The 142,959-nt window shown below is 38.8% G+C and overlaps 8 protein-coding genes and 1 long non-coding RNA gene across 12 annotated transcripts; 4 read left to right on the top strand and 5 right to left on the bottom strand.

The window, feature by feature from the left end:
* The first annotated feature begins 28,503 nt into the window (after window positions 1-28,503).
* On the top strand, window positions 28,504-34,015 carry nkpd1 (NTPase, KAP family P-loop domain containing 1). The gene is made up of 6 exons (XM_088333184.1): window positions 28,504-28,742; window positions 29,582-29,647; window positions 29,737-29,853; window positions 31,109-31,425; window positions 31,492-32,916; window positions 33,626-34,015. Exons 2-6 carry the CDS (start codon window positions 29,620-29,622, stop codon window positions 33,887-33,889), a joined length of 2,151 nt encoding a protein of 716 aa, XP_088189310.1. The 5' UTR covers window positions 28,504-28,742; window positions 29,582-29,619; the 3' UTR covers window positions 33,890-34,015.
* Window positions 34,016-37,201: 3,186 nt separating this feature from the next.
* On the bottom strand, window positions 37,202-45,710 carry LOC148366930 (LIM and senescent cell antigen-like-containing domain protein 1). Its single transcript, XM_088333756.1, has 10 exons — window positions 45,551-45,710; window positions 43,616-43,772; window positions 43,205-43,271; window positions 42,804-42,924; window positions 41,332-41,481; window positions 41,086-41,236; window positions 40,059-40,151; window positions 39,926-39,974; window positions 38,256-38,331; window positions 37,202-37,428 (listed from the first exon to the last, which is right to left on the bottom strand). Exons 1-10 carry the CDS (start codon window positions 45,577-45,579, stop codon window positions 37,314-37,316), a joined length of 1,008 nt encoding a protein of 335 aa, XP_088189882.1. The 5' UTR covers window positions 45,580-45,710; the 3' UTR covers window positions 37,202-37,313.
* Window positions 45,711-52,779: 7,069 nt separating this feature from the next.
* On the bottom strand, window positions 52,780-64,769 carry LOC148366929 (F-box/LRR-repeat protein 3-like). The gene is made up of 6 exons (XM_088333754.1): window positions 64,549-64,769; window positions 62,213-62,408; window positions 59,448-59,612; window positions 59,248-59,370; window positions 57,124-57,295; window positions 52,780-55,442 (listed from the first exon to the last, which is right to left on the bottom strand). The coding sequence occupies exons 2-6, from the start codon at window positions 62,405-62,407 to the stop codon at window positions 54,802-54,804; spliced, it is 1,296 nt and encodes a 431-aa protein (XP_088189880.1). The 5' UTR covers window position 62,408; window positions 64,549-64,769; the 3' UTR covers window positions 52,780-54,801.
* A 1,710-nt stretch (window positions 64,770-66,479) lies between these two features.
* On the bottom strand, window positions 66,480-82,175 carry tgfbrap1 (transforming growth factor, beta receptor associated protein 1). Of its 2 annotated transcripts, XM_088333753.1 has the most exons (14): window positions 82,107-82,175; window positions 81,972-82,027; window positions 78,285-79,001; window positions 76,498-76,692; window positions 76,255-76,409; window positions 74,843-74,925; window positions 74,218-74,398; window positions 73,263-73,423; window positions 72,445-72,502; window positions 72,227-72,370; window positions 71,960-72,103; window positions 70,796-70,955; window positions 70,231-70,697; window positions 66,480-68,755 (listed from the first exon to the last, which is right to left on the bottom strand). In XM_088333753.1, exons 3-14 carry the CDS (start codon window positions 78,979-78,981, stop codon window positions 68,567-68,569), a joined length of 2,634 nt encoding a protein of 877 aa, XP_088189879.1. In that variant the 5' UTR covers window positions 78,982-79,001; window positions 81,972-82,027; window positions 82,107-82,175; the 3' UTR covers window positions 66,480-68,566. The 2 variants fall into 2 exon arrangements, with proteins under 2 accessions (XP_088189879.1, XP_088189878.1); XM_088333752.1 differs by having other exon boundaries at window positions 81,972-82,161.
* Window positions 82,176-82,422: 247 nt separating this feature from the next.
* Window positions 82,423-96,550, top strand: cul4a (cullin 4A). 2 transcript variants are annotated; one of them, XM_088333751.1, is made up of 21 exons: window positions 82,423-82,625; window positions 82,715-83,013; window positions 83,801-83,916; window positions 84,059-84,163; window positions 84,452-84,520; window positions 84,599-84,672; window positions 86,540-86,702; window positions 86,768-86,857; window positions 86,932-87,014; window positions 87,938-88,005; window positions 88,552-88,670; window positions 88,734-88,926; window positions 89,037-89,141; window positions 89,953-90,063; window positions 90,210-90,295; window positions 90,376-90,483; window positions 91,268-91,381; window positions 91,445-91,550; window positions 92,532-92,704; window positions 92,782-92,934; window positions 93,756-96,550. In XM_088333751.1, the coding sequence occupies exons 2-21, from the start codon at window positions 82,878-82,880 to the stop codon at window positions 93,849-93,851; spliced, it is 2,268 nt and encodes a 755-aa protein (XP_088189877.1). In that variant the 5' UTR covers window positions 82,423-82,625; window positions 82,715-82,877; the 3' UTR covers window positions 93,852-96,550. The 2 variants fall into 2 exon arrangements, with proteins under 2 accessions (XP_088189877.1, XP_088189876.1); XM_088333750.1 differs by having other exon boundaries at window positions 82,423-83,013.
* Window positions 96,551-101,321: 4,771 nt separating this feature from the next.
* Window positions 101,322-113,423, top strand: lamp1a (lysosome associated membrane protein 1a). The gene is made up of 9 exons (XM_088333749.1): window positions 101,322-101,704; window positions 106,306-106,412; window positions 106,499-106,709; window positions 108,783-108,944; window positions 109,020-109,234; window positions 109,311-109,436; window positions 109,522-109,588; window positions 109,673-109,840; window positions 112,119-113,423. Exons 1-9 carry the CDS (start codon window positions 101,641-101,643, stop codon window positions 112,256-112,258), a joined length of 1,260 nt encoding a protein of 419 aa, XP_088189875.1. The 5' UTR covers window positions 101,322-101,640; the 3' UTR covers window positions 112,259-113,423.
* A 2,083-nt stretch (window positions 113,424-115,506) lies between these two features.
* grtp1a (growth hormone regulated TBC protein 1a) lies at window positions 115,507-127,663 on the bottom strand. 2 transcript variants are annotated; one of them, XM_088333746.1, is made up of 8 exons: window positions 126,917-127,663; window positions 123,075-123,226; window positions 122,845-123,003; window positions 121,062-121,171; window positions 119,854-119,950; window positions 117,949-118,121; window positions 117,694-117,879; window positions 115,507-115,976 (listed from the first exon to the last, which is right to left on the bottom strand). In XM_088333746.1, the coding sequence occupies exons 1-8, from the start codon at window positions 126,970-126,972 to the stop codon at window positions 115,875-115,877; spliced, it is 1,035 nt and encodes a 344-aa protein (XP_088189872.1). In that variant the 5' UTR covers window positions 126,973-127,663; the 3' UTR covers window positions 115,507-115,874. The 2 variants fall into 2 exon arrangements, with proteins under 2 accessions (XP_088189872.1, XP_088189871.1); XM_088333745.1 differs by having other exon boundaries at window positions 121,047-121,171; window positions 126,917-127,661.
* LOC148366924 (uncharacterized) lies at window positions 126,776-136,491 on the top strand. The gene is made up of 4 exons (XR_015850252.1): window positions 126,776-127,487; window positions 127,614-127,707; window positions 135,379-135,394; window positions 136,336-136,491. It is a non-coding gene; the product is annotated as an uncharacterized LOC148366924 (long non-coding RNA).
* Window positions 131,501-142,636, bottom strand: adprhl1 (ADP-ribosylhydrolase like 1). The gene is made up of 7 exons (XM_088333744.1): window positions 142,069-142,636; window positions 137,541-137,705; window positions 136,341-136,466; window positions 136,127-136,267; window positions 135,894-136,021; window positions 131,932-132,064; window positions 131,501-131,862 (listed from the first exon to the last, which is right to left on the bottom strand). Exons 1-7 carry the CDS (start codon window positions 142,280-142,282, stop codon window positions 131,693-131,695), a joined length of 1,077 nt encoding a protein of 358 aa, XP_088189870.1. The 5' UTR covers window positions 142,283-142,636; the 3' UTR covers window positions 131,501-131,692.
* Window positions 142,637-142,959: the final 323 nt, after the last annotated feature.

Genomic DNA, 142,959 nt, shown 5'->3' with positions numbered 1-142,959 from the left:
TATAAACAATCCTCCTCAAAGGAGGACAACAGATAACGGGAAAGGGCAAGGTGACATAAACTGGCATAAACTTAAAAACACTTCCAAATAAGGACGGAACCCTGGGCATGTACGCCTTCAGGCGTGAAAAGGGACAGGGCCAAACCGGGTACACATGCTATGTTGAAAACTATAAAGACACACGCATATCTTTGATTCGCTGAGTCTCTTGTTGAAATTGTGTATCAATAAAAAGAACTCCCTCTTATGTCATTTTGATTCCTGCATTTCTTTGAACACGTACGAGACGATTCAACAAATTGGTCTTATCTTCAACAACACAACACAACATTGCATGAGTGAAGATGAGTAAATACAGGTACATAGTGATGGCAGATGGAAAACAGCGATGTCATATACATGCAATGAATGTTATAAGTAGATTGATAATAAACGTAATTTTAAAGTGTTGTTCTGTTATATTCAGATTCAGATTCAGATTCAGATCTACTTTATTGTCATTCTAGTACACGTGTATACAGAACGAAATGTCGATGGATCTGACTCCCACAGTTTCCCTCAGTGTCCTTCAGTGTACAGATATAAATAAAGCTGTATTGTGTTATTTACCATAGTGCCGATAGTGCAAGAAGAGACGCTAACCAGATGTGCAAGATGGGCAGTCAGGTTAACAAGTCAGGTACACAGTACCATTATATTGTAAACAATAACACTGTAAGTAATAACACTGTAAGTAACAATAGTGCAGAGATCAAATGTGCAAGGAGTGGCAAGCTATAAAAAAACTGCCACTAGTGCAAAAGTCAAATTAGCAGCCGTTTAGATTTAAGTTAACTATATGTTAGATTGACCATTTAACAGTCTAATGGCCAGGGGGACTAGACTATTGCGGAGCCTGGTGGTCCTGCACCGCACACTGCAGTACCTCTTCCCAGAGGCTAGCAGAGTGAATAGTCCATGATGGGGGTGAGAGGGGTCCCCGGTAATGTTCTTAGCATGGGATAAGCAGCGCTTCTGGCCAATGTCCTGAATGGAGGGAAGTGTAGTCCCGATTATTTTCTCCGCTGTCCTCGTTACCCTCCTCACACTACCCCAGTCGGTAGCGCTGCAGCCTCCACACCACACAGAGATACAGCTGGTCAGGATACTCTCTATGGTGCCCCTGTAGAATGTGATGAGGGATGGTGGGGGCAGGTGGGCTCTCCTCATCCTCCGCAGGAAGTACAGGCGCTGCTGTGCCCTCTTAACCAGAGATGCAGTGTTCACGGACCAGGTGAGTTTGTTTGTGATGTGCACCCCTAGGAACTTGATACTGCTGACAACCTCCACAGCCTTGTTGTTGATGCAAAGTGGGGCATGGTTGGGCTGGTTTTTCCTAAAGTCGACAATGATCTCTTTAGTCTTGTCAACATTCAGGACCAGGCTGTTGTCCTTGCACCAGCCCACCATCTGCTCCACTTCCTCTCTGTAGGCCAGGTCGTTGTCATCCCTGATGAGGCCCACCACCGTTGTGTCGTCAGCATACTTCACGATGTGGTTTGTGGCGGACCTAGGGGCGCAGTCGTGTGTCATCAAGGTGAACAGCAAGGGGCTTAGGACGCAGCCTTGGGGGGAGCCCGTGCTGAGGTAGATGACATCTGAACTGTTCTGACCTATCCGCACAGATTGGGGTCTGTCACAGAGGAAGTCCAGCAGCCAGTTCCGCAGGGGGGTGTTGAAACCCAGAAGCCCCATTTTGTCTACCAGATGTTGTGGGATGATGGTGTTGAATGCTGAACTGAAGTCCAGGAACAGCATCCGCACATGGGTGTTCTTCTCCTCTAGGTGTGTCAGGCTCAGGTGAAGCGCAGAGGAGATGGCATCCCTGGTGGAGCGGTTTGTCCTGTAGGTATGTTCTGATTATCAATCCTTAAGACTTTGCAACACTGTTTTTTCGCCCTCAGTCCGATCCAACTGCTGGAGAGCGTAGGGAGTCTCCAGCTTTCCCCAAATTGTGTTGGGATCGTTCGCTGAGTTCTCATCGTTTGGCCAGATTGTTCTGTCATGAAACGGAACGGGAAGCAAGAAGTAGGAACTCATTTGCGTAGACGTCCTCACACTTTAATTGAGAAAGAAAAGTTGTCCAAATCACAAACGGACCAGACCAAAAAACAAAACGGGTCAAACACAGAGGCAAAATTACAAACTAGGCATTTCCAGAACTAAACAGAACTTGCAGGAATCTCTCAGAATGTTACACCGAAGTGCAACAAGCACAACGAGTATAACCAAGCATAAACAAGTTTTCAACAACGATCTGGCCAAGCGCAGTTTAAAAGGGCACGTTTAAGTACCTGCAGAAGTAATCAGTAAATGCGAGTCAGCCGATGTCAAGGGGCGGTGCCAGCTGGGCAACATGGCAACCGTGCAGAACCTGACAGAACCCTCCTTCAAGGGACAGCCCCTGAGGTCCCAAAAAAAAAAACTAAATACCTCGCCCCCCAGAATGGGTCGGCGCTCCCGAAGAGGGCAACCCCACTCCCTCCCCCGAAAACGCAGGAACGGGGAAGGGCCACAGAAGTAATCGGTAAATGCGAGTCAGCCGGTGTCAAGGGGCGGTGCCAGCTGGGTGACATGGCAACCGTGCAGAACCTGACACGGTAACTTTTTTTCATGAGTTTCAGACACTGATTTCACGTGAGACACATTGTTTAAGGTGATTTGTGCTGTTAAGTTCATCGGGATTTCGGCAACCTTAACGCGAAATCAGGATTTTGGCAAAGTTAGCACGGTTAGCTTTCTGTTTGACATCCATTTAAGATAATCCTAGCGTAGCACTAACGGCAAATTGTCCAATATTCTCTGCGAAAAGCGCCATTCCGCCTTCCTAAATACGTATCGATCTCATCCATGCAATTTAGCGCCGACCAATACATCCTCATCACACCCAATATCGAAAGAAAGCACAAACCGCGACAGACTTGCCGGTACCGCAGCACGTGCACCCGCCAATGTGATTTTTCACATGACTAATAGACTGTCGACGTGGATAAATGACTTTTTAAGTAACATGAAATTGCTGTGTATTGAACAGCAGTTTCCTCTCGGCGCTCTATCCGGATTTTTTTTTTCTAGTCTTGTGTTCGTTGTGCTTGTTTTTGACCCGTGCTGATAACTAATCACATCCGCATTTTTACGAGTTCCTACTCTTTCTGTTTCCCAAGCAACAGATGGTTGATGCTTGAGAGGCCTTCTCGATTTTTTTTCCATGTTTTTGAAAGAGGCAACAGGAAAAGAGCTAGGACGGCACAATAGTATTATGCAAATGTATCCGCCGAGCGATAATGGATTACAGCGAGCTCTCTCGCGAGCGACAGAAGGCTTTGGAATAAACGGTGCTCGTCTCATAAATCACGTTCTTCATCCGCACTCGATCGCAGATTCCTGTCTGGTGGATTGATGTCTGGCCACGGAGTATACCTGAAATCCGGCCAAGTCAGTATCGAGTTTTTATATTGTTAAAGGGATTCGAGACATAAATTAACATTTTCAGAATTGACAGTTAATCTGGTGCAATACAGTACTACAATATTCTGAATCAATCTTAAATGAAGTTCTGCAGGAAAATGCCTTCAGGGAGGTGGGTCCGACTCTCAGTGCCAAAGACGAGTTTTCACGTCCTCATGACGTTGATAGCAATCTACCTTTTGATCAAGATGTGACAGTAAAAATTATATCAGCTTTACGTTTTTACTTTTCTTGTTGCAAGTTCATCATTTTTTTAAGTAGCTCGCATGCTGAAAAAGTGTGATTATCCCTCTTTCAGACATCAAAGACACGAATCAGAGACAGACGTGATTATGGTGTTAAGGGGTTTTATACATTTTACGATAAAGGATTTTATACAATTAAATACAAGTTACATTTATCGATTGCAATGAAGATTTTCACTGAGTGGGTTTCAGGTCACGCTGTTCCAAATTCGGAACGTTTTGGCTGGGGAATTTTTATAACAGGACTCTGACGAAGGACATCACGCATTGTTTATATAAACGCTCTGCTGTTTTGAGTTTCTCCAGACATCGAGGCGAGGGGGTGGACCCCACCTGGGGGTTTTCCTGGCACGCCCATAGGAGGAGCCGGCACACCAGCTTGCGGAGAGACGAGGGTCAAGAAAAAAAAAAAGAAGATCGAGACAGAAGTTGTAATAGTTGTGAGTAGATCATTTTCAATTAGTCTTTTTGTAAGTAGCTCCCATGCTGGAGATTGAAACCAGGGACAGAAGTTATAATAGGGATGAGTAGATATTGTTGACTTTGTCTTTTGTAAGTAGCTCGCATGCTCAATACCCACATCAGAGAAAACAGTTATAAATGTGGTGGGTAGATCCTATTGACCTGGTATTTTTTAAGTATCTCAAATGCTGGATACTCACACCATAGACAGAAGTTAAAATTGTGGTGAGTAGATTTCACACATTTTCACTTGGTCCTTTTGTAAGGAACTCACCTGCTCAATACCCAAACCATATAAAACAGTTTTAATTGTGGTGGGTAGACCATAGTTCCCTGGTTATTTTGTAAGTAGCTCGCATGCTGAAAGAATGTGTTTCAGACTGTAGGAAGTCACACAAAAGACAAAGGTTGTTACTATGATTGTTAGACCATTTTTTGTGTAGCTCTTTTACTGAAAAACTGTGAGCGCCCCTCTGATTTAGGCTTTGAAAACACAAAGCAGGGACGGAAGGTGGAGTTGTAAAAGGTAAACCATTTTGACTAGGTCATTTTGTAAGTAGCTCGCATGCTAAAATAATGTGAGCAGCCGTTTAAGACTGTGAGAAGTCACTATCTATCCATCTATCTATCTACCTTGGTCATATCCCTCAAGAGGGGTGACCGACAGCAAGAGAAACACATACGATAACAAAGAAAATAAAAAACACACAAACATTTTTGGACCATGGCCAACCCAAATGCCCAGACACCCAAACAAGTTAAGCACCTAAGTCGGTCATGCTTTTGTCCCTCCAGATGAAACGGGACACAAGAAAGCGGCCATGTCACTCAGGTCAGGGTGACACAACACTCTCTTTTGTTCAACAGCAGGGCCCGTCAGCTGTCACTGGTTTACCCTTGCCGTATCATACAGGTCCCCTGCCCATCCTTTAGAACGCGTCTAAACATCCCACTATCCTTCTACAACACCTCTCCACTCATTCCTATCACCAACAAGAGCTCTAGCTTCCACTAGATTTAGACTTCTTTCCTGCAGTGCACTCATATCACCATCCATCCACGTCAATCGCGACCTTCTTCCTGGTCTCCTTCCATTTACTTCTGCTCTGTAGATCCTCTTCAACAGTCGCTCCTCATCCATCCTCTCCATGAGTCCAAGAGAAGTCACGCCAAAGACAAATGTTGTCACTGTGATGTTAGACAATTTTTTATGTAGCTCTCATACTGAAAACATGTGAGCGCCCCTGTTTGAGACTGTGAAAACACAAAGTTTGGACGGAAGTTGAAATTGTGATAGGGAGACTATTTTGACTTGGTCATTTTGTAAGTAGCTCGCACACTGAAAAAGTGTGTGCACCCATTCAAAACTTTAAAGACTTAAACCAGGAACATAATATAATGTGGTGGGTAGATGAAAGTTCCTTAGTCATTTTATAAAGTAGCTCGTGTGCTGAAAAAGTGTCAGCACCAATGTTCCTTCTAATTTTCCACGGGTCTGAGCGTTCACACAAAGTCGGTGAGCAACGCTTGAAACAACAGTGAGCAACCATAATCCCAAGTGTGGCAAGATAATTAATAATCAAACATGTCCAAAACTTGACATCAAGTTACATTTTGCTGAGTTTCCGGCAATGCAAAATTATTTTTCTCTTTTGAATGAATTGACTCATGTACTATTGCAAAGGTTGTACGGCCTACAAACGTCATTTGTTCTTACAATTCTTTCACAAGATATCCATTTCTTTTTATTTCCTGATATATTTTGTCACATAGTATTAACATTTTTGGGGGCTTATTTAGTCGGTTGTAAGATACAGAACTGTAGTGGAAGTACAATGTTGGCAACAAGATTGACTTGATATAATTGGAAATTATTTGAATGCAACACAAACTTTTTCGTATTTTTTTTTTCGTGTTTTTTTCTACTTTTTTTTAAATTCCTTTAAAAAAAATCTCATTGTGTTTATTTTTTCCGAGCTGTTACTTTTTTTTTGTTCTCTGTTTACTTTTTTTACTACATTTCTTTCTTTTCTTTTTTTCTGGCTTTTTTCTAAATTTTTCCTTCTTTTTTCTTTCCTTTTGTTTCTTTTTTGCTCAGCTTTTCACTACTTTTTCATTTTGGTATTTTTTTCTTTTTTGTTTTATTCCCCACTTCTTTTAAGTCATTTTGTGCATAGTTTTACATAATATTTTGTCATGTTGGGATTAAAGAAGCAAAAACAACCTGAAGAGCCGTTTAATGAGCAGAGCCGAAGAAGCCGGTTCTCGACCAACTCTACTAACTTTACTCAACTTCGTTCTACTCCGACTCGACTTCAGAATACCGCATTTAGGACAGGGGTCAGGGGAATACGTGTATTTTTACCTTCACGCACTGTAACTTTGACTTAAGTCGCTTCTTAATTAGTAATTTTGAGCCCTCATTTTTGTGCGCCGGCTAGATTTTCTTGTGCGCTGAGAATGTGCGAGCAGTGCGCAATTGCGCACGCGCGCAGCTTAGAGGGGACACTGGTCAGCACCCCTATTTTAAACTGTAAACCGTTGATCCAAGGACCAAAATACTTACTGTCGGGTTGGATCATCTTTTAAAGTAGCCTGCATGCTAAAAACGTGTGAGCAGCCCTCTTTTAGACTGAAAACACAAAGCAGGGACAGAAGTTGAAATTTTAGTAGGTAGATCATTTTGACATGGTCATTTTGAAAGTACCGTGGAACCTCGGTTTTCAAACGTCTCTCCGTTCGAACAAATCGGTTCTCGACCAAAAATTTCGAGAAATTCTTGCTTCGCTTTTCGTTCAAAAAATCGGAGTTCGAACGCCGGTACGCTAGGGGCGATGCTGAGCGGCGTACGAGTGTAGATTGCCCCCACCCCTCGATAAGAACTGTTGTCAAGGCAACGCGCACTCCTTCTCTGCTTTCGTTTTTCAAAAGCGGTGAAGGGAGTGTTTTAACTCCTAATTATGCCTCGGAAGAAGGTTGGTGCAAGCAGCAAAGTTGCTACAGGTGAAAAAAGAGGAGTAGTACGTACAACTATTGCATTTAAGAAAGAAATAATAGCAAAATATGAAGAAGGTGTGCGAGTTTCCCTTCTTTCGAGGGAATAGAGCATGGCTTCTGCAGACCACCACAAAGATGAGAAATCCTACTCATAATTCTTTTCTTTAGCCTTTAACTGCTCACCACTTGTTGTGGAGACCCGGGTGCTAAATGACGTGTAAACGACCTGATTTTTTTATTTTTACACGTTCATGTTAGATTACGCTAACGCGAACGTATGATTAGCCTGGGTTAGCTTCATGTTTACTTTCGTGGTAAACATTTAGGATGTTGGAACGGATTAAAACAATTTTACATTACTTTAAATGGGAAAAAAACGACTTTGGTGATCGTACAAATAGGATTTCGTACAAAGAAATGGAACGGATTATGGTCGAGAACCGAGGTTCCACTGTAGCTCTCATGCTGAAAAAATGTGAGCACCCGTTTCAGACCGTGAGAAGTCCCACCAAAGACAAAAGTTGTTACTGTGATTATTAGACCATTTTTTATGGAGCTCTCATAGTGAAAAAGTGTAAGACCATCAAGATTCGAGCCATGGACAACTTTTGTGGTGGGTAGATCATATTTAGGTGGTCATTTTGTAGGTAGCTCGCATGCTGAATAATAGAATGAAATTCCGACTAATCCAAGAGCACGAATCCCGATCCCTCTCTGACTGTTGCATTCATGTAAACATCCCCATGATGTCTGTTTAGCTAACCTTGTCAACAGTCTCGACAGCGGGCGAGCGCTACCGTGATGAGTCGCGGCATGCTGAGCGCCTTCGGCTGCAAATATAAAAACGATGCTTTCCTCCCATGGCATGATGGGAAGATCTTTAAAAACGAGCTCCAAAGGGTCTGGAGACGCTTCGCTTCGATCCAATTCTTTTGCTGAGATCATGCCGTGCATTGCCAATAACGGGGGTTATAAGAGGGGGGTTATAACTCAGCTGGTCGCCATGATTGTCAGCACACCTGCAAAGGTCTGTAAGCACAAACTCTTCCTCGGGGGTGAAGAAATATATATTCGCTGTCCGACTTGTACAGGCGAGGATAAAACCAGATTTGCCGGACACATGGGGAGGAACACAAAAGCTCGGAGAGAAAGCTTTTCTGGCGATCTCTGTTGTCGCCAGCCGAGATTTCGTCTTGCTGCGTTTTGAAGAGGACACCGAGCCGGTCTTTCATGCGTCGTGAATACGACCCCCGCTGATAAGAAAGAACACATGCGGCGGTTGGAGAAAATTCGGACGCCCTGTTAAGGCGAATGTTCTGTTTGGAAAGTGTCTGAAAACGTGTTTTCCAGAACCAAACATTTGAGATAAGCCGCTATTCCCTTATGTAACTGCATATACAGTGGAACCTCGGTTCTCGACCATAATCCGTTCCAGAACCCTGTTCGAAAACCGATTTGTTCGATCACCGAAATCATTTTTCCCATTAAAAATAATGTAAATCGTTTTAATCCGTTCCAACACCCCGAATGTTTACCTTGAATGTTTAACGTAAAGCTAACCCAGGCTACTCGTACGTTCGCGTTATCGTAATCTTCCGTACGAAAGATTACGCTAACATGCACGTGTAAAAATAAAAAAAGGGTAAAGAAAAGAATTATGAATAGGATTTCTTACCTTTGTGGTGGTCAGCAGAAGGCGCAGGTGGACAGTGGGGAGAGGAAAATCATCAAAAGTTTTTCAACCTCTTCCAAAACTTGCGGCCGTTGCTTGCTCATGGCACTCACTCCCTTAGCCACATCACCATATTTCACAGCCTCCTTATTCTTTAGTATCGTACTAATCGTAGATTTAGCCATGCTTTTTGGTCGGACTCCGATTTGTTCGAACTGAGAGGCGTTCGGAAACCGAGGTTCCACTGTACCATATTTATTTGCGTATAAGGGCCACTCGCGTCTTTTCAATGAAAAATCGGTACGGTAGTCCCTTGGTTATCGCGGTTATTGGGGAACAGAACCCCCAACGAAAGGTCAAAATTCGTGAAGCGTCACACCTTCATAAAATAGACATACCTCAAGATGACGTCCTTACCGAGACTATATGACTGTTACAAAATTACAATAGATCTAGAAATTTTTTAAAAATCCAGAATTTCACTTGAATGAATGCTTTTTATTGTCATACAACCAAAACTGGAGGGTACAAAAGCGATTTAGAGAGTGGCTGGCTTGCTCCCTGTTAGCATCAGCTATCCTTGGCTTGAGCCAGGTCGCAATTTTTAAAATACAAACGTCCCAGATGTAGCAGTTTCCTGCAAGTTGTAGCCCTAGGTCATCTGGCCTTTAGGGCGGCATTAGCTCAGGAGGTAGAGCGCTCGTCTTGGGATCAAGAGATCGCAGGTTCGATTCCCGGCTCCTCAGTGTTATATGTTGAAGTGTCCTTGGGCAAGACACTGAATCCCGAATGCCCCCAATAAGCAGGTTAGCGCCTTGCATGGCTGCAAGGCCGCTATTGGTGTGTGTGAGTGTGTGTGAATGGGTAAGTGTGAAGCACATTGTAAAAGCGCTTTGGGAAGTCTTCATTGACTTGAAAAGCACTATATAAATGCAGACCATTTACCATTTACCATCTGTTTTATGGGTAATGGATCTGGTGTTGATGAGAAACAGGCTCGGCAGGGGTGGCTTAATAGAGTCTGCAGCCTAGCTGTAGCAGTAGGCCCGACCGTCAGCCAATTACATACTGCCTATCCCAACGCAGCCTTAGTCTCGAAACCGATAACAATCCGCGGAGCCCCATTTCTTTGCGCTCTTCTGACCTTTCCTCAGAGTCTGATTTAGTTGATGGATTTCTTATCAATGTAACGAACGGCTAAAGCTACTAGCTGTTGCTGGGATTTTGTTGAGTGGCGGACACATTGACCTGTGCGCCCGCCCCGCTTTTTGACTGACAACATACACCAGCCTATCAGAGTCGCGCACACAGACAAGCACGCCCACCCAACACACAAATCCCTCCCTAACTGCCCCGTGATAGCATTTGCTGTGTGCCGTCTATCAGAACACAATGCACTATAGCAGGGGTGGCAAACAAGTTCGACACAAAGAGCCGAAATTTTTAACTGTGAGAGTCAAAGAGCCACACCACGCACTGACCTGCCATCACAGACAGACACACACACACACACACATTTAAAAGCATATTATTTCCCATAACACATTTCTCTCCTTACAATACAACAATTATTGTTCATGAAACAAGGCAAAGAGCCACACTATATAGAAAATATGATGAGGCAAAGAGCCGCATTCTTATTGGCCAAGAGCCGCATGTGGCTCTAGAGCCACGTGTTCGCCACCCCTGCACTATAGTCAAGTCATGTCATGTTTATTTGTTTGACCCTTTATCACAAGCAGTCTCAAAGGGCTACCAGCCACAGATTATTGCAAACTACAGACTATTATTACACCATCCCCTGATCTAAAACCTACATGTGAGCAAGGAAAAACTCAAAACCTAATCATTAGGACTATGAAGTGATAAAACCGTTAAAAAATGATTTAGTATACAGTAAGTACTATTATGTGTAATATACGCGCAAATAATTAGATATAACAGAATAATTATCGTGGAGGAAAAGCGGCTAGCGGCGTTATAAGTCTTCGGTACCATCCGTAATCATGGTAAATGCGAACTCACGACCAAATAAGATCATCGAGTGCTGGTGGAAAACATGGAAGCGCACAGGGAGCGCAGTTGCTGTGTTTTGCGGAAACGTGGCTCACGTTTAGCATTCCGGACGCTAACGTGTAGCCACCCGGAGCTACCCGGAGCAATCCGGCTTCAACGCCGCTAAACAGAGACACGAAAGCCGGGGGGAATCGGAGAGGAGGCGGACTTGCTAACACGAGGTGGTGTATCCCTGGATTTTCACAAAGAAAAGTTTTCCATCTGCCGCAGGGATGTCGAATTTTTGGACTGGCGTGACATCATCCACTTCGCTACAAGCACCCCTAGGGCATCATGTTCATCTGTTATTAAACAACGGAATAGACTGCTGGAAGTGTGAATTTCCCTACGGGGATGAATAAAGTATCTATCTATCTATCTATCCATCTATCTAATAAATACACATGTTGAAAAGTAAATTCTAATTTTAATTTTACACACCTGCATAGGGTGCCAGCTTGTCATTTTGACTATTATACATAGGGGTTGTCAGTGTTTTTTACTATTAAGAACTGCTTACATTATTGTCACTATCAGCCAATGAGGTTGCTTTTCTCCGATTTTCACACCTACTAGAGTAAAATTTCAAAATGGGAAAAACATGTTAGATTTTCAAAATGTGTCACTGAATGTTTTTACTATTGCATGAGTTTTCCAGCTGTGTTCATTTTAATATTTAATCATCACATCATTATGTATAATAATCACATTATTCATTTAGTTGTAATACATGTACTTTAGGCATTCCCATGTATGTAGGTATTTACTTGCATAATATAGTTGATGATTCAATGCATCCTTCCATTCAGTACTTTCCCAGTAATGTGTCTAAGTTGTGAAGCATTTTATATATTTTACTATAAAGGATTTTATACGATTAAATACAAGTTACATTTATCGAGTGCAATGAAGATTTTCACTGAGTGAGCTTCAGGTCACGCCGTTCCACATGTGGAATGTTTTGGCTGGGGAATTTTGATAACAAAACTCTGACGAAGGACGCCAGGCATTGTTTTGATAAACGCTCGGGGATGTTTTGACCATTTCAGACATCGAGTCGAGGGGGCTTTCCTGGCACGCCCATGGGAGGAGCCGGCACACCAGCTCACAGGAAAAAAAACGTGGTCCGGGGGAAGGAAGCAAAAAGAACAAGAGAGGAGGCTTGACAGACTCAAGCGACACTAATTCGGCTAATTCGATGGAGTTCACGTAGTTAAATAATTTAAGAAATAAAATCTGCCCCTGTGTGGAAATGCCGGTCTCTTGTCCATATTTTCCCATCAAGAAACGAGCGCACATTGTTAGGAGAATGCAGGTTGTGTTTGGTTAATGGAGTCAGATAACTAATTCGAACAATTTGGTAAGCGGTACATTCTAATATATTTAATTCCTTGTGATCTGATAAGTCTTCCTAAGTCTTATCATACCACCTGCAAAATCCAGCAGGGTCCAGTCTTAACAAAGTTATTTTGTACTCTTTTACTTAAACTAAAGTTAAGTTTCAATTTGGTCAATCCACGCCTCTTCCCCATAAGACAGTAGTCAACCATTTTGTCGGTGTTTTTTTTAGGGAAGACTTTGTCCTGGTCACAAGCCCAGAATATTCTGTTTATTTTAGTTTGTGTCTTTGTGGCAAAAATCTTCCAAAAAATCTCTCTCTTTAGATCTTGTTTCTTCGTCCACATACTCTGTCAGAATCCCAAAAGTTGAATAATACACGTGGCGCGACACGGATTGTCTACGCCACATGTGTCAATCAGGCGGCCCGCGGGCCACATCAGGCCCGCTAAGGGATTGAATCCGGCCCGCGAGACAACACTCAGAGAAGCGCAAGAGAAAAACGAGCTGCAGGTTGAAATATGTCCACTTGATGTTGCCAAAGCCAGGTGCCTCTCACAAAGACACTGTACTTGTATTTATTTCTCTCTCTCACTCTCTCTCTCTCTCTCTCTCTCTCTCTCTCTCTCTCTCTCTTTCTCTCTTTCTCTCTCTCTCTCTTCCACCCCTTTTCTACCACTCTCTGTCTCCGTCTCTTTCACTCGTTGTGTCTCTCTTTTTCTCTTTCTTTGTTGTTTCTTTCTCTCTCTGTGTCTTTTTAACTTCTTTTGCTTTAACTTCCTTTTTCCCTTTTCTCTCTTCTCTTTCTCTCCTTACCCTCCTCGCTTTCTTTTCTCTTTTCTCTCCTTTTGTCTTTCTATTTCTCTTTGGATTTCTTTCTTCCTCTCCCTTTATTTTTCCCCTCTCTCACGACTTTTTATCTCTTTTGTTTCTTATGCTCTCTCTCTCTCTCTCTCGCTCTCTTTATTCTTTTTTCCCTCCTTTCTTTCTCCCACCCTCTCTCCTTTTCTCTCTTTCTCTTCTTCTCTTTTATCTCCTTTTCTCTTACTCTCTTTCTATTTCTCTTTGGATTTCTTTCTTTCTCTCTTTTTATTTCCCCCCCTCTCTCACTATTTCTCTTTTCATCTCATTTGTTTCTTATGCTCTCTCTCTTTCTCTCTTTTTATCTTTTTCCATCCTTTCTCTCTTTTTTCTTTTTCCATCCTTTCTCTCTTTCTGTATCCCACCCTCTCTTTTTTCTCTCTTTTTCTCTTCCTCTCTTTATATCCTTCTCTCTTACTCTCTTTCTATTTCTCTTTGGATTTCTTTCCCCCTCTCTCACTATTTCTCTTTTTATCTCTTTTGTTTCTCATGCGCTCTCCTTCTCTCTCTTTCTTTGTCCTGCCCTCTCTCTTCTTTTCCCTCCCCCTTTCTCTTATTTCTTCATCTCTCTTTTTCTTTCTCTTTAATCTACTAGTCCGGCCCCCGACAGAATGTTTGTTCTATCGTGTGGCCCCCGAGTTAAAATGAGTTTGACACCCCTGGTCTACGCCTTCAAAAAAAAAAAAATCACACCTGTTGATCAAAACCTCTCGGACCACGTCAAAAAGTATAACCTCCCAAGAGTGGGAGGGATTTTGCATAGAAATAGAAAACTCGCTAAACCGTGAGCAAACAGCATGCGTAGAGAAAAGCGGCTTGACTGTTTTCGGAAGACAAATCGGGAAAGACGACTCCGGACGCAAAACATGATGAAAAACAATCACAACAAGAGCCACGAGTTGGATATTTCCTTTCACGGACCTGAAGGTTTCTTCTCGCCCATTTGTTTTCCTATAAGATTTCAAACCAAAAAGTCCATGTTTGACGGGGTGAAGGACTCTCCACTGGGATTTTCAAATCAACGTCCAGAGCAAGGTCGTCAAACTCATTTAACCTTGGGGGCCACATGCTAGAAAGAAAAAATTATTGTGGGGGCCGGACTAGCAATTATAATAGAAAGAAAGAAAGGAGAAGAGACAGAGAGAGAGAGAACAAAAAGAGGGAAAGACAATATAAAGCACAGGTGTCAAACAGGCGGCCCGCGGGCCAGATCAGGCCCGCTAAGGGATTGAATCCGGCCCGCGAGGCAACACTCAGAGAAGCGCAAGAGAAAAACAAGCTGCAGGTTGAAATATGTCAACTTGATGTTGCCAAAGCCAGGTGGCTCTTACAAAGACACTGTACTTGTTTTTCTTTCTCTCTCTCTTTCTTTTCCACCCCTTTTCTCCCACTCAGTCTCTTTCACTCTCTGTGTCTCTCTTTTTCTCTTCCTTTGTTGCTCTTTGTCTCTTTCTCTCTGTGTCTTTTAACCTCTTTTGCTCTAACTATATTTTTTTCTTTTCTCTTCTTTCTCCATACCATTGACGCTTTCTTTTCTCTTTTCTCTCCTTCTGTCTTTCTATTTCTCTTTGGATTTCTTCCTCTCCCTTTCTTTTCCCCCTCTCTCACGACTTTTTATCTTTTGTTTCTCACGCTCTCTCCCTCTCTCTCTTTTTCTTTCTTTGTCCCGCCCTCTCTCATTTTCTCTCCCTCTTTCTATTATTTCTTTATCTCCTTTTCTTTCCCCTTAATCTACTAGTCCGGCCCCCGACAGAATGTTTGTTCTATCGTGTGGCCCCCGAGTTAAAATGAGTTTGACACCACTGATATAAAGGAGAAAGTAAAAAGTGAGAGAGAGTACAAGAAAGAAGAAGAGAAAGAAAGAGACAACAAGAAAGAGAGACACAAAAGAGATAAAAATAAACAAAGAGTGATATAAAGAACAATGAAATGTCATGATTACTGATGCGAGGCACCTGTGCCCGTTCCTTGGCGCCAATAGCCCTGGGTGCTGATTGGCTCCCTCCTACTTTTAAACCCCCCGGTTCCCGGTTACCAGCGTCAGACCGTCTGCGAACCTCAGTTACACTAGGCAAGCTTTTTGACTCTGACTCCCGCCCGATTTTGCTCCCGTCTGTTTTCTGGCTTTTTGACTCGTTTTGGCTCCTGACCTCGTATACTCTGTTTTCCCCGTTTTTTGACTCGCATTGGCCCCGACCGTGTCTACTCCTGGCTTTTCAACTCGTTTCTGGCTCCCGACCACACTTTTGCTCCCCTGTCCCGGCTACTGACCTGTTTTTCCGTTCCCGAAGCCAACCGCGCTCGTCACGGAAGTCCCACTTCCTTGCTCAGAACGAACGGCTCCCCGCGGCCATTGAGTTTCAGATCGTGTGTACCCTCCTTTCCCTTCTTCCCAATAAAACTCTGTGAAACGTTACGCTACTGGGTCCTGTCTCCATTCTGGTTCCTGACATGAAAAGAGAGAAAGAGGGATAAAGAGAAAACTGTCTGAAGCAGAAAACAAAAACCAAACCTCGTAAATCAGGATGAACTAGAAAACAGTGCATTGGTGATCTGGATGATGAAAAAATTAAGATGCCTGACAATAGGCTCCATCCTAAATGGTGATCGGACACACCTACGCCAATTCTAAACCCATTAGGTGCCCTCTGGTGGAAAAGGGAGCACCAGACCCAAACAGATACAGAGAGAGAATAACAAGAGAGGGAGAAGAGAGAATGAGAGACTAAGAGAAAGAAAGAGAGATGTAAGGAGAAAAAGAGAAAAAAGGGAGAGAGCAAGAGAGAGAGAGAGAGAGAGAGAGAGCAAGAGAGAGAGGGATAGAGAATAAGGGAGCAGAAAAGGTGTGAGAGAGAAAGAGAGTGGAAAAACAGTGTAAAGAGACAGAAAGAAAAAATGTGAATGTGAAAGAAAATAAAGAGGGAGAGTGTGAGAAAGTGAAACAAAAAGAGGTAAACAAGAGAGAGAGAATATAAAAAGAGAGACAAAGAGGAAGAGAAAAAAAGAGAAAATAAAAGAGAGAGAAGAAAGAGAAAAGGAGCCCAAAAGAAAAAGAGAGACAGAGGGAGCAAAAAACAAAAAAAAAGAAAGTGTGAGAGAGAAAAAATGAAGAAGAGAGAGAGATAAAGAGAGAGCAAGACATACAGCTAGAGTGTCCTTATGAGTGGGGCCTAGCTGCAGTTCATTTTTCTCTTGCACTTTTCTCAAGCGTTGTCTATCAGGCCGGATTCGATCTGTTGGCCAGTCCGATCCGGCCTGCGAGCCGCATCTTTGACACCACTGGTATAGAGATCCTCTGAGTCACAACATCCAACAAAACTAATAAAATCATTTACTCTTATAATTATGTTAAGATATATGTTCCAACTTATATGAGATGATTCACAACTCCTTCAACCGTCACTCTCAGGATATTCTTGGCCCTTGATTTTCCTTTTCTCGATTCATTGCATTCAAACACACGTTTTTCTTTGTCTTTGATGGTTACCGTGACAATGACGTTAGAACATACATTACTTACAGGAATAATTATATATAGGATGTATTTATATAATTTACTTGAGATTATCCAGAACCCCTACTAACCATCATTCACATATTTTCCCAGCCCTCTTTTTTCCATACCTCAAGTGAAAGCGATCAGAAAATCTTTGTCTTTGATGGTTACCGTGGCGATGACGGCAGAATGTATATGACTCACAGATACAGTGCTAGCCCTACTTACAAATCTCTTTCCATATAAAAGTTTCAGGTTGCGAATTACCTAAACGGGAAAATATTGCCTCTGGTTACAAAGGCGTTTCAGGATAAGAAGACAAAAATACAGTACAGTACGGGCTGCTCTTAGCCTCTCCCAGTTTCCTGAACGTAAACAAACTGGGCTGTGTGTATCCCAGCATGCACTTCGTGTCACCTTTGCGGTTTAGAGTTCAGAATTGATCAGGAGGAGGGGTTCAGGCAAGATAGCGGGGAGGAGGACGCAGCTATCATTTGATCTGCCCAAATGAATGACATTTTAGAAAAATTCCATGAAATCTTGGAATTTGTGGAAAGGAACCACCTGGAAAAAGTTCATTATAATGTCTGCCTCATGTATTTCCGACGGATTATCATAACCCAGCAAAAGCAGACGTCATTGGATCAGTCTTTCAAGAAACGCGAGGCAAAAGGTAAATGAATATTTGTATTATTTCCTTTAATCTTATTTTTTTTGTTACATTAGATAGATAGAACGATAGATAGATAGAACGATAGATAGATAGAACGATAGATAGAGAGATAGAGAGATAGAGAGATAGAGAGATAGAGAGAGAGAGAGAGAGAGAGAGAGATAGATAGATAGATAGATAGATAGATAGATAGATACTTTATTCATCCCCGTAGGAAAACTCACTTTAACTTGATTACTTTCGATTACTTTTGGATTACTCCAATACCACATATGCTAATAAAATAAACTAAATATGAATAAAATGATGACTCACAACACGTGGTAAGCTTTCTCTCCTGGCTTTGATCTCCGGCAAAACTAACATAAAATGCGACAGAAACAAAATGAAAATAAATCCAAACAGCTTGCCAACATCATTTTTGCCGTTCCATGTATTCCGTTACTTCCAAAGCCTGCACAAAATGTAGTCATTGTATTCATATTTAGTTTCTTTTGTCTTTTATTAGCATATTTGGTATTGGAGTAATCCAAAAGTAATCAAGTTAAAGTAACCCTACCCAACCCTGTATATACATATATAAAACATACTTAATATAGCTATCTCGCTCTCACATATGACAGAACTTACATGAGACGATTCAGTACTCCTTCATTCTCATATTTTCCCAGCCATTCCTTTGGGTGAGCATCCCTCGTTCTGATCAATAGATCAGGCCAACTGGAGGTCTTGGGGCCAATTAGGCCCCTTACTGTAAGTTGGGCCCCGTCCAAGCCGGTGTCACCGACCACGTCGATACTCCAGCAGGTTTCCCCCCAGGAACAACCGGAAATAAGGATAGAGAGATGTTATTTATATGTGTGTGCCCCGGCGGCGGTAATTGCTAGCGCAATATGCTAATCAGTCCTTGTGATGTTTCAGTTCTTGAGGGCCACACCTTGTTTTCAATGGATGCCACCTACAATGTCACGCTTGCTCTCACATATTAAGTAGAACCTGAGAGGAGGAAAAGAGAGGCCTGATTTACTTTTATTTTTAATGCATGATCCATTAGGGCCCCCACTTGGATTGTTAGGGCATTGCATGGCTTGGACTTGGGATTCATTTTGCTGAGCTTTAAACGAATGCAATAAATCAGGGGTGTCAAACTCATTTAAACACGGGGGCCACACGATAGCACAAACATTCTGTCGGGGGCCGGACAAGCAGATGAAAGAGAAAGAGAAAGAGAGATAAAGAAATAAGAGAAAGAGGGAGGGAAAAGGAGAGAGGGGGGGACAAAGAAAAAGAAAGAGAGGGAGAGAGTGTGAGAAACAAAAGATAGAAAAGAAAGAGAGAGGAAGAAAGAAATCCAAAGAGAAATAGAAAGACAGAAGGAGAGAAAGGAAAGCGCGAAGGGTATGACGAGAGAAAGAGAAAAGGAAAAAAGTAAGTTAGAGCAAAAGAGGTTTAAAGACACAGAGAGAGAAAGAGACAAAGAGCAACAAAGGAAGAGAAAAAGAGAGACACAGAGAGTGAAAGAGACAGAGTGGGAGAAAAGGGGTGAGAGAGAGAGAGAGAGAGAGAGAGAGAGAGAGAGAGAGAGAGAGAGAGAGAGAGAGAGAGAGAGAGCAATGGGTAAACATTTAGAATGCGTTTTATTTTTATCATTAACAAAAACACAAAAGAATGAAAAATACTAAATATAAATACCTCTGTTTTATGTTTTTTTTATGAAAAATGAGCAATCACCATGTCATTACTTATGTACCGGCACGAGCCGCTAATGCTAACATCTGCGGTGGCAAAGCTATCTGCTTATGCTAAATCTATGTTAAATCCAAAACCATCGACTACCGAAAACCCTAATAGCTTTTGAAGCAACTTTCACAGGAAAAAAAGATGAGTTTCCATTTAGCATGACATTCTTATTATCTTAATTAAAACAAAAACACAAAAAGAATGTTTTCAGCATGTGAGCTACTCACACAAAGAAAATCCTCCTGTGTTGATTATTGTATTTTGTAGTTTTTGGGTACAAAAATTACATTAAATGTAATTACTCAATTCAAACTTACTTACTGGCACAAACTAAAATCAAAGACGACTAAAATTGTAAATTGTAAATCTGAAAAAACCCTTAGGTAAACATTTAATGTGACTTTTAAAGAAAAAAAACAACATAAATGACTGGGAAAAAAAAATCCTTTACAAGAATACTTCGTTTTTATTTATGGTGTTTGTTTTTTTGTTTTATTAAAAATGGCAAAGTATGCAAATACAGTGGAACCTCGGTTCTCGACCATAATCGGTTCCAGAACCCTGTTCGAAAACCGATTTGATCGATCACCGAAATCATTTTTCCCATTAAAAATAATGTAAATCGTTTTAATCCGTTCCAACACCCTGAATGTTTACCTTGAGTGTTTAACGTAAACATAAAGCTAACCCAGGCTAATCGTACGTTCGCGTTATTGTACTCTTCCGTACGAAAGATTACGCTAACATGAACGTGTAAAAATAAAAAAATCAGGTCGTTTACAAGTCATTTAGCACCCGGGTCTCCTCAACAAGTGGTGAGCGGTTCATTGGAAAGGGGGCTCCGTTCCAACACCCTGAAAGTTGGGCTCCGTTCCAACACCCTGAATGTTTACCTTGAATGTTCAACGTAAACATAATGCTAACCCAGGCTAATCGTACGTTCGCGTTATCGTGATCTTCCGTACGAAAGATTACGCTAACACGAACGTGTAAAAAAAAAAAAAAGGATAAAGAAAAGAATTATGAATAGGATTTCTTACCTTTGTGGTGGTCAGCAGAAGGCGCAGGTGGACAGTGGGGTATTCCCTAGCAAGATCAGACACTCGCACACCTCCTTCATATTATGCTATTATTTCTTTCTTAAATGCAATAGTTGTACGCACTACTTTTCTTTTTTCACCTGTAGCAACTTTGCTGCTTGCATTGACTTTCTTCGGAGGCATAATTAGGGGCTAAAACACTTCGTACACCTATATTAAAAGCGAAAGCAAAACGTAACACGTCCGCACTCGATAACAATTGGTCACGAAAAGAGCGATCTACACCCGTACGCCGCTCAGCATCGCACCCTAGCGTACGAACTCACTCATTCCTGGCGTTCGAACTCCGATTTTTTGACCGAACAGCGAAGCAAGAATTCCTCGAAATTTTGGGTCGGACTCCGATTTGTTCGAACTGAGAGGCGTTCGAAAACCGAGGTTCCACTGTACCCTATCTGGTACTAGCCGCTATTGCTAGCAATTGTGGTGGCGAAGCTAGCTCCTAATACAAAATCTGTGCTGAATCTAAAACAAAAACTTTAATGGCAAATATTTTATCCCAAAAACACAGGGTTAAATACTTAGAATAGCTTTTTTAATTTGAATAATAGAAAAAAAAACTATATGAATTATACTGTTTCTTTTTTTTGGGTGGAAAAATAACAACGTATGACATTTCTCCATTCACACCGATTTCATGACACTAGCCGCTAATGCTAGCGACCGCGGTTGCAAAGCTAACAGTTTATGCTAAATCCAAAACAGGCGACTGCGGGAAACTATATGTAATAGAAGGAACTCTATAGGCGATATCACGATTCTTCAGTTTTAACAAGATCCTGATTGCATTCAAGTCACCGACTCATTTTTGGAGTTTCCAGTAACACGCTAAACGCCATTTCCCCGTGCATGTTAATCAAGTTAATTAAAGTCCTTCAGCAATCAACTCTCGATTCTTCACCCCGCAGCCAGGTACTTGAAAGATTAATCACACATTACATGTATTAAGCCGCTTTTGAACAGTAGCGCTAAAAATGGACTTGAAATTCTACGTGTTCAAACATGACACCGGAGGTCTCGCTCCGAGACGTCATTAAACACGAGTGGATTTGCTGCAAAGATCCTCTATTTGGAGCAGATGTTCGCTGCGGCGCTGACATCTTTCAGAATGATGGTTTTGGGCACAGGTGTCAAACAGGCGGCCCGCGGGCCAGATCAGGCCCGCTAAGGGATTGATTCCGGCCCGCGAGACAAAGCTGAGGGAAGCGCAAGAGAAAAACGAGCTGCAGGTTGAAATATGTCCACTTGATGTTGCCAAAGCCAGGCGCCTCTCACAAAGGCTGTACTTGTATTACTTTCTTTCTCTCTCTCTCTCTCTTTCACTCTAACTCTCATCCTCCCTTTTTCTCTCATCTTCTATCTCTCTCTCTCTCTTTCACTCTCCCTGTCTCTCTTTTTCTTTCTTTGTTCCTCTTCTTCTCTTTCTCTATCTGTGTCTTTTTACCTTCTTTGGCTCTCCCTTCCTTTTATTCCTTTTCTCTCTCTTCTTGCATCAACCTCCTCTTTCTCCTCTACTCTGTTTCTCTCCTTCTCTCTTTCTATTTTTGTCTCTTTTGTTTAACATTCTCTGTCTCTCTATCTATCTCCTTTATCTCTCTCTCATTTTCTCCCTTTCTCTCTTTCTTTGTCCCACCCTTTCTCTTGTTCTCTCCCTCTCTTTTTCTCTTTTTCTTTCTCCTCAATCTACTAGTCTTTCTTTCTTTCTCTTTTTCTTTCTTTCGTTGTTTCTTTTTTCTTTCTGTCTCTTTCTTTTTTTCTCTCTCCATCTTTTCTTTTCATTCTTCCTTTCTTTCTTTTTTTCTTTCCATCTCTCCTTTTCATTATTCCTACCTGATTAGTCCGGCCCCTGAGAGAATGTTTGTTCAATCTTGTGGCCCCCGAGTTAAAATGAGTTTGACACCCCTGGTTTTGGGGGTACATCTGTGTCTGTTTTGGACTTGATTTAGAGCAAAATAGACGTTTAAAATTGGGTTGTATGTAACCGGTTCAACCTCAAGCTAATTTAGACCCCAACAGAGACGCTGTTGGGTTTGGCATGTTGCTAAATTTAGTCCCCAAAAAGTGTCTTTTCAACAACTTTTGGAAAAACAACTGGTTTCTTTATTACATTTTTTTAAACTTTGACTTCTAAACCAAATAAAAATAACTTTGGGACAGAGCCTTAGCGTAATTTTGTCCTCCTTAACATATTTCAATGCCTTGAAAAGACGGGATTTTTCATTACCTTTCACTTCTCAACTAATTAAAGACATTTGAGAAATGGAACTTTGGCATCCTTCTTTTCAACATCTTTAAAAAAATCTAAGTTGTGAGGAACATTGGCCTCTTTTAAATATTTTCTCTATTAAATATGTGTTAACAATGCCCAAATGAGTTCAAAGAGCTCTTATGATTATTTTCCATCGCACCTATCTGCTTTTGTTTTACTTTTATCACCCTTTGTTCGAGGCAGATAGATTCAAAAAAGGGAATGGGGTGAGGGCAGCACGGGTAGGCAGTGGTTAGCGCGTGTGCGGCACAGTTCTGAGGTCATGAGATCAAATCTCCCTGTGTGGAGTTTGCATGTTCTCCCCGTGCACTCCGGTTTCCTCCCTCATTCCAAAATCATGCATGTCAGGTTAATTGACCCATTTGTCCCCAAGTGTGCATGAGCGAGTGAGTTGTCTGTCTCTGTGTGCCCTGCGACTGGCTGGCAACCAGTTCAGGGTGCCCCCTGCCCACTACCCTGGAGATGGCTGGGATAGGCTCCAGCACCCCCGCGACCCTAATGAGGATAAGCGGTGCAGATAATGAAAGGATGTATGGAATGGAGTGAGTGCTGCAGAGGGACATCGTTGGTCCTGCCAAAAAATTGTATTCGTCAGTGGAGCACAGAAATGGTGATATAAAGAAAAGGCCTGCTTCTAGTAGAGTCCAAATGCCAACCTAAACCCCAAAAAGGATGAGAGAAGAAGTATTTATTCAAGCGTGTCTAAAAAAAAAAATTTCATTCATAAATAATCAAATCATGTGTTATTCTCTGCCGCCACCTTCTGGCTTGAAATCATAATTGCAGCCTTAAGTCTTCAAATGCCGCACTCCACCTTCATTGTCTTGAAAAATACGTTTTTAAACCAAATAAAAACCTCTTTTGTTCAAAACGTCTTTTTCACTTCTTTTAAATGTCTTTCAAATATGTAATTTGTATGAATATTGGCAAATTTTTAAGGTATTTTCAAATGACGTTATTTCAACTAGATAACGACGTCTTTTGGTCAAAACATTGGCGTTTTTAAAAGTATTTAACGTTTTTTCAAAAATACATTCTAACAACTTTCACATTTTAACTAAATGGATGTCTTGTTAAAGTCCATTTTTAACCAAATATAGTGTCTTTTTGACCTAAACGTTTTAAACGTAATTCATTCTTTTTTCTAACTTTCACTTTTGTCATTTGTACGGAACATTGGTGTCTTTTTAAAGTATATCCAATCCTTTTAAAGGATATTTTTTAACCAAATAAAGACATATATGGGACAAAACAAGGTCTTTTCAATGTCTTTTAAATAGTTTTTTTTCCCAATGAAATGAAGATTTCGCAGACAGAATCTTGGCGTCATGTTTTGTATTTTCGACGCTAACGGGGAGCTACCTGCAAAAGATTATACCAACCGCAAGACACGCGTCGAAAAACACAAAGGAAAAGCTACAATCAAAAAGGAGGCGAAGGAAAAAAGGGAACGCACGCAAAAACAGTGGCAGGTAAACTTAACTCACGCAGCTTTTGAAGCTCGAAGCATACAGTTCGGAGAAAACAGTCACAAGTCCCCCAGCGACACGGGAAGTAACGTTCCGACTTCTCAAAACAGAAATGAGCACTATGCAATCGCTGTTTGACTTTATGCTTTATGCAAAAAAGACGTTTCATCAACTGTCACTTTACAACTATATAGTTGTCTTTTGGACAGAACCTCAACGCCTTTAGTACGTCTTAAATAAGACATTTAATCAACATTTTCTTTTAAACTATATAAAGATGTTTTGGGGATGGCAACTTGACGTCTTAATGCCTTGTAAAATGGGGTTTTTACAACGTTCTATTTTCGACTAAAATAAAGACGTTTGTTGGACGGAATCTGCGCATTTTAAGTTTTTTTAACATCTTGTAAAAGACGTTTTTCTACCAAATCGACAAAATTTAGCGTAATTTTCATGTCTTTTCAACCTTTTAAAAAAGATGGATTTCAGAATAAGAGATGTATGTTAGACAAAACTTTGGCGCTTTTCTAATTTTCACTTTTCAACCAAATAAAGACATATGTTGGGTGGAATCTTGAAGTCTTGTAAGGTCTTGAAAAAAAAAACGTTTTTCTACCAAATCGACAGAACTTTGGCGTAATTTTAATGTCCTTTCAACCTTTTAAAAAAGATGGATTTCAGAATAAGAGATGTCGTTAGACGAAACATTGGCGCTTTTCTAACTTTCACTTTTCCACTAAATAATGACATCTGTTGGGTGGAATCTTGAAGTCTTGTAAGGTCTTGAAAAAAAAACGTTTTTCTACCAAATCGACAGAACTTTGGCGTAATTTTCATGTCTTTTCAACCTTTTAAAAAAGATGGATTTCAGAATAAGAGATGTATGTTAGACGAAACATTGGCGCTTTTCTAACTTTCACTTTTCCACTAAATAATGACATCGGTTGGGTGGAATCTTGAAGTCTTGTAACGTCTTGAAGACGTTTTTCAGCCAAACTAAGACATCTTTTGGACAGAACCTTGGCCATTGTAACGTATTTTGGACGTCCTCCAAAAATATGTATTTTTTCGACTTTCATTTTTAAACTAAACGATAACTGTTGGTCAGAACTTAGGCAAATTGATCACGTCGTTTCCACATCTTTAAAATACAACTTTCACTTTTCAACCCAAAAAATTGTACGGAAGATTTGTGTGTTTTTAAGTCTTTTAATCCCGTTTTTCTGTGTTTTTTTTTAACCAGATAACACATTTCTGATCAAACATTTGAGTCTTCATTGTCTTTTCAATGTCTTAAGACATTTTGAACTTTCTCACTTTTCAACCAAATAAAGTTGTCTTTTAAGACAGAACTTTGGCGACTTCTTACCATCTTTTAAACGTCTTTAAACCTTCATTTAATTTTTTTAAACAAATACAGAGATTTTCTTTTCCAAATAGACATCTTTTGTACAAATGTATATTTGTTTATGTAAAAATCCAAATCAAGAGCCTGCAGCTGGTACAAAATGCTGCAGCAAGGCTTTTAACTAAGACAAGAAAGTTTGATCACCTTACCCCGATTTTAGCTAACCTGCATTGGCTCCCTGTTAGCTTAAGATGTGATTTTAACATTCTGTTGGTAGTATACAAAATCATGCATGGACTTGCTCCCACATATCTTTCAGATTTAATTTCCCCCTGTTCTCCATACACTGCATTTAAAAATGTGATCCCTGTCCAAACCAATCAGATTATTTTCCTATGCTCATGTAATTTCGTTTAAACCAATCGGATGTGTTGTTTCATTCTTGTGTTTACCAATAAATGAGCGTGTTTTCCTTCCTGAGCCAATTATCAAAGCACGCGCCCCCGATGGTAGGGCTATCAAAAACCTATATCTACGACTCAGTGTGTTTTCTCAAGTTTTAACCGTGACAATATAATCAATTAATGATTTTGATTGATGATGTTTGTCACTTACGATGCTTAGTTTGAGCTAAGAAAAAGTAAAACAAAATTTTACACAGATTTTTGATTAATTAAAATATAACATGAACTAATAATAAAATAAATCAAAAGAATTAGTGGTGCATACACTTGTATGTGTTAAACTCTAATAAATACAGTCATTTTAATTTTAACTTTTTAACCAATACAGATGTCATTGGGTTGGATAACCGTCATCTTTTCAACCATTTTTTTCCCCCGAGTGGAATTACATCTTGACTGCTACAAGAAGTGCACGCGCAAAAGTTGAGTTATAACGTATTTTGTGACAGCAGATGGTATATATAATATAAAAAAGAAAAAAAAGGAAAACAGCATCAAGGGAAATTATGCATCCAGCTTGTTTTTCAAAGCTTGACTAACCAGTTATGTCGTGACAAATCAGGCTGTAGGCTAAAATGTCTTATTAGGGAGGCTCTGGCTAGCATCCGAGCTGCTCTGCATGTCAGTTCAGGCCGAGGCGAAGAACGCCGCCTTTCCTTAACCCGCGGCGGAAGAAATTTGCATGCAGGATTATTATTAATTATCTGCACTTTAGGCTCCTTAAGAGAATCACGAGCCTCGGAGGGAATTTTTCTAACTGATGGGGAGTCATTTCCAACATGAGGGGAACTCCAACTCTAAATCTGTTTACCGTTATCTCAATCCCTTAAAAGTCCATGACAAACTCCTACTTCCTGCTCAGGTTGTTTTTTTTTAATTCCCTATCAGTTTTCTACTTGAGTCCTTTTAAAGTTCTAAAGTCCACCTAGTGTAACGTTCAATCTTGCATACCCATAGACACGTGACAATAAAGGAAGTATTCCAGGTAGGACGGTTTTCATCTTTCTAAAAGATCTTAAGATTTTAGCTCGTCAACATGTGCATGAATAACTACGTGGAAACAAATTTGGGGAAGTGAGAATCAAGGAAAAAAAAGAGTGGTTTGTGCAAGCGTGGTGACTGATTTATCCCGGAAGCTGTGCACACAAAATGACAAAATGGCGTGAAGGAGTAAAGGGTAGATGGACACTGGGTGGATGTTAATATATGATGAGAAATCATCAACATTGGAATAAAATAAATTCTTAATTTTGCATTTGTTTGAATATTTACTGAGGCGGTAAATATAGAGTGAGCTAATTTTTGTGTACTTTGGTTGCATCGATGTTTGGAACAATGTGCAATGGCTTATCATTTGTTTACAACAATTTGATTGTATTATCTCTAGTTTTACTCCAAAATGAGTTGGGGGGCTATTAAAACGATATAACTCAGATATTTTCTTTAAGTTTTCTTTCTTTTTTTTAATTCCTGGTTGTTTTTTTGTACAAAAAGACTAAATGTTTTGTCTGTTTCTAGTCTAAATGAAGTATTTTGGGGTAGTTTTACACATGCAATTTTGTTGGGTTACTAAATATTTGCATGGTTATATTGTACTTAAGTGTTTTATATATATATATATATATATATATATATATATATATATATATATATATATATATATATACACGACGCAGCTTTTTTCAAGGTTTTTTAACATATGTTTTTGCCTTTTTTCTTTTTAGTTATTACAGTTGGGGGAGGGGGGTTCTTGTACGAAATAAAAAATGGACCGATACATGACTCCAATCAAACTTTGTGGGTTTGTTTTTGTACAAAATAACAATTTTTGGGTTCTTTTTTAAGGATACAACAGATTTTTTTAAATTAATGTATTTTAATATATATCCATATATATATATATATATATATATATATATATATATATATATATATATACACACACACACATTCTAAATACACACACACACACACATATATATATATATGTATGTAATATCTAGAGCAGTAGGATATTACACATACACACATTTTATATATATATATATATATATATATATATATATATATAGCCATTGTTCTTTTTTAGTAGTTAAAAAACTTTGGTGTTCTTGCACAAAAAATGGGCCAATACATGACTTTGACTCATTTAATTTAACTTTGTAGGTTGTTTTGTACGAAAGGACTCTTATTTTTAAGACAAGATGAATCATTTTTAGGGTTGCTTTGCACCTATTACTGTAATTTTTGGGGGCTGCTAATTTTTTTCTGGATTTTCCTAGACCAAACGACTATTTTGCCTAGTATTTTAATATAGGCTCTAGTTTGGGGGGTGGTTTAGTTCAACACAACGCAAATTCAGATGCAATGGCGTATTTAATTTGCATGATTTGACGCACAACTTGGTTATTTACAATGAGACAAGTTCAAAAGCCTGCTACTGTCCATGTTAGATTACTGTGACTACTTTATCAAGGTAATACACACAATGCATTATTGTTGAACCCAGACCCCGGCAACGTCTTATCACCGTTATGGTACATGCTGAGCGCTGCTGCAGAGCACAGAAAATTAATCCACAGACTTTTAAAGTTTGCCTGACATCTCCCACGACAAGCCACTGCTGCCAAAATGGAATTTCTAAGTTGGACATTCAGTGGAATTGATAGGATCTTCTCACTTGGAGAGCTGAAAGTAATGAAAGAACTCGCCCAAAAGGCATGTACCCTAGCGAGGATCATCAAGATTTTTGGAATAATTGGAAACCACTGTGTTTAACACAACAGGGCATCGAACATGTCGCGGATGTGTATCTGTTGTTCTTAATTCTCCATGGAGGAATTTGTGCTGCAGTTTTTATGTGTTGTTTGTGGACACGGCTGAAATTGTCTGGACAACTGCTAGGAGATAAGGCCGATGCAACTGAGGTCTTCCTTCAACATCGCGATCCCATCTGGCCAACAGCCTCACCCAACAGACCCCAACGCTTGAAAACGCCATGGAGAAGCTGTAAACTGACCTCTACAAGTTCAACAACAAGTTAAAGGTGCTCACCTTCAAAATGCAAACTACTGACTGACAGACCATCTAGGCGTGTTTTGTTTGATCAATATTTACTTTTGACTCTTCTCGAAGAAATACAACAATTTTTTTTTTAAAGGATCAAAAATGATGGGTATATGTCAAGGTGAACATGAAATCGATAATGCTGAACATGATCCTACTGCTCTAGCTATTACATACATGATGATTCCTCTTATGTGATAATTAGATGGGATTTATGTTCTCAAAATGCCTTGTAATAAAATCTGATTACACAACAAGAATATAATTTTTAGGGTTGTCAAGGGATATTGGGATTGTGGACGCGTTCTTAAGGATGGGCTGGGCACCCGTATGATGCGACAGGGGTAAACCAGTAAAAGCTGTCGGGCCCTGCTGTTGGACAAAAGAGTGTGTTGTGTCACCCTGACCTGAGTGACATGGTCGCTTTCTTGTGTCCCATTTCATCTGGAGGGACGAAAGCATGACCAGCTTGGGTGCCGAGGTGCCTAACTTGTTTGGGTGTTTGGGCAATTGGGTTGGCCATGGTCCAAAAAAATGTGTGTGGTTTTTTTGCTATTTATTTCACTTTTATTTTCTTTGTTATTGTATGTGTGTGTCTTGCTGTCAGTCACCCCTCTTGAGGGATATGACCAAGGTAGATAAATAGATAGATAGGGTTGTCAAGGGGACAGGACCAAGATAAGTAGCGGCTTTTTCCCATCTGGCATTTTTTTCCTTCGGTTTTGCCAACTATTTATTAAAACTATTATTATAATATAGTACATGATGACTAGTGGAAAAAATAAAAGTGTCCATCAATAAAACTCTTTTATTTTGCAGAAAAAAAGGAAATTCTGAGAAATTGTGCAACACACTTAATGGTCATCATGTCTTCCCTTAATAAAGGTAACGGACATCGTTGTTTTATATCATAATCAACAGAGAGATGTTTTTCCCCTTTTAGTTAATAACTGTTATTTTATTTTTGTTTCTAGATGACATTTTTGCTTACGCCCTTTCCACGACCTTGACGAAAATGTCATCGCCAGCAACTGTCGGACTCTATTCCTCATGTCAAGATCGACTTAAAAGAATTCTGGGCAAAATGGAAGGTATGTAAACATAAAATTTCATGTAGTTTTAGGTGTACTTTACTTTTTGGTGGTATGTAGGAGGTACAATCTGAAGCAACTCAAAAAAAGCGACAAATAATGTCAATCTAACCAAATAATCATTGGTATGATTCTAACAAATTGATGGATGATTATAATGATCGGGTTGACTTAGGTAACACCTTCTTCATTTACCTGTATTGTTAAATAAAAATGTAATGTATTGTTGATTTGATGGACTTTGATGATGTGATTTTTTTTATTATCAATAAATAAGATATTGCTACAGTTACTCAGTACTTGAGTAGCTTTTTTACCAAGTTCTTTTTTTCCTCAAGTAATTATTTGAATGACTAATTTTTATTTCAACTTTTTTTCTGAAGTAACAGTACTTGAGTAATATTTATAGCTAATCTACCCACCTTTGTATAGCAGTTCTGGACACTCGGTTTGTCAAATTACCAAATTTGGTGTTGTTGACGTGATTGTCCCTGATCATTATATTGAAATCTTTAAGTCAGCCATGTCCATAGTCCAGCTCTGGGGCCAGTTACAGCCATTGGTCAAATTTTTATTGGCCTCTGTCATATAATTAATATGTGAGAAAACAAATTTGTACCAAAAGAAAATGTATTTATATATATCAGTCACCAATACACCAGATGATGGTGGAAGCCCTTTGGCCGCCTGGCCCTTGGTTATCAAACCCCCATTTCCGACATCGTGACTGCAAATGAATAAAGGAAAGTTGACTGTAAGGGCCACTGCTTCCAGGACAAGTCGAAATTAGTTGTTTTTTACCAAAATCTGAATCAACTGTCTGCATAAATTGCCAAGTGACTGTGGCTGTTCGCAAGAAATATAATATCGATGGGCACTGCCAGATAAAACAGGCTGACTAAATAAAGCTAACTGGAAACAAACTTCTGTGAAAAGGTGAAGAGACTTGAAGCTGTTTACGAGACCCTGTGAGACAAAAGAAATTGCTACAAGGTAGTGACGCTGATCACCAAGAACTGCAAACCTCTCACGGAGGGTGAATTTGTTAAAGCATGTCCAAAGAATGCCAGTCCGAATAGTCGACTCTCACCCATTTCCAGCTAACCAAATCTGGCCCGCTTTCTACATTAGATCATTAAATTAGCATTAAGTACAACAACATCCCATTTTGAACTGAACACATTTTTTATTCTTTCTTCAGTAAATGTTTTAGGCATAATTATATATATATAACTGGCTGTTTTTTATGCTTCAGTGTACATGCGGCAAGAGGCCGCAAGAATCGAAGAGAACTACACAGGAAGATACCAGCCCCGCGCAGTGAAACCTTCCCTTTGTAGCATCCTAGCATTAATTTGGAGGCTGCTGTTCTACAAGCCCGTTTGGACCCACGAGAATATGGACCATCATAATGTCCGTTTTATAAATGTTAACTTTAGCGCTTGGCACTTCGCCGGTAGTGATCTACTGTGGGCTGGACTCGCCATTAGACTCTTTCAAGCCATGCAAAATAGTTTTGGGAAATTACAGTTGGCGATTTACCGGGTGGCCCAACATTATTACAAAAATAAGGTTTGTAATTTATAAATTGCGTAATATGATTCAGTTAATCATTTGTCCTTTCACTCCTCTCCTCAGAAAGTGGTGTCCAGTCTTTATCACTGGAAGTCCAAGAAGATTTGTTGCTGCCCTCTGTGGTTTTTCGTCCTCCTGACATTTTTGGTACCGATCATCCTCCTGGTATTCTTGTTGACATTCGAACTCCCAAAACACGCAGGAAAGCCGCAAGTGAAAGTCAACGGAACGACAAACAACTTGAGCGTGCTGGAAGGCCTGGTTATCGCTTCGTTCGGGGTTCCGGCTGCCAACGCGATCAAGTTCACTTTCCAGATGGTCAAAAATCTTATTTTCAACCAGGAATTGAACATCAAGAGGGGCATGGACAACCAACGCGTCAGCAGCAAGCAGGGCTTCATGAATCAAGTCAGGAAAGAGATGTTGGTCCTATCTCGCTTTGTAGGCTTCATGGAGGTCTTTGAGAGGAGAAGAATCCGGGTGGTTTTACGGATTACAAATTTAGACCGCTGCTCCCCGCCCAAAATCGTCAACGTTTTAGATGCGATCAACATCTTGCTGTCGGATGAAGACAGTCCCTTTATTTCTATCCTGGCAGTGGATCCGGACATTATCATTCAGAAGGTGAACTTTGCAGATGGTTGCTTCTGCAGAGAAGAACGAGGTTACGCAATGTTGCAACGAATCGTCACCCTGGCCTTCACAGTCCCGCCTCTTTGTGATGAGGAAAAGCTCCGTTTATTTCACAGCTTGAGTTCAATAAAGCTCCAAGACCTAAAAAGTGAAGATAACCATCAAACAGGAGACTTTGAAAAGGAGTCGTCTATTTATTTATCTTCTGTACTCTCTGACACAATTCCATTAATGAATCAAACTTATCAACTTACGGGAGTTAAAGTCCAAAATTTGGTTAAGAGCACAATTGAGAGTAGTGAAAGGAAGTTCAACCAGTACATCTTAGATGACACCATGTGCATGAGGAGAGTTATCAACTCCATTCAAGTGACTGTGACCATCATGACAGCCCTTGAGATCAAAGTCCCTCAGCCTGACATCATAGCCGCCTGGGTGGTCCTGGCCGATCATTGGCCCTGCCGACTCAGCTGGATCATCCAGTGCGTGGAGGACGCGCAACAGCGAGAAGAAATCGATGAGAACAAAGAGGCAGAAGATTCGAAAACCTTGTGGGAGGTCTTCACCCAATCAAGAGCGGAGCTTTACGTGATGCGTTCTCAGATCCAAGACCTGCTAGACCAGGATGGAGATCCTGAGATGTTTGAGAGATTTCTCAAGGCGGACTTCCCCTTTACGATTAGAGATCTGAAGGCACTGTTGGAGGTCACGGTGAACCTGAATCCCTCCATTAAGGGAGAGTTGGCGGCCATCCGGGGAACATCCAGGTTGAAAGATTCTGGTTGGACGAGGACCTTTGCACCTTTGCCAATCACGACCATAATCAATATGGATACGGAGGATATTTGTAAAGAGGTAAGAAATATTCAATCACATTTTAGTTTGGAACTCTAATTGCGGTCTTTTGGGTCTCATTGCATATTTTGTCTATTTCCATTTTAAGTATCGGACAAATGCAAAGACTTTTAAAGAAACTTGAAGTTTCTGGCAAATTTCTCACGGACAAAGCATAAATATTGCAAGTGGTTCTGCATATGTGAACATATTAAAGCGCAACGCTTTGGATCCACAACATACAAAAGAAGTGCAGGGATTGTTTAGCCAATCAAAATGCAGACCAATACACGATGTAAATTAGTAAAAAGGCAAAACTTCGAAAAATGAAACCGCATTAAGCGAGGGTACGCAGTGCTTAACATGTTCTTGTGACCAGGCACTTTATTACAACACTCAACATAGTTCGGATCTACTTTTTGACTCATACTTTAGCCACCATTTTTCCCCTGATCGTGTTTTTCAGTAAATCGGTCCATCCATTCCGACTGCATGCAATATAAATATAGACGTTCTGCTGTGTTTGACTTAGTCTGAGCTCCGATATTTCATTCATATACAGGAGCAAAAATCACTCATTTTTGAGTCAAATTCAGTCATTTGAGTACTAAAGTATTACTGTAAACGAAAATTTGGTACCAGCGCTTGTTTGGAAATCAAGACTCCATCATAAATTGCCACATTTTGTTGTTTCGTTTTTTTTAATTCTGTACTACTGTGCTTTCTTTAGCTGGCAAGAATGGAATATCCAAGAAAGTATGCCACCCTTGTCAAAAGCAATCACGTCACCGGCTCGGCCCTGGTATTTGGTGACCCGAATGATATTAAAGAACTCCTGGACATGACCTTTGGAGAATGGACAACTTTCAGACTTCGCTTCTTGGGTTTTCCGCCACATCTTCAACCACGACACAACAACGTGCATCATGCACAAAAAGAATTGTCTAAACTTAAGCTCAGTACTTCTCACTCCACACAAACACTTGGCTACTAGCTAACAATCCTGCACTGTTGCTGGACTGTCACATTTGGACCTAAAAAAACTTATTAGTTTTTTAATGGACTGTATATTTTGAAATATTTGGTCAGGATCTGGCACAAGCTCCGTCGGGGTGTGCAAGCTGCTGTTTATTGATAGCAGTGGGCAGAAGATTTAGCGCTATGCTAACGTTAGCATCAGGTGGAACGTTAGCATCCGGTGGAACATAAATAGCAACCACAATGACCACAGTTAGCTCTCTCGGTAGATAGAAGGGTCTACACGATACTGCTAGAAACTCTATATTGAGTGAGCAGTGTGTGTCAATGATTCGTCTGTTATTGTAGCGCATAGTCCCCCACCCGTTTTTACCGGAGTCTCCGTCTCGTTCGTGCCGGTGAAGTGTGCGTCCTGCTAGTTAGACTGTAGCGTCGGGGAAGCAAAGACTCCGTGTTGACAAAAATACTCCAATTTCGGATGAAACTGTTGGTGGCGATCCGCAGCTTAAATTCACTCATTTTGTGGACGAGGGATGTGGCGTTGGTCAGGAACATGTTTGGAAACGCTGGTCTGTGTGGTAGCCTTCTTAGCCTAGGCCCGACCGGCAGCCTTTTACTTTTGCGCCGTCGTTGTCGGCAGGCAGATCACCCAGGGAGATCCGGTGGTCTCTGTATAACCCTCGAGATGTTGTGGATGTTATTGTAGTTGTGAAAAAAGTTGAAGGGAAAATATGAGGGATGAAAGAACACTGAAAAACATAAGACGAACTGAATCCCCTGAAGCCGCTGCACTCGCGCACGCCAAGCAACCAGGGGAAAAAAACACTGGACCGTGTGTACAGTAAGATCAAACATCTAGTTGGATCCGGCCATCTCTGTCTGTCTCTCACCCCCTCATCCCTTGGATGAAAACAAAGCATATGCAACAAGTAAAGTACAAACATTTTCTTTGTTCCTTTATCTCACTGTAAAATTTGGAACTGGAGTGCCACGTCCAATTTCGTTGTCATAATATATAAAACCCATGTCGTAACAATGACAATAAAGGTATATTCTATTCTATTTCTCCCAAAAGGGCATGAACATGCGCAGAGTGGCAAGAGAGCGCCCACCTGCTCCTCATTATGTAGCCCTTTATCTTGACTGATTCTAATAGCAAAGGATGTTGGGATTTTTTTTTTTTTGTTAAGAAATGGTTTTGCATCCCCATTGATCTCGCCATCAACCAGCCTCACTTTGGACTGTTGGACTTTGCCAACCCCTAGTTTTCCAGACTGTTTTTCCTAGTGAGATATTGACTCTGCCAGCTAAGTTTTCTGGACTTTGACTTTCTTGTTGATCATTTTGCCTCATGTTACCTTGCTTATACTCTGTCGTGTTGGCATTTGGGTCCACCTTGCTCACCCATATCATGTTTAAGACTGAAACCCAAGTGTGCACAGACAAATACTATTAACATGTGGTGCAGTAAAAAGAAAATGTTATGCACCGTGTACTGTAAATATTAAAGAAACAGAATCTATAAAGTGCAACGTTACAGGTAGGAAAATGCAAAACGGGCTTGTAATAAACGATGTGGACCAAAGCAGTGAACTGTAGATTTTTCATTTCCTCCCTCATAATTTTGCTCACCAACATCTCGAAGCATAAATATTTACAAGCGAAAAAATCTGGGACCAGATTCTGAACTCAAGCTGCAAGTAAGTTGAACTATTTAGAAGGTAACTAATTATAATAACATTTGCCAGAACATTGTTTGGTTTCCATTTCCACTTCTTTAATAAAACATCACATTATTTCATATGAGCAATTGCCAAATGTAAATTGGTAAACTCTGAGTGTGGTCCACAAGTAACAAAGGCAGAATATCAGCAAAAGTATTGATCAATTTTCCCCCAAAAAAGATCACAAAAATCAAATTATTATGAGAAAGCTGAATTTTGTGGACTTTTTGCCCCCATCAATTAGGAAAATATATTCAGTAAAAGTGTACAACCAATAAAAGTTCATTTGAGGTTTTTCACAAAGCGGAGATAATCTGGTTTCATTTTTGTAAGTCCACATCAATGGCAGACGAGTGATAACCCGTGAGCTTTTTTCTAACTAAGGACTGCACCAAATAATTAAATTTGACATTTTTGTCTGGAGGGATGCACATGAGCACCAGCTAAAAATGTTATGCATGGGAAAAAAACAACTCATTAGCATCATTTTATGGACTTCTTCCCACTGGCTGGCATTTATATGAAGATTTCCTCCAAGTCGTTTGGCTTTAGAAAGACCAGACAGTGTTAGTGAAAAACAAAAATGTTTTGGACATGGAGCATGCAAAGGAGTACAGTTGACCCCTGGGATACGACATACATATGATCTGAGGTGCAGGATTGCAAAAGTTAAATTGCCATGTAGCGAAAGGTAGAAACATATAGTAATGCAGAGCTAATACGTTTCAACCTCCCATTACCCCAAATTAAAACATAGTAGCACAATATTATGTAATTAGCACTACCAATGTGTAATATATGTGTAAAAGACTACATAACATTCTAAATATATAAACCCTTGAAAAAAAAAAAAAAAATATATATATATATATATATATATATATATGTATAGTTACCTTAGGTTTGACATGATTTGAGCTGGTATAAAGGAGTTAGTGGGTGGATGCTAAGGGGGGGTGAGCCCTTAGAAAACTGTTGCTTTAATAGGCCTCTTTATTCTTAAAATTGTCTGGACTGTCGATTTGTTAGGGCCTTATTGGCGAGGGTAACGAATGGCATGCCTTCTTTGTAGTTGTTGATAATCGCTAGCATTGTTTCCATTGTTAACATGTTCTAGCTTCTCCCGTAGCTTTACTGCCTGTCTTGAAACTGATTGCTAATATATGAAGTACAAAAGAAGCAATATTGTATCACACTCTTTAAAAAACATACAAAATTCTTAACCGAACAGAGAAAGACATTGTGAGAGGGAATCTTCATGATGTAAGCCGATAGCAAACCTGCATCTTATATGACGTCGACCAAAAGCAGAGAAGATGCTTAAAGGCGTATGAGGCATATAACGTAGTCGTACGCACGAACCCCTGAAAATAATCTGTTGTTGTCGTCGTATGCTGAGGGAAAAGCTCTAATAAGGCTCCGAAAAAACATACGAAATCATAGACGTGGGCTGTCGTAACCCAGGTGTCTACTGTACTTTTTGCACTGAGGATAGTACAGTACATAAATTAAAGTTATATTTTAAAAAAGACATAATTCAGTACAAGTTCAAGCTCAACAAATGAATTATTCAAATGGCAGGAGAAATTAAACTCGTAAAAAGGTCACTTTGGCAAAGTATACATATGCTTATATATTTTATATACACGATATATATTTGGAAAGAGTTAATACAAAAGTTAAAATAAGGCATCATGAAGCAGTTTTTTAATCTCACTATTTGCGTCCCAAAGCCTCAGCCAACTTCTTCAGTCTTTTCTTCAGCTCGAGGGGGAACTTCTCGTAGCACTTTTTGCAAACGGGCTTCATGTCAAACTCCACAAATTTGTTCCTGGAAAATTATCAAATCAAAGTCAAGTCAATGCAAATAAATGAAGACATGGGTAGGTTTTTTTTCGTTTGTTATGATTTTTAAATCAAAGTAAGAGGGACTGTATTTGAGACGCGAGTGATAGGGTCCAAAACACTGTCCGCAAAAATAAAATCTTGATTTCATCGGTCAGTTTGGCTGATTATCATTTGAACTAATTTGAACCAATAAACCCTACGAAACACATTTTTCAAAACAAGTCTTATTAATTAAAAAATTTCGAATTCTGAACTAGTTTAACACAAACTGTATGCCCATAGCCCGTGCCAAAAATAGCCATTTATAACTAGCACCTAAAGCTTGCATAAATGCCGCAATTCACTCTTTAATAATTATTGTTTAATATAGCTTTGAGTAATTCAGCACTTAAATCCCCCTTTTTGATTTTTCTTTTTAACATGACGTTTTATCATTTTTCCCTAGGTCTACTGTATCCTATTTTAATGGCAGTCCTTGAAGGCAAATTAAATTTCAAAACTACAAAAAAATGCTTTTCATTCGCTTGTGTATGGCAGTCAACTTTGGCTTTAAAATTAATTCGTATAATTATAAGGATTTTTTCTTTTTTTTCTAAAAAGAGCATGCAGAAGAAAAAAAACGTTATCAGTACCGGTTTTAAATGCAGGATTTTATCAGGTACCAGTGTAAAAATAACAGTTGTCCCTTAATTAGTATTTTGCAACCGAAATGGTTCTGATAAAATGCCAAATGAAGAGCAAATACCTATTTTAATTATTTATGCAACAGTTTCCTTCATGAGTCAAATTGTTAGAAGCACGGTTACTTACTTGAGGGTGAGCTTTGTGTTGCAGGTGGAGCAAGAAAAACAGCTGACGCACCAGGCCTTGTTGAGGGCCGACACCACTGCCAAGGAGAAGAAATATTGTCCTTCAAGTTCAGAGTACAGTGGAATGTAACATTATGGGATTTATATCGTTATTGCCCATAGACGCTTTGATCGTTTCAAATAAATAAGATTTTTAAAGTAGAAGTTTACGTAGCTATAGTCGCTACCATTAGTGACTAGCGGCACTTGCTAACTCAAAGTGTGCTAGTTTGTTGGCGAAATTGATACCTTGTGGTCATCATTTGCACTAAAAATGGATATTAAAAACAAACACAAAAAAAAAAACTCATTTTATGATGTACTACAAATCGCCACCTTTACCAACTACCACAGGGGTCGGTAACCCAAAATGTTGCAAGAGCCATATTGAACCAAAAATCTAATTTGTATGGAGTCGCAAAATATTAAAAGCTTTATATAAGCCTTATAATGAATGTGACATGTGTCGTGTGTATCTATAATTGCTATATTAGCTTACAATCAACACTATTGCGTTTAATGCAGTGCATCCTGAGGAGAATGATGCACCACTTCTCAATTGTAGGAAGTAAACATAATTACAAGATTTATGAATTACAGTACATTTTATTGGACAAAATTTTAAAAATGCAATAAAGAAATCCAACTTTTAATCCTAATTTCGTTGAGGATTAAAAAAAAATTGAACGTGCATAGCGTGCCTTCTATCTGAGCAACTACGAGTGCAAGAAAACCTTGCATGCAATGATAAAATAAATCAATCGCTTGATAAGGTATAGTAAACAAAAACGCATTAATGCAGTTTAAGTTTGATTTCAGTAAAAACATGTCGAACAAGACAGTGCATAGGTAAAACAGAGCAGCATCTTCTTTCTCTCTTTTTGATACGAGAAGCAGCCACCTTCAGGACTGAGCAAAAAAATATATATATCCCCAAGTGTCATTCAAAATATATACTGACAAAAATCAGAAGTGCCTAAATAAAAATAGCTACTTAGTGACTTAAAAAAATGCTTATGACAGCAATGTGCTCTTACCCATTTAATGTGATTTCTGTGTTAATATTAGGAGTGCGTTAAAATTGTGATGCTTCGCCTCAAAATGGGCGGAACTTGCTCTCCAATAGGCTCTAACAGGAACGAAGGGTGGGAGAGGAACAGAAGGAAAGGAGCCGATTTCCCTCTCACTCCTAGTTACAGTGTCTAGTAACATCCAGTTGAAACGTAATATTTAATGCTCCTCCAATTTTTTAAGTGTACAAATTTTGGGGAATGCAGCTTCTGAGCTGCGGGTTGCCGACCTCGGAACTGGCCACTGCATTGCAGAGGGACGCTTCAAAAAACATGGACTATTGCAAATGCTAACAACGTATGCACTTTATCAATCTATGTAAGTTGACATGTGTTTAGACATAATGGGTGTGAAATCTTTTTATTTCAATTACTGGCCACTTTTATTTAAAAAAAAATAAATTCTAATTTTACCCGATACATAACAACTACTAGGCTCTTATATTTTAATGTCTAGATAGGGAATAAAGCTGTTTTATAGATAATAACAGTTATATTAACTTTGTTAATAGTAATTCAATATTTTAATTGCTCAACAGTAGTATTCTAGGTTAGTACTTACCGTCTCCCTCAATCACACGGTTGCAGTGGTAACACACGTCACCAAACAGCTAGGAAAATAAAATTAAGATATTTGGAAAGAAGCATTATTTTGGGAAGAAAATTAGCATTTTAATTGTGCAATTGCTCCTTACCTGGTTATAATGCGTTTCGCAGTAAGCCAAGCCCTTCCTCTCATAATGCCTATGGCCCAGAAACGGTTTTTCACACTTGGCGCACACGAAATGCTGCAAATACAAAAAAATATTTTGCTGAAAAGGTTCACGCTGTAAACTAGTGACAATTGGTGCTTTTGAAAAAGATACAGCATTCGATTATGTAGTGTTGTTTATGACATTTTGGTCAAATATTTTAATATGAACACATTCCGATTTTCATTTTTTTGTATACCGAGCAGCCTTACCTGCTCTTAAAAAATATGTCTCTCTATGATGAAGACTTGATGAGGTGCTTTTGAGATGCCCTTTGACCAGTAGTGCAGAAGTAATGACCTGAATGCTGTGGGGGTCTGCTTTAACTCTTTTATGCATAATTGACTGTAAATACTTTCGTTTTACACCTCAGTTGCGCGTAAATTATTTCCTTTAAAGAAAAAGTCATCTCTACTTTTGCCTAGTTTACTGTGTCACTTAATATTTGTAAGCATTTAGCTAGTGCACCCCTGCGGACTTTATGTTAAAAGAGCTTTGCAGATAAAATTTGGCCTAGTACATTTACTGTGAGACCATAATTTTCACTTTTATTAAACCCATGCAAATTTAAATACAACATTTATGGGGTAAAAACACAATTTTTCCATTGACTTTTGCACATTTTAGTCAGTCCGGGTTGGGTAAAGGAATATCAATAGCATAATATTCCTTTCTGTTGTTAAAACATTATTTATAGAAGAAAAGTCATTTTAGATAATTATGCTTCTTTTCATAAATACTATTAATCATTTATTCACGTAAAAGTTTTACGGAGTCCCAGCAAGAAGCTTACCACTGTCTTGTCTAATGTTTTGCATATTATGAAATAGGATTCTTTAACTTAGAACATTCAAATAATAACATGAACTGGTTATGGTAGTGACAAAATAAATCAAACAAGCATAATTGTACATTCTAAATAATTTCAAATATATATAAATAAAAAGCACATTGGCCTTTTCTCACAAACCTCTACATGCCACTGCTTGCCCATGGCGTTTACAACACGCCCCTCGATGGGTCTCCGGCACGCTCCACAAATTGGTACGCCCATTTTGTCATGGCAGGGCAAACAGTAAAGTTCGCCTTTCAGCTCCCTGGCTTCAGCAGTCAGTTCCTTCCTGTGGATTATCATATAGGCATAAGTTGGGAAGCGAAGGCAATGTTGTCGATACTTCACCAAGGAGTCCATTAATTATAAATTGTTGGTACTGACCCACAATTGCTGCAGTTGAAGTGATCTGGGTGGTAAGGATCACTCTTAAAGATCAGTGGATGTTCTTCGATGATGGCGTGGCATTTCTGGCAAATGTACTTGCCGAGGCCGCGGGCTTTCTCTCGATTATGGCAAGGACGACACAGATGCCTGGAATACAAATTACATTTAGGGCTTGTCAAAATAAAACGGAGCCTTTTACTGGAGTCATTTCATTAGTCACTAATCCTTAATATAAATCAAAGGCTTAATCCCTTCAGTTCCCCTTTTACCAAGCCACTTTGTCGTATTTATCCCCCACCCCCCCTTTCACTTCTTTTAGAGGGCAATGGAACCTACATCCTGCCTACCACATCATCACTGTTTGTTGTGCCGCAACATATGGAACAATTGTTCATTGTATTTTTTGTAGCATTTTCTTATAATTTCACACACTTTAAAACAGTAAAATTCCAACTGTAATGTTGAACTGGCAATAGAAACGAGTATGCCACAGGTCAAGTACTGTGCTTCACACATATATTCTTCCTCGTCTTCTTTGAAACCACTTCACGATCCCCCTTCTGGGTATTTACGTCCATTAATCGACATAAACACATGTGATGGGTTGTAAATATTATTGTACAAAACTGATTAAAAAATACATGCAACTTATTTGGGGAATTTTGTTGCTGCTAAATGTATCATGCCTAAATGTATGTGCCTTAGTTTTCATTTCGCTATTGTTACAATGCACTATATTTGTTGTCCTGGAGAGGGATGGGCGCCACCAGGCTGTACTTGCCCAAGACACATCACAGGAAATTGTGCCCCTACTACCCTAGTGGTTAAGACACGCACGCAGGCACACAAGCACACAAATTATAACTTTGGCCAGTCTGTAAGCACTAGGTTGTAAATATTTTTTGCCTTATTATCCAGACAGTATTTTTTCTTTTATACTCTTTATTACAAGTTTACCCTGCAGTGGAATGTCTAATTTCGCTGCATACGATTTAACACAACGTCAATATGAATGACAATAAAGACAATTTAATTCAATGCATGAGACAAGGCTTGTGTCCCTCACTTTCACCTTACTCTACACTTTGCAAAGGATTTGGTCTTTCTTACCTTCATCGTGAACATACATTGCTAAAGAGAGAGGTAAAATTCAGAGGAAGGGGGATAATTGGATTAAGCCTATATCTTCCGTGTGATAATGATTAATATGACTAAAATATTTTAAATATATTAGTAACTCTGTAATTTGGTTCATTTGTCACAGATCCTTTCAACCACCTGGGTCATGAAGGTAACATTGTACCCTGTGGTGTGTCTTGGGCAAGTAAAGCCTGGCGGTGCACTGGCCCCCCAAAAAAGCCATGATTAAAATTGAGGCCAAGGGGTTAATGGGGTCAAACCTTGAGCGTCAATGGTTGTATAAAACCACATTGCATGAAGTTTGATATGTTTTGATAGCAAACACACACCTTCCAGCATTTTTGACAAAGCCCACATCGGCCAACACTGCCTGGCAAATGTCACAGCAGAAGCAGTCAGGATGCCAACTGTTGTTCATGGCCTTAATCACACGACCAATGATGAACTCACCTGAAAGAGTCACAAGTGACAGGTTTGAGCAAAACAGGAATTTATGATTTTGTGAACTTGTGTTTTCCCCTAATAATTTAAGTATTTTAATTTACATTTGCCTAATGTTAGTCCCCTTAACTGACATAAAAGAAAAGCACTAAAAAGTAACAACCAGCAGTTGTCTTCTTTTATGTACAATTTAATCAATAAAAAGTCAAGTGTGGGTCTGGATTGTATGTTTTACTTGTTGACTCATAACATTATAGTTTACTAATTATACCTTAAGGTGTGCACTCACCACATTGGCGACAGCAGGGAGCAAAGAGCATCTGGAAGTCGTGTTCACAGTATTTTCTGCCTTCAAACTGGAACACCAAAGAGATCGAGTAAAAAAGATCAACATAAGATTTATTCCTTCAAACTGTAACACTAAAGAGAACCAGTAAAAAAAGAGCAACAAAAGATTTATTGACATTTAATGATGAATAATACTCATATAATATTCGCATAATTTTTATGGACCAATCACAGTTACCACGTTTGCCATGATGTGTAGAAAAAAATCGTAGACATTTAAAAAAATATTTTTTAAATATTTCCAATTGTACTGTCTTATTTCACACCGCAAGATGGGAATATCGTAAGGCAATGTCACTGTATCCCGGGGTCTACGTTCATTAAAACTACATTGCATGAAATGCAGTCCTACCTCATAAAAGAGTCCCTCCGGAAACTGCTGGAAACACTGGGCACACACAAAACACTGTTCATGGTACAACTCTCCATTGCTGTTGACTATTTTCTCAGTCGGAGCAAAGCCACTCTTGCAGCGTTCACAGGCTGCACTGGCCAAAGCATTGGCAATGCTGTTGGATGACAAAAGAAGCAGTCATTAGCCGTTTATTACAGTAATGCCCCCATCAGGACCCTTTCTTCGCAGAGTCACTCAGTGCCTTGCCATACTTTTTGTTATTTTGTTTAAATTGTTGCGCGTGTGCGCGTCTTTGTTTTTAGCTTACCAGGTAGTTGGGTGGTAATAAAAGGGAGATTTCCTTTCTTTGTTGTAAATTGAATGCTTGTATACAGCACTCTGAGTTCCAACTAAAATACATTTTTGAATTGATACAATATTTGCACCACAGTTGGAATATTCCAAAATTTAAAGAATTCGACACATTTTGTAAAGATGGGTTACATTTTGTGAGTTTTAGATATAATCTGGACCGAATATAGACATCTAAAATTAGATTGCGTTTGGCTTGTCCGACGAGGACCAAATTTATTCTAACTATATTTTTGTTGTGTTTCCCTTCTCTTACATGCTCCAAACTGGACCCCCAAAATGTTTTTTCGTGTCTTGCAAAAGTCGATTTTTTAAAACTCAAAAATATGACTTTTGAACGGAACTTTCGCGTCTTTTTAACATATTTTAAATCGTTTTTTGCTAGGTGGGATATCATCTGATTCCATCCAAATATATAGGAGGTCATATTTAGACCGAAAAGAAATTTTGATTGATTTTGAATATATAACACTGTCTCCCCTGTAGGGGGTGAAAATCGCAATTATTTTCTGTGTCTTGCAAAAGTAGTTTTTTTCACGAAAATAAAGACCTCTTTTGGGGCCGATTTTACAGCTAACACGAGACAATGAATTCTAAACAGGCGTTTATTTTAACATAACTGTAGACAACTGTAGCTGAGAGACGGGAACTGAAAAAACTGCGGTCAATCATGGACAATTCATCACATCCACTACAAAGCATCATCTCCAAACAGAAGAGCAGCTTCAGCGACAGACTGCTGTCACAGTCTTGTTCCACGGACAGACTGAGGAGATCATTTCTTCCTCATGCCATGAGGCTCTTTAACTCCACCCCCACGTTGCATATTACCCCATTTTTATTACACTGTGCATTTTACTTAGCACTATTAAAATACTCTAAACACATTAAATTGGGTATTTTTGTATTCTATTTTTTTTATATTATTATTTTTCAACACAAGGATACTGCTGGAAGTGTGAATTTCCGTACGGGGATGAATGAAGTATCTATCTATCCATCTATCTATCTATATTTTCGAGCAGTTCTGAAATGTTGGGATAACATCTCATTTCTTCCTAATATTGACGTCTAGAATTATGTTTAGACCACATAACGTGAATTTGATTTAATTTGAATGTAATCTACGTAAAACAGTTTGAAATTGTTTCACCAAAAAAGAAAGTCAAGGGACGGAAATCAAAATTGGTCATAGATTTGGCTGGAATTCAACGTCTTAAAACACTCACATACCTAAAAGCACTATCTTAGTATTATCCTTATTTTTATGAATGTAATTATTAATTTAAAATAGTCTACTACTCTCAAAGTAAATATTGCCACGCAAGGCTGATAGAAACAAGTAGCTAGCAGCTAGCTAGTATGCTAGTTTGTTAGCGTTTGTCCCAGCGATTCTAATGAAACGTATTAAGCTCAACTGGACATGTAAAATACGAATGCCATTATAGTAAATTATTATCCCCTTATTATTATAATGAAGTTACCTTTAGCTCTCCAATAGCTTTCAAATTAGCAAATGCTAACAAACTAGCTAACTAACTTGCTAGGTTGGTAGGTCTATTTTTGAACGTCGACACTCACCTGCCAGTCATTCCAGCCACTCCCAGCATCACCTCTTCACATTCGAAACAAAAAAAAACCGTTTTTATTTACTAAAATGGCGTGTTGGTTCTTCTCGCCCTGGTTTAAAGTTTGCCCGAGAAGGAGCGACGCTTCAGGTGTGACGTCACTCAACGTGAGGAGACTTGTTGAATGAAGATTGCATGCTTCAAACATCCTCTTCTTTATTTTTATAAGTTCTCAAGTTTAACCTTGCGTGGTAACACGTGTATTGAATATTAAAAAAAATCCATTGTATAGCGCCTACAAATAAATGATTAATTATGATTCTTTATTGGTTAAAACGTCAATCCATTATCCGACCGCTTTTCCTAAGTAGGGTCGCGGGAGTGCTTGAGCTCATCCCAGCTAACTTCGGGCAGTAAGCAAGGGACATCCTTAACTGGTTGCTAATCAGTTGAAGACACACACTCACACGCTCATTCAGACATAGGGACAATTTGGACCTGCAATCAACCTGACATGCATGTTTGTGGAATGTGGGAGGAGACCGGAGTGCCCGGAGGAAACCCACGCATGCACGGGGTGAACATGCAAACTCTGCACAGGAAGGCTGGTAGCTGGATTCGAGCCCACGGAACCACGCTGACTACTAAGCTTCCGTGCCGCCTGCTTGGAAAGAAAACGTTGGAAAAACCTATTTCATATGTTGAAAAGATGAGATTTTGGATCAAACTCAAAAACTAAACCCAACTACTGACTTTTTGGTTCACATAGATGGACTAAATAAACATAACTCTACGGTAGGAATCAGCTGTCCCACCTAGCAGAAACTGAAAAGATGTTAAAAAGACACAAAAGTTCTGTCTAAAAGGTGTCTGTATTTGGTTGAAAATCGACAATTGTACACCAGTTTTTAGTTCAGAGAAGTTATTTTAATCTAGATTTTTTTTTAAGATAAATAAAGCACCACCAAATTTCAATTGCATGGTAAAAATCTGGTGGTGTAAAATGATTTGCAGGTTAAAAATTGCAGATGGCAACAAACATTAAAAACTGTTTTGGAATGATGAATTAGGGTTTGGCTCCACCCAAAATACTAAAAAAAACATTTTAAAAGCATTCTGCATTAAATGCAATCCGCAGAATGACTACACATTTATTTATAGCAGGAATGCTCACACTTCAATTACTCAGATCTAAAAAAAAAAGTACTGTATTTAGAAATACATCATAACCAAAAATATTCTATTATTCCGTTACATTAACATCATGAACTCGTGAAGCAACTCAGAAACATTTGCAAACACTTTACAAAAAAGGGTCAACTTGGACCAGTAGCTTGACAAATAAATGTGACTTGACTTGAATACAAACAACACATGCAAAGATTTAAAGATTTAAAGGATTTATTTATTGAACTGTCAAAAAGTGATATCCTTCAAAAAGTTTGCAAACGAGATTCGTTTCAAGTAACATTCCCAGCTGATTTTCCCCCAAATATATTAAATCATAAAAGCATATCACTTAAGCCAAACACAAGCTCGGGGTTCGGTGCCTCCACCTTACAACATTTCCTCTTCATGGTGTGGCCACTCTTTACAGAACTTTCCCCACTAGGCCACACCAACAGAAACGTATTTCACATACCAAAAAAACTGCTATTGATTTACATTCCTGCAGGATGAATATACGGATATGCTATGGGCTGAACTCCTTCCCACAATGCCTTTCTGTCTTCATTCAGTTCAAAATCGTTTGTGGTCCGTGAAGACTGCAAGTCGGCTATACAATACTGTATTGTTTTTACTTTAGTTAGTCCATTGCTTGCAGTAACGCTAAAGTGAGAAGTAAAAACATGTTAACCATGGAAAAGATTGCCATTATCAATAAACAAAAGAGGGCACACAAAACACAATTCTTTCTAATTTGCATGGCAGTGACCACACAATAATTTGTACAATTATTGAAATTAAGGAGACTAATAAGGCAAGGAAATTTGCAAACGCCACAATATTCAAAAAGTGGAAATTTTGACATGTGTATCGTTTTTTTATCAGCTGTTCAGTCACCCGAACCCCTCTTTTGCATCTACCTGCTTCTCTACTTTACCAGCACAAGTCACATTACAACTAAGGTAAATAAAATGTCATTATTGCTTTACATATATATTTATTCATAATGTAATATAATCATATACACGTTCTAGTACACATAAGTAGTCGTGGTCCGGCACGTATTAACCAATTACCGAAGGTTTCTATCCCCCGCCTTACAGCGATTTCACTAAGCGATCGCCATCCCATACCGGATTACTGAGGTATCCCGAGTGTCTACTATACTTTGATTTCCTTTTTGGGATTCTAATTGCATATGAACAGTGACCACCATTCTGGCATTCGAGCGGGTTATTTTTACTTGCCTAAAATAATTATAATCACACCTGCCATGGCTTTTAGATGTATGAAATACATGTTGGTCAGTCAAGTTCCATCCTGAGATCATGATGCGAGGCCTTTTTCAAATGTATCACACGATTTTATATACATAGCGAGGGCGATTATTGTACATTTCCAAGATACAGGAGAGCATATCAAAACAGAATCATCACAATGCATTTCCTTATTGATATTAACAAACGGTGACTGTAGCGTGAAATGAAATACATTAGAGACTCAAATTTTAAGGGCTATCAGGGGGTTATTGTTTATGACTTAATAAACACAACTGCAACAATGTCCCCTTCATCCCTGGATACATTAACTGATTCCCATGAAAACATTGTGCTAAATTTTATATATATATATATATATATATATATATATATATATATATATATATATATATATAAAATACACCTGACAAATTTGTGTATTGTTTAGAGAACAAAGTGCTTTATATTTTTTACTTATAAATAAACGTACATGTATGTAACGGGTGTGATAATAACTTTTATTTTATTGAAATTCCTGCTAAAATATGTGTATAGTTTTTGGTAAATGTCCTGCAATGCTGAGTCCAACAGTGCCATCTGCTGGTATGGGGTGGGGTTTGGTTTTGGCTTCTAACATGTGACCAGGAGGTGGGGTTTGTTGTCAGTTTTACCAGAGTACTACAAAGGTAAGACATATCTTTTGGTGCTCCACAAAATAAGTTAATTTTAAACTTTATAACCCCAGCTGACAAATCTCTCAACATGCATAGTAATGTGATTGATATTGTCAAGCTGTTTAGGTTTATTTTCATTTTGTTTCTGTTTTACTAAATATTAATTCCCCTTGTAGAGATCAAAGAGATCTGACCCAGCAGAAAAAGCTAATGTTGTGACTCATCCATTTGCAGGTAAATTGTACCCATTTTTATACTCATTATTGTTTTTATTCCTATTTTTCATATACATTAAAAAAAAGGATGATGTTGGTTAAAATTCAGAGTAAAGAAAAACATGTTGAATTCATTGTAAACGTTAAAAATCCACTATACGATCTCTTGTTAAAAGTATCTTGTTAAAATGCAAAGATTTATACATGTATTGTGATATTCTAAAATGTATTTTCTGTAAAGTGAAAAGAAAGCTCTTTGATATGCTTTGTTGTCAGTTTTACCAGAGTACTACAAAGAGATCAAAGAGATCTGACCCAGCAGAAAAAGCTAATGTTGTGACTCATCCATTTGCAGAAACTGTAATAATAAAAACCTCATCATCCAGTCCAGCGTGAATGTGGATCTTTGGTGGGACACGTACACCGCGGTTACACATGTATACAAAAAAAAAAAGAAAAACGACATGGCAGACAATTTCACATACAGTAGACCCCGGGATCCAGCGCCGCCTCACTGTGACGTTTTTATTTCACACTGTGGACGCTTTTTTGGCTCACCTTTATGGCATTTACCCACTGTACGATATCAAAAACAAATCAACTTGCGTATTGCAGAAACGTACAAAATTCAGACTTTGCTGATATGAGTCATGTAGAGCAAATAAGCCTAGCACAAAATTGACTTCCAAGTAATTCAGGACTTTGGAATGACTGCGTCCCCTTTTTGACAGTTCCCGAACGTATAAATTGACCATCTGCCATGATGAAATCTAATAACATGAAGTTTTGAATGTAATTAAAACATCCAAGGCTATGGATTGATAAAATAATGTTCTCACCGTACGTAATTATATCGATTGGAGGGGCATTCTCAAGTACATTACGCAAATTTCTCACTTCTTTGGCTTTCTAACAAGTTCAGCAACTTCAATGACCCGATACTGTGAGTATCAGATATCTAAGACCACGCCCATAGAGGCATGATCTGGTTAAGCGTCCCTGGTCCATATAAAAAAAAGAGGAACTGATTGATAGTTCGGTCTCTCTTTTCTCCTGCCTCGCATGGCAGGCGCTTGATGCAGCCGTACACTGCGGCTTTGAGTTCAGCACGTGGGCCGCACGTTGCGACCAACCGGAACACAAGACCAAAACTGTCCGCAACAAGAAGTTTAACAAATTTAACACCATGTTTGCTAGTTCTTGGGAATGAGTGTTTTTTTTTCTGTACAATAGAATATCCCCAAATCGACGAGCATTGGAGCTTTTTTTTTGTGCTATCAACTTTCAAAGTTCGAAAACTCCCATAATCTCCGGCGCTTCCACCCTTTCCTTTTTTTCTATCATTAATTCTCTGTGTTAATAAATTGGGTGTCATTTCCATCAGCCTGGTTCATTGGTTCGATTTTCTTGGGATTAGCAATTCATATCAGAACTCAGGGGAACTGAACTAATAACAATTTAATTTTTTTCAGTGGAGGATATGTTAGCATCCTTCAGAGAGAAAAAGATTTATGGTGGAGAACAAGCAACACCTAGAGGCAAATTCGTTTACTGATTGCAGTAAAGAACAATTCGTTTCAATCCTAACGATTTTCAAAATGAAAGCTAGAAAAATCCTTACAGTCATGTCTCTAAGATGCCTGTCTGCTATTTGTCGACATCATATAAAATGCTGGACTGCTATTGGGCTGCGCCACGGCTTCATGAAAATTGCCTGAACTAGCTCCCACAATGCCTTTCTGTGTTTTTATTTGTAATTGGATTTTGGATTTTTTTCTCGAACGTCATCAAGTTGTGAAAATTGGTAATCATACCTCAAATGATCTCGTTCTAAACACCGGTACCCCACAAGGATGTGTTTTATCACCTTGTCTTTATTCCATATTTACGTATGATTGCAAATCCATTGATGATAACAATCTAGTTGTTAAATTTGCTGACGACACTACTGTTTCTGGTTACATTATGAACAATGATGAGAGCGCATACAGACAGCAGGTGGATAACATCGTGGAATGGTGCAATGGAAATGATTTGATATTGAATTTGGACAAAACCAAAGAAACGATTATTGACTTTCGGACGAAAAACAAAAAACAGAAGGAATTTTTACTTATCAATGGTAAAAGAGTCAAGCAGGTGGAACATTTCAAACTTCTCGGGACTTTTATTTCAGAAGATCTAAGGTGGGCACTGAACTCAGAAAAAATTCTAAAGAAGGCACGCCAAACAACTTTCTTCCTAAGGAAGTTGAACTCCTACGATGTTCATCGGGAAATCCTAGTTAATTTTTATCGTGCGATTATTGAAAGTGTTATAGCAAATTCTATTATTGTTTGGTTTGGTCGAATCACAAAGAAAGATCTGTCGGAGTTCAATTCTGTAATCCGCACAGCGGAAGAGATTGTGGGCACCGGTTTGCCATCCCTGGAATCTATATATAATGATAGAGTTTTGAAACATACCTCAATTATTCTTAAGGATGAGAGTCATCCTGGTAATGATCATTTTCATCTATTACGGAGCAGTAGACGCTTGAAGTCATTCAGGGGTACTAAAAGGTTTACAAACAGTTTTTACCCAAGTGCTGTCTGAATCTTTAATAATGTAAATTGTAATTTCAGTTTTTCGTTTTATATTCTGAATCTTGTTAAATTTTTAAATTCTTACTTGAGCCGAGACAACGAGACAATTTCTGATGATTTTTATGTGAAGATTATTGGTTGAATGAATAAACTAAAAACAAACAGCTACCCTCCCTATGTTGCATAGCCGTAACAAATCGAAGATCTAGACTAATGTTAAAAATAAGAAGGTTATCAAAAGAAGGGAATGTTTTATGGGGATAATAATCATCGCAAATGAAAGTTTTAAAAGAGGTTTCTCGTGGGGTCTACTGTATTTCTTTAGGAACCGATGTTTTTCAATCCAAATGTAAATATCCTTCCCAAGCCTCTGTATGAAAATGAATCATTAAACGCAGGGATCTGGAACCTTTTTTATCGACATGAAAGCAAAATTTACTTTTCTATTTATATTATATTTCAGGACAAAATTAAACTAAAACGACCAAACCTGCTCTCTACATAAAAGGTAATTCTTTGGTCCATTTTATTTCTTTGAGTAACATTTGACGATTTAATAAATGAACTGTGAACAGGTAAAATTCGACCTACAACCTGATTGACTACCACTGCCAGCATATGCTCATCTTCTCCAGCAGAGGCAATTTTTTCCAGCGGATGCTCATTTTTTAAATTCAATGTCTGGTCCCAAAGGGCGGAACAGCCTGGAATGCGTAAAGCGATTTTGGCAGGCAGCCGGCACAGCAACCTAACACAACACTCTGCAATAACTAGATACCATCTCAGCAGCAGATGGCCCCATTGTAACGGTTTTACGGTCGATCGAAAAGATCTGGGTTTTAAGTCCGATGTTATCTGCTATACATTTCATTACAACTTTCAATAATCAAATATTTATTACCCCTTAAGTAAATATGTACAACTTCCCGTCTCGATTACTGTAATGCACTACTTACTCTCCGGTCTCCCAAAGTCCAGAGTCAAGAGTCTTTAGCTAGTACAAAATGCTGCAGCGAGGCTTTTGACTAGGACAAAAAAGTCCGATCACATCACGCCGATTTTGGCTAACCTGCATTGGCTCCCTGTTAGCCTAAGATGTTATTTCAAGGTTCTCTTAGTATTATACAAAATCATACATGGACTTGCTCCCTCATATCTTTCAGATCTGATTTCCCCCTATGTTCCGGTCCGAAGCCTTCGTTCTGAGAGCGCCGGTCTTCTGGTGATCCAAGAGCCAAGAAGTGTTCGACTGGTTCGAGAGCGTGCTCCATCCCGGCACCGATGCTGTGGAAAGCTCTTCCCCCTGAGATCCGATCTGCAACCTCAGTGAAAATGTTTAAATCTAAGCTTAAAACACACTTCTACTCTATAGCATATGAATAACCTATACTTTTCGTGGACAATATCTCTGTATTTGTGATTGCAACATCCTATGCTGTCTGGTCATCCTGAAAGGGGGATGCCACATGTGCGGTCCCTTCTCAAGGTTTCTTCATTTTCCTCATGTTGAGGTTTTTGAGTTTTTCCCTGCCCTCATGTTGGTTCCAGATCAGGGGATGGTGTAATAATAGTCTGAAAAAATAGTCTGTGTAATAACAAGAAGGGGTAATATATAACTTTTAGATTTGGGACCTGGTTACAGTCAAATGGTCTGCGCTTCGACATATAACACGGAGGAGCCTGGAATCGAACCTGCGATGTCTTGAAGACAAGCACTCTACCCCCTGAGCTAAAGCTGCCCCTCAACTTTCATCCTATATTCCTCTTTTTATAGCTATGAATCGTTCTTTGTTATTTACAAACATTTGTATTCAAAGTGTGTTGATGATCACACGCGATTTTTCTATGAATACAAAATATATATCCAGGATATGCAAGAAAATGACTCATCTGCTTGGTAGAAAAGTGCTACAGCACACCTAGTGGTAGAAACGCAATATTGCACCCCAGCCTAAATGGGTTTAACTAGAGAATACAGTAGACCCGTGGGTTACAAAATTTCACCTTAGAATGATGTCACGTTGCAATCTAATTTTTTGTCCCCTCGTAAAGTTTTTTTCCCCACCATACGAAATAAACATATTGTTTTGCATGCTCCAAAAATTATGTATGACTGTGCGAGTTACTGGCCTCACACATCTCTAAGATGCTGGTCTGCTATTGGTTTGCATCACAGCTTCATGAAGATGCCGATATCTAATTGGCTGAGTTCTCTCCCACAATGCCTTTCTCTCCCTATAGTTCAGAATCCTGTGTGCTTCGTGAAGACTTTCTGAGTTAGTGCGATGCAATACTGTATTTTCTGTATTGTTTATTTATTCACTATGCATCCCAAGACTTGCAGTAATGTTAAAGAGAGAATCAAAATAATAATGGAAGCAAAGGTTGCCATCATCAAAAGAAAATTCGAACTAGCCACACAAATCGTTACCCTTGCCGAGGAGTGTGGGTGTACCCAATTGAAAATCGGGATAAAAAGTTTTAAAATCAGTTTCCTTTTTAATACATCTCCCCCTTCCCTCTGCATCCGCCCGCTACTCCATTCGACCAGCTCCTTGATAGATAAAATTGTTTTTTTTCCTTTACATGTACAGAGCCGCCTAACAATTAAAATCATATATCAGAAAGAGTATTTTCAGATTCCAAACTATCTTTTGCCGTATGATTTAAGAGCTCAATTTTTAATTTGGAAGTGGTTCTTGGACAATGTCGAAAACGCAAATCAAACATGCTGTTAAAGCAAGTGTCCAGTAGTTGTCACTAAAGTACTAAAAATAACCAAAGAACAATCAACATAGTCGACTCAATAACTAGCATCGCTTATTTTTAATTTTTGTAGTTTTCAAAGAAAATGTGTATTTCGTAATTTGCTATAAACTGGCGGAAGATTTGCATATATTACGTATAAGTATTATTATATACCATTTGGCCTTGCCTATCCTTAAAAAAACTGCCTGACATGTACTCTTTTTATTTTTTGTATTTATTGGTTGTTTGCTTTATTCTTGTTTTATTGATGGTTTATATTCTGTATACAGCAAACATAAATGTCCTGAAGGGCGCTTTGAAATAAAATGTGTTATTACTATCATATTTGATTTATAATTTTAACATTTTATCTGGGGCATTGATGGTTCAGATCCCATTAGCCGACTACCACAGGTTTTTATTCCCCACCACATGGTTAGATAACCTTACAATCCCCACTTCAGAACGGATTGATGTTGTATCCTAGGGGGCTACTGTATTTTGTTCCATCTGAAGAGCCATAAAGCATAAACATACATTCTGGCCTCCTTATTCAACGATTTGAAGACACGCACTTCAAACAAATCTCAACGCAGCTAGTTTGTCTCGCACGGCTTCACCAGGTAGGCATCATGTCTGGGAACCAGAATCGGCCCAAGATCTTGGACACCTCCAAATGGATATCGTCAAGCCCGTAGCGGTGATCCGGAACCAGCACTTCCTCCATGATAGATAACTGACTCAATCTGTCGCCGCACATCTTGACAAACTCCACAAAAGCGCTGCAGGAAACTTCGCACTCGCCCAGACCGATAGCAGATAGCTGCGTGCAGCGCTGAGCGATGCGGATGAGTTCCTCATCCAGTGGCCGCAACCCGTTAGCGCACACCACCAACTCCACCAAGCGGGGGCAAGTGAGCCCCACCCGGCCCAGGACATCTTTGCTGACCGAGCGGCCGAAATAAAGATGCGTGACGGGGAGCTCGTCGCGAAAGAAGGGGCCGAACTCGTCCTCGTAGAGGAAAAAGTACATGACCAGGTTGAATTTGGGCGAGTGTCGCACCATGGCGTCCCAGCTGCTCTTCTTGATGGTGTGGAACTGCTGACCGGGGTTCTCACTCACCACGTCGATGCGAAGGTGCTCTAGGTGAACGTGCTTCTCTGAGGAGAGCGCGATTAGGAGCTCGTCGCTCAGCAGATGGTAGTTCAGGGCCAGTTCTCTCAGCCCGTGGCATTGATCAGCCACGCAGAGGATGCCTGAGTGAGGAGAATCTGGATGTTAAAATAGAGCACTGTTAAGCCCCGTGCACAGTTGGTGCAAACTCTGGCAAAGGCACTGGCCATGGGCATTTTGCATTTGGCGTCAGGTGTGCATATGCGGTTTTTGGAGGAAAACATCGGGGTGCCAATTGTGCCGGGTATTAGAACAAGTTTAAAAATTCTGGCGCTCTGTCGCCAAAATCCTCAAGTGTGCACGGCACTGCAGAAAACGGCAAGCTGCTCTTTTCTGAAATGCATGCACTCTAAATACAAAACACTAAGTTGACGTCTGGAAACATTTGTGATGCCCTTCTAGAGAAAAAATAAGTCTGTGTTTGCCTACATTGTTCAAATGTACATAACAAGGGCAAAACAGGAGGTCTAACAGTACATAAAATGGATATTTACAACATACTCATAATATTTAATCTTTTCAACCACAAATGTCATCCTCAATTTATGCATCTGAATTGAACAGTTATCATTAAAAAACGCTACAATTCTCTTTCCGTATCATCGGCGTCATTGTCATTGGAGTTTCCTTTAACCCTCGAGGAAAGATAACAAGTCAATGCAATTTGATTTGGTACCGAGGCAACCACCAATAACTACTATTCTCTACAGTCTTTTAACTTTTCAAAAGGGGGAAAACATTTATAAATCACTGATAAAATCCATGGGAAAAAATGTCCTGTAGTAGAATTTAAAAAAAAATGCAGAATGCAGATCATTTAACATTGAGAACAATAAAAGGAAATTTAATTAAATCTTCTTATTTTTTGTAGGGGAAAATGATTCTAATCATGAAAAAATAGTAAATAAGTAAAATAAATAAGTATCAGCATAGTTATCCGATTTAGAAGGTGACAGAGAACTTTGCTAATATTAAAGTCTTATTTTCTTTTCATTTTATCCACATTTTTAAACTTGATTCTGTTATAAATAACAAAAAAATACTTAAAATCATTAAATAGATCTGATATTGGAATGGGAAAACTAACAACTACAAGCCATTCTGTCGCCTATGTGGAACTCGGCCCAAAACGCGTTATAGTTTATATAAAAAAACATGAGTCGCACTAGAGCCTAATTTGTTTGTTTTTTTTGTCTATTTTTTAAGAAGAAAAACCAACTGTAGAGGACAGTGCATAAGAAAATCAACGATGCTCATTTTAAGCCAAAAAAAATAACTCTAGTTTTTGGCAGTGAATAAATTGGTCTGGCATTTAAGTCACTGATGGGGGTTGTGAGGGGATAACAACAACAAAATAATTCATAGTAGACAAAAGATAGATTATGTACAAAGAGTTAAAGATGTTTTCCAAAAGAATGATGTTAATGTTAAAAGATTATTTGGGTCAATTTTTTATAAGGACTTTTTACAGGGAACAAAAGAGTTCTGTGTGCAAGAGATCTAGTGCATGTTTTGTATTCAATGACTTAAGTAAAAACCCTTTATTTCCATTTCAAAACAGCAGTGCCTTAAACTTGTATCTCTATTCAGGTGAAGCTAAACAATCGATTCCACTTTTTCTAAAAGTTCCGCCATCAAGCCAGAAACAATTGATTCGGCCAAGACGGATTGCGCACCGATAGCAACAATTGCGGGAGATCAATCAAGTGATCACGATAATTCATCACGGGGCCTTATTCCCCAATTTGTTCTCCTTGTGGTTACCTGCGGGTGACACGTGAGGACAACTGCTCATTTTCAGTAGTTTGAGCGTGTCGCTGTTATTGGCCACTAGAACTTTCAGGGAGGGGTCGTCCACGGGCGTGTCGTCTATCTTCAGGGACGACAACGATTTGGAGTTGACGAAAACCACCGTCAAGGCTGAGATGAAGTGAGACTGTGGGACAAATTGGAGAAAACCACAAAAAACAATGCTTCACTTCACATTTGCACTGTGGGAGAGCCATTTACAAAAAGTGGCAGGACTTGCTGGCCAGGTTGTGGGGTATATTTGAACAGCATTAAAAAGAAAAATTGTGAATAATATCCTACACATTCTATAAAGTTATGTAAATGTATAAATAAACTTTAGAAGTATTTTTTCTTTTTTAATATTATTTATTCGTGTAAAACATCCGCAATTTGCAAAACAACACAATAAAAGACATGTTTTAATATCTATAGATAGATAGATCCAGAGCAGGGGTCTCCAACCTTTTTCAGACTATGGGGTACTTTTTGTTACTAGTTAGCGCAAAGGGCACCCAGTTTAATATGCATTTCTAAAATAGCAACTTATCACAGTGTTACTATGTTATAACCAGGTTGATTATTAAAGTAGGGTTAAAAACTAAGTCAATCACAAAAACTGATTTTACTGGAAAAACTCAACAACCAAGCACTAGTAAGCTATTTTCAGAACAGGTCTGCGGGCACCTCAGCTGTCGTTAGGGAGCATCCAGGTGCTTGCGAGCACCACATTTGCGACCCCTAATCTCAAGTATGACAGAGAGCATTTGGTACGCATTTATTAAGAAAAAATATGACTTTTTATAAAAGTGACTGAGAGAAAATACTGAGAAATTTATGGCGGGTCAGATTAATTCATCCCACAGGCCGGATCCGGCCCACGGGACGTATGTTTGACATACCTTGCTCTTCTTTAAAACAAAATTTCTTTAAATGAGCTCGCTTGATAAAGTCTATGTGATTTTTTGGGGCGGCAGTAGCTCAGGAGGTAGAGCGATCGTTTTAGGATTAGGGGTTCCCAGTTCGAATCCCGGCTTGTCCGTGTTACATGCCGAAGTGTCCTTGGGTAAGACACTGAACCCCCAATACCCCCAATAAGCAGGTTAGCGCCTTACATGGCTGCACAGATCACGGCCGCTATTGGGAAATGTGAAGCACACTGTGAAGCGCTGCCCTGCGATTGGCTGGCAACCAGTTCAGGGTGTCCCCTGCCCACTGCCCGATGATTGCTGGGATGGGCTCCAGCACCCCCGCGACTCTACTGAGGATAAGCGGTGTAGCTGATGAGATGAGATGACTGTGAAGCGCTTTGGGAAGTCATTGACTTGAAAAGCGCTATATAAATGCAGATCATTTCATTTCATTTTAAGGATAGGTTTTAGTGTTGAATCGGCATCTTAAAAAGACCAAAAGCTAAAAAAGTGATTCTGCAAGATAGGTCTCTTTTAATATTTTAAGTAGTATCGTATTTATTTGTTTAAACGTTCTCAGCCTAAACTAGTTTAGTGACAACGTAAAATATGAACACAATATCAACGTAAAATTTACAATTAATTTATTAAATGTCCACAAAGTCAAATTCATCATCAAGTACACTCAAGAGTTTTTTCCCTTGTTGTACTATTTTGCTTTAATTTATATCTTTCAGGTCAACATTTTGTTTTCTCCATTCTCTAACATTCATCATCTCTGGTACCATTAATAGAAATATTCTTATAATGAGATAAAATCTTATGTCTTTTTGTACACGATGTAAATCAATAGTGGTTAAGATTCGGCGCGCTCACCACCGCGGCCCGGGTTTAATTCCCGTTGCATTCAATGTTTTGTCATTGTGGTCGGCGATATCAGACTGATCAACCGTTGCACAAATATGGTAATATACTACCAAAATCTAGTGTATAACATGCACTCAAACTCAGAGGTATTTTTTTAGATAAAAAAAGGGCGTTTTACCTGAATAAAGTATGGTAATTGCACAACTAAAATTGCCGTTTAAGTTGTCATAACAGAAATAAAATTAAAACAAAAGCAACGATCTGAACCAACTAGCATAGCGAGAATACTAAATTTCTTCAGTCAGTGGAGGAGTCAACTAACCTTGGGCAGCTCCATGAAGCTGGGCCGAGCCGTGGAGATGAGGCCCAGCGTTTTCAGAGAACAGTTGACAAGCTGAGAGAGGATACCACACGCCGCTTCTGCTGACTCTCTGCTGCTGTCCACCTGAATTCGGGAAGAAGAAAAAAAGAATCGAGTATCGGTTGAGAAGACGCATCTGTTTTCAGGTGGACAGTTCCTACCTTGAAGCTGACGTACTGCAAATGGTTGGCATGCCTTTTGATGATTTGTTTGATGAGTTCAGGATGTGTGGCCTTCAGGTAGGAGCTTGCTGGCTGATTCAACTCAAACTCGAAGCATCGCCATAACTCGGGCATGTGGAAAGCGTGGTTCCAGCCCCGGCACACCTGCATTGATTTCCATGACATATTTAAAACACACACAAAAATCCCAAACCTCTGCACTTTTATTTTTTTACTTATAATCTGTTATCTTAGTTAATCAGTTTAACCGTGTATGGATGTTAAGAGGAGCGGGTATGCTGGGAGCATGGCAGCAGACAGGAGATGTTAAAGATAGCCATCATCACAGCACATAAAATCATGGGATACTTTCTGCCTAATTTGGAGGACATTGACCAGAAGACCACCTCTTACCCCCTGCTGATCTATTGCAGATGCTACAGGCCCCCAAAACTAAGACTAAAAGACCCCGAGACATTTTTTGTTTCCCCTCACAGCCATCACCGCCCTAAACAAGCATATAAGGAAATATCTTGCCTAATTATAGAAAAATATATATTTATATTTTATTGTTGTACACTGCAACAATTAAATGTTTCTTGGTCATCCTCGAAGGGGAATACCTCATGTACCTACAATTTTTTTTCCTGGCACAATTCATTTGCTTGAGTGTCCATTTCCTTTAAGTTTAGAGGTATAATCCCCCAAGTTTCATCTCTACCCATGTTTAAGGGTAAAAAGAAATACAAGTAAGAAAATTATTTCATTTTTGTGGAACTGTCCCAATTACCTGGATTCAAATTTTTCAAATGTCTCAAAAAATCATTTTTAGTAATGTAAACTTTATGTTAACAAATTCTGCAAACAAAGATGATTTCCCCTGAATAGTATTGTTGAATTTATCACTAAAGGATGATGACTAAAGGGAAGGTTGATGTGTTAGCCTTGAGTGAAACAAAGACGAAAGGAAAGGATCATGTATGATAGCTTATGATTGATGCCCACCTCCAATTTTGTATTGTCCTGTTTTTTTCAGACTGCCTGCCTGGTGGTGATACGAAGGAGAAGGACGATTTGAGATGAGTCAGCAAACCAGTGTCTGACCTGAAGCATGCAACGCTTGCATTGACCAGCTGGCAGAGATGGGAAGCTGCGTCGTGACAGTCATAGACTTTCTAGACTAGTTTACAGGCTGGGGGCATAGTTGCTGTCATGCACTTTCCGGACAAATTTCCAACATGTTACCTAGAGTTTACTATGTTTGTGTACTGTAATGCTAAATGTAATTCACCCTGGTCATCCTAAAAGGGGGATTACCACTTGTGAGGTCCCTTCTCAAGGTTTCTCTTTTTCCTCAAGCTGAGGTTTTGAGTTGTTCCTTGCCTGCATGTTGGTTTAAGATCAGGGGTTTGTGTAATTGTAATCCTGTGCAGTCCTTTGAGACATTTTTGTGATTAAGGGCTATATAAATAAATGTGACTGGACTTGGAGGTATGTATGGTAGAAAGTCTGGAGTGACGGGTGGGCATGCTAGAGAAGGAGTGGCTGTGCTTGTGAGTGAGAAAGCAAAGGAAAAACTGGTGGCTTGGAAAGAGTTATCTTCCAGATTGATGTGGGTGAGGTTAAAGTGGGGTGGAGAAGTATGGATGTTTATAAGTGCATATGGACCTGGTTCAGAAAGAAGTGCTATGGAGAGAGAGGAGTTCTGGAAGGATTTGTCCGACTGTGTGGCAAATGCGAAAGAAGGGTGGAAAGGTCTAATACTAGGTGACCTGAATGCTAGAGTGGGTGATAGAACTGTTGAAAATGTGATTGGTAGATATGGAGTACCAGGAAGAAATGAGAGCGGGAAGGAATTGATTGATTTATGTGTGGAAAATGAGTTGGTGATTGGAAATACATTGTTTAAAAAGCGGGACGTGAATAAGTACACCTTTGTCAGAGTGGATGGTGGTGAGATGTGGACAGAGCACTAATGGATTATGTAGTGGTTAGGAAAGGGATGTTAAGTAGATTGTTGGATGTGCATGTTTACATAGGTGAAATGAGTGGTATGTCTGATCATTTTTATGTTGAAGGAAAACTGAGAATAGATGGATCGTGGAGGGCCAGTTATAAGAAGAAAATTATGTTTTATGTTTTAAACAACATATTTGTTAAAGAAAAATTGGTCATTCTGGAAGAGGGATTAACTCATGTGCAGTCCCCTTCTCAAGGTTTCTTCATTTTCCTGATGTTGAGGTTTTGAGTTTTTCCTTGCCCTCATGTATGTTATAGATCAGGTATAATAATAGGTGAGATCAGGGCGTGGTGTAATGGTACTCTTTAGTCTGTAATAATCTGTGCAGCCATTTGAGACTTCTTGTGATTAAGGGTTATACTATACTATTATATTCGTATTTAATTTATTTATTATTCTTGCACAAGGTTGCTGTAAATAGCATCACAATGTTATCAAAAGCACATAGAATTCAGCCCAGTCTATCCTAATACTCTTTTTATCTTATATTTATATTTTAAGTATTTTATAACATGTTTATTCAGGAGTGCCAGGTCTAATATGATCCGTAGTAGAGAATATACACTACGTTGTAAATAATTTAGATGGAGACAGTTCTGTTCTATTGATTGTCTGGACTACATTGAAGCGAAGTTTTGGGCAATTATTAATCCCATGCTGTCTCTTTTTATTTCATAAAGAGTGAAGTCACCCGACCCGTGTTTCATGTTTCTTCCAGATTTCAACGACTTTTCACCCTGCATACCTGAGAAGCATACGCTCTATCCAGCAGAGGCAAGTACTGGAAAATGTGGAGAAGGACCTCCTGGGGCAGGCATTCCCAACAGACCACTTTTTCAACCAGATCTGTGTCCCTCCTCTGTTTGCAAGAGCGCTTCAGAGATCTGCTGCTAGTGCCTTCTCCAACCTCCTGCTTAGATCCTTGGAGACCTCGTTTCATCCTGGAAGGCGAAAATAGTAATGTAGTATTTGTCTTGTATTAATGTCAAATGATAAAAAGAAGAAATGTTAGACCATCGATTAAAAACTGGTTGGAAAGTCGTTGAAAATATGCCATGGTCCTGTCTAAAACACATTTTTATTTGGTTATAGAAGGACTTTTCGGAGGCTATATTTCAACAAAATAAATGTGGTACAGTAGACAGGACACGGTGTCCCTGCCTCTTCACTTTAAAGTGTGGAAGAAAATGCTTTTGGCCCCTTTTCAATTTCCAACAACAAATTATTTCCAGCACCCAAAGAGTTGATAATTTAAAATTTCGTCACGTGTTCTCTAAGATAACCAGTCTACTTTAGGTCGACATCATATAAAGTGCTGGTCTGCTATTGGTTTGTGTCACAGCAGCATGAAAATGCCCATATGCTATTGACTGAACTAACTCCTACAATGCCTTTCTGTCTCTTAATTGTATTCAGAATATTTGGCTTCTTGAAGGCTGTATTGTACTGTACTGTATTCATTCACTGTGGGTCCTAAGACTTGCAGCGATGCTAAATGGAGAAGCAAAAACATGATAACCATGGAAACGAAGCTTCTGATTATCAATAAATACAAAAAAAGGCAAACAAGTGGCCCCCCTTGCAAAGTTGCATGACCATAACCAATTGAGAAACAGTACTATTATTAAAAATAAGGAGGTAATTAAGCATGAAAACGCTTTCAGGTGGATGCTTTAAAATCTCTTGCATTTTTAATCTGCCATCTCCTTCGCCATGTGCATCCAACCCGAAGCATTACTTCAGCACCAAAATAAACCCAAAGCTATACTTTGGCGTTGTTCATACTCTGGGGCCCAAGTGTGCGATTCGCCTGAGGTACGCATCTTGGGGTTTACTTGGGGCTGAGTCCCTCAAATCAAGTTTGCTCTTCAAAGTTCAGCACCCAAATGAAGACTTCGATGGCAAAATGCAGCGAAATAAAACTGAATGAAATGGCGGGAAGCGGAAATGACGTCTGATGTATGCCTTGCACAGGTGGAAAGAAGAAGCGCCACATCGTCTACCGTGACACCGAGGATGAAATTTGCTTTGGATTTACTGATTTAGGGTTAAACAGATATTTTGGTAAGTATGTTCTTTATTATAGCGTTATCTGAATAGTATAACTTTGGCGCCGAAGCACATTTCAGACCTACTGTCAAGTCATTTTTATTTGTATAGCCCTTAATCACAAATAGTCTCAAAGGGCTTCACAAGTTATTACATATAAGAAGCTTAGGTTATTCGTATGCTATAGAGTAGAAGTGAGTTTTAAGCTTAGATTTAAACATTTCCACTGAGGTTACAATTGTTGAACTAAATTTGGTTTACTTTAGATTGACCAAACACAAATCACTTATAGACGTCTAATTTTCAACTAAATCATGTCAAAAATGGACCAGATCAGATTTAGCCCAAATTACAATATCCGAAAAATGCCTGGTGATGATGAATGGTGTTATTAGACTTAAAATGTCTGTACACATCCGTGTTATTGTATATAATAATGTTCCGTTGATTAATATTTTTTACTACGAATTAATTTGCTTTACTATACTGTATACCGGACTCTTATTTATACTCTGGACGCGCCCACTTTTGGTCAAAACAAACACGACTGTGTCATGACCTATTTATGAACATCGTGTTATTTACTCATTAAAATATTTCCCAGTCTATTCAAATAACACTTTTTGTGTTGAAAAGGAGGGGTAAATTTGACGTAGGATAGTTGTTTAAGAATGCAGAATTTAAATATGCATTGTTTTTATACTATGGACACGCCCACTTTGGGTCAAAACAAATACAATGGTGTCATGAGCTAATCATAAAGTTCGATTTTGCTGACTCATTGAACATGACTTCCACACTATTTGAATAAAACATTTACTTAACACATTTGTGTTGAAAAAAATGTTTCTGTAACTTTAACGTTGGCGATTTGTTGAGAACCCATGCGATACAAGAGTAAGCACGATCGGTAGCGTGTCACGTTAGCTTAGCCAACCGGGTTGCTGTCATATTATAGAAAAATCAGAAACGAATGTTGAAAAAGCTGTTTTTATTTTCTTTAAAACTAAATGTGAAATGATTTCCGCCTACCTGATCTCAGAAGTCGGTTCGAATATGCTGCCAGTCAACCGGGTCTGACACAACTTAACTGCGTCCGAGCTGCTCGACCGCTCAAACACATCGGACCATTTGTTCAAAAGGTAAATAGCAAATGTCGACAAAAGAGCGGAAAAGACGGCTTTCGGGGTCGTTTTTGGCTTTTGAACGCGTGACCTAGATTCCGTCAAGTGGAGCTGCTTCGCTAGTTAGTCACACAGTTAAAGATGGCGACGTTGCCTAACCTAAATGCGATTACAGAGGATGGTCAAAAGAGGACGCCAAATCACGAGTTAGACACACTTTTTGTATTAATTCAGTTATCCTTTGCTATAAGCCAGTTAACCTTTCCTGGTTTCGCTGCATATGGGGTTATTATATATAAACAATCACCAAAAGTGTAGGTATTGTTAAAAAATATAAATTGATTACGGGTATGGTTGGGTTGATCAGTCGGTTTGTTTGATGGTTGATTGGCTATAGGGGTTGGCTGATTGGTTGGTTGGCTTGTTGGTTGATTGGTTGGTTGGTTGGTTGGTTGGTTGGTTGGTTGGTTTGGTTTGGTTTGGTTTGTTGGTTGATTGGCTAAAGGGGTTGGCTGATTGATTGGTTGGCTTGTTGGTTGATTGGCTAAAGGAGTTGGTTGGTTGGTTGGTTGGTTGGTTGGTTGGTTGGTTGGTTGTGTTGGTTGGTTGTGTTGGTTGGTTGGCTAAGGGGGTTGGTTGGTTGTTTTGTTGGTTGATTGGCTAAAGGGATTGGTTGGTTGGTTGGTTGTTTTGAGTGTCTACCTAACTAGAATCTCAACAGTAGTTTAAAAATGTACGATTTTCTTTTTGTATCGCTTTTAAACAGGCCCAAGTAACTTTCTAAAATATTATTAGAAATTAAATTTTGGTTCACTGTTAAAACAGGGGACTGTGTAATAATAGTCCGTAGTTGGTGCAGCCTTTAAGCGTCTTATCAGTGTGAATGGGTTGTAATATCTTGCAGTAACATCTTAATTTATTTGGCTCTGTGCTGTCCGCTACCAACATTTATTAACAAAGCAAGCACACCGGTCTTTGTTTGCCTCCCTCCTTGGCCGCTGTGAAGTGTTACGGGAGACTTTTGTCGCTTTACCGCATCTCACTTTGCCTGTCTCCGTGTTAAATTTACTTTTCAAGGAGTCACTTCATATCTACACCTCATACCCCATGCTTATACTCGACTATATGAACTGTGTGGAGGCTAGATGTAAAAAAAGCATTCTGTCACTGAGAACGCCAATTCGCCCTAGTGTAGTATCAGTGAAATTGCACTGTATTCTAGGAAAGTAAAAAAAAAAACTTCCACATTTTTGGAACCACTGGCGTAATCAATAAGTAATCAAGTGAATCAAGTTGCAATTAGATTTAGATAGGGTAATATCGTTTTCACGTTAAGAGAAAATAAGCAATAAAGAACATTAATAAATAAAGGAACTAGAGGGGAGATTAACTCATGTGCGGTCCCTTTTCAAGGTTTATTCATTTACCTCATGTTGAGGTTTTGAGTTTTTCCTTGCCCTCGTGTAGGTTTTAGATCAGGGGACGGTGTCATAATAGTCTGTAGTTTGCAATAATCTGTGGTCTGTGCAGCCCTTTGAGGCTCCTTGTGATAAAGGGCTATACAAATAAACATGACTTGACTTGACATCTTATGACATCGACCAACAGCAGACAGGTATCTAAACGACATACCTCGCAGTTGTGCGCACAAACAATGCAATGTTTTATGATTTTGGGCAGGCAAAATAATTTGTTGTTGATGTCGCATTGAGGGGAAAATGCGCGGGGCCGAAAACACATCTTATATCACATCCTAACGTGAAATCCATGTTCAGCTGAGATGCTGCAAATACGTCATGTACAATCAAGAAAAAGTGTTAGTGTAAAAATATTCTACTCTTTCAGTTTTCATCATTGTTTTATATAACCACAAATCTTCTCCTGGGTTGATAAAGACAAACACTCCATCTGAAAAGGAATTAATCATTATCTTTTTTTCTAATATCAATGATTACACAGGACCATAGCTGTTTTGAGTGAACCAACTTCCATTTTCTCTGAATTTGAGTTGTTGCAAAAAAGAAAATGAACAATCGATGCTTAGTTACATTTTGACTTGTTCCGTTAAAAACATTGAGCAAGTCTGCAAGCATTTTAAACCTTGGAATCATTTTTCATTGGAAGAAATGGAACAAACAGATTACAGCATTCTCTATATTGTAACCATTTAAAGCAGGGGTCACCAACCTTCCCCCTAGGAACCCCGGGGAAACCTGCGGACCGGTTCTGAAAATACCTCACCAGTGATGAGTGATTCGGATTTTCTAGAGGAATTACATTTTTAACTGACATTAAAAACAATTTAATAAATGATCAATGTCTTTATACAGGAAACCATTCTCACAAATCATTATTTAAATCACCCTATAATTTAGATATGTTACTCACATTTTAGTGGGTGATTGGGCCCGTTTTAAAACGTAATTATTACAACCGTGTAGTAACAAAATAATAACATAGTAAAAACATTGTAACAAAATAAGTGGTTATTTTAGAAATGCATATACTGTTAGCCCTTCACGCTAATCTATAACAATCAAGTAGCTCTCAGCTTCAAAAAGGTTGATGACCCTGGATTTTTATTTGCAATAAACTTATTTAAAATGGAAACAAAACTGTAACGCCCAGGAATCATTAGATGGGATAAAGAAAAAAGAAACACTGTGCTATATGTCATAACTTTGATTTTAGTAACCAACAATGTATGGTGCCATTATGTTTTTATTACCCATAATCTTTTAACTTTACATTTTAAGGATTTTCTTACATCGTTATGCGTTAAGGGCCACAATTAATGACTAAATATTGATAATTCTACTCTTGTGGAATTTACGCAATGGTTTGAGATCAGGTAATTGTGTAATTTTGTAACTGTAATCCTGTGCAGTCCTTTGAGATATTTTTGTGATTAAGGGCTATATAAATAAATTTGACTTGACTTGACATGAAAAAACAATGCACTTTTTACCTGGTATGATTTATTATTTGGAGTGAGTAAAAAGTCGGATTAACTTTCTGTCATTCTTTTAAACAAAATATTTTGGTGTCAACGCCAATGATTAATGAATCCATTTTATGACAAAAACAGTAAAAAAAAATTTAAGACACCTACTCCCATGATACGTGAACATTTTTTGAGGGAATTATTGGCCTGGTACGATATATTATCAGGATGGAGTTCAGCCCCAGAAAATACGGTACAACTGCTACACTTTATGGCATTCGTTCATACAATATATTTTGATGTAAAGTTTGACTCTCATAATAAAGAAAATCAACAATTATACGTTTTCCAGTAAAGGGAACATGTGCATTATTTAGTACCCCCCAGTGGCACAAAAAACTGAATTCATAAAAAAATAAAATAAAAAAATTGATTTAAATGACGAGAAAAATGTTCATTAAAAAAAAAAATAGGTCGAGAAATTTGCATTTGTTTTACATAAGATAAGCTTCACCTAGACTGAGGGAGCTGACAGTATTGTCCGCCATTCTGCAAAAAAAGAAGCAAAATGGCATGGTTTAGTCACATTGAGTCAATGTAGTCTGTATTTTTCTCGAAGCTTTTCTGCACTTATTTTCGATTTCACAACAAAATACGCACCGTCCCTTTAAAAAGGCATTAGTAGTTACAGTGTCAAACTAAAAAGGGCAAAGAAAAAGTGAAGCTTTCCTAGTCATATTTGGCGCCCACACCGTCAAAAAAAAAAAAGCAAAAAAAGACATCCAATTTTTTTGTTTTACTGCACATAATCAAAGCATCAGTCTCCTCACACGCCTTTACTTTCTTCTTTTTCTTCTTCTTCACTGTCTGACTCCGTCACGAGCGACCAGACCACAGCAACGGCTGCTTCTCTTAAAAAGCACGTTTAGCTTTGTGGTCGTGTTTCTAATCAAAGATCCCACGGCAGCGTGACGAGCGAAATTCACGTGTGGTTCCTGCTGTTGGTTAATTGTCTTTTTGTTGGGGAGTCTTTGACTTTCTGAGCTGCACAATGTGCATGGACGGTAGTGCCGCCCGGCAGACAAACCACGTCTGTGTCGCTGAAGGTGTTGTGGCATAAGTGGCATCCCTTTGTTGTGGACACCACGATAGGCTTTTTTGTCTCTTGCAACTGGAAGAGAAAAACAAAGACGTTTTGAGGTGTTTTATTCAATAATGATATAAACTAAAAACCTAATAACAGTAAACCCCCAGGGTACTGAGTCACCTTACAAAGTTTTCATTTTTATAGTGTGGGGGATTTTTTTTATATATTTGCTAAATTTTCCCCACTTAACACCAACAACAAACTCTATTGCGTGTCCAAAAACATACAAAATTCAAACTTTGAGGTGTTTATGCATACGGCATGTTACTCTAATGTGCCCGCTTGCTATTGATCGACGTCATATAAGGTGCTGGTCTGCTATTGGTTTGCGTTACCAAATCGTGAAAATGCCAATATGCTATCGGCTGAAATCTGTCCCACAATGTTCCCTTTGTCTCTTTGTTCATTTTAGAATCTTGCATAACAAACTTGATTTTTTTTATCTATGGGATTTTCACTGATGCTAAAGCAAAAAGCAAGAAAATGATAACAATGGAAACTAAGCTTGGGATATTAAAGAAATACAAAAAGGTACATGCATCGTTACCCTCGACAATTGGAACTATTATTAAAAATAAGGAGATGATTCAAGCAAGGAACCCCAATAAAGGCTAGCTAGACAAGCCAAACGAAAGTTTTAGAATTTTAATATTAATCCTTGGTCTCCACCTCTTCTGCATCCACTTACTTACTCCGATGAACCAGCTCATGTTACGTCACACTGAAGGTATAAAAAAAAAATCATTTTTTCTTTACATGAATATGTATTAATGTTATCTATTCATATACACATATATTACACGTAAGTAGTACTTGCTATATACTATTTACTTATTTTAATGTCAATATCTGGGGTACCAGGTGTTCAGAGCTAATTACAATAGGTTTCTATCACCTGCTATACAGCTATTTCCCTTTGCGATCGCCACATGAGCATGGATTAATGTTGTATCCTGGGGTTTACTACCTAAAAAGATCGATCAGTTTTTGTCAGCTTTTTGCCAGCCTTCATCCCATTATCATTGGGCCCACTTTTATTCATTTCTTCCTTTGACTAGTTTCATGATTTATGACACATCTCAAAAGTCATTTTTAACATTAGCCACACGAGGCTAAAAATATGAACAGTTGGGCCCTAAATGGGCCCCCAGGCTATGTTTGGACACACCAGTCTTAATTGTTAGTTTTTCTATGCCCTCATGTAGGTTTAAGATCAGGGAATGTGACAATGGTGATCTGTCCAGCCCTAAGAGACTATTTGTGATTAATGGCTATAAAAACAATAATGACTGGGATTACCACTTGTGAAGCCCCTTCTAAAGGTTTCCTTTTTCCCTCATGTTGAGGTATTAGAGATTTTCCTTGCCCGCATATTGGTTTAAGATCAGAGAATGGTGTAATTGTGGACTGTGCAGTCCTTTGAGACATTTTGTGATTTAAGGGCTATAAGAATAAATGTGACTTGACTTGACCGGACTTGAGAATTTAGACCAACTCACCTTGTCATGCAGTAGTTGTAAATGCTCCGAGTGGGCGAGCCCGAGAGCAATCTGGGATGTCCGTGAAGCATGCATATTTGCCCTTATAGCTCGACCTAGAAAGGGGCGAAGCAACTGCAGTGACCACCCGTCCGGCAATGTCCTCAGCACATGGACGGCATCAAATAACTCTCCGTAACGATTCAGGAGGTCCACTGCTGCCATATCTAGTTCCCCACTGTCATTGCTCACCCCCGATTGGGAATTTCTGGCAGAACTTTTGTCAAGATAAATTCCCAGGAGGATCTGGAACACATTCTGCCTGTAAGCGGAATCCTGAGAAGACGAGGTCCAAATACAAAAGGCCTCCGCCGATCTGAAGTCTCTGAGTTTGTGTACTAAAATGTGGAGCGCTTTAGCGTGGTCCTCCAACTTTCCATACAGAATCGCACATTCAGGCAGGAGTTGGTCACTATTTTCAATCTTACCTATACAACACACAAGCAGAAAAGATTATTTGTTAACAGTGTGGCGAGCTCCATAAAATATACCGCATTTTTCAATCATTTTACTATGATTGTCTCACCTAAAATATACTGAAATCGGTATAGATTGGACTCCCTGAGTAGAGCCTGGAGTTTCTCTCTGGATTTGCTGAGCTGTTCTTCCTTTGTTGAGGAGTCTGACAGTAAAGATAAGACCCTCTCCAGGTATAATTCCGCCAGATGTGTGTGGAATTGCTCTTCCTACAGACAAGATAAGAACAACTGCAATTTATCAATATTAGGAATTGATTGGTAAAGCATTTGTTTGGTTTTCTGGATTAGGTATGCAGAAAACTACCTCCAAAACTGACTATGTAGTAGTTTTAAAACTTTTTTAGCACGGTTATTACTGCCTGCATTTACATGAATATTTTTAGGAGTCTAATCAGTGCCAGAAGGATCCCAACCCATTCATAAAGATTGTACTACAAACTAATAACATAAATGAAATAGATTTCCTGGTTAATATTTGTGAGCCAAAAAACATAAGAATGGACCACCCAGAGGGCTCTTTTGGGGGCCAATACAAAAGAGTTACAATTATATTCAATAAACATTAGTCAGCATTACATTAAGTATCAAGCTCAATCCCATTACTTCTCCTTCACTTCAACTTTACCCCTTACTCTAGCAAACCATGTTCTCATTGAGGATTAGAAAGTCTGAATCCTCCGTCAAGCAAAGAGTAAGACGCAAGAGTAAGGGACACAAGCCCTGTTTCACAAAGTGAGCTCGGGAGCACCCTAGATTCTCGCTAACCACGCCCCTTCAGCAATACGGAACAGCTGGAAGAAATCATGAGAGGGAATGAACCAATTATATGTTTGTATGTTATGTTTTGTAATGGAAAAAAATCCTATGGCACTGCGGGACAAAGAAAAGCACAGAGACGTTGAAAAGGTCTTTGCAGTGAACACTAGCAAAAGTGAGACGCAGTACTCATCTCGCAAAATACGTATATTCACTTTTGTAAGTTTAACACTGCAGTATTTTGTTGTAACCTTTACAATCGTGATGTTTTGAGGTGAAATTTAAAAGCGAATAGACAATTGTCCGACATGCTACTTTACAACAAAACATAGATCGACGTGAGCAGGAAGTACATTCCTAATTCTTAGAGAGGAATCTTACCTTAGCCCTCGCCAAATAAGTGGAAGGGTTAAGTGAAAGAGGAAGTAATAGTATTAAGTCTAAATGAGCAGTACCTTTATTTGTTTTTCAAGCACTAGGTGCTCCAAGTAGAGAAGAAGAGCCTCCCTGTGTTTTTCCAGGTATGTAACAACATCACCAGGATTTAGGTCTGACTGCACTTTACTGACAGACCTTTTGGTGAAGATGTGGACACCAGTCTATGAAGAAAAATAAATCACCTGGTTAGCAGTGTCCTTAAATAGCATGATAGGCAAGACCATTTTTATGGATTTGTTTGAAATGGAAAAAAAACTACAGCAAACTCAAAGATGTTGACCTACAACGGGGTTCTTTTGTAAGGCCCAGTTTGCGTACTTCCACACAAGGTCCAGCTCAGAAGCAGAGCTGAGAAAATCGACTATATATTCAAATAGATCAGGTCTTGTTGAGTCCTCCAGTTCAGTGTCAGCGACCTGAATCCAGATCTGAGGAAACAAAAGTGCTTGAATATTTTTTTTTTAAAACAATACTGTCGTGCCACACACATTGTTCAGCTCACCTGAAGTGCTGCAGAATCCTGACCATTAGAATGATAAAGCAGCCCAAGTGCAAAATATCTGAGACAGAGGAGGACAGAAAATGGTGAGGATGAGACAAGCTGTTACCAGTATTGGTTCATACAAAAAATATATATGTTTGAAGGTTGACATAATGGGGAGGAGCTAACATGACAAAAAACACTAACTAAAGAATTTCTCCTTATGAAGAAGCATCATTTATTTTTTACTTTAATGTTGTGTCTAGGGATGCACGATAACAATTTTTTCCTAGTGATAACGTTTTCGTGTAGGGTGAGCATAGTAGAGGAGGCCTTGATAGTAAAGGGTGAAGTGTTGGCATTAACGGTTGAAGTAGTGGTGAGCTAACTGTATATAATGCTCTATTATCAGGTGTCTTAACCGAAACTGCGCCATTCAGTGCGGTATACCTTATGGTTGTGAAGATACAGCAACAGTGTTGTAATTGTGAGCAAAATCACCATTGCCTTACAGCACATTATGGAGAGGGAGAGACGAGACTCGAAAAGTTGTACTACAATTTATAATTAAAAAGAAAATCAAAATATATTAAAATGCAAAACATAAATGATTCAAATCTTTCAAAAAAGAACAATCTCTGATTGGATGTTACAAATTATTGTGCAGTTTTAATTGTGTCCAAGGCTTCCCTTTAAGTGAAAAAGTTTTATGAGCAAGCTAGGTGCCCTGATTTTTAAACATTAAACTGAAGGTCTAAAGTGCAGTCAATCTTCAGTTTTATGGGGGAATATTGTCTACTTTTCAAAATAAGTAGAAAAACAAATGCTAAACAACTTACTTGTGATATTTCTCCAGCCAAGGAACACAGTCTGCCAGCAGACAGGCGTTGTCCGATGCAAGCAGGTCCAAAAGACTCTCATGACTCTGTTCAGCGTACAACTTTAATAGTGCGGTGTCCACATCCTCTTTGCAGCCGTTAACTACATCTGTGCTTCGGACCTGCAAATTAAGGCCCATAGAAACGTCTATTGAAGTGCAAGGCATTCAGATGACAAATAATTAAGAGTATTCCCTCATTTTCTGTGGTTAATCAGTTCTATAACCACCTGTATTAAGTGAATTTCTGTAACACAAGACCTACATTTAACATAACACAGTGACACAATTAATCTGTTTACTTGTGCGCGTTACTGCAGTTTCCCACATCTGGGATATGTTGATGCTACAAAGCATGGTGTGACTTGTAGTACAGAGACAAATGATAAACAAACTCCTTCTTATTCACTTAAAAAAAACCTGTGGATTGGTTGACTTGCGTGACATTGCAATTATTATTTTTATCGTGACACTAAAAAATACCATAGTTGTATCCATCCATATATAGTTAACGCCAGAGTTGTATCCAGAAATACATAGTGTAAGTCCATGCGCCTGGCAAACCTTATACAAGCAAAACGTGTAAACGGAGATGTAGCAATTGAGCTCAATTTTGAAGAAAAAGCTAGCGTGGCACCTCATTTAATTTTGTGAGTGACATGAAAGTTTTTTAATGTCAAAAGTTATTTAATGTCGAAAGTTAAATGCGGAAACAAGGTCTGCTTTTGTGATAATGTCACTCGTACTAGCCCCTATAAAACGATTGCCTGCGAGCGGCACCCATTAAGGGTTATTTGTTTGTCACTAGTAATGTAAACAATTCATTAGGATAGCCCCAATCAGCGCCCAGGAAACCAGATGCAATTCTCTGCGTTGTTTAAGTAAACATTGTAATGCGACAAAGTCCCCTTTGTTACCTCTGTCAAATAACTGATGAGGAACTTCTTGCATTTTAAGACTTTTTCCTGATCTCCTTTTGCCAGATGGTTGAGATCTGCAAACTCATGGAGTGGAGGATGGCAGCGTGTGAAAGAAGAAGATGCTGGCAATAGCAGTGGGTAGAGAGAAATCAGCTCACGGACATCAAGCTGACCTTTCCTGCAAGGGAAAGAATGCAATATAGTGGAAGACAACAGACAGCTTCTGACAACTTAAAGGTGGGGCTGCGTCATTTGAGGTGTTGAAAGTTAAATATCTTCTCTCTTAAGTACGTATTGACAATGCCCAACTGAGTTCAAAGACCCCTTGTGCTTCATTTTCCACTGTGCCTATCTACTTTTATCTTACTTTGATTGTTGGGTTCAGGGCGAAACACATTAGGTTTGAGTAATTGTCAGTGGAGCACAAAAATGGTAAGAGTATGATATGTCCGATTCCAGTAGCGTCCCAAAACAGCCCAAACCCCCAAAAAGATGAAATGCATGAAAACCATGTGTTATTCTCTGACGTAATCTTCGGACATAATATCATGACTGCACCCTTAAGTTTTCAAATCCTGCACCCCACCTTTAAGGTGTCAGTAAAACGGAGAAAAAAAATTACCTGAAATGTTCTTTTGCTTCTACAAACTGAAGTTGGCCAAATTGAATGAAGCCTGCCTGCTGCAGAATTCTTTTGTACAAAACCTGAATCAGATACAAAAAAATGCGGCAAATCAGTTGAATAAATGTTACAGATGATAGTAAAAAGTACAATTTACAATATTGTAAACCTCTGGGATATGGCATCCCTGCTTTGCAACGTGTGGCATAAGATGCTTCCCTCCCCGCTTTGCTAGTGGCTAAATTACCTTCCATAATCCCCTTTGTTTCATTCATCTCAGAATTGTGTCTGCTTCGTAAATACTTTGTAAATCATCTAAACAATATTGTATTTCTTTTATCTATTTTTTTACTATGTGTCTCAATATTTGCAGTGATGCTAAAGGGAGAAGCAAAAACCTGATAATCATGGGAACAAAGCTTAAGATAATTAAGAAATACAAAGAAGGATCACGCATCTTTAACCCCCTTTGTTTCATTCATCTCAGAATTGTGTGTGCTTCGTAAATACTTTGTGAGTCAGCTAAACAATATTGTATTTCTTTTATTTATTTTTTTACTATGTGTCTTAATATTTGCAGTGATGCTAAAGGGAGAAGCAAAAACCTGATAATCATGGGAACAAAGCTTAAGATAATTAAGAAATACAAAGAAGGATCACGCATCTTTAACCCCCTTTGTTTCATTCATCTCAGAATTGTGTGTGCTTCGTAAATACTTTGTGAGTCAGCTGAACAATATTGTATTTCTTTTATTTATTTTTTTACTATGTGTCTCAACATTTTCAGTGGTGCTAAAGGGAGAAGCAAAAACCTGATAATAATGGGAACAAAGCTTAAGATAATTAAGAAATACAAAGGCTCACGCATCTTTACCCTCACCAAATTGCATGGTCGTACCCAATCAACTTTTGGGACATTTTTTAAGAATAAGGAGGCAAATGAAGCAAATAATCTTCTAATCCTTGCGAATGGACGTTTTGAAATCGGTTTTCATTTTAATCTGACCTCTCCTCCCCCTCTGCCTCCATCAACTAACTCCATTCTATCAGCACAGGTCACTTCACACGAAAGGTAGTTTTTCATTTATATTTATACTTATTAAAAATGTTACTTGCTCATATACATGAATATTACTTATAAATAGTGATGACTACTGTATATAGTATTTTGTTATTTGAATCTTTTTATCTGGGGTAAATGTGGTTTGGGAAGCACTAGCTAATATTTTCCACGGCTTAATATCTCCACTATATTTCTGTTTGATTTTGCGATCGATACATCAGAACGAACTATTATCGCACCCCGGGGGGTTTGCTGTAGAGTGTGGGCAATGTGAAATTAGTTCAATAAATGTTGCATATGCTTCTAAAATTTTATAATTTACAAAACTGATAATAGAAAAAAATATTACCAAAAACTTTTCTCTAGGAATATTTTGTTGGGCTCCCTCTGTAAGGACAAGTGCTTCCTCCACTCTGTGACTGGCTAATAAGTCCTGGATCTGTCTCTCCAGTGGAAAGGGCACCATTACATATACAGCTTTAGTGGAGGCCACAATCACTTTTCCTAAAAAGAAAAAAAAAACGAGAGTCAAAACCTTCCCTGCTTTATATAAAACCTCCATCATCCAATGTCTTTATATTCCTATAAGTACCTTCAAAGTCTTGCAGAATGCATCCATCCCTGAATGAAAGCGTCTGTTTTAGCTGCTGATCCAACATGCTGTGGATGGTAATAAGGCTCTCATCTAAGGCCACCACGTATGGGAAGCAGACGGCCGCACCGATCACGCTCTCCGACCAGTTGACAGGGGCCCGTTGTGAAGCCCCTTCTGCGTTGGCGAACATTCCTATCCGGTGGAGAGTTAGGTGGAGATGCTTCAATATGTAATAGATCCTACTTGAGATGAAAGACGTTCAAAAGTAATAGCCAAACTATAACACTTGGTTGCTCATTATGTTGCTTCAAGTAGTATTTACTGGTTGACAATGGAAATTGTATTAAGTGTATATGTTGGGACACACTGTCATCTAGCCGGCAAATGCAGCATGAACATCAGCGTTGCTCATAAAGCTCCGTAACAGTGAATGATCAGTATTATTTTAATAAATATATAAAGAATTTTAAACGATTAAAAATGTAATGAGTATTTTATGATTTACAGTACGAATAAATGTCACAGATGTAATATCCGACTTATGCTCAGAATCAGATCCGACCAATCAGTCATAAATCCTTTACAATGACAGTATGTAGTTACTGAAGTGAGTGTAGTGTTAGCTTGCTGTGCCGGGTAGCTGCTAAAATTGTTTTATGCTTTGCCGGGTTGCTACTTGCTGTGGTGCTAGACAATAATTCTATAAAACGAGTATCTGCTGTAAAAGATGAGCATATGTGGTTGTAAGTGGAGTAGGTCCTAATTCGGGTGTTACCTGTATCTATATATTTGTGTTTACATATCAAAGGATTACAAAGGAGGAGCTAAGAAATATAATAAAACATTCGCCTTATAAAACCCAATTGGAACTTAGTTTGCTGTATTTCCTGTAAAGGAAATTAATAGAAAAATAAATTAATTTCAAATAAATAAAAACATTGTTTAATACATAATTAGACTATCATTCTATTCTCTTAATTGCTTAAGTCAAGTCAAGCCACATTTATTTGTGTAACCCCTAATCACAAAAATGTTTCAAAGGACCGCACAGGATTACAATTACACCACCACCTGATTTTAAACCAACATGCGGGCAAGTAAAAACTCAAAACCTCAGCGTGAGGAAAAAAGAAACCTTGAGAAGGGACCTCACAAGTGGTAATCCCCCTTCCAGGCTGACCAGGGTGGAATAGATTTAGCATTGAGTCACAGGAAACAAACATAGTAAACATCAATAAAAGAGAACACTCGGTAACATGTTGAAATATGTCCGGAAAGTGCATGAAAGCAACAAGGCCTCAAGCCTGTAAACTAGTCCAAAAAGTCTATAACAGCAATGATGCAGCTTCCCATCTCTGTGAGCTGGTCAATGCAGGCGTTGACATATACTTGAATAGATTTTTTTTTGTCATCAAGCCCATGAACTGGAATTTATATATTTAGATTTCTAAAACAAGAAATTATCATGTCACGTTGTTACTATGATATTAACAGGTTAATTATTAAAAATACAGTTTAATAGACTTAGTCAACCAAATAAATATCATTTGACTAGAAAATCAATGACCCAGCACTGGTAAGATTTCTCCAGAACAGATCCGTGGGCACCTTAACTGTCCTTAAATAAAATGTAATTTATCCTTCACATGTTATGTTATTCAATCAAAAGTGTGTATATTGCAAATTACTGTTAATGTTTTTATCACTTGTACCAAATCTTATATCCTGGTAGTTTAATGTGTTAAAAAATGGAATCCAAAATAGTCAATCATAGCAGAACCTACCAAGACCACCTGGTGCCGCCAAGAGAAACTCCTCCCGTGCAATCCTTTTAATAATCGGCCTCCGTTCTTCACTGTTGTAAGGAAAAAGATCTTGTGCAGCTTCCGTGTTGTAGTTCAGGATCATGTATTGCGTTGTCAACGCCAGGCACAAGAAATATCCATCCAGACTAACGGCACACGGTTGCTCCGGTGTGCTCACCTCTTTGACCAGCTGCACCCTGTCCTCATAAACCATGTAAATTTGCACTGTCCTCCGTCTCAAGGAAAGGATACCCATTTCCACACAAAACGGATCACCGTTCACCGGGTTCTCATTAATGCAAAATGTCATTACGCCTCTGATCCTGGCGCCGCCGCCGGAGGGCGACGGTACATTTTCCAAGGTCACCATGTCTACCAGGAAAACGATTCCGTCGCAAAGTACGATGAGACGCTCCAAAGCTGAGGCGGCCCGCAGCTCCGCCACCGGCTTCTTGAGACCCAAGTATTTCTGCAGCAGTTTTTGAGCCGAGTATGTCGGTCTCCCTTTGGCGGAAGTGACTTCGTCAAGCAGGAAGTGGTGGATGAAGCAATCGTTGGTCCCGACGTACAAGTGTTTCCCGCAACATTCAATACATTCGATGTTGATGCGAGCCTTCTCGCCCATGAGGAGGTCCCGCTCCACCGCCGGGATGAGTTCAAAGGCCTTCACACTCATCTTGTTCACGGCATTGGAAACTAGAAAAGACAAGAGTTTTGTGAATTGGAGTATTGTTTCAAAATGAAACTTACATGATTTGACTGTTCAGAGGATGTATACAGCTGCAAACAGAAGCTTACCAGGATATTTACAATACAGTATTACTTTCAGAGAAAATAATTAAGATAGTATGTGAGGGAAAATGACAAACTATCCAAATAGACCAAGAACAACTCAAATATCTTACTCCCTTACTTGCAATGGACCAAAATCGTCAAATAACTTGGGCAATGACTTGAAAACAGTGTCAACATTCAAGAGAAAATACCAAGCAAAATTGATTTAAGGTTACATTATTAATTATACTAAAAATGCCAAGTCATTTTGACCCTTCATATACAAGTGAATAAATGAAAAAGAAATTATTAAAAAACACATAAAAATACATCCATCCATCTATTGAAATTGTTTCATTCTAAATTGTGTATGATATGTGGTATCAAAAGGTGTGAGATATTATAATCCTACATTTATTATCGAACTTCACATCAAGTGTTCATTAATATTTTATTTGAATGGTGATGCGATATGATACCTTTTACAAATAAAACTTGTTATATATATATATATATATATATATATACCCATGCATTATCTGCACAGCTTATCCTCAGTAGGGTGGCGGGGGTGCTGGAGCCCATCCCAGCTATCTTCGGGCAGCAGGCAGGGGACACCCTGAACTGGTTGCCGGCCAGTAGCAGGGCACACAGAGACAGACAACTCACTCGTTCATTCACACCTAGGGACAATTTGGACCAGCAAATCAACCTGACATGATACCGTCGTCGTTGATGTCATGCTCTTTCCGGACATTTTCAACATCTTACCTAGTGTTTACTATTCTGTGTACAGTAATGCTAATTGTAATTCACCCTGTTCAATCCTGGAAGGGGGATTACCACATGTGAGGTCCTTTCTCAAGGTTTCTCTTTTCTCCTCACACTGAGGTTTTTGAGTTTTTCCTTGCCCGCATGCTGGTTTGCTGGTTTAAGATCAGGTAATTGTGTAATTTTGTAACTGTAATCCTGTGCAGTCCTTTGAGACATTTTTGTGATTAAGGGCTATATAAATAAATTTGACTTGACTTGACTTGACATGCATGTTTTTGGAATGTGGCAGGAAACTGGACTGCCCGGAGGAAACCCACGCAAGCACAGGGAGAACATGCAAACTCCACACAGGAAGGTTCAATTATATATATATATATATATATATATATATATATATATATATATATATATATATATATATATTTATTTATATATATATATTATATAAACTGATTACCTGATTTGATTATTGAGAAAAGTTTTTGGACTGTCAATGGGATGGGACCGGCTTTATCCCGTCAGCCCTTTTTTCCCTTCTGTGTTCTCGATTGTTTATCAAAGCTGTTGATTTTGAATTTATTGTGACCTTGTATTTGATCAATATAGGAAAAAATGTCTTTTAAGAATGAGACCTATGGGAATGGAGTTCTAGCATACAACATCACGACATGGTATACTGGGTGCAAGGCAGGCGACAGGAGAAACTTACAAAAAGTCATCAACACAGCCTAGAAAATTATAGGCTCCTTCTGTCTAGTATAGACGACATTGCTGACAACATTATAAGGGACTTCTCTCACCCCAGCAACCACCTTTTTGACTTGATGACCACTACAATTCCTTTAAAACAAAGACTAACTGGGTCAGAAAGTTTTTCTCCCATAGCCTAAACAATCTCACAAAGAATTTGAAAATTATATCTTGCACTGTAAAAAAACGCCCGAAAAATGTTGAGGTTTTCTTAGCGCAGGTTTTCTTGTTTTAAACATTTTTATTTGCTTAACTAGAAAAATAAGAAAATTAAGACTTAAATAAGCAATGACATTTTATCAGATGGCTGATAGTTAATGTGCTTATTTTAAGTATTTTTTCTTTCATCTAGAATTTTGGTTCTTAAAATGAGCACTTTAATCCACTGTGTGCTAGACAATATATTCTGGTTTAGTTTAAGGCCTATTCTTAGGATAAATTACATAAACTATTTGCAAATGAGAAAAAATATAAAACAATTGGCTAAATTTGCCACAAATGAGTAAATATTTTTTTTCATTGTACAAAACCAATAAGTTTATATAGAAGAAAAAAATTGGCTCAGAAATTTTTTTATTGAATAAGCTTTAAGTAGTCTACAATGAGATATCTATAGAGAGCTATCAACACAGTACAGAAAATTTGCCCGGTTATTGAAAATTGGTTTTAGTTCAACAATGAGAAAATATAATTTTATATGATTAAAAACCATCTTGAGCAACGATTAAACTGCTTTTTCCTGAAACATCCGCCTCATCTGGACGTTCTTCAGACATCTTTATAAAAACATATTTTCAAATGTCATTTTCCAACCAAATAAAGACTTCTTCTGGACTTCTTTTAGACGTCTTTTCAACCAGTTTGTGTCAGGTGGGTATAAAGAATAGACTAAAATGCCGAATATAAAACACGTGTTTACATTAACTGATTTATAAATTGACTAACACATTCTTCTCTATTAGACATCTCTCACACATATTTTTGAAGACGTCTTTTCATGTTATACTTTTCAATGAAATAAATAAGTTTTCTATGTGTCCTTTAACCGTCTTTTCAAACAGTTTGTACTATTATTGGACGAAAACGATAAACTAAAAATGGGTACGGATTATTGAATAAATTAACATATTAGTGATGAAATACTGACTCGTTTTTTCAATTCATTTCACATTAAGCTAACGTTAGCCCATGCTGTGTGTTCTATTTTGCCACTGCCAGCAATTGGTTGAGTTTATTCCTATCAAACACGTTTATAGAATAAGAAAAATGACATTTGCACATGAATATTAAGTTTGATACCAGAATTATTTCGTTTAATAAGACATTTCTGCAGCAACTCCCTTGCAAGATTCCCACTGCATAACTTACCGCTAAAACACCATCAGTGAGACAGGCTGGAAACAGGGAAGGGCATTGTCACAATTCTATAAATTGCCACGAAAAAGGAATATCAATGAGTCCATTTTGACCAGTGACACAAAAAGGCAGGAATATGACAAGAACCTTTGAGTTCGGGCTCGTCTTTCCAGTATTAAACACCGCCCATAGCACCCGACTGTCACTTGATCTGAGGACTTCCGGATTGCGTTCATGACCAATCAGGTATGTCAAAAGAGTCTCTCAAAAAATTGTTGAAAATAAAAAACATCATAATTATTCAATTTTAAACACCTAATTTGTTTTGTTTTGGCAGATAAATTACAATGTGTGTTTATGTAAGTCTTCCTGTCAACCTGAAACCTCTCCACAAAATCGTCTCTTAACATTTGAAAGTGTCCCCAAACGCATCTTTTACTTTTCACCCAAGATGCACCTGTCCAAACGTACCGTATAGCCATTTTGTTGTGTAAGCTAGCAAAACAAAAATAAACACTGTGACAACAACATCACGGACTTGCAATACAAACTTGTGTCTAATGTAGTTCTCATTTAAAAAAAAATGTTCAAACCAAACCAATCTGTGAGTCGTCAAACGTTATGCGGGTTAGCAATGACGCTAACATGTCGCGGTGACAGTCCGAGGTACGCTCCAGTTCCAGAGGCACACTTTTGGCTAGCTGACGGCTCTTTTTTCTTGTATTTGCTGGACTAACCGATTGTTTTTCGAGCAGATGTGCTGCAAGCAGACTGGCAGGTCTGCTCTCAACCAAAGATAACAAAGATTAAGGAATCAGTTTAATACGATCATATCTTTGCAACTAGGCAATTCTTGAAAAGTTGTTCAAAAAACTTGCAAGCAACAAGCGTTCGTAAAGCTTTAGTGCTAATCTGATCATGGCGGAAGACACCAGACAGGAGAAACGGGCCAACTTCTCGGCTTTAACGGACACCAACGGGATGAGCAGGACATCTTCCATGTCGCATGGGAAATCTGCAGCTTCCAAGAAATTAGTCATAAAAAATTTCAAAGGTATTGCATTCAACAGTATGATATTGAGCCCATTGGTTATTTTATGACTACGTGATATTTTTTAACTGGTGTGCATTCTTTGCAGATGCAGTACATTTTATAAATACTCAAGTATCTGAAATGTGCAGCTTTAGATCATGCAAATGTTGTTGTTATGCAAATATTTGGTTTATGACGTAACGTTTAGTGACCTGTATATTATATTACCTTACCCAGAAACATATTTTAGTGTCAAGAAATATGACATGAATCCGTTCTTATCGTTATGTGCACTTGCCGTCTGGCAGTTATGGAAAACTATGGTAATTTGCAAATGCGTTCCGAACACCTCGTACCCAGATAAAAACATTTCAAAAATATAACGGAATATAGTTAGTACTACAGATGTTTAACATACGTGCATTTAATTGAATAAATGGATAAATAGATATACATGGTAAGGAAAAGTGTGATTTGATTTACCTTTTGTGTGACCCGACTCGACCTGGTTGAATTGAGTAGCGGGATAATGCTGCGATTTTAACTGACTTAAAATTTCCCCTTGGAAGGATTATCACCCCCTTTTGCTTTAATTTCCTCTTCATTTTTAATAATATTCCCGTCGATTGTTAATGGCCATGCAAAGAGAGTAGTGATTGGTATTTCTTAATAATCACTTCATTTCCATGGCCACACGTTTTTGCTTCTCCTTTTAGCATCGCAAGGTTAAACTCATGTCTAAGTGCTAATCAATTTTGTAAACCGTAAATCACTTTGATGATTTTGTATTGTTTTTTTATGATTACAGACCGACCGAAGTTAGCTGAAAACTACACCGAGGATACTTGGTTGAAACTTCAAGATGCAGTTAGTGCCATCCAAAACAGCACTTCCATCAAGTACAGCCTTGAAGAGCTTTATCAGGTTTACTTTCATTTTATTGTTGAAGAAAGTTGACATTCTGTCATTTTGTCTTGATTAACATTAACATTATGTAGAGTATTTTCTCCCTGTATTGATTGCCCGACCCTTATATTTATTTTGTCTTAATTCTTTTTTGTTAAAGGCAGTGGAGAACATGTGCACGTATAAAGTCTCACACACATTGTACAAGCAGCTACGGCAGGTCTGTGAGGATCACGTGAAGGCCCAGATCTACCAGTTCAGAGGATATCCTTCTATCGGGCATGCATAACTGCAGAAATATGTATTCATGTAAATATGTATGGCAAAAACTAAAATATCTCAAAATATTAAAATATCATGAAAATGTCTACTAGTATGCTGTAAGCCATAATCAGCAGTATTCAAATAGTATAAGGTTTGCAATATTTCAGTTGATTTGTAAGAAATCCAGAATGTTCAGAATAAAGAACTTAATCACAATGTTCACATTTTCTGGAAAAAACCTGTATATCAGAATTACCTAAGCTATATTTTCCTTAATATAATGCTCACAGAGTCTTTGGACAACCTTTCTTTCCTAAAAAGGATGAATCGCTGTTGGTTGGATCATTGCCGACAAACTGTAATGTTTACTCAGACTTTCCACTTTTTACGCCATGGTAAGTTTTAAGTATAAATGTGTGTTGTTGTTTTTTTATAGATAATGATACGAAGCATCTTCCTCTTCCTGGATCGCACCTATGTGCTGCAAAGTTCCTTGCTCCCATCCATCTGGTAACTGTGACTCATGTATGGTAGACCCCCGGGATAGGGTGTCCCCGACTCCCTGCCATAGCACATTATTACTTTACAGTGCGGGATATGATTTGACCCCTTGTTACAGCATTTTCCCCACTATGCAACATGATCAACAAGTATTTTGCTTGGCCAGAACTTATGAAAGTCAAACTTTGCAATGTTTGTGACCATGATTCTAAGAAGTCTCTGCTATTGGTGGACTTCATAGAAAATGAAGGCCACAGTATCATGAAAATGCTATATGCTATTGGTTGAACTACCTCCCACAGTGCCCCCCCCCTTTCCCTCTCACTCTTTCTCCCTCTCTCTGATAACATATACATTGTACTTATGTAGGGATCAGAATTTTCCGCGGAGCCGCGGATTTCCGCTGTTTTTGAACCCCAAAGGTCATTCCCGTAAATCGTCTAAATTCGATGAGAAAATATTTTGGGGGGGTGAGGTATGATACGTGACTGTTTCATCACCCCAAGTTAGCAGTTAGAGATCGCGAGAAAAATCGGCAAAAAGACGCGCAGCGCATTAGATCTATAACACACAACAAATAGATGACTCCTACCATTGGTCGATAGGTTCGCTGATAACCAATCAGCGGAGCTTTTGTTCAGAGCATTGGCTTTCTCAAACATGGCGCTCCTTCCGGTCTTTTCAAACGGTGAAATGAGTGTTTGAAAAAGTAAATATGAAAATACTAAGAAAAGAAGACGAGGCTTTTGTCTCCGAGATTGATAAAGGAATCAAGAATAAATTTAAGTGGTCACGGCTGGAGAAGACTGTCACAGACTGACATGTATTTTCTTTAAGCATGTTCAGTTTGTGCATTCTATTTTCAAATTAATGATGAATGGTTATTAATGTATATATTTTCATATATATTGTTGATTAGTAGCTAAATACAAGGTCCATCTTCATCATCAAAACACAACAACAATGGTGATGGTTGTAACATTGTAATCCCCCAATTGTTTTAAACATCTTAAAACTGAAAAAAATACATGGTTTCTGTTTTGTTGGATTTAATTCATTCTAGTGCAATTTTCACATAGCAAATAAGATAAATGCCGTTGGCTTCGGGTGGGTTTGCCCCCCTGAGCCCCCCACCGGGCTCCGCCCTGGACCTGGCCGGGGCCTGCGGCCCCTGGACCCTGGCTATTTCAGCTGAAAATGAAAATCTCCATTCTGATCCCTGCTTATGATATTCTATTTTGTTATTTAATGTTTTATCTGGGATACCAGGGGTTCAGAACACATTAGCTAATTATGATTGGTGGCTCAAGACCTACTTTTTTGATATGACATTTAAGTGATTATTTTCATCTAGTTTGATTTGTCTAACTCCTAACCTTTTACCGTAACATACTTAAGGGTTTGGCATTGGACACACAGGTTGGGTGTTGGTAAATAACTAAAAATTCTGAGGCCATCTGCTGCAATCCCTATCAGTGTGGATATGCCCCCCTCAGCTCCCTTTCCTCAAATGGTTAATCTGTGCCTGGCCGTAATCATATTTTATTTCTATTTCTGTTTGTTTAAGTTTTTATAGTATTTTAACTATTGTGTGTGTGCGTGTGTTTCGTGTCTAGGTTGTTGGGTGGGGAGAAAGGAGGGGATTTTATTACCTTATTGTACACTGAATGTTTTATACATCACTTTGAGTGGCAATTTATTGCCTGAAAAGTGCTTTACAAATAAATTTGATTTACTAGGTTTCTATCATCCCCTATACGCAAATTTCACTTTCCTATCCCCACCTCAGAAAGGACTCGTGTCATATCCCGGGGGTCTTCCTGTACTCACTTTTTTAAAGTGAATGATAAGAATTAAAGTTATTTGTGTCTTCTAGGGATAGTGGTCTGGAACTCTTCCGTATCCACATCGTCAGTGATAGTCTCGTCCAGAAGCGTACAGTAGATGGCATATTGGAGCAGATCGAACTCGAGCGCAATGGCGAAACAGCTGACAGAAGTTTGTTGAGAAGCCTGCTGGGAATGTTGTCGGACCTCCAGGTAGACAATCAGTTACTAAACACACTGAAAGCGTCCCGTTTTATTTTTGTCCAATGGTTTTCTAGGTTTATAAAGTGTGTTTCGAAGAGAGATTTTTGTTTGAAACCAACCGCTTGTACGCCGCAGAAGGACAGCGTTTAATGCAAGACAGAGATGTGAGTGAAGCAGAAAAATAATTAATTTGTAATAGAGTTACTATTTGGCACGATTTTATTTTTGTTGCAACCAGGTGCCCGAGTATTTGCACCATGTGGCTCGCCGATTGGAGGAGGAGAATGAGCGTATCGTGAGCTACCTCGACCAAAGCACCCAGTAATAGTTGCATCTATGTTGTCAAAATATATCGCTAGAGAGTTATATGTATAAAATAGAGAACATATGTACCTGTATGTACAAACATCAAGCCATTGCCTTTAAACGGAAATAAGTCTGGGTAGAAGGTAGAGGAATCTTGTTAGTAAACCTTCAACTCTTTTTAAATCTTCATTTCTCAATCCCATTATTTCCTCTTTTCCCCTCCCCCTTCCACTTCTTTGGTTAAGGCAAAGGAAAGATTCTTGTAGGAATTAGGAAATTCGTTCTGCCTACCACATCATCACTTTGAGCTGTGTTTGGTGTGACGTGACTTATGCTTAAATGTTTGTAACATTTGACTTCGTTACAACAACATGTTGCAGTGTTTTATTTGTAAAAGAAATAAGTATGCTGCTACACAAGTAGCGCGCTTCCATCTTCTTTATTCTTCCTCGTCTTCATTGCTGAGCCTTCTCATGCGCCTCTGTGATTTTCCTTGCTCTTCTTGCAGTACCTTCTGTAGGAATGCCATAACACAACACAACATCTACAATTGGTTTATTCCCTCCCCAAGATTACTTCTTGCCGGTCAGTAATGCCGAAGGGGAGTGGCTAAGGGAAAGCTAGGGCGTTCCAGAGCGGACTTTGTAAAAACGGGCTCATGTCCCTTACTCTGTGCTTGGTGGAGGATTTGGACTTTCTTACTCTAATTGTGAACACAATTGGCTATGATAGATAATAAAGTTGAGGGGAAGCAGGCGCAATGGGATTGAGCTATAGTCTGACATTCCAAATGGTATTGAAACAGGAAAATAGCATGTTTTTTAATGTTCGACTGTGAGGAAAAAAAATGTACAGTCAATGCACATAAACGTCTGATATCCTATGCTTTTTTTGCACATACTTTGTACAGTTTTAATGTTTTCTTTGCTATTTTGTAGGAGACCTCTTATTAACTGTGTCGAGAAACAACTTTTGGGAGAGCACATGACTGCAATACTGCAAAAGGGTATGTTGCACCCCCAAAAAATATTTATACATGTGCATTTCATTAATGCAGAAGTGTTTAGCATCCATTTTTTCTGATTAACTTGTTTACAGACCTTACTTTTTGACAAATTCGTTTATCGTCTGTTTTAGTGAATAGTTTTCTGTTTTTCCCCAAAAAATCGGCCCTGTTTTCTTTTTGATATTTTTTCAGTTATTCAAATACAGTACTATTTTTTTGTGAGAAACGAATGGGTTTTTTTTAAACTGAAGAAAACAACATTCCAAAACCCAGAAAAAATATCCTGATAGACATAATAAACTATTTCAAATACAAAATGTCTTGAGTAAAATGTTCTTTAGAAAAAAAGTAAAATATTTCCCCAAAATATTTAAAATCAGAGTAAAATGTATACAACAAATCAGTCTTTTAACAAAAAAAGAGACAGACTCCTTAAAAACTCAAGAACAGGATTCTTATTTATTTTATTTTATTTTTCAAATAAATGCAATCCGCTTCTGTATCAAATAGTATAAAACTTTGGTAATGATGGTTCCATTTTCATAGGTTTGAGCATTCTGTTGGACGGGAATCGTGTCACAGAGTTGGCCCTGCTTTACCAACTACTCAGCAAAGTGAAGGGAGGATTACCCGAGTTATTGCAGTTTTGGAGGGACTACATCAAGGTGTGCACAACGCAGGACACACACGATGTTGTTGTCTTTCTAAGAGTTTTTCCTTCTCAATAGACCTTTGGTGGAGAGATTGTCTGCGCACCAGATAAAGACAAGGACATGGTACAAGATCTGCTAGACTTTAAGGACAAGATGGACAACGTAGCTCAGAGGTGCTTCGCACGGAATGAGGGATTTATCAATGCCTTGAAAGAAGCCTTTGAGACCTTTATCAACAAAAGACCCAACAAACCTGCAGAACTCATCGGTAGGTTGGACTTAAGAATGAATATGAAGTTATAGCTTCACTGAACTCATAAAGGTATGATTTGTATATAAAACATTAAAAAATAACCATTATATTTTTTTCTTTTTCAGCTAAATATGTAGATTCCAAGTTAAGAGCTGGTAATAAAGAGGCTACAGAGGAAGAGCTCGAGAGAATTCTTGACAAGATAATGATCATATTCCGCTTCATCCATGGTGGGTTACACATTTGTGATTTTTTGAAGATCTATTTGACGAAGGAAGTTTGCTGAGAATTCAGATTTTTTTTTCCCTTTTACAAAGCAGAGGGTAACTCAAACCAAGGAAAGGTGTTAATTCTTATAGATTTATTTTCTTTCCCTTCCTTTCCTGCTCTTTCCTTCTTTTCTTCTTTCCTTTTTTTCTTTTTTTAAATCACTTTCGCTCTTTCTCATTCTTCACTCATTCTTTATTATTATCTTTCTTTCTCTCTTACTCTTCTGTCTCTTTCTTTCTCTCATTCTGTCATTCTCTCATTCTGTCATTTTTTTCATTCTCTCTCTTTCTCTCTCCCTCTTTCTCTCTCTGTCTTTTTTCTTTATTGTTTTTCTTTTTTTTCTTTCTTTATTTTTCTCTTTTTGTCTTTCTTTCTCTTTTTGTCTTTTTTTCTTTTCCTCTTTCCTTCCTTTCTTTTTGAAGTCCCCGTCTTCTCTGTTGCCATGGTCACTCATCAAATTGGAACTCCACGAACATTGTCTTTAATACGTCCGGGTCATCCAGTTAAAAAAACTCTGACGGGAATTAACTTACTCATAACCTGGAACCTAAAACCCAGTGTTTTCTAACTCCGGGATGGCCCAATTCAAAGGTTATGGTTAGGATTAGTGTTTGTTGAACGTCTTTTGTGACGTGGACTCCAGATTATTTGAATTTAGGTAGGAACATTATGTATCAGAAAAAAAAATATTTACTTGATAAAGTGCATTGTCAAACATGTCTTTACCCTCAATATTTTCCAAACAGCGTGTTTTCTTGCTCTCTGTTCTAGGAAAAGATGTGTTTGAGGCGTTTTATAAGAAAGACTTGGCCAAACGACTTTTGGTAGGCAAGAGTGCTTCTGTAGATGCTGAGAAGTCCATGCTGTCCAAGCTAAAGCATGGTGAGTTTGTAGTCCATAAGTCCCCGGTATAAGTATCAGAAATACAGCCATGTTTTATCTTACTAAGATGCCTTTAAAGATATTTTCGAGCATCACACAGTTCAGAAGGTTTTTTTTCTAATCTTTGGGGTGTTGAATGTGCACAGAATGCGGAGCTGCATTTACAAGTAAGCTCGAAGGCATGTTCAAGGACATGGAACTCTCCAAAGACATTATGATTCAGTTCAAACAGGTAATCACATTCTTTATCATCATGTAGACTCTTTGCATGTTGTACGGATTTGTCAATACAATTGTGGTGTTTCCTCCCAGTACATGCAAAACCAGACTGAACCAAGCAACATTGAGCTGACGGTCAACATTCTAACCATGGGCTACTGGCCTTCTTACTTGCCCATGGAGGTCCACTTGCCCCCAGAAGTAAGTAGATACCTAATTGTTTCTTAACCAATAAATCCATACTAATATTTATACAAAATCTAAAGGAAACCCCAGGGATATGACATTAAAGTTTCATATAGTAGTGGACAGAAATCTCCGACAATTATGACTCTACTGTTGTTGAGACACTCAAGGCGCCTAAGGTAATCCTTAGTAGCGCTAGACTCGCTCGTGGGAGGCTCCGTAGTTCTCCGAAAGAGAGAGGGCTGCGACTGTCCTGTGCCGCCAGGCCTGACGGTGTGTGACCCAAGCATACGAAGCCTCTGAAGTCCTTAGTACGTTCGGACAGGCCGGTGCATGATTTATGGAAGCCCCGTGGGCAGGTAGTACAGGTGATTGGGGTGTGGTCGCAGCGAATGGTTTGAAAGCACCACTGGCATTTGGACTGGGGGCCAGGGTTGCTCTTGAAGTCGCCCGCCCTAAGAAGAACAGAGAGTAGAAGAGAGAGAGAAAGAGAGGGACAGATAGAAAGAGAGAAAGACAGACAGAGTAAAACGCAAAAAGGGGGAAAAGAGAGATAGAGGAGGGGAGAGAGTAGGAAAGAGGAATAGAGAAAATGAGAGACAAAGAAGGAGAGAGGACCAAGAAAGATAGAGAGAGCGAGTCTGAGTGGATTGAGTTGGATTCGTAAGGGAGAGAGCCCTTCGCAGGACACCACGGGAAGGTTCCTAGTCTTTGTCCTGCTGACTCTACTGTACTTTATAAGTACTCCTACATCGAATCTTGAATGCTAATCAATCATATTTGACTTTCCTTTTTTCAGATGATAAAACTCCAGGAAGTGTTCAAGTTGTTCTACTTGGGGAAGCACAGTGGAAGAAAGCTGCAGTGGCAGCACACGCTCGGCCATGCTGTACTAAAGGCAGAGTTTAAAGAAGTAAGTTTTTACATTAACAATAAAACTCTGCTTTTTTTGTAAACATCATTCATCATCATGTAGGGAAAGAAGGAGCTACAGGTCTCCTTGTTCCAGACTTTAGTGCTGCTGATGTTCACAGAGGGAGAGGAATTCAGCATGGAAGAAATTGGTAGTGCCACTGGTATAGGTCAGTGATATTTAATTTCTAAATTATTGTAGATCCCTGGGGTACGGGGTCCCCGCCTTTTCAGTTTACGGTGCGAAATAAGATTTTTTTGGGCCCCACTGAGCGCATTTTCCTCACTATACAACATCAACCACAAGTTATTTTGCCTACTTAAAATTCGACCTTCGCGTTTCGTAGTTATGACAAGTCTCTAAGATGCTTGTCTGCTATTGGTTGACATCATATTAAATGCAGTTTTGCTTTAGATTTGCGTCAGAAATGTGAAAATGCTGAAAAGCTATTGGCTGAATCACCTCACACAATGCCTTTGTCTATTTTCCATTGAATTTTAAATTTTATGTGCTTTATAACGGCTTTACACGCCATATTTTCATACTGCATTCATGAGCAATTGGTCCCAAAAAGTTTTGCAGTGATGCTCAAAACATTATAGCCTTGGACACAAAGCCTCCGATTTTCAAGAAATATGAAGAAGTCATGTGAAAATGCTACCCTTGCTAAGTTGCATGGCTGTAACCAATCAAAGATTGGGACTTTTATTGAAAAAAAGAAGGTGAGTAAATCTTCAAAGCGCATGACAAACCTCACCATTTGAAGTTTTAAAATCAATTTAATCCGATTACGCTGTTCCGTCAACCCCCCATCCCCCTTACTCTGCATCCACCCACTACTCCACTTGACCAGCTCTGGTCGTGTCACCAAAGGTGACTCAAATATCGTTTCTCATTTGTAATATTATTTAATCACAAAGACATATTAAAAATAAACAGTACTTACCATATACAATTTTTAAAAAAATGTTTTTATCCGTGGTACCATTGGTTTGAAAGGCATTTTTCATTTGGCAGAGGTTTCTATCCCCCACTATACGGCAATATCCCCACCTCAGAATGAATTCATGTCGTACGTCTTGGGTCTACAGTATTTAGAAGGCTCGAGTGTTACTTTATTTTACTCTAGAAATGTTCTTTCCCATTGCAGAGGAGGCCGAGCTCATGCGTACATTGCAGTCTTTAGCCTGCGGGAAAGCTCGCGTCCTCAACAAGATTCCACGAGGAAAAGATGTGGAGACTGGAGACCGTTTCAATTTCAATTATGACTTTAAACATAAGCTTTTCCGCATCAAAATCAACCAGATTCAAATGAAAGAAACGGTGAGAACGATGTTTGTGTATGGCAAACCCCCAAATCGGTGCAATTTTGGTATGAAGTAACTTTTTTTTTCATGCAGGTCGAAGAGCAGGTGAGCACCACAGAGCGAGTGTTCCAAGATCGGCAATATCAGATCGATGCAGCGGTGGTGCGCATCATGAAGATGAGGAAAACCCTCAGTCACAATTTACTTGTGTCCGAACTCTACAACCAGTTGAAGTTCCCAGTCAAGGTGAATAGTCTTAACATTGTGATGCATCGAAATGAGAGTTTGGGGCCGAAACCCAAAAATGTTAAAAGTTTGGATGAAACTAAATCAACAAAACAGACCAATAAATTCAAAACGTTTATTTAGCACTGACAATACAAAATGATAAATATCTGACTCCCATTTTACTAGATGATGATCATAAATTCACTCAAAAATTGCTCAATCCTGAGGACACTATAGAATGATGAAAACTGAAAATAAAAAGTTGGGGCCTTTAGGCTGAAAAACTGAAACAAAGAAATATAATTTATTTTTTAAATACATATATCATTTATATTTTGCTCTAACTTGTGAAAAGAACTACAACATACATTGATAATTAAATAACTGGCTTATTACTAGATGCTGATTTAAGGTACGTATTTTTTTTTAAATTCTCATAAAACACAAAAATGCACTCAAGTGCCAAAAAGAAACCTTGTTGGACATCAAAGTTATACAGAGGAAGTAAAACTGCTGAGGGATCTGGAATGCAAATAACTCAAGCTGGTTCTTTGTACTTTGAGTAAATATTAGACGGAAAAAAATAACTTGTAACTTGGGGCCTTTTAATTTTTAATTCACAGGAAAATGAATAGTGGCAGAAAAAGGGAGTAGGAAGTTCCTGATGATGATGATGGTGGGGTAGTTGGTGCAGTGTAATGCAACAGTCACACTCACGTATTTGCCAAAATTATTTAATAATAATAGTCGAAACATTGGTGCAATTCTAATGATTAAATCTTGATCCAATGTCTACTGATAAAGCTCAGTCACCTCTCAAAAACTGCTCTCTTCTGTAGCCTGGCGACCTGAAAAAACGCATCGAGTCCCTGATTGACAGAGACTACATGGAACGGGACAAGGAATCCCCTAACCAGTACCATTATGTCGCCTGAGGGGGGCATCAATACGGAGCCATTGTTCCTACCAAGTGGTCATTATCCTTCAGCCGCCAAGTTTCTTCTTGGTGCAGCATCCTGATTACCCATTGATCCCGAGAGTCAGGACTTGGCTGGGTTTTCTCATGTCTCAGACTGCTCTGGGGTCTGCCACGGAAATCTGAGGAAGCTGGAGGAGTGACCTCGGTCTTTTTGTTTGGTTTACAGTGACGTAAAAAAATATTTGCCCCCTTCCTGAATTCTGTGTTTTTGGCATAATTATCACTCACAAAAGTTTCATATCATTAAACCAATTTTATTATCACTTGGATATAACACAAGTAAAATCAAAATGCAGTTTTGAAATGTCTGTTCTTTTTTTATAAAGGAACAAAATAATCAAAACCTAGCTGGCCCTGTTTGAAAAAGTAATTGCCCCCTTTGTTAAATCACAAAGTACCGGTAACTGTGGCTAACCATAGTTTTGGGAAAGCTGAGTTCCACACGCCACCCCTAATATTGATTGTAGCCACCTGTGTTGAATCAAGGAATTACTTAAATTTAATTTGTTAGACAAAGTGAAATGGGCTACAAAATATCAAGAACACAGTAGACATGCCATGATCCAAAGTCAAGTCATTTTTATTTGTATAGCCCTTAATCACAAAGAGTCTGGAAGGGCTGCACAGGTTATTGCACAGACTATTATATCAGACTATTATTACACTATCCCCTGATCTGAAACCAACATGAGGGCAAGGAAAAACTCAAAAACCTTAACATGAGGAAAACGAAGGAACCTTGAGAAGGGACCGCACATGTGGTAATCCCCCTTTCAGGATGACCAGGCTGCAATGGATGTTGCAATTACAAATAATAAAGAGATTGTCAACCAAAAATATAGGTTATTCATATGCTATAGAGTAGAAGTGTGTTTTAAGCTTAGATTTAAACATTTCCACTGAGGTTGCAGGGAAGAGCATTCCACAGCACCGGTGCCCGGATGGAGAACGCTCTCAAATGCGCGGAACACTTCTTGGCTCTTGGGATCAACAGCAGACCAGCGCTTTCAGAACCAAGGCTCCGGACCGGAACATAGGGGGAAATCAAATCCGAAAGATATGAGGGAGCAAGTCCATGTATGATTTTGTATAATACCAAGAGAACCTTGAATTCACATCTTAGGCTAACAGTGAGCCAATTGAAATCTATCCACCTGGAAAAGGTCGCAAAGCCATTTCCAAAGCTGTAAGGCTCCAGCAAACCACCGTCAGTGCCTTTATGAACAAATGGGGAAATATGGAACAGTGGCAAACCTTCCCAGGAGTAGTTGACCAACAAAGATAACCCCAAGAGTGCGACTATGGCTCATCCAGGAAGTTACAAAAGAACCTCAAAAACCATCCAAGGAAACTGTAGGCCTCGCTGGCGTCGGTTAAGATCAATGTTCATGACTCAATTTTAAGACACTGGCTAAAAATGGCATCCATGAGAGAAATCCCAGACAAAAATCATTGCTGTCACCAAAGAACACAAAAGGTTCTCTCACATTTGCTAAAAAGCATCATAATGGTCCTCAAGACTTTTGGAGAAACATTCTGTGGACTGATGTGTCATGAATTGAACTTTTTGGAAAGTGTGCAAGCCGTTAGTTACCTTTGGCAACCGCAAGTCCACCTCTGAATGGCTCAAATAAAATGAAGCGTCTAATCAAAGTCCAGATTCAAATCCAATTGAGATGCTGTGGTGTGATCTTAAACGGGCAGTTCATGCTAGAAAACCCTCCAATAAGGCAGATTTGAAACACTTTTGCAAAAAAGAATGAGCCCAAATTCCTCCACAGTATTGTGAAAGACTCATTAGTTATTGTAAACGTTTGATTTCTGTTATCAAGTCAAGTCACATTTATTTATGACGCCCTTAATCACAAAAATGTCTCAAAGGACTGCACAGGATTACAATTGCACAATTACCTGATTTTAAACCAGCATGCGGGCAAGGAACAACTCAAAACCTCAGTGTGAGGAAAAAAGAGAAACCTTGAGAAAGGACCTCACATGTGGTAATCCCCCTATCACTGCCAAAGTTGGCCCAACTCGCTATTATGTTCAGGGGGCATTTTCACATCGCACCAGATTATTGATTATTTATTTCCCTTTCTAAATTGAATCAATATTTCAAAACTGCATTTTTTATTTCCTTGGTTGTCTCTGTGTGATATTAAAATTGGTTTGATTATTTGAAACTTTTGTGAGCAATAGATATGCAAAAAACACTGAAATCAAGAAGGGAGCAAGTACTTTTTCACGGCGCTGTAAATACGAAGAAAGATAAGCACTTTCCTTTGCTTCATTTTTGATTTACTGGTGTGGAGGATACTATTTTCTGTTTTGTTTTCTGTCTTGATTTTTGTGTTTTTTTGTTTTTTCTTTAAAAGTGTTTTTTTTTTTTTAATCACATTCGTTATATATCACTTTTAAGTGTTTTATTTGCTCCCCATCAATTTGTGTTGGTTTTCCTTTAAACATACAATATTGTTAGAAATAGGAAAGAAAAATATTGTGATGACAATGCACTTGAAGCAATTTGAGATATTTTTAAAAATGTTTCTAGAACCAAAATGCCGAAAAATTGTTTATTTTTTTGTTTAGAATCAGACTCCTGTCAATGTTACAAGGACAACATCAATAAATGCATATTTGTCTGGGGAGAATTCACTCTTGTGTGTTGTGTGGATCGAGTAGCACTCCAGCAATATATATATATATATATATATATATATATATATATATATAATATGCATGGCGGCTGAGTGTTAAGCACGTCCTTCTGTGCGGAGTTTGCATGGTCTCCCCGTGGGTTTCCAAAAACATGCATGTCAGGTTATTTGGCCGGTCAAAATTGCCCCTAGAGGGGAGAATGAGTGAGTGAGTTGTCTGTTTGTGTGTGCCCTGCAACTGGCTGGCAACCAGTTCAGGGTGTCTCCTGCTTACTGCCAGAAGATAGCTGGGATGGGCTCCAGCACCATCCCGACCCTACTCAGGATAAGTAATGCAGATAATGGATATATATATATATATATATATATATATATATATATATATATATATATACAAGGCTTTCCTCTTAATTCATGGGTGTGCACATCTCCAATGACCTCTCCTGGTCTCTCAACACCAGAATTGTGGTAGGGGTGGCCCATTAGCGACTGCACTATCTGAGAGTGTTCAGGAAAATCAACAATTTCTGGTTCTTGCATCAATTTATTCAGATATATAAATCTCCTTCCAACTCATTTCGAGCTCAGTTAAAGAAGCCTCTTTTCATCTCCAGCCAGCGTATCCGATTTCCTTCTGGGGGACACCAACTTTTGAGAATACACTACAGGTGCGATGCATAAAAATCTTGGGCCACATTTGCACCCCTCCCCAAAAGTGTTTATGTGTGTGTAGTGCCCTATATGTGATTATTTACAAAATGTATATGCAAAGTAGTGACCCAGGAAGTGGAATGACCAGTAAGGCATCACACTGCCGGGCGGGAGGAGGAACACCACCTGCGCCAGCTACAACCCACGTTAGCCTGCACAATGATGCTGCTAATGTCATTGCACTATTAAAGAAATTCCAGGCCATGGAGATGCCATGCTACAAGAAACCTCTAGGCATCAGCTACTTAGCCCATGTGACAAACAACACGGTGAGCAACACCATCAGAGGGCTTAACTGACCCTATCAAGAACTGTTGACGAAAATTGCAGTGGTGTGGTCACGTCACAAGACATCAGGATTGGCCAAGATCATTTTCCAGGGCACAGTCCAAGGGGGCAGGAGGAGAGGAAGACCTAAAAATAACTGGGCGGACAACATTAAGGAATGGACTGGTGCCAACTTTGCCACGGCCCAAAAACAGGCCAGGAACTTCAACAGTGGGGAAAGTTGTCCAGAGATGCGTCCTCATTGGTGCCCCGACGACCTATACGGTTAAAGCATCCATTAACCGTGATTTTATTATTTACTTACAAACCAAGCCAGTCTACAGCCACATGAGCTGGATGACAATAGTTTTTTGGGGGCGGAGGGAATAAAAAGTGCTCTGCACATAAGGGTAAAAATGATATACACACAGTCCAAAAAATGCTCACACCTGGCAAAAGTTCAAGTCCAGGATCGATTAAAGACAGGTTTCGAGAAACATACACAAGCAGCAACATCAAAAAAGCAAGCATCGGTCTGACAGCTTCTGCTGTCAGCACAGTCCTCAAATACTCCTCGCCAGATTAGAGTCAGGTGCGGGTAAAATTAGCAGGTGTGGGGTCCTCCAGGCTCTCTCTTCTGGAAGATGGACACATCCGGAAACCTAATAAACATTAGCAAAATCATCAGAAAATCATTGGCTGTTTTTGCCCAGTCTGGAGGACATTGTTGGCACCCGCTATCAACGTTAATGCTCTTAAAATTGTGCAATACAACTGTTTTATACCTACTTCATATAACTGTAAATAAACCTGCCCAATATCTTGATTATGTGTAGAAAAAAATGTGTTAATACTTCATTTCTTTATTTTCATTTTAGCACAATGTTCCTGTTAATGTAATTTCACTCTTTTCAAATGCACACACAACTTTGACTAATCTACAAGCGGTGCCTGGTAAATATTGCCATTTTTTTCTGTACTATAAAATGCATCAGAAATTTCAAAGTGCGCTTCATAATCCGGTGCGCCTTACATACCAGAAAATACGGTGCGTAAAATTGGGAATTTATATTTACAATTAAATGATACTGCACATGGTAACTGTTGGCCATTGAGAAACATAGAGTTGTTATGAAGTGTCTTCTTGCAGTTAACATGTTAAGTGTTTGTTGCTGATAAAGAAACAAAACAACTTGGATGCCAGCTCAAACGCCAACTTTTGATTGCTCATTGCAAATCCTCTCGTTGCAAATCCTCTTTTGTTTTTGCGTTGGACAATAATTGTCCATAAGTATGAAACTTATTGTGATTACTTAAATTAAGATTTTTGTTTATGGTAGCGTTTTGTACAAAATTGCGTAGTCCTTTTGGAATCGTTGTTAAATTTGATTGCACACGGTAACTGTTCTGCCTTTAAAAAAAACATAGAGAGTGGTTTTCGAGTTAACATGTTAATTGTTTGTCTGTGTAATTAATTTTAGTGATGAAACCAGATGCCTTCGTGTTAATTTATGTTCCTTGAAATAAATTGTTCTAATGTAAAAGGTTTTTTTGTTTTTGTATGCAACCCAATCTCTTAGTGTAGTTTTAATTCCATGTGCCTTATAGTCCAGTGCGCCTTATGCAGTATATGAATACTATATCACAAAAAGGAGGGACGCTACCGTAAACACGGTACGCAACTGTGGGGCAGCATTAGCTCAGGAGGTAGAGTGCTCGTCTGGGGATCAAAAGATCGTAGGTTCGAATCCCGGCTCCTCCGTGTTACATGTCGAAGTGTCCATGGGTAAGACACTGAACCCCTAATGTCCCCAACAAGCAGGTTGGCGCCTTGCATGGCTGCACGGCCGCTATTGGTGTGTGAGTGTGTGTGAATGGGTAAATGTGAAGCACATTGTAAAGCGCTTTGGGAAGTCTTCATTGACTTGAAAAGCGCTATATAAATGCAGATCATTTCATTTCATTTCAAGTCTATTTTTAGGGGCAGGCCTTATAATCAAGTGCGCCTTCGAGTGCTGGAAACTACAGTACATTTACCTAATATTATCTTTTTATTAATTTTTAAGTCTTTTATTAAATGCTTATCCTAGAAACATTGCTAACAATGTACACTACGCTGTAATCCATGACAATAAAGATTATTCTACTATACTATAGTTTAAGGTGTGTGGCCTAACAGCAATATAAGTTTACTGTTTGAAACATGCGGATGTGCTATTAGAAATGTGGTTAAGATGTGTGAGGAGAATGTTGCAGGATTCTGCAAAGAGCGGCATTAAAGCAGTCCACGTTCCTGCTGGGCTTTTACACTCCCTCGTGAATTGATGCTTGTCAGCTGACGAACCACAATACATAAACTTTGCAGTTTAGTTGTTGGGGCTGAGAGAAAGCAGGTGACTCCCTGTTCAACATGCTTGTTCAATAACCAGTACTGTAGCATGAAACGTTTTGTTGTAACCGTTTAATATACATTTTGTGATATGGATTTACTTTCAGATAAGTGGCAATGTTTGGATTGCAATTACTTCACATCATGTGTCTGTTTATGAGTTTTTTTCAACGATAATTACCAATGCAAAATACTTTTCCTTGGTTACATTTGCACATTTGGCTGATAGTGATTTTTTAACAATTTTTGAAACTATCTCTCAATAGGTTGTGGTAAAACGGTGGAGTGACACTTTTGTAAAGAATAAGAAAGCCCAAATTGATTAGGTTTTAACTTTTTTCCCCTTATAATTTTATGTATTTTTTTCATGATGCTGTTCATATTAAGGCTGGAAAATTCTCATAAATAGGATTATTTTTTTATGTCTTTTTTAGAAAAGAAATTTTAAGCAAAGGTGAGGTAGAGTTTTTAAATGTTTTTTTTTCTTACTTTCTTTTTTAATGCTTCATTGAACCGTTTGCACATACAAACAACACCATGAGTTACATTTCAAATTGTGCCAATCTAAGAAAAAAGAGAAGAAAACGTCTTAAGGAGCTATCTATATGTATGCATTAAAGGTCTTATGGATATTGTCCTATAAAAAGAATCGTTATTTATTTATTTGTTTGTTTAGTTAGTTAGTTATTCATTCATTTATATATTTATTGTACAGTATGTATTTATTTATTGATTTTTAAATCTATTTATGTATTTATTTGTTTATTTATTTATCCTTTATAAAAACATTTCCTCATGCAAAAAGCAGCATAAGTCATATAAAAAGCTGTCTTTATGACATAAATCTATTGTACATTATTTTTCTTTTTGAGGAACAGAATGAATAAATTGTTTCCGCCAGGAAAATAAAATACAATTTTGGAGGCCCTTGCCGATTTTTAATATAATTGTCTTTTTTCTCTTATTCCAAATTTTGTATTGTTCAATTTGCACAAGCAAACAACACAGTAAGCCACATTTAAAATTATAAAAACTTAGAGGGGAAAAAACAAGACAAAAACACAGGCCCAAAACACAATGGTATTGAAAATGACCATATAAATCTTTATTAAAAAACATCAATATGCAAATAGACAAAAAAATTACCCAGTAAAATAAATTATATTTTGGGAGGCACGGACTAATTGCAAATATTAACTCAATCTGTTTTAAATAAAAGAAGGAAAATGGGGATTCCAAGTGACAAATGAACATCACTTGACTTGACTTTAACAAATACAAAATATATTTTCGTCCTATTTTTTTCACATACATTTTTTAAAATTGTGTTTTAAAAGTTGCTCGTCGCCATTTTTAGGGGCGTGTCTAATTGTGCTATCAAGTATCGCGTGGTCGGCGAGCGTGCACGCGCTCACGTGACTTGCTAGCAAGCCTCCAACGCCAACATTTCACGTGACGTTTCATAGCTTTGGCTTCGAGAAAGAGCAGACGCGGAATATAACCTTACAAAACACCAAATCTCTTTTTAATTATATTTATCTCAATAAAAAACAAAGAGAAAAGGAAATAAAAACGTTGTTGACAGTTTGCTAAGTTGAATTCACTTTTCCTTACGGAGGTCCCACCTGCGACAGAGTAGCGGTGGCGGCCAGTCGGCCGAGTTTCATTCGTCGCCGCATCTCGACAGCTTTTCTTGACTTCAAAATATTTAAAACCACAAAATGAGGATGAAGTTATCAATGGCCCGTGGCTTGTTGTTTGTCCTCACCTGGTGTTCAGTCTTGGGTGAGTACCACTGTGTGACGTGAACTTGAATTATCAGCTAGCATGAAATGCTACATTGTTTTTGTTTTTTTAACAAATTATGACATGTCTATTACACAAAATACGCACACGCCAACAAACCGAAAACGAAATAATGGCCACAACATTAAAATGCATCGAATAGAAAGGACATATGTATAAATACAACTAAATCCAGTACAATTTAACTCATTTAAAATCATTCGAAAATACAGTAGACCCTCTCTATACGACATGAGGTGGGGATCGCAAAGTAAAATTGTCGTATAGTTTGGTATAGTCAAGGTAAGTCATGTTTATTTGTATAGCCCTTAATCACAAAGAGTCTCAAAGGGCTGCACAGACCACAGATTATTGCAAACCACAGACTATGACGACACCATCCCCTGATCTAAAACCTACATGAGGGCAAATAACACAAAGATATTATCAACATAAACTACAGGTTATTCATATGCTATAGAATAGAAGTGTGTTTTAAGTTTAGATTTAAACATTTCCACTGAGGTTGCAGATCGGATCTCAGGGGGAAGAGCATTCCATAGCACCGGGGCCTGAATAGAGAACGCTCTCGAAACTGCGGATCTCTTCTTGTCTCTTGGGATCACCAGTAGACCAGCATTTTCGGAGCAAAGGCTCTGGACCGGAACATAGGGGGAAATTAAAACTGAAAGATAAGAGGGAGCAAGTCCATGCATGATTTGGTGTAATAGCAACAGAACCTTAAAATCACATCTTAAGCTACCAGGGAGCCAATGCAGGTTAGCTGAATTCGGGGGTAATGTGATCAAACTTTCTTGTCTTGGTTAAAAGCCTCGCTGCAGCATTTTGTACCAGCTGAAGGCTCTTGTTTTTGGACTTTGAGAGACCGGAGAGTAGTGCATTACAGTAATCGAGACAGGAGGTAGCAAACGCGTGAATTATAATCTCCGCATCAGACTGAGACATCAAAGGGCGAATTTTAGCAAGAAGAAGAAGAATGAGGAAAGCTGTTCTAGTAATATTCTTAACGTGTGTTTGAAAGGACACATCAGGGTCAAATATGACACCTAAATTCTGACTGAGTCACTCTGGGTGATGTCTCACCAGCTATGGGTCTTTGCAAATTTCCTATAAATTTCATTTCCGAGAGACATGATCTTTTAGTTGTTGACTATATATTACTATTAGCAATTTGGGAATGCCATAAGTTATTTTAGAACTGTATATGAATATGGCAGCCCTTTGTGTCAATTGTTAACAAAAAATATCTCTCCGCTTCAAAAAGGTTGGGTGACTTCTGGTGTATAGGCTTAAATAACAAGATAAATCAACACAAAAAATACATCAGATTTTATTTATCATATTGCTGTTAGAGCGGAGAAGCAGGTGCTCGAGAAAACACTGGATCAAAATATATTTTTTAAAACTTCCGCTTGCAAAAATGTTCATGCTCTTAGAGAACTTTGTTGATTTATTGCCTCCTTAGTTTTATTATCAGTCCCAAACATCAATTAGTTGCGTTTATACAACTTAGTGTGGGTAGCGATTAGTGTGACTTCTTTGTGTTTCTTGGTAATCACAAGCTTCGTTTCCATGATTACTGTGTTATTGCTCCCCACTTCTTTAGCATAATTGTAAGCCTTGGGGAACTCATAGCAAATACAGTACCAAAAATACATTATTGGTGACTCGATAAGTCTTTACAAAGTACACAATTTTCGGAAATAAATGAAGACGGAGAAAGGCATTGTGGAGGTAATTCAGCCAATAGCATATTGGCATTTTTATGTTGATTTGACGAAACTCAATGGCAGACTAGCATTTTATATGACAGTGACCCATAGTAGACGGGCATCTTAGAGATGCACAAACATTGCAAACCTTAAAGTTTTTGAGGTTTTTTTTTTTTTTTGCGCACAAAATATTTTGTATTGTCATATAGTAGGGAAAATGCTGTTAAAAAAAAAAAAAAAAAACATTTTGATCCACACTCTAAAGTGAAAATGTCGTTAGGTGGGGTCACTGTATCCCGGGGGTCTACTGTATTTTAAGGGCTCAGGAATATTTTTTTGCCCTATTTGCTTTGAAGTGATCATCCGTCACTAGCTTGTGATCATAACCGATTTTAACATGTTACAAATATGTTTGTAAATTTTCCCATGTGTGGAAAACTCTCAAAGTGAATCAAAACTACTATCATTTTAGTCCATTTCTTTTGTTGATGTGTAAACAGGAGCCGCAGCAGCTGATGGCATCATGTGACTCGTGTGTGCTACTTTGTGATGCACGGCTGACATAATTGCTTCTTTTTCTGAGTAAAATATCAGCAAGAATACTTAGATTTACTGACTGGCAGTTTTTTTGTTTTTTTTTGTTTTTTTTTTTAGAAGACTTTTGCCCCTATATCTGGAAATGGGACATTCTTTGCCTCTTCTTGAAGGCACTTTGCTAGACTAAGTATCAAAATGGAGTGGAAGGGGGAGTAATGGAATACATTCCACCCCCTTAGCTTGGGTGAATCAGAACACAAACGTCACTTTGGTAAAGCCGAACAAATCTGTCGCTTTCCAATATAATTTGTATTACTTTGTGTTTTATTAAACAAAACCCGGGAAAAAAGCATGTGTAAAATTGACAATTTTGTGTACAGACTTCATGGTCATCACCCACTCCGATTGCAAATGCAATCAGTAGATTCAGATTCAGATCTACTTTATTGTCATTCTAGTACACGTGTATACAGAACGAAATGTCGATACATCTGACCCGCACAGTTTCCTTGAATGTACAGATATAAATAAAATGTTGTATTGAGTTGTAGTATTGAGTGCTAATAATATACTAAATAATTATGGCTATGTATAGTATTTTACAGTAGCGCAAATAGTGCAAGAGGAGTAGCCAACCAGATGTGCAAAATGGGCAGTCAGGTAAACAAGTCAGGTAAACAGAACAATAACACTGTAACAATAACGCTGTAAGTACAATAGTGCAGAGAAACAGATGTGCAAGGAGTGGCTAGCTATAAAGAACTGCCAGTAGTGCAAAAAGTCAAACAGAACCCACAGATGTACAGATTAGCAGCAGTTTAGATTTACTATGTGTTTGAGTGACCATTTAACAGTCTAATGGCCAGGGGGACAAGACTATTGTGGAACCTGGTGGTCCACTTTCAAACCTTTAAGTCCAAGGAGTATTGATGCATAAAAATCAACCAAGGTTACTCTTTGTTTACCGGATGTTTAATAGCTCCCCGAAAGGACGCTACAAAGCTTTACACAACATAAAAACTAGAAAATATTCTAGAAATCAAAAATAGAAAAGAAACACAATAACAAAGAAATCCATCCATTATCTGCACCCTTATACTCAGTAGGGTCGCGGGGTTGCTTGAGCCCATCCCAGCTATGAATGACGTTGGAGGATAGAGAAAATGATGTCTAAAGCTAAGAGAAAGTGCATTCCAAATAAATGGAGTGTAGCGTTCGCTGAATGAACATTATTTATAATTAATAAATTTAATAGTGTTCATTATGGCAACATTAAGACACATGTGCGCATGTTTTTGTTGTCTAGTTTTTCTTCCCTGTAGCCCTCTAATTGCAGGGTTGTGTAAACTGTGTGGTGTGTTTACCGGGTGACTCGAGGCAGCAACAGATTCAAGTTTCAGCATACAGTACTGAAAGCACAGTGTGAATTGAGTTAAGAACAAAATTAAATTACGTATATATAATAATATGGGTGGACACGGTTCCTGGAAGAAGTTGTGCGTTCATGTTTTTAAATTTACGGTGATAAAAAATCACACACAAATAAGACAAAATTTAAATCTTTTTGGCTTAAACTTGCACTAAAAAAATTAAAATGTGTAATAAAAAACATTTAGTCTGGTTACATAAAGGACCAGATTCACTCAAAATAATTAAATTCTGATGAAGAATATTATATCACGTAAAGAATGCAATAGTAATGTATGGCCTTTCTTGTCTCATGTAGGTTTTAGATCAGGGGACGGTATAATAGTCTTGCAATAATCTGTGCCGCCCTTTGATGCTCGTTGTGATAAAGTTCTATACAAATAAACATGACTTGACTATTGTCTTTATATAAGTATCGTGAAATTGGAGGGCTTCTCCTTTCAGTGCAATAAAGCAAATTAAACTAAAGCGGTGCAAAAGGATAAAAAACATTTAAGAAAAAATATATTAATGATATATAATAAATATTTGCATAGTTACAGTGGCAGTTGCACAGTATATTGTTTCCCCCAAACGCTGTAGATTGGAGTTCAACAACTAAAGTCCGCAATATTCAAACTCTGGTCCTGATTTTAAACAAAGGTTTCAATGGAGATTCAACTTTTTTACGAAAAATTGTGTATCATTTGGTGCCTAATCGTGGTAAAATAACTTCATTCATTAGAAAATATTAAAGATACTGATTTGAATAATAAGCAAAAATTATATGATCTAAACATGCATTTTTTTAAAAGCTACTTGTGACATGAGGCTAAGCAAAAGGGAGCTGACATGATTGTTTGTCTTTTGCTGATTGTCCCTTAAGTTTTTCCTTTATAACTGTATGGTATTACTCGATTGCAGGCTTCCTTCAGGCTGTCACTCTTGAAGTGAGGGAGAGGAATTCTACTTGCATCAAAGCTGAACTTTCTGCAGTCTTCTCCATCACGTACAACACTTCAAGCAGCTCTGTAATACAGCAGAAATTACTAATTTTCCGGCTTTGATTCATTTGAATCTCTAATGATCGTAATCTAACCATTTGATTTTCCCTCAGCAAAGCGTGCAAGTGCTACTGCCCAACACCACCACTGTTGATGCCGCAAGCAGCTCATGTGGCCTAGCGCCGTTGATGGTGGCGACGTTCGGACCTGGGCACACACTGAGCCTGAGCTTCTCAACCAACGGGAGTCTGTATAATGTGGATGCCCTCATGCTGCAGTACAACCTCAGCGATTCTTCCCTCTTTCCTGAGGCCAACAGCTCTGGTAAGGAAAATAGATAACAGTAAACCGGCCTTGCGGTGTTCACACTTTCAGGTATCATGGAATAAAATATTTTTTTGACCACTTGTTTCTACATTTTCCTCAATAACAAATTATTTCGTGTGCCCAAAGACTCTTAATACAATATTAATAAAAGAGGGTAAAGTATACCTATATACAGTATAGCAGGCAATAGATACCTAAAGGTAATTGGCTCCGAAACACCAGTACTCGAGATAAAAATGTTAAAATAATAATATAGTATAGTCCGTACCACTTATGTATAATACATGTGCTAACGATTAAATGACATTCTAAGTATATTTACATGTAAAAGGAAAATTACATTAAATTTACCTTTTGTCGGAAGTGACTTGAGCTGGCCGAGTGGAGAAGCGGGTGGTGCCTAGCAGTGGACGAGACTTAAAAGGCTGATTAAAAATGAAACAGATTTTAAATCTTCCACTTATGAGGATTGACATTCCCTTAAATGATTCCCTTGCTTTGATCACCTCCTTATTTTTGATAGTCCCGATTGTTTATGGTTACAGACATGTAGCTTAGCGAGGGTAGCCATTTGTATGCTTTCTTGTATAATTGCGAGGTTCTTTTCCACGGATATGTTTGTGCTCCTCTCTAGCATCACAACAAGCCCTGGACTTTTAGTAAATTAAGACGGAAAAAAAATATACAGTATTGTATTGCCTAGTGTGCCCGCTTTGAGACTGGGAGGTCGCTGGTTCGCCGAGTCATACCTAATTGGTATAATGGCGGCGCCCTCTGTTGGCTGCGGCTGCATCGGCTCGCTACAACGGGTCAGGTGTATCGACATTTCGTTCTGTGTACATTGTTACAAAGAATGACAATACAAAGGAAATTATTATTATTATTATTAGTTGCGAAGTCTTAACAAATCTCACAAAAATGTTTTAAGTCTGTGACTTTATTTGGGCCCAGTGCAAAAACATCAAAAAAATAATTAACAGCTGAACTGAAAGAAATACATTGTGGGAGTTTGCTTAGCCAATTCCATATTGGCATTTTAACAATACAGTGACACAAACTTGTAGCAGACTAGCGTTTTATTTGACGACATCAAAAAGCGGACAGGCATCTTAGCCTACATTCATACTGCAGAGATAGCTGCTCAATTACGAATTTTTTTGGGATGAAATCCGATGCTTTTGTGAGATTGTTCACATTACCAACTAAATACGACTTGATCTTCCTGTGTGAATGCGCCACAACTGGCACACATGTCCACAAGAGGACTCATGACCTCACTCGCAATGCATTCATATGTGAGGAAGTACTTATGAATGTAAACAGCGGAGCGTTGTCCCCCGCCCAAATAAGAATTAAATCCAAAACCTTACTTTTCCCCCATTGAATAGTGTGTGTGTGATGAGATTGGAATGTACATTTTTGTTAACTACCACTAGAGGATACTATCGCTTTAAGAATAAACTCAAGCGACATGTTCTGAATCCACGATTCGATGTTGGTTGTTCAGTGATATACAAAATCAACAAGTGTCTATCTTTCATGAATGTGTGATTTAATGAAATTTCATGTTTTTGTCCGCTCTCTACCGCCTTGTTGAAGGCAGAATGACATCTCTCGCGTACTGATGACGTGGGGGTCGCATGAATGCGCCTTGTCTGTTCAGACAGCAGTGTTGTTTCAAAAGATAGGATACATATCGGATTTAGGACCACATATTAAAGTGGCCAAAGTCTGGTGTGAAAAAACTGATTATGTTCCATTCAGGCAGACTGTTAACAGATCGGATACAGGTCGCATCCATGCAAAAAAAAAGTGATTTCCCTGCTGATTTCCCTGCTTAGAGATGCTAGTTGTCATACAGATTAACATCGCAAACCTTTTGGGCACACAAAATAATTTGTTGTTTGTGTCTTGTACTGGGGAAAATGTTGTAACGAGTGGTCAAAAAACATTTTATCCAACACCGCAAAGTGTAAACACCGCAAGGCTGAAACGCAGTTCATCAAAAGGGTCTGTTTTTTATTGGCATAATTTAATTTACCGTCTTCTTTTTTTGTTGCTGTCCTCTAGCTGTGGTCACTGTTGAGTCAACTTCAGTCGGGATCTGGGCAGCAATCAACACCACTTACCATTGTGTGAGTGTCATCTCAGTTGGAGTTGGGGCACAAACGGTCACCTTCTCAGATATGAGGATTCAAGCTTACATGCTAGGAAATGATCTGAGTTCAGATGGTAGGACTTTTGACGTTTTCTAGCACTTGTAGTTGGCGGCTTAATCTATAAATGATTCATGTTTTGTTTCTACAGAGACAATTTGTGCAGCAGATCAGACTCCGACTCCCACCAGCACTCCTACCACCACGTCAGGAGTAACGACAATAACTCCAACACCAAACCCCATGCCTCCCGGAACTCCTGAACAGGGAACGTACTCTATTCTCAACAGTAATGGCACTGTTTGTCTCTTGGCCCAAATGGGACTGCAGCTCAATTTCTCTTATGTTTCTCAATCTCAGAATAAGGTATTGAGGATAATCGTCAACTCCCACCAATTGATGATGCATTAGATTTGTCTTACTCTTCATTTTTCCTCCACAGTCTGTGCAAGAATTTTTTAATCTTGCTCCTAATCTGACCAGTTCTTCAGGATCATGTGAAGATAGAAGGGCGACCTTAGTTCTGACTCAGGGCACAACTACCATACTGAACTTCATCTTTAATCTGGTAATTGTATACTTAGCGTTGTTGTCTACGAGTGCTTTGTGTCTGGCCAGTTTGCTAATCCGCTTTTTTCTTGTTTTCACCCCAGAATTCCACAACCAATAAGTACCACCTTGGCGGAATAAGCATGCTTGCCAATTGGTCTGATATGACAGGTAATAAAGCAATTAATTGGGTGTCCTTTTCAGCATATTTATGGAATTATATTTTAAGAGGCATGCAAATTTGTTTGTGTCCAGCTCCTTTTTCAGCAAGTAACAACAGCCTTGACTACCTGCGGACCACGCTGGGACGTTCTTACATGTGCAATGCAGAGCAAACTTTGGCTGTGGTTCCAAGCTTCTCCCTCAACACATTTAGGCTGCAGGTCCAAGCCTTTGGAGTTACCACCAACCAGTTTGCCACAGGTATGAATTTTTCAGCGAGAAAAGACCCTAAATGCAGTATTATTCTGTGCGGTTATTTCAATTGGCAACCCCCACTTAAGCAAAGCGGAGAAGGGTACCCATGGCAATTAGCTCAGAACCACCAGTACCTCAGATAAAAAAAATAAAATGGTTGATAGAAAATTCGACTTATGTGCAATGAAAAAAATAGTCCATCATAACGACAATGCCGTATAGTTTGTGCAATAACATTTATCAGTAAAACAAATTCCCAATAAATGTACATGCAGTGTTTCCCATAGAATTTGTAAGACGCCAGTGGGTGGACAGTTAAGAGGGGGGGTTGGGGGCAGGTGTACACGCTATGAAAGGCAATGACACAGCAAACAAGTCTCACCCACAAAGCATGGTAAACGAGACAGGAGTTCAATGCAAAAAAATTCATGTGCAAAAATTGCTATACAGTGTACACAATTTGAAATGGTCAAAAAAAATATGGCAAAAATGTATATGTTGTCAGGTATGTTATTGTAATGCGCAACCTATTGGTGATGAAAATTACTTCTGTTTGGCTCAGCTCCCAAACGGCTCTTCAGGTTTTTTCTTTTTTGTTGTTGCTTTAACCAATATACTACCAAATATAATGTAACATTATGCGTTAAATGAATGGAGAAAAATGTATCATGTACTATATTTTGCTTGACTTTTGTAACCCTACAGTGAACTTAACTTATTTAAACTGTTTTATACTAAGGAACTTTAAAGTCAAGCAACACAGAATCCCTGAAAAACAAACTACACCACAAAAGAAAAACTACACCATAAAAAAAACTCGAGTACAAGAACTTTTAACTAATTTTCAATTCAACTTCTAACCAAAATAGACTGAAACAACACAGAACCTTTGAAAAACATGCAAAAAAAAATATATTCAAATGTGTGTAAATATAATTAGTCTCTATTGAATATTGGCATTCAGGAACACAAAGTGCTAAGCTTTGAGGCACTGACTGATTTTTCACAATGTTTTGGAACCATTAATATAATTAAAATGAAGATCGTTCTGTTGCTTGCGACAGCAACGGAAAACATAAGCTTATTAACCAATCTTATCAATTAACAATAAGCGGAGACTTTCGATGGTATGGGAAACACTGATTTACTGTAGATTGACAGATATGGAGCATTAATACGCCTTAATTTTTTCTTATGTCGCTCTCATCGATTGGTTATTGCGATATTCCTTAGCGAGGGTAACCCTGTGTTTGCCTTTCTTATATTACTTGATAATCCAAAGCTTTGTTTCTATGCTTGTTTTTTTGCTTCTCCTTTTACCATTACTGCAAGATTTGAACGCATGGCAAATAAGAGTACAACATATACACAGTATTGTGTCTCAGACTCACTAAGTCATGACAAAGCACACAGGATTCTCAACTAAATGAAGACAGATGAAACTGGGGCGGGAAATTAGCCAATAGCATTTTAGCATCTTTGTGATGCCTTGACGCGAACCAATAGCAGTCCAACATTTAAGTCTCTTAATTTAAAACTTTTTTACTCGCGGCCAAGTTAATGATGCGAATACGTGCATGTTGACATGAGGCAGATGAAAAATGTAAACAAAACTAGGATATTGGACAGGGATGCAAAAGAAGAAAAAATGACACCTTACGAGGGATTTGTAATAAATGCAGTGAGACCGGATTTTCCAACCAAATGTTTATTGATCTGGTAAATTAGCGAAGAGTTTCAAGGTCAGTTGGAACTATGCACAGGAATTTTATGGATATTTCCTCCCCCAAAAAATAGGTACTTTATTTTATTTTAATTTTTGCTCTGTTTGTGCGCACACCAAGAGTAATAATGCAGGTGTAATTGCAGTGCTGGATACATGCTTTTTAGTTTGTGCTTACAGCAATTAACTATCTGGGGAAACTGCTAAACTGTACGCAACTGTCAATGTTACCTTAATAGCTAACCGCTTCGAATTGTACTTATTTTATAATGTGTAATGTTTCAAAATACCTGCCAGGCAAATGACGCCACTCTCCACCACTTCCCTCGTTCCCCCATTCCTCTTACCTAATGTGTTTTGCCCCTAACAGCTCTGCTAAAAAAAAGATGAAAACAAGTATGAGCAGTGGAAGAAAAAAGAATAAGGGCCCGTTAAACTCAGTTGGGCACCGTTAACACATATTTAATACAGGAAATATATTAAACTTACAACTTTTTTTAAGGACATCTCAAACGATGCACCCCACCGTTGAATATAAATCTGTTTTTCCATCACCTGCAGCGGAGGAGTGTCAGCTGGATCAAGACGAGATGCTTATCCCCATTATCGTCGGTGCAGCCCTTGCCGGACTCGTGCTGATTGTCCTCATCGCTTATCTAATAGGCCGCAAGAGGAGCCATGCTGGATATCAGACCATCTAAAGAGTGATCGGGGCAGGACATGGCAGGCCAATTGTGAGGGGTAAACGGTGTGTTCCTGATTTCCATGCCTGCATGTTTTTTTCCTCATTTAATAGATAGCTTTTTGGGGTATGAAGTCTAATGCAAATGCAGCTAAGCAGTATGTTGATCATGACATTTTTGGGATGTTTTTAACGTATTTTCGGAAATTATTTTATCATATTTGCGTTGTGTGTCGGTTTTTCAGCTGAGGATATTTATAAGTCATTTATAAGTCAGTTTTGCAAACGGGAAACATGATGAAGGCTACAGATGTTTCTTTTAACAAGAATGTATATTATTTCATTTTTAACTTTTATTGCCATTGACGGCCAAAGACGTCTTGAGCTGCGACTATGTCAATGCCAATAACGTCTGCAGTAGTCAATGAGTTGATTGGTTGTTATGCTGCTTTCTAGAAAAGTGGGAAGTCTGAGTTTTCCAACCTCCGACCAGGAAACTTGATTGGAATAACACTGAGGTGGAGGTCTTTGTCGCAAAATCGGAGAAAAGATATGTCCTGACTTCATCAAGTTGCTTCAATCAGACGCCACTTGACAAAATACAGATTATTATAGAAACACAGACGGGTTATGGTAAAGCATAATCTACATTATAAAAATATATTCATCTGCATCAATTCATTATTAATGTAGTTATTTAACACATGATTTTACGGACTTTGGATGGTATGCTGCTACCTCTTGCCATGAACTCATATGATCAGCCATTTTTGCAGTTTACATTCGCTTGAAAAGCTTTGAGATCTTATTTGGTACCATCAGAATGGGATAAATCAGACTTCCCAATTTTCTGGAATGAAGCACCAGGCCTCCAAGGTCACGCAACGATCCAGGATGGTGCACTTACATGTTTCCCGTCTCATAATGTTTTGCAGTGAAGTGTAACACCCAACGCCGCCTTTTTAATTTATTAGTCTTAAACCTTTTGTGTGGTGCCCCCAACAATCCCCAAAAATGCCCGATTGGTTTGTGTTGTACTGCTGACATATTTAATGTCTCCAAAAAGTGTTTGTAAAAACAAGTGATTGGATCTTTATTTTTATAGAAAATGATTTGAAGTCGTTCTTGCATCGAGCATTCTACTTAAACAATAAACATTTGGGCGGTGATTCCTTTTGACTACATTTTGAGATTTTTCTATCCTGTATCATGCATGTTTACTATTTGTGTTGCCTAGGATTATAATAATAATAATAATAATAATTTCCTTGTATTGTCATTCTGTGTAACAATGTACACAGAACGAAATGTCGATTGCACCTGACCCGTTGTAGCGAGCCGATGCAGCCGCAGCCAACAGAGGGCGCCGCCGACCACTTTTTAAGTCTTAGGAATGACTCGGCCGGGGCGCGAACCCGAACCTCCCAGTCTCAAAGCGGGCGCCTTACCATCTAGGCTACTGAGCTGGTAATGACACAAAGGTTATTTTTATTATTGATATTACATTCTTTAAAAAAAACACAGGTGGCGCAAATTTGGACTGCCGAGTTAGTTGAGAATTTTAATTGTATATTTAATCCCAGTAGCTCAATGTGGGGGTAGGAAAAAAAAAATCAAATGGAATTCTTCGGCTTTCTTAAAATAAGGGATCCAATTAAATTCCCCCATTTTGGGGAACAGATGGTTGATTATGAACACAAAACAATGTTTAACTATATATTTCAAAACAATAAAACAAATGTCCGCCATTGATCAAACACATGGGCAAAATTGGACTGGCACATAACATTTCAATGTTCAGTTTTTGGTTCCTCTTAAAAAGCAAACCTTAATTTTTTTCCAGGTTCTGCTCTGGAAGTATACTTCAGGTACTGGCCCTGTCCACCCACTTTGTAGAATGCACCTAGTTTGTGTGGGAGTTAAGGTCTTAGTTAGATTCATCATGTAAAAGTCAGGTCGTTTTGTGGAAAAAAAGCAAGAGAGAGAGCAAGAGAGCAAATTGAAACCCAGTACTTATTGTAAAGTAGTCCAGTGTTTTTGAACCTTTTTTGAGCCAGGGAACGTTTTTACATGGGAAATTTGTTGCGACACACCACTAACCAAAAATGTTATAAAATGACACCGAACAGTATGTTTAATTACAATATGATTTATAATACTCCCAGTTTTTACAGCAGACATTTGACAGTGACATAATATTTGCAGAAAATGATTCATAAATGTTCTATTAAATTTTAAAAAGTGTGTTATTGGATAAATTCTCACGGCACACCTGACTAGTGTGTCGCGGCACAGTGGTTGAAAATCACTGAAGTTGACGTTGTATTTATTTTTTGGCGCCTTGATCAAAGCCCTGCAGCCTGAGAAAAAGAGCGATGTGTTCATGGGGGGGAGTGAGCGTGAGAGACATGACGAACCGGGACACAAACACTTGTAGAAGAAAGCAGGTGTCCGTTCACAATACAGTATGACGGACTCTATCATGTGAATTGGCCAATCGGCATATGAGATCTCAAGTCAAGATGTGCTGTTAGCCTGCCCCCTCTTTTCCCTCTTGTGCTGTCAAGTGGGCATGCCAAACTGAGCCACAGGGCTTCCCGAGAGCTTTTTATATATATATATATATATGAGTGAACCAGCAGGGCAGGACAGCGGCACTGTTCTGAGGTCATGGGATAAAAATCCAGCTAGCAGGAGTTTGCATGTTCTCCCCGTGCTAGCATGGGTTTCTTGCGGGCACTCCAGTTTCCTCCCACATTCCAAAAACAAGCTTGTCAGGTTAATTGGCGGATCCAAATTGTCCCTAGGTGTGAATGAGTGAGTGATTTGTCTGTCTCTGTGTGCCCCGCGATTGGTTGGCAACCAGTTCAGGGTGTCCTATGCCCAATGCCTGAAGATAGCTGGAATGGGCTCCAGCACCCCCGTGACCTTACTGAGGATAAGCGGTGCAGATAATGGATGGATGGATGGAGTGAACCAGCAATAACTAAAGCATGAAGTAGCGAGGGGTCTCTGTATATACACCGGTGTTTTATTTTTTACAATGTAACCACAGTATTTGGCTAGAAGATATTTTGTGTGTGTTAGGAGTAGAGTGAAGTCAACAGACGTATGCTTATCAATCCGAACTTTAAACGACACCAGAACTTTGGGTCAAATTAGAGTAGTAAATGTGTCCCATTTTTTATTTTTTGGACCAACTGTATTTATACAGTGACTTATGACTTGAGCACCCTGCCCCGGACAAAATGGACACCATTCCTGGAGTCAAGTCAGGAGTGTTTTATTTTTGGTCAAGTAGCGTGTGATTGAGACACAGATCCCATGAAATGTACAGTTTTTTTTCAGCTTATCACATCTTTACATTCATTATCAGGCTTTGCACTTGGTGACAGCAAAAATACAATACATTCACATTTGTTATGTACTAAAGAAATGATACAGGGATTTTGAAATTATAAGGAACTAAATCTAGACTTAAGTCATTTCAATTCACATTACAACGCTTGCCTTACTTTCACGTACCCATAGATTAATTTCTTCAATTCCTGGTAAAACAAATGATCACAACTAGATAAAGGTAAAAAAAAACAACTTTGGTCCTTCAAATGGAATGTTCAAAGCACATACGTAAACTAACTCCATTTGGATTCCTCAGAGAGGATATTCTCTCGACACGCTGCTCTCAGCTTCGTCAACGTTGTGGTGGATAGACTCCCAGGTTCAGTAAAGATTTTCTAAAATTGAGAAAAAAAACACGATGAGGGAGACTATAGCACCTTTGCCTTTTAAGTAGAGATGCACCAAAATGATTCTTGGGGGCAAAAGACGAAAATGTTAAATGCTTGGCTAAACTAAACACCAAAATTACCCAAAAGTTTTTTTTAATTGTGCTCTGACTTGCTAAAAACAAGTTCTGGTCTGGTGTATTACCCAATACTGGTTTTCTGGACCATAAGACACACCTTTTTCTTTTTCTTAGACGAGGCATACTGGACTATAAGGCACAATAAATAAAACTCACACTGTAAGGGTTAAAAAGTCAGAAAATAAAACATTCATAGAACAGAAACCACAGATATGAAATGAATCATATCTGGTTACCGTTTTTAATAGCGTTTTATTGTAATGATGCATTTCCAATTTAAATACCCATATTTTCTGGTATATAAAGGTGCATGTGTGAAACCTGCAAATGTTTAATTTAGGTGCGCCTTGTAGCCAGGAAATTACTGTACCTTCAATAAATTATAAAACAAAAAGGCATTTAAGTGCTCTAAAGTAATCCTGGCAGATCGGAAAAGGATACAGAATTAGTAATACTGCAACCAAAAAGGCATGTTTATTCTACCTAATGATGGTAATGAAATAGTTTATAACTGCTACACTAAAGAGCCTTATTTAAACCCATTTTAGTTGCTGGTAATAGTGACCAGAAAACAAGAGTAAGAGGGAACTTATGATAATGATGGTGCAACAAACGAGTTGCATATGTGGCAAACAGGGTTGGGTAGGGTTACTTTAACTTGATTACTTTCAATTACTTTTGGATTACTCCAATACCAAATATGCTAATAAAAGACTAAAGAAACTAAATATGAATAAAATTATGACTCACAACACGTGGTAAGTTTTCTCTCCTGGCTTTGATCGCTTTGATCTCCGGCAAAACTAACATAAAATGCGACAAACAAAATGAAAAATCCAAACAGCTTGCCGACATCATTTTTGCCGTTCCATGTATTCCGTTACTCCCCAAGCCTGCACAAAATTTAGTAATTTTATTCATTTTTAGTTTATTTTGTCTTTTATTAGCATATTTGGTATTGGAGTAATCCAAAAGTAATCGAAAGTAATCAAGCTAAAATAAACCCTACCCAACCCTGGTGGCAAAGTAAAAATCAATAAAATGATACTGTTTGCACAAGGCTTAACACTAGCCAATAGACTTCGGGGAAAAAACAAAACGTGCTTGCGGATTAAAACGTCTCAACTGTAGCAAGTTAGCTTTGTAGTGTTTCCACATTGACATTAGATAAAGTCCGACTAACCGCTTACAAAGTTTCATGGTCAATCGGATTTAGTATCACAATTCCTAGTATAGGTTTATTAATTAGAAGAGATCAACTGTTACAGGTGATCTCTATAGTATTAGCATGTAAGTATTAGCCAAAGTCCAGCTAGGGAATTAAGACATGGAAGCAGATGGACAGGAACCTCACATGCAGAACAAAAAATATGCAGCCACAGAGCACAAACTCGCCCCCAGAGTGAAAGCCGGCTTGGAACGGCACGCTTCTCTTGAGACCGCGTCACATCGTATGTTTTTTCAGCAGCATATTTTCGGGTTTATTTTTTCTTTCAGACGAAACCAAAAATGCACTTTTGCTTATTTTTCTCCCAAAATGTTCAGTGTCAAATTCGGTGCATTCCTACTCTTTAAGCTTGTTTTACCTGCATGAAAGGGTGGCACTCCTCCACAAACGCTCCCTGTGTGATCTGTTTGAAGATTTGGCATATGTCTGTCAAGGATTGAGCTTGTTCAATTAAAACTCTGTGGTGTTGGATTAGCGTCAGTGCCACGCGGAACAAGACTTTTGATCCTTCGTAGAACAAGCAGTCCCAAACTCGTAGAACTGTCTGAGAGAGAAAGAAGGTCATTGACTCGATCGAGTAAGACATCGGCATCTTCATAAAACCCAAAGTCACCTCCACGGGTAAAATATCGATGAAGAGACAGATGAACCAACGAGACACCACCAGAGTCCACGTGACGTTGTGATCTATCATGGCTTTCCACACTTTGGGGGACTTGACCCTGACCAACTCCCCCAAAACTTCCTGGTCTATCTTTAAACCAAGCATGGCCGGACTGTAGTAGTCTGCCATCAGGACATAGAATAGAGAACAAAACCATTTTTATTGTGACCATCGGTAATGACAGTGGGTAAGTTTACATGCAAGCAATAATCCGAATGGAAACCAAATATCGACAGTATTCCGATGTGTAAAGTCATGTAAACGCACACAATAATCAAATAAGGTTTTAGTCCGACTGAGCGTATTCAAAATGCTGATTAGTCCTTTCATTTTCATATTAGATAGATACTTTATTCATCCCCGTAGGGAAATTCACACTTCCAGCATTATCCTTGTGTTGAAAATAAAACAATGATAAAGTAAAAGGAATATAATACATAAATACCCAATGTAATGAGTATTTAGATAGTGCTAAAAAAGTTCTGAGGCACAGCGTTTGAAAATGAAGTTATGTCAAATATTTCACTGTACTACCTCGTAGGTAGTCAAGGATTGAGCTTGTTCAATTAAAACTCTGTGGTGTTCAATTAGCGGCAGTGCCACGCGGAACAAGACTTTTGATCCTCCGTAGAACAAGCAGTCCAGCTCGGTGGCCTTGGGGGTATGGCGCCCGCCCCGAGACTGGGAGGTTGTGGTTCAACCCTCGGCCGAGTCATACCTAAGACTTAAACATTGGTACCCGTTGCCTCCCTGCTTGGCGTTCAGCATTAGGGGTTGGAATTGGGGGGGTTTGGTCACCTAATGACTCCCAACACCTCAGTTGGGTTGAGCGAGGGGGCTGGGAATCCCCTCCTCTGAATCAATCTCCCAAAAAGAGTCAATAATTACTCTAGCCACCTTCCACTAGGGGGATATGGCTGTGGTATATATTTATATAATAGGCAGAGAACTAGTATATAAAAAGAAAAAAATAATACTTAAAATAAAATAAAATTATGTGCTTTATTTATGTTTTTATTTTTTACACAACAATCTTAAACCGCTGTGTTAAACAAATTAAGTAATGTACTGTGCTACTTCAAGAGCAGATAATTAGTACATAAAAAGTATATAAAAAAATCTACTGCCACCTACTGATATGGATGACTATTACAGTTCCTTGTCTGAAGATAGCAAAAATACTGAATAATGGTCTGATTTTTTTGGAAGGATAAAACTGGGCAAATTCCAGTGGCACACTAGACAGGGTCTCACGGAACACGAGTGTGCCCGGGCACACTGGTTGCAAAACACTGCACTAGAGAACCCCACTGCATTAGAGTAACCGGATTTTTGTTGTGTACGCAGTTTCCTTCATCTGCAATATTTTTATGCTGCAAAGCATTGTGGTACTTACAGTACAGAGACAAATGTTACACGCTTCTAAAGAAACTTTGTGTGTTTGATTTTTCCGGGACATTTTTATTTTATGTCCCCACGGTGAAAATGCCACAGTTGTATACATCCATAAATAGTGTAAGTCTAGCCTTTTGGCTAATCGTGTACAAACAGACGAGATGCAACAAATGCACTTTCAGGCTGCGGAGGTGACAAACATGGTTCCTTTGTTTTATTTGGTTTGTGACATGAATGAAATGATCATGGAAAATTTTAAATGCGGAAACAACATCAATTTGCGTGATGACATTGCCTCCGCCTCGCCCTTGTAATCGGATTACTCTCAAACGGCATGTATGAGGGTTATTCGTTTGCCACTAGGTATGTAGCCGATACATTCAAATTGCTCCAAAAAATCCAATAGTCCCTTTTCAAATCGGATTACTGCCTCCATGTAAACTTAGCCATTAAACCTACCTGGTAGAATTCTGCCAAGGAGTGCATCCATCAACCAGAAGGACTTTTCTTCATCCTTGGTTACAATGAGCAGATAACCAGCTATAAAATTCATACCCTGGAGATTCAATCAAGAAAACATGGCCCAACAAAAGATGAGTGGAAACGAAGCAATCATGATGAATGAAGGATTATTTACAATTTAAAGTAGCTACGATGCTGCCCCTGAATGATATTTCCATTTCAAATACAAAATAATGACAATGGATGTGACGCTACAAATTGCACGTGATGATAATAACTTGAATCAGAGGTGACCAAACCTTTCCCTCTTAGAGCAATATGAAAAAATGGAAGGATTACATGTTTACACATTGGATTATTTTTTTTTTTTTTAAAACAATCATCGGTGCACTATAAATATACTGTAGATTCTTACCTTATTGTGAGAACGATTTTATCGTTTTTGTATTTTTAATCTTTTACATTTCATCTTATTTCCTGAAAAGAAAAAAAAATCCCTAAATGGGGGATCATTTTGCTTATTCTAAGAAGTATTTTCTAGATTGATTAAAAAAGATACGTATCATGACTAAAGAGATCTGCTAGACTCTTCAATTTTGCTTTTTTCTACTTTTTTACCAGAAAAATGCAAAAAAATACTTAATGTTTTATTGCAGCGTCAATTTTTTGTTCTAAAATTATCAATTGCATTGAAAGACTTATTGTTGTACAAAAATGTCAATTTAATGAACAACTTTTATGAAAGTTGCACGCTTCCAAGTATATTTTTGGTTTCCTGGAAGAAGAAAAATGAAAAACTGAAATTGTCATCTTATGATTTTGCTCATTTTAAGAAATAGTTTGAGTAATAAATATATATTTATATATTTCCCTTTTGTGGAAAATTACCTTTTTTATGCGTCTTTTCTATTATTGTTATATTATTTACTACCTTGTTTGTGTATAGAATTTACAAAAACAAAGCAAAAATATCCTCAAACTAAAAAAAAAAACAATACACTTTTAAGATTCAATTTCCAAACATAATCCTGAATAACTTTGTATAAGGTTAGTTTATCATTTTACAGAAATTATCATATATGAAAAAAAACAAATGTAAATATTGGCCCCTAATTCTTTTTTCTGGAGGCTCCACGCATATTGTGTAAAAAAGTAATAGTGTTTGCAAGGTCATTGTGGTAATGCAATACCTGACAATAACCCACATCAGCATTGTGGTGCCCGTATGCCCTCAACACGTTGTACAAAGCTTTCTGCAGACACGGCTCGGATGTTTTTCGAAACAAAACGTTGTCAGGAAATGTTCTGTTCAAGTCTTAAAGGGAGGGGAAAAAATGACAATATCAGCAGCTAAGAGAGGACCAATAACATATGATAGACCCCCGGGATAGGGTATCTCCACCTTATGATGTACAAGAAGACTTTTTTGGGCAGCTCGTTACAGAATTCTCACTATACGACAAATTATTGTGCGTGCCCAAAAAACTTCTAAAATTAAAACTCTGGGGTTTCCATGTGCATGTCAATATGCCCATCTGCTATTGGTCAAAGTCATAAGATGCTGCTCTGCTATTGGTTGCAGCATGGCATCATTAAAATGCCGATATGCTATTGGCTGAACTCCCTCCCACAATTCCTTTCTCTACCTTTGTTCAGTTCTAGACTCTTGCGTGCTTTGTAATGATTTAGCAAGTTACAAAACTGAATTCTCTGTATTCATTTGCTTTTCGTCCCAAAGCTTGCATTGATGCTAAAGGGGGAAGCAAATACATAATAACAATTGAACTGAACCTTGAGATAATAAGATACATAGAAGGCACACGTGTCGTAATCCTTGGTGAGAAATGTGTCCGAAACCAATCGACAATTGAGATAAGTACCGTATTAACAATAATCAGGGCATAACAGGTCCCCCAAGTGAAAGTTTTCAATTATTTATAATTTAAATCGGGCAGCACGGCGGCGCAGTGGTTAGCGCTTGTGCGGCACAGTTCATGTCATGGGAACCTGTCGTGGGTTCAAATCCAGCTCCAGACTTCCTGTGCGGAGTTTGAATGTTCTCCCCGTGCTTGCGTGGGTTTCCTCCGGGCACTCCGGTTTCCTCTCACATTCCAAAAACATACATTTCAGGTGAATTGGCCGGTCCAAATTGTCCCTAGGTGTGAATGAGCGAGCGAGTTGTCTGTCCCTGTGTGCCCTGCGATTGGCTGGCAACCAGTTCAGGGTGTCCCCTGCCCACTGCCTGGAGATGGCTGGGATGGGCTCCAGCACCCCCACGACCCTAATGAGGATAAGCGGTACGGCTAATGAGATGAGATAATTTAAATCGACCGACTCCTCCCCCTTCTGAATCCAGCCACAAACTCCACTGTGCCAGCCAAGTCACATCACACCGAAGGTTGTCAAAACATTTTTTTTCTTATTTCATTTAATTGCCAATGTTATTGTTAAGTCATTTGTTGTATGGTTCTTCATTTCTTTGCTTCTGCTAAGTTCATCATTTACTGTATTTACTGTTAGACACCTCCAAAGAAGGCAGCTAAGTTTGCCAGGGCTGTTCATTATTTTTGCCTACTATTGCACACAGTTGCTTGTTATTTTGACTATTACACAATGTGGTCTGTTGTTTTAACTACAACATCCTCCTTATTGCCCGCAACCCTAATGAGGATAAGTGGTGCAGAAAATGGATTGATGGGTTCCTCCTTATTTTGAATGTCTTCTCAAGTTTAAACTTGGCATTTATTCAATCATATATATATACATGTATATTAGATATACAGTAAGTAGTGCTTACTATGTACTGTTTTGTTATTTTAATGGTTCTACTTCAAGTATTGTGGGTTTGTAACACATTTCTGAATTACCATTTATTTTACCCGTCATATGGCATTTTCACTTTTCGCTCTCCGCCTCAAACGAATTAATCTCGTATCCCGGGGGTTTACTGTTGTAGTTTTCCATGAACAATAATTACTAAAGACTAACCTGTGTTGATGGCTTCCACCAGTTTAGGGTCATGCTGAGCTCCAAGCAGCGCCTGGTAGTAACCCTGGTTTTTCTCCAATAGCTCTTGAGCTCCACTAGCTGCCATCCAAACCAGAGCCCGGTGCTCATTGGGTATTCCCTTCCGTACGTAGCGTTTCACTGATAACAAAAATGAAACTTCATTCTGTACAAGATGAACTATGTGCCACTCTTGCATGTTTCACACTCACGTTTTACATTCCTTTGCACTTTACGTTTGCTCTTCAGTAGTTTGGACCACTTGATGGACCTCTTTGTTAGCACCACAAGATACTCGGACATCAGCTCTTCGTAGGAGTCATAGTCAAAGTCTTCTGGGCGCTCAAAGCCGTATGGGTCCACCCTGGATGAAGAACAGAAGAATTATGAGTGATCGTGCAGACAAATTGAGTTGCGGCACGCATTTGGGTAAAATATCTGGCGGAAGAGCCCTCTGCGTTTTTCTTCCGCAAGTCATGAGAAAAAGGAAAAGGACGTTGGGGACAAAACTGGCACACAAACTGCATTTTTACCAGTATTTTATTTACCATTAAACAGTAGAGCAAATACATTTTTAGTCAACCAACAATCGTGCAAGTTCTCTTACTTGAAAATATTAGAGAATCCTGTAATTGTCAACATTGGTAAACCTCAACCACGAAAGCGAGAGACAGAGTGTGAAAAATAAACAGAAAAGCACATTTTTTATAAAGAATTTATTTCCAAATTAAAATGGTAAAATACATAAATGGTCACCTACAAAGAAGCAAAATTTCTGGCTATCAAATAGGTCTAACGAGGTCTAACAAGACTCCACTCTTTACCTGTATTAATGGCACCGGTTTTAATTTATCGGTATAAAACACACCTGTCCAGAACCTCAGTCAGTCATACTCCAAATTCCACTATGGCCAAGACCAAAGAACTGTTGAAGAACACCAAAGATAAAATTATAGACCTGCACCAGGCTGGGAAGACTGAATCTGTGAGAGCAATTGTTAGAAAAAGAAAGACATACAAGACCACTGAGAAACTCCCTCGATCTGTGGCTCCATGCAAGATCTCACCCCGTGGATTCGAAATTATAACATGAATAGTGAGCAAAACTCCCAAAACCACATGGGGGGGCTATTAAACGAAGTAAACCACAGTAACAAAGGCTACTTTCAATAACAATGGGCCGCCAGGATCTAAAATCCTAACCTGATAGACATGTCAGTACACATCCGTCCCCATTTGCTAAAGAGCAGTTTGCTAGAGAGCATTTGGATGATCCAGAAGAGGACTGGGAGAATGCGTTATCGTCAGATGAAACCAAACCAAAATAGAACATTTTGGTAGAAACACCAGTTTCAATGTTTTGGAGGAGAAAGAATAATGAATTGCATCGAAAGAACACCATACCCACTGTAGCCGTTGTTCTGCAAAGGAACCAGGACAACCTATCCGTGTAAAGAAAAAAAGAATGAACTAGGCAATGCATTGAGAGATTTTAAGTGAAAATTCTCTTTCCATCAGCAAGGGCATTAAAGATAAGACACAACTGGGTCTTTCAGCATGACAATGACCCCAAGCACACAGCCAAGAAGCATTTCAAGGTCCTGGAGTGCCCTAGCCAGTCACCAGATCTCAACCCCATAGTAAATCTGTGGAGGGTTTCGAAAGTCCACTTTGCCTAACGACAGCCCCAAAACATCACTGCTCTATAGGAGCTCTGCATGAAGGAATGGGCCAAAATGCCAGCAACAGTATTATTACACCATCCCCTGATCTAAAACCTATTGCACCATAAACAATCAAGGAATACTCTATTGACAAAACGAAAATGAGCATTGCTCGGTTTTTAATTTTTTCTGATTTTTGTATTTTTCATGGAAAATGCGTAAACTGTAGTTTGCTGTAAACTGGTGTCGAAAACTGGAAAATTCCTTTTTGGTAGCAATCAATATTTAATATAAAAGATACTAAACTAAGTATTTAAAACGTATATACTGTATTGTATAAAATAAAAAATTATAAATAAATGCACCTTAAAAATAAAATGTATAAACTTAAGATAAAATTCAAATTAAAAATAACATACAAAAAAACAAAACATGAATGATCCATATGAACTACTTTATAAATCCTCATTTGTGTATTCGTGTATGTGGTGGTGTGCATGTGTTTGTATGTGACTAATAGTTTCCGAAACAGCTGAACCGATCTTCGTGAAAATATAAAGAGTTGTACCAGGCCTCCACCTGTGTCTTTAGCTAGGTTTCGTATCAAGGCGCCCCAAATAAATATCAACAAAATTAATAAAATTCTGCTTTTGTGAGGTCTGCTTTCATGGGGTCTCTAACGCCCTCTGATAATCAAATTGGGTGCAGCAGTGCCCGATCACCGACCACTCCAAGCAGCTGAACCCAATCTTTACTGCTCGACAATGCCGGGGTTGGAATGCATTAGCTACATATTACTTTTGATACTCGCTATACAACTAGTTCAATTAGCAGTCTACTCCATAGAACAGATTAATGTAGCACGTCGGTAGTTTACTGAATTACTTATTAGTATGATGCCTAAGGGATGGGCATTCCCTTGTTTACATTTTGCTTTTGTGAATTTGCATGCGTCAAACATGGAAAATATGACGAAAAATATTTGGTTTAAGTACTTAAACAGTAACCACACTGGATTTGAATCGCACACTTTGTCAGTCCCTTAATAAACAATGCTAGAGCGAGAGTGATCTTGAAGCAGCACCTTTAAGAGGATTAACTCTATGATAAGCAGTCCTAGCTGAGGCCTTTAACTTTTATTTGCACATGGGTTTTTCTAAACAGGTTTAGGCGCTGTGAAATTTTTAAATGAGTTACCTGAAGAGAATTAGTAATTTAGCAACCAAAGAAAGAAAGGATGAAATGAGGGAGGTAAGAAATAGAAGGGAGTAGGGGAAGGAAGAAGGAATGAAATGAAGGAAGAAAAAGGGGAGAGGAGTGAGTTATAGAAGAAGGAAAAATGGAAATGAGGGAGGGAAGAAACAATGAAGAAAAGGAAAAAAAAAGGATGAAAAACAGCCTTTGAATACATTATGTTAAATACATCAATCAACTGGAACTAAAAATGTAAACTAAGTTTAACTTATTTGCTCAGGTATCGCATTTAAAATACATATTTACACAATTTATTTTGCAATATGGGCAGCACGGCGGCGCAGTGGTTAGCGCGTGTGCGGCACAGTTCTAAGGTCTTGGGAACCTCCTGTGTGGGTTCAAATCCAGCTACTGGACTTACTGTGGGGAGTTTGTATGTTTTCCCCGTGCTTGCGTGGTTTTCCTCCGGGCACTCCGGTTTCCTCCCACATTCCAAAGACATGCATTTCAGGTGGATTGGCTGGTCCAAATTGTCCCTAGGTGTGACTGAGCGAGCGAGTTGTCTGTCCCTGTGTGCAACCAATTCAGAGTGTCCCCTGCCCACTGCCCAGTGATTGCTGGGATGGGCTCCAGCACCCCTGGGACCTTACTGAGGATAAGCAGTGCAGCTAATGAGATGAGATTTTGCAATATCGATTCATGCAATTTAGAATTCCCAGCAAATAATAGTAAAGAATCTTGTAGCGAAAAAAGTGTGGATTTCTTTGTTTTGCTGACGTTAACTTTAAGAAACAATATCACCTTTTGTATTTAGTTGAATTCATGATAAACTCAGATTATTATTTTTTTTAATGGAGATTTATAATTAAATGGTTCGTGCTATTAACAGCAAAAGATCACAGGAGAGGAAAAACTTTAAAATTCAAATAACCCGTTTTTGGTTGAAAGTGTAAAAATAATTTCGTTTTAATCCGTTTTCATGTAGCAAAAGTGTTTGTTAATTCACGCAACAAGTTCTCGCGATATTTAGGTCATTTTCCACCGCGAGTTTTTTGACAGGTGCACTTTTTTATTGCGGATTGCATAAAATAGAAAATGGCTTTTGGGGAATACTGTAAAGTGTTTATAGAACATTACACTATATTATTGTTTTTACTTAGCTAAGTTGGTTCGCGGTTAGGAATTGAGAAAGTTACCTGTTGACTCTGTCTTTAGCTGTGTCGCCGTAGTAGTAAGTCGTCGTTTTCTCCATGTTTTCTTCTTTTGAAATGTTTTCCAAATTCGACGCTTTGGCTTCAATTTCTGGTTTCTTTTTGTCTTTAAAGCGGGGGGGGGGTTATTTACTTCTTTATTATTCCCCTGTTTACGTCACGGGTGTTAATTTGTATCCAGTTGGCAACAGTTCGTGTCTCCTTCCTTCATTGTTTCTTTTCTTCAGGGCACTCGATCAAATCCCATTCATGCGTGTTTAAATCGCATTCCCAGTTCGCCATTTCGTTTTCCATATGGAAAGAACTTGGAAGCTTGACTTTTACCGCACTTCGCGTGCACCTGCAGCGGCTGGTTTTCTCCCCATTTTAAGGAATGCACTAAAATCCAGCCGAAGAAATCGAGTTAGGAATACAATCTGGAGGGAAAACGGTCGATTCGTCACCCGGTGATGTCAGGTTGAAGATCAGACGAGCTTCGTCCAGGAGAAGTCGGTGGGAGGAAGGTTGCTTGCCCCGGGACGTCAATCACTCCTTTGGGTGCGTTCACGTGAATCGGGTAAAAATGCACACCTGAAGCGAATATCAGTTCTAGCGTAGAGCGTTAAAGCCTTGACTACATCATTTAACATATATTGTTTTTATTGTTTTCTATTGTTGGTTCGTCTTGTAATGCCAAATGAAGATCAGCCGAGTTCCTTCCAGAAAGAGTCAGGCGGAAGATGGTTGCCTGCCCCGGGACGCTCGCTCACGTAATCAAGCTTTATGGTGCATTCATGGTAATCCAGTAACATTGTACTTTTAGACCATAAAGTAAATGGTCTGCATTCATAAAGCGCTTTTCAAGTCAATGAAGACCTCCCAGAGTTCTTTACAATGTGCTTCAAGTCGAAGTGTCCTTGGGCAAGACACTGAATCCCTAATGCCCCCAATAAGCAGGTAGGCGCCTTGCATGGCTGAGTCCCTATTGGTGAGTAAGTGTGTGTGTGAATGGGTAAGTGTGCAATTCAATGCTCACCTCGGTCATTTAAAAAAGAAAATATTGTCTACAGCATTTCACAAATATTCATATTTCCTTATACATGGATTTTAACTTGATGAAAAAGTAACTCTTGGTGCAAAAAAAAACAACAACATAAAAGACCCATTAATTAGTCATTAAGTGTACTTGGAATTTCAGTCAGTGATTAAGTATTTAACTCCTGAAAATGTGGTTATTTTAAGAAAAAAAGTTTAAGATTAAAGGTGACATTTTCTAGGTTTAAACTCAACCACTTGGGGGCGACATTAACTCAAAATAAAAAGAGGGTTCAGTTCAAATATTTATATTTTTTCACACAATTGCAAAAATGTCTTTTTTTCAATTCCATCTTCACTTAGATTAGTTATTTATTTATTCCCCCATTTTTGTGTGTGTATTTAAAGAAAAAAAACAATTAGAGGATTTTTTTTTAATTATTACAAATCTAAAATACAACACAAACTATATTTCCAATTTGTCACTCATCTCTCCTGGTCAGGAATAGTAAAAGTGCAGAAACAATTTAAAAATGTACATATTTTTTTGGGTTCTGGAAATAATTATGTACAATACATCAAGTTGTACTTTTGAATTATCATGTTCTGAATGAATGCCTTAAGTAATCCAGTCTGAATGGCCGCAATCTAAAAAGTAAACGTGTCAGTAAAATGTATAACCTTGGGCTTATATGTTTGTTTCACAGATGGATCGGCGTAGTTTATCGAGGTATATTTTGCTGTCGGACCCTTTTCGGAAGTTAGTATTTGAGTTTGAGAGGGTGACACTCGCATACTAACAATCGGCTTAGTTGTTTCACTTTCATCTTCATCCTGGTCACATTTAAGATCAAGTATTTTTTCTGCAGTTTTCGCTGCTGCGTGAAAACTCTGTACATTAATGTCAAGAAGATGGTGGTCCTGCAAAGTGTTCTTGGTCCTCAATCCAGCTCCAAAATCATTGGTAGAACAGTTGACGGGTGAAGTTAGCATTTTAGATAAAACAGTCTCCGAGTGTGGAGCATCATCTCCAAGTCCCGAAACATTTATAGAAGGTGGAGTTAGCACTTTATCCAAAATTGTGTCTGAGTGTCCAGCAAAATCTCTAGCTTCTAAAACATTTGTAGACGGTGAAGTTAGCGCATTAGCCAAAACAGTTGATGGATGTTGAGCATCATCTACAACTCCCAAAACATTTATGGAAGGTAAAGTTTGCGTTTTAGCCAAAACTGAGTCTGCTTGCCCGGCATCAGCTTCAAGTCCTAAAACATTTGTAAAGGGTGAAGTTAGCGATTTAGCTAAAACAGTGTCTACTTGCCCAGCATCAGATTCAAGTCCCAAATCATTTATAGAAGGCGACGTTAGCGATTTAGCTAAAATGATGTCTGAGTGTTGCGCATTATCTCCAGCTCCCAAAGCATTTATAGAAGGTGAAGTTAGCCTTTCAGCTAAAACAGTCCCTGAGAGTTTAACTTCAATTTTGTGAATACGTGGTATCATGTAAATTGGCAATCCTTTTTGCCTAACACGTTTTTGTTGATTTTGGTCGATTAGTTCTTTACCCATCAAGCTATAGTCCGTTCCAATGGAAACTTGCACACAATTGGTGTCTTTTACTTGCTCTTTCATGTCAGATCTCAATGAAATGACATGATTAGGGCTTTCACAGTGTTGTTTTACTGAACAATCCCAACATGCAGACCACTGGATGGAGCCTGGTGTCTTGATTGCAATATGGGACTTGAGTGGAGCTTCTCTCTGTAGAACCATCCTGTAGGGTCGAGGGATGGACCATTGTATTACGCATTCCAAAATGATTGCTCCTTGATGAGCATGATTCAATTTTTCCATGATTTTATCGCATTTATTGTGTGTTTTGGGTATCTGGAATTGTTCATTATTGCCTTTAAGGTCACGCAAATGTGGGGATTTTTGCTCTGCTTTTAAGTTCAAGTCTCCCTTGGCCTTTGAGTTTTGTTGCCTCTCGAAACATCTTTGATTTTCTTTTAAGTCAGGACTCCTTTTAAATTTCACCTCTTTCGACCTTATTTGTCTGTCGTTTACAGTAGCGTTCTGCTGGTTTTCACGGAAAGCAACCTGCTGTTTTACACTGACTATTGCAGGGAGTGGAGCACCTGAAATGTTTGTTTGTTTGGAAACAAAGGGCATGTTCTCAAATTTGTTCATTAAGGAGGAAAGGAGGATCCCTTTTCTGCATATTTTTGTGTCGGTTGACTGTTTTGATGTCAGTCCAAGTTCCATTTGCTCACTCCAAGCAAATTTGGCCACAATTTCTTTCACGCTTGCCCCTCGTCTTTTCTTGCTAATTTTGCTCATTGCATGTCCACTTTCATGTTTGGCATTTTGAGCACCTGCCATGTTTAGAGTTCCAACCTCCCTTCTGTTTGTGAGAGGGGGTTTCGCGGTTGACCTGGAGAATTTGGACTGCAGTAGTCGGAATGAGGTCAGACGCTGGGGTGAAGAGTCTTCTTCTTTTGCCTTTGTGATCTTGAATCTGTTTTCCACAGTTTTTCTTGTATCAAGCTCATGATTCTCTAGTACACAAATTAGTTTAAGATCATCGTGCTTAGCTACATTTTTCTGAACAGGATTTTTTTCAAGGGAAATCCCAAAGACTTGCTCATCGCCATCTTTGGATGTGGAAGTCCGGTTGGAGAGGTCTTGTGTCAGGTATTGCAGGAGAGTCTCCAGAATCCCTCGAAGCACTGGACGACAGGCACGGTCTCTTATTAACTTCCTCAACATACTGGCATCGGGGCTGCTGATACAGGTTTTCTGAGAATCTGTTCTATAGAGAATAGAAGATATGCAAAACTTAATCTACATGGCTAGTCTACATGACAAAAAGTATGTTGTTTAAGTTGTGGGTTTACATTTTTGTATGGTATTATCAAATGCAGCCTCCAACAACAGCTTGGTAACCAAGTACAGTACTCATGCACTGAGGTTTTCTGGTTTGAAGGGACATTTGATTAGTAGCTTAAATAAGCATATCAGCTGCATTGATAAGTTCGTTACCCCTACTGACTGATTTGACTAGAATAAAAATAAAAATACGAGTATACAACTCAAAACATTCATAAGTATCAAATCAAGAAGAGTCCGGGTCTCAATGGATATAAGTACATTTTAATCTCACAGTTTAACTAATATCTGTTATTGCTTAATTCACATTCACAGTTTCTATAGATATACGTCAGTAAAGTACACTGCACATTTACACACTAGCATAGACAAGTTGTACTGACTACTTTCAGATGCCTTTTCTTTGCAAATGTAGATGTCATTGAGTGTTTTTGGCTTATTAACTATGTATTGTGAAAATTAATATTTGAGGTGTTTGACTATTCTAGAGAAAATTGTAGTTTAACTGACATTTTGGTACAGGTCAAGTTACAGGGTTACTGTTATTCTAGGGTTTCTAATTTTGCCTAAGGGATGCACAACAATGAAACCCTATCGAAAACAGTACATAATATAATATAATAATATATTAATATGTGAACATGTACTCTATTTGGAAAAGTGAGTTTGGGACAAATGTAAAACCCTACACAGTGGAGTAACCTTTTGTGTTTTGTCTTAGGTTGATTAAACCAGAGAAGGGGAAGAGAGAATGTGTTAATACAGTAAAAAGTATGCTAGGACTAGGGGACAGTGCGGGGACGAGGGGTCTTTGGCTCGTGCAGTTCCTTTGATAGCCAATGGGCCTGTGAAGTGCAGTTTTTACTTGTCTATGCACTTCTCTTCTAAAGCAGCTTTGTAAAGCGCCTCTCCCAGCTCCGCCAAACGCTCCCTTTTGTCTAAATCCTGGTACAGGGTTGAGGGAACTTGCTTTTGGCCGTACATTAGGCCATAGAGGCAACCGGCGATTAGACCTGTGGCTTCACTTTCTCCTGAAATAACAAATATCAGTGAGCAGGATTTCTTAGGATTTTTTCTCAAATGACATCTTGGGAGCTTACCTCCATGGAACATGGCTCTTTTGCATAATTCAGCCCAGTCATTTCCTGAAATGAGAAGGGCATCGTAGGCTATCATAGGGGCATCATGTCCTCTCCGGCCAGCACGGCCTTCTGAACTCCATCTTTTGTACATCTGTCCGACAAAAAAGTAACAATGGGTTGAAAATATTATGTAAAACTATATTCTGATTGTAAACTTTACAATGAACCTTTAATTATCGTGAGGATTACGCTTCATGAATAAGCATGATTGGGCAAAATCCGTGGAGGAGAAACCTGATTTTTCTTTTACTTTTTACTTTTAATATTTTTTTTGTGTCGTAGATTACCCCCAGCATATGGCAACACTGGTTCACGATATTTTCACTTTTCAGTGTGGAATAAGATATTTGTTGTCCCTTCTTCACGGAATTTCCCCCACAATATTACCTCATTATTTTACATCTTCAAAAACATTTTGATGTTTGAGCATACAGTGAGAGTAAAAAGTATTTGATCCCTAGCTGATTTTGTTGGTTTTGCCTACTTAGGAAGATGTGATCACGATTCTTTTTATGATACTGTAAGAGTAAACAAATATTTGACCCCTTGCTGGTTTTGGTGCTTTGCACAGTAATGAATACATGAACATTCTATTCTTTTAATGACAGATGCATTCTAATGTAGTGGACTCAACTCTGCGACAGTACAGTATTGTTCTTTCAGGCAGACAAATGGCTGCCCTCCTCTCCCCTTCCTCTCCTCTTTTTCTTCCCCTCCTCCTCCAGCTGGAATGCAACTTCAGCTGGTTCCACACACGAACAGAACCTATACAAATTCAACTGTTGCTATGTCAGAAAATGATCAAACAATGATCAAAACATGTGAGTTGAATACTGTGTTTCAATTCAATTACATTGATTTAATCATCTGTCAGCTACTGGGTGAATGTAGGGTGATGCGGTGTTACGTGAAGCAAATGTCGCCGTGACAACTCCCCTCAGGGGGCCGGCCACACTGGGGCCATGAGCAGATACTTAAGACCCTGCAATTCAGTCCCTTTAGAGCCATCAAGGAAGCAAGAGGTCTGGCTTACAGGAGGCCAAAAGAGTTCTTAGCAACCCAGCCAAAAGGCAAGAGGTTTGGCTTCCAAAATAATTCTCTGAAGCCAGCGAGCCAGGTTCCAGCCAAACGAGTAGAACAGGGCCAAAGCCTCGCCCGTAAGCATCTAGGAAGGTTAAGACCAAGTCCTGGTTCAACAAGCAAGCAGAGAACCTTGCTTGGCCAGCGCTCAAGCCTGATCGAGCCAGCGGCCAAACCGGTGGGACACAGCCAGCGACCTCAAAGAAGCCTCAAGCCACCATGGCTTCAACACACTGCATTCCGTGGTCCTCTACCCGACCGGGTCTCAAGTTTTCGGGATTCCTCACAGCTCTACCAACGAGGACATCAAGACTGGGGCGTCACCTTCATAGAACCACAGTCCATCTAATGATGCTAGCTGTTGATATTTGTTTGACGTTCAGGGGCAATTCTATCAAATTACAATAAGCCAATGCTTTTTTTCTGTCTAAATGGTGCCGGTTAAGATCTCAACTTCATTTTCCTTTGCTTTTTTTTTCTTATTCTTGTTTGGTTTTGTATCTTATTCCAGTATGTTCTGTGGATGATTAATAAAAGAATACTTTGCTCCATTAATCCGAGAGAGTCTGTGTCTTGATTATATAGATTGAACTATCAAAAACGGTAAAAATAGTGCACTTAAAATTGTGTGTAGCCACCCTTCAGAATAACTATTAAGGTGTTTCATCTGTTTTCCTGATATAATGATCTAAAAATGTAAAAACTATTTTATTTAATTGGTCAAATTATTCGTTAAAATACATAATTATTTTAACAAATAATTTATTGACTATCCAAATTTCGCTAAACTAACATTGAGAGACAAGACATCAAAAAGAAAATCCAGAAAAAAAGCTTTAAATAATGTATTTGAATTAATTTGTATATCATTGCGGGAAATAAGCAATTGATCCCACTATCCATAAGCTCTTAATACTCAGTGACAAATCCTTTGTTTGCAACACAGAGGTCAGGCGTATGTGGTAGTTAACCACAAGGTTAGCACACATGGCAGTGGGTATTTTGGCCCACTCTTCTTTGCAGGTTCCCTCTAAATCATTAAGGTTGGTGATTTATCCCTTCAGCTAGCCATTGATTTTCAATTGGATTGAAGTCCGGAGACTGTTCTATGACCTTAATGTGCTTCTGCTTGAGCCACTTCTTTGTTACCTTTGCTGAATTCTTCTGATCACTGTCATATTGGAAAACCCAACCGTGGCCCTTTTCAGCTTCCTGGCAAAGGGGAGGAGATTGTCCCTCAGAACTGCACGGTACAACTGATACGGTAAAGTAGCCCCTCAGCTTTGACAGAGGAACACCTCCAAAACATGAAGTTTTCACCTTCATGTTTAACGGGGGGCGTAGTGTTCTTGGGATCATAGGCAGCATTTTTGTTCCACACATGACAAGTTGAGTTCAGACCAAATAGTTTAATTTTGCTTTCATCTGACCACAGAACCTTCTCCCAATCATTTTGTGAATTTTTGTCGTGATCATTGGCATACTTTAGGCCGGGCGGCCACATGTGCTCTCTCAGGCAGGGGTACCTTTCAGATGCTGCGGGATTTTAATCTGTTGTTGCCAATAGTCTTCCGGGTGACTGTGGTCCCAGCTGCCTTGAGGTCATTCACCAGTTCCTGTTGAGTGGTTGCGGGAAGATTTCCCACATTTCTCATGATCATTGCCACTTTGGAGCACCAGACCAAGGTCTATGAATGGTCATGTTATATTTCTTAAATTTCCTCACAATTGGACCAAAGGTTGTTTCATTAATTCCCTAGTATCTTGCCTATGTTTTTGTAGCCCAATCCAGTTTTATATAAGAATATATTCTTTTAAGTTATTTTCTTGTTCTTTTTTTATTATATTTTGTCTCTCCGCTTTAGAATATATCTATAATTAAACATATACCTGTATAATCATCAAGTCTTTATTAGTGTGCAAACCAACAGGACCAGCAAGGGATCAAATACTTGGGGTGGCAGTGGCTCAGGAGGTAGAGCGCTCGTCTTGGGATCAAGAGATTGCAGTTCGAATCCCGGCTCCTTCGTGTTACATGTCGAAGTGTCCTTGGGTAAGACACTGAACCCCTAATACCCCCAATAAGCAGGTTAGCGCCTTACATGGCTGCACAGCCGCTATTGGGAAACGTGAAGCACACTGTAAAGCGCTTTGGGAAGTCTTGACTTGAAAAGTGCTATATAAATGCAGATCATTTCATTTCATTTACTTTATACGCTCACGGTGTGTACAGTCACACATCTAATATGTCTGGCTGCTATTGGTTGATACACTGTCTCTTTTCCCCCTCTGCATCAATCCCCTACAACATGGTACCAATTCAAGTCACGTCACACTTAAGGTAAATATAATTTCATTTTTCCTTGACATGCAAAAGTATTTTTTATGATGTTTGATCATATACTTTTATATTAAGTATCACTTATGATATATCATTACTTTGTGTGTTTGTATCAGGCATAAGAGGGGTTCGGGAGGCATTAGGTACGCATGACCAAATCTTTCTATGCCACGCTATGCGGCAATTCCACATGCAATTCCCACCTCAAAACAGATTTATGTCTTATCCCAGGGGCTAATTTTACTATACAATTGAAGACTTTTGTCAGTGCAGAACATTTTGTCGACGTTTTGTGTAGTTGATGAACTTGAAACTGCAAGAGAAATTGTTCGTGCGTAACGTAAATTTGGCAAGCTGTTTGACGATCCGTGGACATGTAGAAATAGTTTAGCCAATCAGAATACAGATCACAATTCACAATGCTAATGAGTCAAGTAGCAAGACTGAAAATTAAACTATGTTATAGTGAGGGTTCACTGTACCAGAAAAATGAATTTACCTTGTCTGTTTCATCAGCATCATACTGGGTGTCATACAATGGTTTGTTTTGACCTTCTTGGTCTAGTCCCCGTTCTTCCAAATAAAACTGCCACTTGGCCTCAAAGTAGAACCAGTTTTCTTGATATTCTGCATAGAAACATGAATAATGTCCCACTCGATGACACAAAGGCCCATTTTCAGGTAAATGGCCCTTTCTTTGGTTCATTGTGTCATATTCCGTTCTAGTCTTACCTGCCATTTGTCGTATAGTCTTCTTACAGTACTCCTCAGCAAGAGGGATAACTTTCATGAGCTCACGGCCCCAAGTCCCTAGCGGTTTTCCTTGAATTGCATAGGATGCAAACAGTGCTGTTGTCATGGAACCCAGGAACCCTGAAAGGCAGTGGAGATATCTCCATATTGGTTTTCACTCCTTAGTAAAAAAATATGGTTGTTCCTAGATCACCTGTGGGATGGTTGTGGGTCATCCTGCCGGTTTCAATGCTGACTTCCACCAGGCTGTCAAGTCTCTCAGGTTGCCAGTATCTCATACCTATGCACATGGCCTTGGCGGCTCCTCCGAATCCAGACCCTGATCAGACAGAGTAGATTCAGCATTTTTCTGAACAGAAAACAACTTTAACAGCAAGAGCCATATTCTCAATCCCTCAATACTACGGATGCATCAAAACATTTCCCACCCGAAAATAACCAAAAGTTATGACTGAAATAAAAAAGAAAACCAAAATAAGGCTTCTGAAACAACAATGTTATGACATCACGTCGAAAATGAGGCGAGCCATGCAAAACTGTTTCTGTGTAAGACGTGGTGGCTCACTTATTTTTTGCACACGAGAAGGAAAGAGATGGTTGATACCTTTAAAATGATAGGTCTGCCAAGTTTTCATCAACAATTTTTCTTCTTAAATGTTCATCTAGCCTTCTCCCTCAAAGTTTTTGTAAGCTGCTAGCTGGACTTTAGCTAATGTTTACATGCTATCACTTCGAGTTCAATGTTTTAATTCGGAAACACATACTTTATGTGCAACAGTCAATCCGTTCATTCCCGAAGTTGATTGGTTGTCGCTAAGCTACCTAAGGGGATAATTTAATATAATATTGTTATTCATCCATGGTCAATAAGCGAGTTTGACTTGTTTGTTGCATTAAACTGCGCCAACGGGCGCCTTAATAATCATCAATTTCCTCCTACTCCCGTTTTCTTGTCACATAAAAGCAAAAAATTGTTGAAAATATTACTTGAAAAAGGAGCGTTGGAATGTAGCAGATACAAGCTATTTATCTTTCATTATAAGCATCAACTTTACTTAGAGTAGAATGAAGTCGCTTGTGTTGTTGGTGTTTTACATCCCAACCATTTTGCTTCTTCTGTGTCATTTTGTTAAGTGGATTTACTGGATTTTGTTCTAAGCACTTCATTGTCTTTTTTTTTTGTTTGTTTTATGAAAATTTCATGAATGGATCACTGAGAAATAGCATCTAGTAATATGCTTGCCCGTTGAAAATCACTGGTATATTGTACATTTTAGCAAATCATTGCAATGTAAGTATTTAATGTATTTATTCATTTTCAATCTTTGGTAAAGCGTTACTCATTTTCGATTTTGGCCCCAAATTTTCATTTCAGTGCCTCCTTACCAAATACCTTTTACGTTGAAAGGCGTGTGCCAGGCGAGGAGAAAGTTGTCAGGTTTGAGGTGAACAAAGCTTTCCACTGTTGCCGGATCAGGGTTTTTACCCTGGAGGGACACTGTGGCTTCAACATAGAGACGTACCAGTTCACGGTAAAGATCTTCTAGGCACCAATAATCTGCATGTACACAAACACAGAGTGACTCTCAATCATCCGTAAACAGCACGGGAAAGGAGACGAGTGATGCGGAGGCAGGCTAAGTTTAGCCTCACCCGACATTGCAAAAGATTAAAACGAGAGTTCCTTGAGCAAAGTGAGACGCGAACACACTGAGAGGTCAGCTAAATTCCCCGAACAAATCTGTCATCGCCATTGACCAAGGTAATATTTGAAAGTTCTTAGTGAGTGAAAGGTAATGTCACAAGGGATTAAAAAGGAAAGCAGGATGGTATAGAGTATTTCATGCATGGTGTTCGCACGGCATATCTTGGTTTTACTTTCGCGTCCTCAGTGCATTGCAGATTTTTTTCTATAAATAAGTTTTGCAGATTTTTCTATAGATAGCAAATTTCCGGCATCACTTTAAGAGCACCAGTAAAGTTAAACCAATCAGAGAACTGCCTCCTGTTTCCTGGCCCTGATTAGAGCGATTGGAATAAATTGTTTAAGTGACTAGAGACTAATGAATGACCCCTTTTGCATGCCGATTGCGAGGTTTCTGAGGGGGCAAGCGAAGGGGATTTTATAAAAAAAATAGACATCGTTTCCGCATTTAAATGTTGCCATGATTTAAAGGATTACTTCATTTATTTTCACTCACCAAGTTCAATGTAGTTCAAATAGGGTTTGCTGACACCTCAAAAGTTGGATCCATTGCTGCGTCTCATCTGTTTACAAGGTGTGCTCGTACGTGGCTTGCCAGAGAAAAGGGCTTACACTTTATAGAGATGGATGCAACTATATCTGGACTGTAGTATTTTTGCCATGGGGGCAAAAAATAAAACTGAAATGTCCCAGAGAAAACAACAGATAAACATGAAGCTTTTTTTAGCGAGTAAGACTGGAGAGGGATGGGTGCCACCAAGCTGTACTTGCTCACGACACACTACAGGAAAATGGTTCCCCTACGACCCTAGTTGTTAAGGGTTGGACCCACTCACCCAAAACAGAGTTTGCATGTATAATTTGTCTCTCTACTAGCAGTCCTACAGTGCTTTGCGGCATAAACATTTACCAGGTGAAGGAAACTAAACAGATTCCATGTGTTACGATATACTTTTTACATTACATAATATATTTTTTCTCCCTTTCCAGTGTTATTTGTATATATATGAAAAATGAATTAACTAGTTTCCTGGAGTTTTTTTTTATAGATTATTTTATTCCCTGAGTATTTCCTTACTGTATTTTATTTTGCAGTGTTTTGGCACAAGAAAGGATTTTTGTCTGATCCTTACATAGTCCCTTTTTTAATAATAATAATAATTTCCTTTGTATTGTCATTCTTTGTAACAATGTACACAGAACGAAATGTCGATACACCTGACCCGTTGTAGCGAGCCGATGCAGTTTTACTTTTTAATTGTATTTGTTTAATCAATTAGTAGCGTATAATAAAGTGTATGGCATTTCTATTGCAGGTTTGAAAAAATACTTAGTGATGTTTTCGCACCCAGTTGTTTTCTAGTTCTCTGATGTTTTTTTTCTCATTTTTTTCCTCCGAGCATTTTATTCCCGTTTTTCTTTTTGCAGTGTTTTGGCACAAGTTGGGATTTTTGTCTGATCCTTCAATTGTCCCTTTTTTAAAATTATTTTATTTTATTAATTAATCAGGAACATGGAATAAAGTATATTGCATTTGTATTGCAGGTTTTAAAAAAATACTTTGTTATTTTAGGAATATATTTTCCTCCCATTTTTGTTTTTTATTAATCAATCCACCCTTTTGTTTTATAGTTTTTGCTTATTCATTTATTTTTCTGAGTATAATCTTCCTGTGTTTGATTTATTTTTTCCCTCTTTTTATATCTTTCTCATATATTTATATGATCATTTTTAAGGGTTCCTACTCTGCAGAAATTCATTAAATACCCTATGGTTATGGTACAGATTAAGCGCAATAATTGTAGAAGTACTGTATCATTTTTTGCATTGGTACTGTTCCTTCTATCCAATCGTCAGTAGATCGGAAAGGAAAGTCCCCTATTATATGTCTGAATGGATCAGGTTGGCGGCGATGCGTGTTTACCTAGGAATGTATGCGCACGGGTACTGGAATTCCGGGATGTGGCTAAATGGGGATACATAATCTCAAAAGATGTCATCACCACATTTGTGTGCCTTTGTTACCAGCAGAGTCTAACCAACTATTGGTCAAGAGTACGAGATCTATGCTTATAGATTCTATTTTCAATGTCGTTGTGCTTAAAAATGTATTGCCATCTTTTACCGGGATTAAGATGACATTCTGATGAGGACAACAGTACCGTATTACGGTGTGGGGTTGTGACTGGATGCAAACAGAGGTTGGTTAACACGAGGGGTGACAGACTCAATTTACTGGTGGCCATCGGAGTTCTCAGGTATTTTTTTTTTTTTACACAAAAAATATCTAAAAAAACAACAACAATATTAAGAAGCACTTAATGTTCAACCAACTTAGCTCAAAGGCAGAAACTCACCGTAAGTTACCTGCAAGGAACATCCACTGTCCTTTAAGCTTTAGTTCAACAGCGGCAACAATTTTCTCCCCCACCCTATAACACCGAACTAACACAGAAATTTATATTAATTAACTCCAAACCCCCCAATACGCCTCATTAAAATTAACAAAACAGTATAAAGTAAGCAATACTTTTGTGTAATGCATGTGTACATGATTAAATAACAATATAGGTAAATGCTTGTAAAGGAAATAGGAAATTTGATTGATCTCTGGTATGACATTACCTGAGCTGGTGCAGTGGAGTTAGTGGGTGGATGCTGAAGGGGGGAGCAGACAGGAGATTCATTTTAAAAGGTTCACTTACGAGGATTGGCTTGCCTTTAGAAGATCTAAATGATTGAATCACTTCCTTATTCTTAATAATTGTCTTCAATTGGTTATCGCCATATGTTTTCATTGTTTTTCTTAATAATCGCAAGCTTTGTTTTCATGGTCATCATGTTTTTGTTTCTCCCTTTAGCATGAATGCAAGCTTTGGGACCCATGGCTAATAAATACAGTACGAAGAGTCCAGGATTGTATTGCTGACATTTAAGTTGGAGTGTGTAGTTTGAGGTGTCCTTAAAAAGTTTGAAATTAAATATTTTCTCTATTAAATATGTGTAAACAATGCCCAACTGAGTTCAAAGAGACTTTTTACATTTTTTTTCCCACTGCGCCTATCTCCTTTTATCTTTTATCAGCGTTCTAGCCACAAAGCGCATTACAGTGGAGGGAAGGAGGTGAGAGGTTGGGGGGAGGAGTGTGATATCACGAGCGTGGTAGAGACTTTCTTTTATTCCAGGATGAAAATGGTGAAAGTAAGAAAAGGAGAGTTACAAATATAGTCCAAATGCCAACCTAAACCCCCCAAAAAATAAAAAATGAAGTTATTCGACCCTCTTCTTCAGTTCCCTCCTTGTCCCAAGATCTCCCACTCCAACCATCATCTTAAAGATATTTCCAAATCTCCTTCTCAAAACCTTTGCCACCCCTAGACCCCTTCTAAAGTTTCCTTAAATCTCTCTCTCAAGTTTTCCCTCCTCCTTCTATATCAGACCCTCCAACCAACTTCTTGAAGGTATTCCCAAATGTCAATTTTAAGATTCTTGCCACCCCAAGACCGCCTCTCAAGTTTCCTTCTCCAATCTCCCTTTCAAATTTTCCCTCCTAAGCAGTCCTGGTTCCACTCTCCCTTATCATCTGTAAATTCCTTTTATGTTCTTTGAAAAAACAACCTCTAATGTGGTTTGACCACAAGCTCGTTCTACGTCCTGCATTTGGGTCTGTCCAAATTCCCGTGACACCACCTTTAAGTCTTTACGAAACCAAGACGTTATGAACTGAATGTAGAAAAATAAGGGCATTGTGGGAGATTGTTCAGCCAATTGCATATCTGTATTCATATTATGACGTGACGCAAACCAATCGAAGACAACCATTTTATATAACGTCGACCAATAACAGACAGGCGTATAAGAAACATAACTACATTCACACGAACATCTCAAAATTGAAATCTTTGACCAAGAAAAATAATGTTGATTTCATGTAGTGGGAGAAGTGCCGCTAAGAGGAGCTCCCCAAAGAAAATCTTACTTCACTTTGCGAATTGAAAACGCCGTAAGGCAGGGTATGCAATATCCTGGGGGTCTACTCAAATTAGCATAGAGATAGCATCCATATAAATTTGTGCGAGCGATACAAAGAATAAGCGGGGTACCTAAACGATCATCTTGCAAATGGCCCGGATGCCACAAGGTCCTACACATTATCCTTTCTGATCTCCATTTAATTATAAACCAGCTTTAACCGATGATGGACTCCAAAACGTACCGGTTATAAGCGCCTCCGCAGTAGTCATGTGCATTAAGGTAGCATCGCTCAGCGGCCAGTTCTCTGGGTCCAGTTTGAGAGCCCCCAGACCACCCAAGGACACCAGTTCTTCTTGGATCTTTTTGCCTGATGTGCAACTTTCCCAGTGTCCTTTTTTGAAGCCCAAGGCATCGCCGACAGCTCCCAGAATCATCCCTGCTTTAAATTTCTCCATGGCACTTAAAAACTTGCTCTTGTGATCTCAACTTTGAAAAAATATCAAAAGTTGTCCCGTGACTTGTAGAAAAAAGCTTCACTTTAAGATGTTCTTCAAATGTTCTTGCTCACCAATAAACCAGCAGTATTTATTTTAGCCAAAGAAAATCATCTTTATAGCCGTCCTCTAGCTTGTCATCAGCTGTCCAAGTCTGAGTCAGTCCACTTTTTATTCGGAGGTCGGCTACCCGCAATCGGAGCTTAGTGTTATCATTCGCAGCTTCCTTCTGGTATGTTGTCGGGAATGGGGCGTCTCCTAAAAAGGAAACCCCTTTGGCCCCAAAAGCTTAGAGGACCAGTGGCTGGCTTTGGAGTCGCGATGGATGCACTTTGAGAGATGCTAATGTGCAGCTGGTGCCAGACCTTGTGGATATGTCACCCAGCCTCGTGGGAGGGGGCGAGTACGCATGAAACGTCATCATACCATTCATTCACTGAAGCCAACTCTAATCCTTAAAGCCCAAGTGTGTTATAAAATGACCCCTAGTGGTGTAAAAACATTATTTATTATTACAACATCGATTGTAGCCTGGTCATCCTGGAAGTGGAATTACCACATGTGCGGTCCCTTCTCAAGGTTTCTTCATTTTCCTCATGTTGAGGTTTTTGAGTTTTTCCTTGCCCTCATGTAGGTTT

Source organism: Urocampus carinirostris, chromosome 4 (assembly GCF_059441175.1).
Source record: "Urocampus carinirostris isolate Australia breed hairy pipefish chromosome 4, RoL_Ucar_1.0, whole genome shotgun sequence".
NCBI lineage: Eukaryota > Metazoa > Chordata > Actinopteri > Syngnathiformes > Syngnathidae > Urocampus > Urocampus carinirostris.
Note: the sequence above shows the minus strand (reverse complement) of the source record. Positions and strands in the feature narration are given on the sequence as shown.

Bases quoted from the DNA above. Each gene is read 5' to 3' on its own strand.
- lamp1a (XM_088333749.1), top strand. From the start codon at position 101,641: ATGAGGATGAAGTTATCAATGGCCCGTGGCTTGTTGTTTGTCCTCACC. The intron at 108,945-109,019 runs GTAGGACTTTTG...TTGTTTCTACAG, and splicing joins AAATGATCTGAGTTCAGATG to AGACAATTTGTGCAGCAGAT. The intron at 109,437-109,521 runs GTAATTGTATAC...TTTTCACCCCAG, and splicing joins TGAACTTCATCTTTAATCTG to AATTCCACAACCAATAAGTA.
- adprhl1 (XM_088333744.1), bottom strand. From the start codon at position 142,282: ATGGAGAAATTTAAAGCAGGGATGATTCTGGGAGCTGTCGGCGATGCC. The intron at 137,706-142,068 runs GTACGTTTTGGA...GTGTACATGCAG, and splicing joins TGCGGAGGCGCTTATAACCG to ATTATTGGTGCCTAGAAGAT. The intron at 131,863-131,931 runs GTAAGCTCCCAA...TTGTTATTTCAG, and splicing joins AAGAGCCATGTTCCATGGAG to GAGAAAGTGAAGCCACAGGT.
- grtp1a (XM_088333745.1), bottom strand. From the start codon at position 126,972: ATGGAGAAAACGACGACTTACTACTACGGCGACACAGCTAAAGACAGA. The intron at 123,004-123,074 runs GTGAGTGTGAAA...TTTTGTTATCAG, and splicing joins AGTGCAAAGGAATGTAAAAC to TGAAACGCTACGTACGGAAG. The intron at 119,951-121,046 runs GTATTGCATTAC...TTGAATCTCCAG, and splicing joins CTGATGTGGGTTATTGTCAG to GGTATGAATTTTATAGCTGG.
- LOC148366929 (XM_088333754.1), bottom strand. From the start codon at position 62,407: ATGAAACGAGGTCTCCAAGGATCTAAGCAGGAGGTTGGAGAAGGCACT. The intron at 59,613-62,212 runs GTATGCAGGGTG...AAATCAATGCAG, and splicing joins ATAGAGCGTATGCTTCTCAG to GTGTGCCGGGGCTGGAACCA. The intron at 57,296-59,247 runs GTTAGTTGACTC...TTTGTCCCACAG, and splicing joins GCTTCATGGAGCTGCCCAAG to TCTCACTTCATCTCAGCCTT.
- LOC148366930 (XM_088333756.1), bottom strand. From the start codon at position 45,579: ATGCTGGGAGTGGCTGGAATGACTGGCAG. The intron at 43,773-45,550 runs GTGAGTGTCGAC...GTCATCCAACAG, and splicing joins GTGGCTGGAATGACTGGCAG to CATTGCCAATGCTTTGGCCA. The intron at 39,975-40,058 runs GTAAGGAGCAAT...TTATTTTCCTAG, and splicing joins GCGAAACGCATTATAACCAG to CTGTTTGGTGACGTGTGTTA.
- tgfbrap1 (XM_088333753.1), bottom strand. From the start codon at position 78,981: ATGAGTGTGAAGGCCTTTGAACTCATCCCGGCGGTGGAGCGGGACCTC. The intron at 76,410-76,497 runs GTACTTATAGGA...TTTTCTTTTTAG, and splicing joins CATTCTGCAAGACTTTGAAG to GAAAAGTGATTGTGGCCTCC. The intron at 72,503-73,262 runs GTAAGTTGTTTA...CCTCTGTCTCAG, and splicing joins TGGCTGGAGAAATATCACAA to ATATTTTGCACTTGGGCTGC.
- cul4a (XM_088333751.1), top strand. From the start codon at position 82,878: ATGGCGGAAGACACCAGACAGGAGAAACGGGCCAACTTCTCGGCTTTA. The intron at 86,858-86,931 runs GTGAGTGAAGCA...TGTTGCAACCAG, and splicing joins GTTTAATGCAAGACAGAGAT to GTGCCCGAGTATTTGCACCA. The intron at 90,484-91,267 runs GTAAGTAGATAC...TCCTTTTTTCAG, and splicing joins AGGTCCACTTGCCCCCAGAA to ATGATAAAACTCCAGGAAGT.
- nkpd1 (XM_088333184.1), top strand. From the start codon at position 29,620: ATGGTCATCATGTCTTCCCTTAATAAAG. The intron at 31,426-31,491 runs GTTTGTAATTTA...TCCTCTCCTCAG, and splicing joins AACATTATTACAAAAATAAG to AAAGTGGTGTCCAGTCTTTA. The intron at 32,917-33,625 runs GTAAGAAATATT...TGCTTTCTTTAG, and splicing joins CGGAGGATATTTGTAAAGAG to CTGGCAAGAATGGAATATCC.